The 144,179-nt window shown below is 39.4% G+C and overlaps 2 protein-coding genes, 1 non-coding gene and 2 pseudogenes across 6 annotated transcripts in view; 2 read left to right on the plus strand and 3 right to left on the minus strand.

Moving 5' to 3' along the window:
• Positions 1 to 5,883: 5,883 nt before the first annotated feature.
• Positions 5,884 to 92,834, minus strand: NCKAP1 (NCK associated protein 1). Of its 4 annotated transcripts, none has more exons than XM_056111605.1 (32): positions 92,658 to 92,834; positions 79,728 to 79,745; positions 78,586 to 78,696; positions 57,494 to 57,580; positions 57,268 to 57,324; positions 56,049 to 56,191; positions 55,841 to 55,931; positions 52,858 to 52,995; positions 51,469 to 51,517; positions 48,859 to 49,015; positions 46,143 to 46,199; positions 44,217 to 44,313; positions 43,797 to 43,903; positions 42,947 to 43,079; positions 38,859 to 38,940; positions 37,867 to 37,925; positions 34,033 to 34,178; positions 32,178 to 32,310; positions 29,612 to 29,731; positions 28,073 to 28,212; positions 27,350 to 27,481; positions 24,289 to 24,507; positions 23,927 to 24,057; positions 23,566 to 23,663; positions 20,786 to 20,879; positions 18,995 to 19,077; positions 17,920 to 18,000; positions 13,108 to 13,201; positions 10,901 to 11,017; positions 10,235 to 10,344; positions 8,191 to 8,280; positions 5,884 to 6,801 (listed from the first exon to the last, which is right to left on the minus strand). In XM_056111605.1, exons 1-32 carry the CDS (start codon positions 92,763 to 92,765, stop codon positions 6,685 to 6,687), a joined length of 3,399 nt encoding a protein of 1,132 aa, XP_055967580.1. In that variant the 5' UTR covers positions 92,766 to 92,834; the 3' UTR covers positions 5,884 to 6,684. The 4 variants fall into 4 exon arrangements, with proteins under 4 accessions (XP_055967580.1, XP_055967579.1, XP_055967582.1 ...); XM_056111604.1 differs by having other exon boundaries at positions 57,494 to 57,586; XM_056111607.1 differs by lacking the exon at positions 79,728 to 79,745.
• LOC130020925 (F-box only protein 7-like) lies at positions 13,224 to 15,200 on the minus strand (annotated as a pseudogene).
• LOC130021232 (small nucleolar RNA U3) lies at positions 44,920 to 45,133 on the plus strand. Its single transcript, XR_008792123.1, has one exon. It is a non-coding gene; the product is annotated as a small nucleolar RNA U3 (small nucleolar RNA).
• A 35,898-nt stretch (positions 92,835 to 128,732) lies between the features above and the next one.
• Positions 128,733 to 144,179, plus strand: part of DUSP19 (dual specificity phosphatase 19) — a 15,764-nt gene continuing 317 nt past the window's right edge. The window contains exons 1-4 of the mRNA XM_056111812.1: positions 128,733 to 128,986; positions 133,498 to 133,544; positions 136,521 to 136,673; positions 141,081 to 141,893. Of these exons, the coding sequence (XP_055967787.1) occupies positions 128,761 to 128,986; positions 133,498 to 133,544; positions 136,521 to 136,673; positions 141,081 to 141,335 (681 nt within the window). The 5' untranslated portion in view covers positions 128,733 to 128,760 and the 3' untranslated portion in view covers positions 141,336 to 141,893. The remainder of the gene's footprint in view (positions 128,987 to 133,497; positions 133,545 to 136,520; positions 136,674 to 141,080; positions 141,894 to 144,179) is intronic.
• Positions 139,339 to 139,460, minus strand: LOC130021205 (uncharacterized; annotated as a pseudogene).

Here is a 144,179-nt window from a genome sequence, read left to right on the forward strand (position 1 = left end):
GCTATTTTCACTCGGGGCGCCCCAGAGTGGGGAGGGTGAGAGCCCTCCCAGCCCCAAGGGACCCAGCCCCTGCAGCCGACCTCTACTACCCAACTGCTGCCATGCTCCAGGCCACTTTCTGGACCGCGACACATTATAGGACTCTTTCTACCCATTTTCCATAATTGACACACCATATTTGATGGGTTCAGACAGTATGCAACAAATCATAGAGAGAAATATATAAATATATGCCTCTCAGAGAGCCCGGCAAGCCGAGAGTATCCTGCCTACACGGGCAGAGCCTGGCAAGCTCCCCGTAGCATATTTGATAGCCAAAATCAGTAACAACAGGTCTCATTTCCCTGACCCTGAAAGAGCCTCCAATAATTGGGAAAAGACACGTAAGAAGAGGCTGCTAAAATCTCAGGGCTGGGAGGAATAGAGACGTTACTGGTGCCTGCTCGAGTAAATCGACGAACAAAGGGACGACAGTGACAGTGATACAGTGATCCATCTCAAACATGCTGATATACTTAAGTACTGGAGAGTAATTGCCATCGTAGTATTGGTTAACTCCTTCTTTTATCATTTCTTTTTCTGTTGTTTTATGGGTCAAATCTGGTTTGCTCAGGGCTTTCTCCTGACTCTCCACTCCTGGCAAGCTTAGTGGACCCTGTGGGACTCCCAAAATCAAACCCTAGTCAGCCACTTGACAGGCAAACAACTTACATGCTGTACTTTACCTCTCCTGCTCTATAATTTCATTTCTGTGGTGAGAATATTTAATATTCTCTGTGCATTTACTGCATTTACTTTCCATTGATCATAATCAGTAACACTAAAGGTTTCAACCAAGACTTGGTTCAGTTCCTACACTACCATGTTGAATAGTCTCTCTGTATCACATCTTAGCAACTTTCAAGTATAAAATACAATGTTGTAAACTCTTAAGCACCTTGCTGGATTTTGTTACTGGCCCTAGAGACCCCATGAGCATGAGGCATCCTAGGGCTCAAGCAGCATCACATTCTCAGGTCTCACTTGCATGGAACCACTCGATCAGGTAGCCAAAAATTACCACTGGGAACCCCGGGATCCCTGAGCACAGCATGAGGTCAGATAAATAAAAATAATAAAACCAGTATCATACTAGTTGTCTGTGCATTTACTGCATTTACTTTCCATTGATCATAATCAATAACACTAAAGGTTTCAACCAAGACTTGGTTCAGTTCCTACACTACCATGTTGAATAGTCTTTCTGTATCATATGATAAATGTCAAAAGTTTCCGTAATAGTCAAGATATAATATTGAGGTTGGAAGAATAGTTCAGTGACTGAGAACACCTACTAACTGAAAATTCCCAATTTCCAGCCACATTGCAGTTGGTTGTGTGTACACATGACAGACAGGAACCTCGGCAAAACCTACTAAAACAGGTGTGAATACGACAGCCAGGAAATTCAGCATCCACAACAAACACACGTGTGAGGAAGGAAGCTAACAAGCCCTGGCAAGTCCTACAACTAGGGTGTGACTAAGTGCAAACCCCAATGAGCGTGAGTGCAGGTCCACACCTTGGCATAACTGTGTAAGCACCCAGTAACTAAACAGGTAGTCAGACTTGTGTGGGGAAGGGGGAAGGGGAGGGTAATGAAACAAATCTAGATCTTTCTCCACCATATTGGGACCCTTGTGCTGTCATGAAATACCAGTCATTTAGGGATTCCATTCAACAAATGTTTAATGAAGGCCTTCTTTGCACACCTTTGCCAAAAATAGAAATTTAGTAGAATTAATACAAGCGAAGAGTCTAGATGTTTTCTCATCCTCAGGTTTGATTTTTCCTCTACGTCCAATCCATTACTTCACCTCATCAGCTCTTGTTCATCTTAATGTTTGGAGTACAAGAAACAATGAAAAGACTGCCTTGGGCCTTAATCCTTAGACTTTTAGTTATAAATGTTGTTTTATTTTTATTATTTGGGGGAAGGTGTTGGGTCACACCCAGTGGTGCTCACACTGTTTATAAAAGAGAAAATTTAGATTCTCTTCTTTCCTAATTTCCTTTCAGAACTTGTCATTTAAAAAAACAAAAGGTTCCACTATTACAATCCTAAAAAGGTAAGAAATAAACTTTTTAATGAATATTCCCCTTTGGGCAGTATGTTGTAAGGTTAAAAAAGCTGATGGCTGGACAGAAGCTACAGAAATGCCTGTTGGAGATGCCTGTTTGCTTTAAGGTAAAGGCCCTCCCGTTGATCGTCGATTTGCTCGAGCAAAGTCTCCATTGGAGACTTTGTTGTTACTGTGTCTGGCATATCGAATACTCTTGGTAGCTTGCCGGGCTCTCCGAGAGAGGCAGAGGAATCGAACTCGGGTCGGCCATGTTGGCCGCTTGTAAGGCAAACGCCCAACCCGCTGTGCTATCGCTACCTGTTTGCTTTAAACTGTCGGTATTTCCCCCTTTGTTATGTGGAGGGATCCCCCTAGTGCCCAAAGCACTATTTACCCCACCAACAAACTTCAAATACATCACATTTGTAAATGTATGTTGGGGACCCAATTTGCCACACAGGGAAGGTTGTGAGTGCTACCTGGGCGCCCCTTAAATACACAATCTCTTAAATCTCTTCAAAAAACCCTTCTTCTCACAGAGACAATTAAACTCAATTTTGAGGACTTACCCTCTACAGCAATTATTAGGACTCTCGACTCACTGAAAAGTCCTACAACTAGAGTGCGACTAAATGCGAACCCTAATGAGTGTGAGTGCAGGTCCACACCTTGGCATAATTGTGTAAGCACCCAGTAACTAAATGGGTAGCCAGGAAAGGTATAATGAAGTTAATGTATATGGCTTGGGAGATTGAGAAGCTATCGTTGAAGTCACACCTACGCTTCAACTGCAATTTCTGGTACAGAATGCTAAGTTTAGGCTTCTTTTCTAGAAGGATATATGACTTATGGCTGAAGAGAGTACAATTAAATTATGTTAACTAAGAATTTATCTGTCAGATCAGAGTCAGGGTTTTGGCTCATATGTCAATAATCCTTGGATATGGCTGAGGATGCAATAGGAATAGAAGAACTCACTAAAGAGGTCAGTCATCACCTGTTTTCTCCAATCACATTCTGGCTGCTCTGACCTCCAATGGAGGAGACACGTATTTGTCAGGATGTTCCACTATTTTGCAAGCCTGAGTCTTGTCGGCCCTCACTCTGTGATGAGCTGCCAAATAAATGAATGGACAATCTTGAGAATAAATGAGAAGTCAGAATGACGAAAATTCTTGGCCTACTAATCCTAGTGCCTGATGACATAAGATCATCAGACCAGCTAGAGTGTGGAAGTTATTTCTGCTAAGGAATAAGATTAAGACTAAGTGTCTCAAAGCGCCTGCCTTGAAAACATGGTTTTCTATTTCAGGCTAATGACCTGAGCAACCACTATGTAATTCCTCTAATGGCCCTCTTCTTAGCTTCTTACATTTCAATTATATTTTCATATTTTAAAAAACTGTTTTCCTCTGACATAGGATGCCCCTTAAAGATTATTTTATCATTTATTATTGGCTTTTTGGGTCACACCCAGTGATTCTCAGGCTTACTCTTAGCTCTGTGCTCACTTCTGGCAGGCTCAGGGGACCATGTGGGGTGCCAGGGATCAAACCCAGATCAGCTGCGTACAGGGCAAGAACCTGACTGCTGTACAATCATTCTGGTCCCCAAGGACTACCTTTTAATGTCTTAAAAAGTTCCCACTCATGTCGTTTTATGAAACTGCCACATTCTACATCTTCTCCCACAAATACTCCAGACACGCATCATTTCATTGGGAGGAATCAAATAAATGGTATTCACCATCACCATTTCAACAAGAACTCTTCACCGACATAAGCCTCATCATGCCCTACAATTCCAAACAAAAAGCTGATTTCTTCCAAAATAAAGGACATCTTCACCAATGCACTGTGGTGCTGACAGTCCAGACATAGTCCTTTAACATTTCAGCACATTTTCTGAGTTATAAAGAATTGGGAGCTTGACTAAATGGAGAGCATTATTAATATAGGTCTGATCTCAAAGCATAGCTAAAGGAGATGTATTTAAAAAGTATTCTAGCATGTTCTCCATAAGAACACCAAATGGCAGATGATGCCAGTGCTAAGAAAAGACCTTGGAGTCCCAAAAACCTGGATCAGAGAACTGCAGAGATTTCCACAAAAGTTTAGGCAGTGACATTCAGGGCCAGGATTGAGGGCCCTATAGTTTCTGTAGGTGCCAGGTTCCCATCCTCAAGCTTGGCCACCTGATGAAGGAAATGAGGAGCAAAAAAGTATTCATTGTCCATCAAGGACTCTGAGATCACTTAGTTTCCCCGCCCTGAGGTCAGCCTGCAATGAAGCTGCTTTCCAGAGTAAACTGGTGTAAAAGCAGCCTCATCAGAAGACCAGGCTCCAAGTATTGTCTGCCACTGAGGATTACAAGAAGCATCTATCATTTACTCTGAAAGTGCTAAGTGCTCCAAGGAGGTTCTCACTGCCAATCTAAAGGCCTTTATCCTGGCCAATCGCTCCACTGTTCCTACACAGAGAAGCTTTGGGAAAACTGGATTCACATCTGTTCCCTCATCGTGACCAGCGACTGTGACTCAATGCTGGTGTGTTTCCATCCCTGTCCCTTTGGGCACGGACACAGTCCCAAGATTTGTACCCACGCGGCTGCTGCTGCTGCCAGACCTCAAGCCACTCTGCCCGAGCCAACTTTGATGCCATCTCAAGACCTATAGCTATTTAACCTCCAGTCTCTAAAAAGAGACTGTGTTTATCAAGAATTCACTCAGGAAACCTGTGATGATCCATCAGAATTTCTGTGCTGGAGAAGCCAGACTCCAGCTATGGCTATCACACAGTTTTTATACAAGAAAAATAAAGTTACTACCACATTGGAATAGAAACTGTTTAAAATAACATTTAATCTTAGTTTCACTGTATAATTTGGCTAGTTAAAGTATGAAACAACTCCATTTAATTTTTTTTCCTTAAAAAAAGAATTCTCAGGGCACCTGCCAGAATTTTTCAATAGACAGTGACTATTCTCTACATTAAGTACAGACTGATGAAACCATACACAAAGAAACCACAGACAAAACAGCAGGATAATCTTGTATCTCTGCATCATTCCAGCTTGTAGCCAAAGAAAAACATAACTGAATTCATAGCAGTTCTTTTTCTTTCTTAATACAAATTACCCATGTATTCATAAGTCCCTGAATATAGGTCAGTTTGATATTCAAATATAAAGTTGTTAAATACTTTTATCAGCTCATGATGTGGTTCAGAAGCAGAGCACTTGCATTTGTAAGCCCCTAATTTTGAACTTCAGCACCAAAAAAGAAAGGGCAGGGGGTGGAGGGGAGGTGTGGTGGATGAAGAGAAGTAGACTTCAATACTGAAAGAACAAAGTATCTGGTTAGTTTTTAAATTAAATGAAGTGTTTTGCCCTCCATGTCAACCATCAACAATAAATAGTCCTCGACGCCTTTTTCCTCTTTCAACAGATTAAACAGTAGTTAGCAATAACTTTTCACTTTTCCCATGATGGCTTCAGTTTTTTTATTCTTTCAAGTAACTGCCCATTAGAATTATGGATATCAGTTAGCAAGCTGATGGCATAATAGCTTTCTTTAGTTTCTGAGACTTTTAGTGTTAAAAGATTTTATTTTCTAATTTGTTGTTTTGGTGAAGTGCTTTTCAAAATATTTAAAATAGATCTTGTAATAGCAGATCTAGGATCAAGTGCTCTATTAAGACAGTCTTAAAGTTTATTTCAAACAAAAAAACTTTACAGTATTGAATAAAATTCTGAGGATCTCAGTTAAAGAAACCATTCAAAATGTGATAGTCTAGAGTTTATTTTATGTTATGGCAGGTACACTTGAATTTCAAAAATTTAAAACATATAAAAAGTGGTTAGGGACTAACATTTGTATCAACAATTGGTAAATGCTAAGATTGTTTATTATACAGCAGGGTACAATGATAGTGCTAATGCCAACAGGGCACCATGGAAGTTAGTCTAAAAATTATCACGAGGCTTTATACAAGCAACAAGATATGCTGCTGTTTCAGAATTTCTGGACATAATCTGCTTCTAGCGCTAAGCAGTCCTTTAACATTTTTAATGTTATACAGTGTTACAGTATTTAGTTTGGCAAATGTTCCAAAATAAAGTAGAAATGTATTCATAACAGCACAGAAATGCACATCCAATTTTTTTGTTTTCATTAGAACCATAGGTACAGACCAGAACTCTTCCCTATATGAAATAATTTACACACAGATGAATGCTATATTATCACTATCTAAAATAATCACTAAATACAATCCTTTTTCAGAAATAAACAGGCAGAAGTTTCTTTTCATTATCAAATATCAAAAACATAGAGAATGTATGCTTCTCAAATGATACTCTAAAATTATAATTTTAATGAGTACAGTAAATGTGCAATGTAAATCAACCAAGCATACTGCAGTACAACCATATTAAGAAACAAATGATCGGAAAATACAACCATAAGAAAAAAATTTGTAATCCACAAAACTATTCTTCAGGCCTTAAGATAAAATAGTGCCACTGTTTACAGGTAAAACTGAGGCAACAGAAAATACGTGCTTGTCTTCACTAAGTTGGTATTTTATGCAGAAGATGTGACACTTTGCTTGTAGACAGCATGGTACGCATTTCTCAGCAAGACATAAGGAAAGCAAGATTCCAAAAGATCCATGGTTAGGAATGGCGATTCCTGCACAATCTGTAAAGAACATTCCAAACAATACATCAAAATTAGCTATTTTCAAGGGGAATAATGACTTGTAACTCATCAATTCCAAACTGTTCTCATTAGCAATTATTTTAAAACCGGGAATGTAAATGTGCCATAGCGCATGCTATCAGAATGCCTAAAAAGTAATGCCTATGATAAAATCAGTTAATCAACAGGAAATTTTAAAGCACTGTTATATATTATCACTGTTAAATCGCTCCAGCCCCCATTGTCTGATTTTTAATTTGAAATAATTTTTATTGACTCACCATGAGACACTGGAGCAACAGCAGTAGCTGGAGCGATAGCACAGCGGAGGGGCGTTTGCCCTGCACGAGACCGACCCAGCCCACCCAGGTTTGATTCCTCCGCCCCTCCCTGAGAGCCCAGCTAGCTACCGAGAGTATCTCGCCCTCATAGCAAAGCCTGGCAAGCTACCCGTGACGTACTCGATATGCCAAACACAGTAACATTAAGTCTCACAATGGAGACGTTCCTAGGCCTGCTCAAACAAATCAACGAACAATGGGAGGACAGTGCAGTTATATCCTCATAATATATTAGACATAAAAAAAATCATCTAGAATGTATATGGTCCATACCATCAGATCTAACTGGGGACCAAGAATAAGCTAGAAAACAAAAGCGAACATAAGATCAAGAGTAATTAAGAGGAAAGCTATAAATTCTACACAAGTTCAAATGGGAAAAAGAGTAATGCAGGTCCAACCATTAGGAAAGTTCATGTGGAAAATGATCTGAGATGCTAGGGGTGATGAATCATTAAGAGAGCAAAGATCTCTGCAGGTGAAGGAAGTATTAGAAAGAGCCAGACACCTAAAGGAAGGACCTGACTAGGGACACAGAACTATAAAAAAATTTTATTAGATGGCTGAATGGAGTAAAAAAACAGAAAACTCTGAAAACCAGAAGAGGAGAAATGGATACAGTGATAAAATACAAGGCCCAAGGGTTTTTTAAATAGGTTGAAAAACTGCAATGGAAAGTTCCCCATTCAGCACCAGAGATGTATGTGCAGCACATGCCTGCCTGGCACCGCACAGTCCCCCAGCACCAACTCTGGGCCAGGTCAGCTGTGCACTAGGAAACTAGTAAGGAGCGCTGGGTGTGGCTACAACACACTTGAAAAAAATTTCATTTTTACCATTACAAGTGGTAATCATCTTTTACTCTGCTGTTTTCTGATTTTTATGACCACTATGATAAAATATAAGGGAGAATTACATCTTTATAGTAATCTTCAGAAAAGTGTGGCTGGGGTGAACTTTTGCTGTTATTTAATTAGTAAAATGCCAAAAGTAACTATCAGGAATGACCGGCACTTTCACTGTTAGTAGAAATTAAAATGACACTTACCATATCTAGCAGTAAATAGACAGATTCTCTGTTTCTTGTTGTTGTTTTATCAGTCTCCTGGCCAATTTTCAGTAGACTGGAAGATGCAAGCTTGAAAAAACACAGATATTTTAAATATTTAAATAAAATATTCAAATCATTGGTTTATTTTCAGTATGCTTAACTTGCAACACCTTTCAATCATTGACTGGCAACATACAATACAGCAACTACAAAGTAACAAAATAAGCCTAGATCCTCCATATTCAAGGAATATTTAGAGATGAATTGAAGTGTAAACAGATGTGATGATAAAATAGATTTAAACAAATGATCCTGTTGGTCTTTTAAAACTGAATTTTGTGGACAGCAGTCGATACCTATCTCACATATATAGGGCTTTGGGTCAATCCCAATACTCAAAAATAAAGATACAACATTTTTTTCAGAGAAAGTCTTTTTTTACTTTTTATTGAATCACCATGAGACAGTTTTAAGTTTTCATGTTTGGGTTACAATCACACAATGATCAAACACCCATCCGTCCACCTGCGCACATTCCCCACCACCAATATCCCTGGTATAACCCCCTTTCCCACCCTCCCTCTGTCTCCATGGCAGATATGATTCCCCATAATCGTCAGAGAAAGTCTCTGAAAAATACTTTTGAACTATTTTTTCTCATCCAAATATTTGTATTAATTATATTAAATTCTAAAATAAGAAAGTTTCACAGTTTCAATTAATGGGAATACTATGAGTACAGCAAGCCTTGACTGAAGAAAGAGAATGAAAAGAAAAATCTTCAAATTTTTCTCTGAAAAGAAGCAATGTTCTCCCTCAATTTAGTATTTGCTTTACAAATTAAGAAATATTAACAGGATTTTAATTTTTAATTTTTTTTAATGTGAAAATAAGCAAATGTTCCAGGTATATTACGGTATATCTTTCTTTTCAGTAAAATAAAGAATACATTGATAGAGGGTGGAAAAATGAGCTACCATGGACATAGAAATGAAGCCATGATTTTATGAATTAGAGCAAAGGTTCCTAGACTTATATGATCACTTCTCCTTTTTAGGAAAACGAAAACCAACCTAGTGCCCCACTGGAAATTTACCTTCTTGGAGAGAACAAAAATCAGAAAGTGCCCTCCTACTGTGCCAGAAGCTACTACTGCCCCTTGGCAAGCACAGGGCTAGACTAAGCACTATTATCCTCTTGTAGCTAGCAGTTTTTCAGTTTTTGAGTTGGCCACTATTTACAATCTTTTTTAAATAAATGGAATTAAGAAAAATATAACAATTTAGAAGGAACATTTTTCTGGTTGCTTCAATTTTCCATTGTCTTACTTTTATCTCTTTAAGATTGCTAGGTTTAAAAAAGTAAAGATACATAGAACTGAAGAGGAATGCTCCTGTCTTGCAATCGGCCAAACTAGAATCAAACCCCAACTTCACAAATGGTTCCCCTAGCCCTGCTAGGGTATCCCTGAGCACAGAGCCAGGAATAAGCCATAAACATTGCTGGGCGACCCCCAAAACAAAAATCAAACAAGGAAAAAAATATCCGACTTGATTTTTCAATGCCCTGCCTTCAACTGTTTCTCTCTTCATAAACAACAACAAAAAATTACCATTATACTCAAAATTGTGATTTTTAATATTCTTTTTTGGGGTCTCCCAAGCTGTGCTCGGGAAGTCTGGGGGACCCTCTAGAGGACTGGCAACCAACTAGGCTAGTGGTTCAGTGCCAAGGTCCCAAGGACAGTTTCTGCCCAGAGCCTGTGGGATTCTGTAGCACTGTCCTCCCATTGTTTATTGATTTGCTCGAGCAGGCACCAGTAACGTCTCTATTGTGAGACTTGTTGTTACTGTTTTTGGCATATTGAATACAGCAGTGATACTATGAGCCTCCCAGGGCTGCACCCAACGATGCTGAAGGATTATGTGGTGCCAGGGATCAAGCTGGGGTCAGCCACAGGAGGGGCAAACTACCCTTGTACTATCTCTCTAGGGCCTTCATTTTTCTTTGTAAAATGTCTTAGCCATACTAAGATACTTACCGCCAGAAATTCTTTAAGACGGTCTTCAATGCTTCCTTTGTGTATTGTGAACAAAGCTGCAGCAATCTGGTTAATAGCTTTGGCCAAGCAATGTATGTTGTTGCAGTGACCTGAAAAAAAAAGTAAAAATAGTTGTCTGTGGTTTCTCTGTGATTACAAAATATGAACTAATAGACAGAAGGCAAATGAACTGACAATCTACCTGGCATGATCAAAACTAAAGTCAGGCTACACGTAACCTTACTTCCCTTCAAGAGGCAGGCACACACTTCTAAAGTAAGTGCAGCAAGAGAGCAACAAAGGACTGTCAGTGTTAAATGAACAAAACTCAAATCCCCTCAAACGTTAATTTTACAGTATCTCAAGAAACTTAAAATTGTGCTTAGCTACTTTACATTTTCTCATTTAGTCCGTAAAGTAATTCTGAAAGTTTCAAACTTCCTCACCATTACCTACGATGCATACAATTAGGCACTCAGATTCACATTCACACATTTCAAACATCTGGAAATTAGAATTTAGAAAACTAAGAAGAAGATTATTTAAGGTTACATAGCTTAGAGTGGTTCAGCCACATCCTATTATTAAAAAAAAATACTAAACAGCATCAGTTAATTTAATACTCATGAAATTTCCATCGCCAAAACAATTTTAAACCACTATTACCTTCTATTGCAGGGCTATACTGAGACATCACATTACTGGCCAGTGTTGGCAAAGAAACTGCCACAAAGACCATGAGGAGGCAGGCAATTTTATATTCTTCTTCAGGACTTATGTTTTCTAAAACAGAAAAGTTTAAGATAAAACAAGGTAAACTTTTCAAGATTACTGAAGAGCTGATAGTTCAAATAAGAGGAAAGAAATTTTAATTTTTGTACAATGTATTTTCGGAGATTTTATAAAGCTGATGACAATTTTATCCCAATGCAGAATAAATAAAAACAGTACACACTAGTACTGGTTACTGTTAATTACTCAGACATGTATAAAAGACCTCTAATCAAATTTTTTTTTTATTGTTCAAAAGACGACATAGCGAAAATATTAGGATAACAGGAACCTCAAAATCTCCGAATTAAAATCAACAACTATTCCAGAAGGAAATTTTATTAAACTTATAAAATTTTTAGAAGAAAATTATGTGAAACCTATAAAATTAAGTTTTCTCATAAATTACAATGTAAAAATTGTAAAAAATCATAAAAAAATTTCTAAAATATAAAACTGCTCTAAAATTTAACATTTAGAGAGTGGACAGATTTTTAACACTCTCATTTGAGCGAAAGCACAGCGGGTAGGGTGTTTGCCTTGCACATGGCTGACCCGGGTTCGATTCCTCCGTTCCTCCCGGAGAGCCCGGCAAGCTACCAAGAGTATCTCGCCCGCACAGCAGAGCCTGGCAAGCTATCGTGCTGTATTCAATATGCCAAAAACAGTAACAACAAGTCTCACAATAGAGACGTTACTGGTGCCTGCTCGAGCAAATCAATAAACAATGGGAGGACAGTGCTACAGTGCATTTTGGAAAACAGAAAAAATGTTATAAATAAAAGTGGTGATGACTTAGCTTTTCAGTTATAATCTTTCTAGAATATTTTAATGAGCACTCAAATTGTTGATTCTCTAGGCACTTTTAATTGTACTAGGAACTTCTAATTACTGTTCCTAGCACATAGATAAAAACTGAATAATAAAAAAAGCCAATATATTTTTAAAATTTGGTTCATTATTAAAAATAAACAGTGATCATGTGACCATAATATACTACAAGAAATAAAAATATTAAAATGAAATAAATACCATGTAAGATGAAAGTGGGCAACTAAATATGAGAAACCTAAAATCTTATTTACTTGGTCAACAAATCCAGAAGTACCTAGAGCATTCTAAATGCTGGCCTTAAAATCCCTTAAAAAGTACAGCAGTCGGGCATCTGCCTTGTGTGCAGCCGGCCCAGCCCAGCCAGGTTCGATTCCTCTACCCCTCTCGGAGAGCCCGGCAAGCTACCAAGAGTATCTCGCCCGCATGGCAAAGCCTGGCAAGCTACCCATGACGTATTCCATATGCCAAACACAGTAACAACAAGCCTCACAATGGAGACGTTACTGGGCCCACTCGAGCAAATCAATGAACAACAGAAGGACCGTGACTGTGAATATTATGTAATAATGCTCAAAATATTTATGGAGAGCAATAGTTTGAGATACCAAACATTTTTTAAACATATCAAATTTGCTATCTACTAAAAAATCTCATCAACATACTAATGCTATTATTTTCCCATCTAAAAAAAAATTCTATTGATTTTACTCCAACTTTCAACTTACCATTTTATTTCATTGTCTATTCCCTTTTAGAGTAAAACTTGGAGAAAATTTTATACTTATTATCTCCAATTCCTTTTTTTCCTAGCTAAACACTCTTAAGCCCTGAGTAATCAGTCTGCTGTCTCTAATAGCATCATAACTGAATTACACATAGGTGATTTCCACTTCCCTGAGGTTTCTTCTTCTCTGGTTCTTCTAGTTTTTTTTTTTTTTTTTTTTTTTTTTTTAGTGTTTTCTTCTTCTCAGGAGCTCTTAAAGTTAGGAGTGTCCCATGGTTCAGACCTTGATCCTCTCCATGTCTGCTTCTATAATAAATGGCCTTAGTAATCTCATTAAGTCTTTTGGCTCAGTTCTCTGTATGATCATTATGCTATAATGTAAGTGCCAGAATCAGAGATTTTTGTCTTAACTGCACTAATACATTCCAACAAAAATGCTTAATGTACAGCAGACATTTGAGTAAGTATTCACATCTTGGTACACCTCTGTGCACCCCAAGTTTTTTAATAAAACTCCGGTATATTTATTAATGCACTACTTTACCTGATTTTTGTGAGGAGAGAGCGACCACCAAAGCAGGATCAATCTCGCAAGGTAATCCAGCAGCTGATGATAGCTCATATACATTCATGGCAACCTAATAAAAAACATACATAAGTAAAGCATAGTAGAAATATTCTAACCTGTCGCAAAAATCTTATTTTAATAAGAATCAAGATACCACTGAGACCGCACACATGAACATTAAAATATTTTGAAAATCTGGTTAAAGCAGTAACAGCATACATAGACTAAATAGATAACTTAGTACTTCATGAGTACTGTTTATAACGTCCTACTTTTATTATTTTTTTTCTGCTTCTTTCTTTTATTAAGTCTCCTTCTTCAAATTGTCACCTGAAGAAAGGATTCTATTCACAATAAAAACCATCCCTTGCAACAGTCTGCTGATACTGAAGAGGTTCTCTGCATAGTCTTAAGCATTCAATCTCTGCGTAAACAAGTCGAGATTGCCACGGAACTTCCACTACTTATTTAAAACCCCTGGTGCAGAGTATCTCCACAAAGGCCCTTCACTGCACAGGGGAATTCAGGGGCAAGTCAGCAGCTGACAAGTCCCAAGCGCAGCCTTCTCACGCAGTCAGCGTGGGGCCAGCAGTGCCTATCGCTTTAGCTGCCCCTACTGCTAGGGTTCTGTGAGTGCCATCAGAAAACGCCTGAACTCAGTACCCTACAGAGATGACATCTGCAGTTTTAAGGAAACAAATCCAAGCCTAGCCCAGAAGTGAGAGCACAAATCCATCACATGAATGGAAGCCGGCTGTCAGTTGGCCGACCCCGGCTGGGTCTTAAGGGAAACCTGTCATTGGGGCCACCGCATCCTGGCAAGATGGGGTTCGGTCCTGGAAAGGGGCCAGTTGGATCAAAACGTGACCTGAGTGGGGAGAACTGACCTGGTGTCCCCCCGGGCCCAGGTATAAGTGAACTGATTGGGCCTCCGACATAGGGAAGCGTTAGTCTTTCATTATATTCTCCACCAATGATTCCCGGAGGAAGAAGAGAGCTGGAGGGAAAAGGCCTGGGGTGCAAAGGGTTGGAGTAGAATGGAATGGGGTGAGGGGGGGATGGCAGAAAGATCAGATGCCGTCCTCGCTGAGCTTCTTTTCTCTGTTTGTGTCGCTTCTTGTAGCGCTCTTTCCAATACATATCTCGAGCTCTAACGGAGCTATCGTGGAAATCCCACAAATACAAGCACCGCCAAAGGAGCTGGTCATGGATGCAATGTAGAGATCGTGGCAAACTGCAGACAAAGACAGAACAGAGCGAATATCCAGAAGTCGAAACATCCGTAGTTTCAGCTACAGTGGAAGGACCAGCAGCCCAAATACATCCAGTAGGCTCAGTGCTTGTCAGGTGAAAGCTAAAAGCGGATACACCAGTTGGTCTTTGAAGAGGCGAGAGAGCTTCTGAAGATCTTTGTATATCTTGGCTGCATTTTCCCCTGGTTCCTCTTTGCAAATAAAAGATTCTGGCAGCAGCTGCAATTTTTTCACACTTCTGATCTCAGAACTATTTTCAATGTAGCGTTGATGACCATCAGGGCTCCCAGAGGCACACAGGTAAGCGCAGCAGTGCCACCCTCGCAGAGACGGTGCAAGTACGGCAGCTTATACACACCGCCTGACATCCAAGTCTCGGGCATGGATACAACTTTGGTTTCAGACCCCTGAGGTTTGTAGCCCGACTCAAGCATGAGGAGATGTATCAACACTATCAAGGCATCCTTGGTGTTGGCACAGTCGGCTGACTGATACAGGAGCTCGAGAATGGGGCACCTGCCCTTCCACCGACTCACTGCACAGCATTGGTTCTGAGGGACAGAAACCTGGAGCGCCCTCTCCAATATCCGCAACATCCAGAATCAACTCCACTTCCAAAGTCTGACTAGGTCCCGACATGATGTCATCACTCCTGACATTGGCCTGGGATGCCGTTTCCTGCACTGAACCACTCAGCTCTTTGTTCTGTGTGCTGGACTGATAGGAGCTGGCGGCCAGAGAGGGTTGGTCATTATCCTGGAGTGAAGAATGCTCTGAATCCTGGATGGGAACGGGGTTCCCGGGACGCCGGGCCATGGTTTCCGCGAGCCCAGACCCAGCCCCAGCCCCCGCCAGGGCCCGCGGCGGCCCCTCACCACCCCCTCGCTCACATCACAGTCCCCTAACGTCCTACTTTTAGATCAAACAACAGACACTTTCTGTGGCAAATTTTAAGAGAATTATTCTAAACTTATTACTCTTCATGGGAACACAGACATAAGATAACAAGTCAATAGAAATGAGTAAATGAAACAACTGAATCAAAATAAGCAGACATATGTCCATTATTTAAAAACATCACATTGTCCTAATGTTTTATTATATTCATAAATGTGGTAAGTTATTTGGGGAAATGCCAGGGTTTGAAAGAGTGCCAGGAATCATACATGTATAGCAAGTACTTAAGGAGCATTAATTTAAATTTATAATGATAAATTTTTTTAGTATCATACAAGGATTTCAAATTTTCTTACTCAGTTTCTATTAAAAAAAAAGCACCAAAAAATTTGCTTTCATGGTGTAACAACAAACAATAAATAATATGAAGCAAAATTCTATCATCTCAAATTAAATGAATGTTACCATGGATTAAATTATGTACAAAGCTCTTTGCGATTCATTAATCCAAATACAAAAATTAAAAATGTATCACAGTCCCTAACAGAGCTAAAATTAAAAAGGACTACTTGTAGTCTAGAGCAATAGTACAATGGGTAGGGCATTTTTGCAAAAGTGCAAGGCAAAAATGTACCCAGGTTAGATTCCCAGCACCCCATATGTTCCCCTGAGCATTGCCAGGTTGATCCCTGAGCATAGAGCCGAGAGTATGCCATGAGCATAGCTAGATGTGCCACCTGCCCAAGAAGTGAGCAAAACAAGAAACACTACTTAGAGGCTGGAGAGACAGTACAGGTGTTAAGATGCTTGCGTTGCAAGCAGTCAACTTGGTTTGACCCCAAGCACTACATAGGTAACCCAAGCACTGCTATGTGACCCCTGATCACAGAGCCGGGAGTAAGTCCTGAGCATAGTCAGTTGTGGCCCCCAAACTAAAAGGAAACGTCCTGGCCTCAAAATTACAATTTAAAAGACTATTCAAAAAAAATGTTTTTTCAGGGGAGGGATGTGACTCTGCAGTAGAGTACTTCACTTGTAACGTGTGAGGCCCTGGGTTTAATTCTCGGCACTGTATGGCCCTCTTTCAAGCATTAAGCCAGGAGTAGTTTCTGAGCACTGCCAGATACCGTAACAAAACCAAAGTGAATAAATAAAAAGGTTTCTTGAAACAGCTAAACATTAAGTTACATAGGAAACAAATTTGCTCCAAAATTATAGAGGAGAAATGAAGATTCTGGACATAGAAAAGTGTACATGGACATTCACTTTAGCATTTATAAACAGCCAAAAATTGGGAAAAGTATGTTTTCCCAACTAACAGAAAAATGTAATAAATTCATGCAATGGACATGATCTGGTTAAGGGGTCAATGAATGCTCTCCACGTAGGAGGCCTGAGTTTGATCTTTAGAACTACATTGTCTCCTGCAAACTGCCAGAAGCTATCCCTAACTGCTGGCAATATTCCCTGAGTACTGCCAGGTGAGGTCACCCCCCCAAAAAAAACTCAAATCCAAAACCAAAACCAAACAAAAACCACAAAAGGATATTAAAAAAAAAGTATGTGGTCAGAGGGATTGTACAACAGGTAGAGTTGGTTTACTTACCTCGCACATGGCCGACCTGGGTTTGATTCCTGGCACCAATATAGTCTCCATAGCTCTGCCAGAAATGAGTCAAGTGCAGAGCTAGGAGTAAGCCCTAGGCACCAGTGGGTGTGTCCCCCAAACAAACAAATTCCCCCCCAATTTAAAAGTCAGTCACTGCCCTCCCGTTGTTCATCAATTTGCTCGAGTGGGCCCAGTAACGTCGCCATTAAGACTTGTAACTGTGTTTGGCATATCGAATACGTCACAGGAAGCTTGCCGGGCTCTACGAGATGGGTGGAGTAATCGAACCTGGAAAGGCCAAGATGGCCGCGTGCAAGGCAAACGCCCCACCTCTGTGCTATCGCTCCAGCCCAATTTAAAAGTATAGCCTATAATTGTATTTCAATTTTTATAAGCATTTTCAACATCAAATCTTAAAAAGATTGAATTTAATTTAAAAAAAAACCTGACATTTCACTGGCTTATTTTTCTTGTTTTGCTTTAGGACCATGACCATGCACAAAAACATTAATATTAATATTTTTGTGCATGGTCATAATTGATATTAATATTAATACAGATCACCAGAGAAAATTAGCTTTCATAATAACTGTCAATGGCAGTAGACATCTGGGTACTGAGTTGCACTTTTGTATATTTGGGGATACTTTTTTTGTACATGAGGGGGATCAAGTTTGGGACCTTACGCAGAGATGGTCAGGGGCTACTCCTGACTTTATGCTCAGAATTGACCCTGTCAGTGCTTAAGAGAACCACATGCAGTGCTGAGGATTCACACCAGGATAGACTGTATGCAAAGCTAACTGTCTTATCTCCTGTAATAATTCTGGCCTTGGATGTCAAGCTTTTAAAGACACATTCTGAAAAGGTACTGGTTCTGTACTCTGGAATCACGAGCAAGGGAGACCATATTCAGTATTGAGAATCGAACCAAGATAAGCTTAATGTAAGGAACATGACCTCCCTGCTATAATCCCCAGAACTACTTTATATTTAAAATAGTAAAAATCTACTGAAAATTTATATTACCTTCATATCAGTTTCTCTTGGAATGTGATCCTTGAAATCTTCAATTGAACTTACAAGAAAAGGAATGTGGTAGGATAATACCTAGGCAAGAGAACAAATAAGAACATAGTGATTTTTCAACTGGTCCATAAGTTTATTAACTATCACCAATTATTTTAAAATTTTTTTTAACTGAATCACCCTGAGATACAGTTACAAAGTTGTTTATGACCGGGTTTCAGTCATTCCATTTCTAACACACGTGTACATTTCTCCAGTATACATTTCCCACCAACAATGTCCCCAGTTACCTTTCCTTTTCTTCTTACCAACTATTTCATAAAAAGGGTTTTTCTATTTTCTTTTCTTTTGATTTTTAGGCCATATCCTATGATGCTCAGAGGTCACTGGGCTCGGAGTAACTCCTGGCAGTGCTCAGGGCACCATGTGGGATGCCAGAAATTGAGCTAAAGTTGGCTGTGAACAAGGCAAGCACCTTATCTGTGGCACTAACTCCCCAGGCCTTATTTCATTATTTTTCAAAAGCACTACAATACATTAAAATAAAATGCAGTTGATGGCAAGCTGTATGTATAAGCAAAAAGTGAATACACACTAATGAAGAATAAAGCTTCAAAGAGTTGGGGCTGAACAGACAGCACAGTGGGTAGTTGCCAGAGTACTGCCAACTATGGCCTCTAAACAAACAAAACAAAAACAAACAGAACAGCAGCACGAATTCGAGCAATTTATGCCCCCTGATAAGAACTATATATTTAATTTCAATATCAAAATAAAATTCAAATATAAATTTCAACTTCAATAGTAAAGAAGATAGTTATTCGTTCCTCTATTTGGTGCCAGGGAATAAATCATATAGACAAATTAAGTGCTCTATATAGGTCTATACTATCTATCCCTGCCACCAAATAAATAAATAAATAAATTAAATAAACAATTTCTACAAGCTTTACATTAACTATGAAAACTGGAAATTTAATCATTTCCAACAAAAAATTTAAAGAGTAACTTATTTTCCCGAATATCAAAAGGGAATATTTGGATATAGAATATGTATTTATACTAAGTGTCTTACATCTCTAAGTGCTTCTTGTGCCAATGATCGGAAGGATAAAATTACACCAATTATCGTCATCCTCTTCAAAACACTGTCAACAGCTAAATTTGAAAGAAGGGAGGGAAAAAAGAAGACAAATGTGTGAATTGGATTCTTAACCTCACTTGTCTAGACTTTAAGCAACAATCCAAACAGACTCTTAAGAAAATTAAGAGAATAATCCTATTTATATAAGGAAAGAAACATGGATGTATTCAAATTTTATATTCATATACACATATACACAGGTGTATACATGTACCTGCAAGAATAAATATATACAACATACTTCTAGAAAGTTGTACAGAGAAATGCTGTGTCCCCTTCAAAGAGTAGAAATGAACTGTTTTGACTTTCTACAATACTAAATATGGCTTATTTAAAAAAATGCTTTTGGGGAAACACCAGATGGTGCCCAGGGCTTACTCCTGCCTCTATACTCAGGGATCACTCCTGTCTACTAGCTTGGAGGATCACACGGGTGCTGGAGACCAAACTGTGACTGGCCATGTGCAACGTTAGTGTCCTATCTGCTGTACTATCCTCTGGCCCAAATATATATGGCTTACTTTAATCTTTATCATAAGCATCTATAAGTCAAAATAATTATCAGAATTATGAGAGCAGTATTGATGTATAGCACAAAAATATTACACAATCCATATGAGCAAAAACCAGTATCTTTAAATATTTTTAACTATTTCTAGCACTCCACAGTGCTAGAAAGATACAAGTTGGGGCCTGCGTACATGTTCGGTATGAGGAAGGCCTGGATTCAACCACCAGTACCACATGGCACTCAGTTATCAGAGGGAGCAAATTCCCCACACTGAGCTGGGAGCTTGCCCCTCAACACAGCTGGATGTGCCCCCCAAATAAGACAAAGTTACAGATTCAATCAAAAGTTGGTTTACTTTAGATTTATAGCATTACTGTTTTTTTGTGCTGGAGCGATAGCACAGTGGTAGGGCGTTCGCCTTACAAGTGGCCAACATGGCCGACCCGAGTTCGATTCCTCCGCCCCTCTCGGAGAGCCCGGCAAGCTACCGAGAGTATTCGATATGCCAGACACAGTAACAACAAAGTCTCCAATGGAGACGTTACTGGGCCCGCTCGAGCAAATCGACGATCAACGGGAGGACCTTTACCTTTACCTTTACCTTTACTGTTTTTTTGTGGGGATGGAACTGAATTCCAGGACTTGGGCACAGAAACCATATATGAAGTCCTATTCCCAGTCCTACTTTCCAGGTTATATTTAATGGATTCATAAGCTAATGAATAAGAATAGTCATTTAATATCTTAGTGGAGCAATAGACAGTAGGTAGGGTGTTTGCCCTGCACACAGCCAATCCGGGTTCAATTCCTCCACCCCTCTCGGGGAGTCCGGCAAGCTACCAAGAGTATCTCGCCCTCACAGCAAAGCCTGGCAAGCTCCCTGTGACTATTGGATATGCCAAAAGCAGTAACAGATCTCACAATTTGTTGTGAGACGTTATGGGTGCCCACTCGAGCAAATCAATGAACAACAGGCGGACAGTGCTACATATGTACTAAGACTATGGTTACAAAAAAAAAAGATTGTGAAAATATAGGTCAGATACTTAAACAATACTTTGAGTGCAATACTTTTCTAGTTCTGTTCATAAACTTGAATACTTTTCTTAATCTACTACTTTTATTTATGCTTATGAAATGTGAGCAGAAGCTAAATACCCACTTTCAAGGCTTTCTTAATATTTATTTTAAAAGTATCATCAGTTACCCACATGATAATCTCTTAAAGAGTGCAGCCATCTGGTCTGGTTTGTCAAAGCTGGTCCTCATTTGTGTTAGCACATCAACATTCTCCACCACAAGTTTCTAAAAAGTGAAAAAAAAAAAAGATCATAGATCAGGCAGAAAACATATTCATGAAAATAAGATATACTACATTATGAAGTTCTGTTGTTTTAATGAAAATATCTTAAAATTATTTACATTAGAACAGCTGTTGTTCTTCAGTTTGAAAATTCAAGAAGAAATTTTTTAAAAAGTTATAAAGATGGTAAGATAAAGGATTATCTTATGCTTAAACACAGTATAGCACCAATAATAAAAAACAGACACTGAAATGGATACAGAGCAACAAATTCCAACCAAATCAAAAAGAGCTTGCTTATTGGGTAAAAGATAGTCTATGGTTCTTTACTACTATTTTTTATATATACATATGCATACATTTATTATATACTGTGTGTGTGTGTGTGTGTGTGAGAACCCGCGTGCATGAGTGCCTGTGTGCTTACAGTCAGAAAAAAGATGACTTGTTGGGATATGGTTCCACTACATGGGAATTATAATAAAGAAACATAGTAACATGCTTCCCAATGTAAGTTGTAAAATGGAAGTGTTAACTCTACTTCTTTTTCAGGTATCACTGAGAAAACCAAAGAGGAGAAGAAAGGAGCAAAAATAAGGCAAAGGAGTAAAGAATGAATGGTTATGAAAGAAAAGTATTAATTCATTTTAAAAAGTACTGTAAGGGGCTGGAGCAATGGCACAGCGGGTAGGGCGTTTGCCTTGCATGGCCGACCTGAGTTCGATTCCCAGCATCCCATATGGTCCCCTGAGCACCGCCAGGAGTAATTCCTGAGTGCAGAGCCAGGAATAACCCCTGTGCATTGCCGGGTGTGACCCAAAAAGCAATAAAATAAAATAAATTAAAAAAAAATAAAAAGTACTGTAAAATGCTCCTTTTAAAGATTGCAAGTAAGACCGAGACAGTTAAGTTAGACTTTGTTTCTAATTCTGGCAGAGAAAAGCCCGGAAAGCAGTAAACAGTTTCTAAAACAATGACAAAGAAAAGGAGACTTTCTACTTACTGCCCTGCTGCCCAGTACCTGTGCCATTTGTCTTTATTACTTATGCTCTGCCATTCTTACAGTTTCTAATTGAAGTGCTTTATAACTATATTTGATTACAACAAAGTTCTTTAAAATATGCAAAATTTTCTTAATTTGTGGCTTTCCATTTGTAGCACAACACAATGTGCATACTTAATAATGGTAACTAATTATCTTTATGTTCCTATATTAGGTAATTTACAATTAAATTGATCAGGATGCAAATGAGGTCAAGTGAGATCATATTCCAATTTTACATCTGTGGAAATTAAACCTCAAATAAATCAGATAACTTGCCCAAAGTTACAGAGATAGTAAAGAGAGAATTGGGGATTTGAATTCAGGTATGTCTCATTTTAAAATCCATACTCTGTTTCCCTAAAGTAAAGGTTCCAGGGCTGGAACTATAATACAGCCAGGTAGGGCACTTTGTCTTGCAATGCTGCCAACCTGGGTTTGACCCTGGTACCATATGGTCCCTGAGCACTGCCAGGAATGATTCCTGAGCTCAGAGGAAGGAACAAGCTCTGAGCACTGCTGGGTGTGATCCCCCTCTCCACACACACACACACACACACACACACACACACACACACACACACACACAAACTCCCCTAAATAAATAGATAACATAAAATAAAGGTTCCCAATCTGGAGTAAACTAGGAAGATCTGAATAATGTTAAAAACATATTAATACACACACTGCTGGGCTCAAGCCCCGACTTAAAAGGTCTGAGTAGATGAAAGATTACCTACTATCAACAAGTTCCAAAGCAATGAAGTTACTAATCTGGGGAAATATACTTCAAATAGTATTTTTTCTTTACAATACTGATTTTTCAAAAAAAATTGTTTCCTTCTGGAAGTGTAGTTTGTAAAGAGGGTAGGATGTTTTCTTTGAAAGCATCAACGCAGTTCAATCTGTCGCAACCACATATGGACGTACTGAGCCAACCAGAGTGACCCCTTAACACAGAGAGGATTAAGCCCTGAGCACCACCAAGTGTGGCCAAAAAAACAAAAAAGTCACTTAGGGCTGGGGATATAACTCAGTAGTAGACCAGATACCTCACACGTGTGAGATTCTTTATCTTTTGCTAAAACTCTCAAGAAAATCATTTTTAGCACTTAAAAGGGAATTAGATCATTTTAAAGATTAATATTAAGAAAAATAAGCTTGCCTAGTTCCATGCACTTGTCCTAGGGGATCAATAAAAGTTTAAGGTTAAAAAAAAAAGAAAAGAAAAAGGAGCTCAATAATTTCTGTATCATAATTGTGGAAAGTAAAACCCTCAAGCTACAAATTCAAGCAGATGACTTTGATGGAATTTTTAACGTGGTCTTTCTCACCAGAGTTAAGAAATAATGAGATTTTACAAATTAATTCACATCTTTAGTTTTCTCATCTACAATCAATTACATAAAACTTGCTATTTGAAGGTCAGGCTAGCAAAGCATGCTTTTCCTGAAAAGACTAAAGTTTGACTCTTAGCACCATATGGTTCCCTGAGCATTGTCAGGAAAGATCCCTGAGCACAAAGCCAAGAGAAGTTCCTGAGCACCACTGGATATTAGACTCGAAACCAAAGACTAACATATGTCAAGTAATATAATTTGCTTTAATTTAAAAACATCTGTAATTAATAAAATAAATTATATTACCTTAAGTTCAGCAACTTGTGATGAAATATGCCACATAAGGCTCTCACTGAGGAACTTCATACCATAAGGGCCCAGCAGTTCTGATAAGGATCTCATTTCTGAAAAGAAAAGTAATTATATTTTACTTTCGCAGGCAAATACTTCAAGAAAACAGACATTAACATACTGACACACTGAATTATAGAATCAAATTATTTATATAAAATACTTTTCCTACAGAAAAGATAACCAATGCACTCAAAGAGATATATGGTCTGATAATTCATATAACTGAATTAAAATAATCTTCCAATATCAGAATCATAAGCAAAAAGTATCAAAGTTTCTTAATTCCCTAGAACATATAGCAGTACTCTCTCACCTGATATGTCAGAATATTCCTCTGCATTAAACGTTAACTCATTTTCTGTAGGTAAGTTGACAAATGCTTTCATTGCAGGAAAATAAGCTATGTGGCCATTGCTGACTTGTCTTAACAAAGTTTCCAAATACCTAAGGAGAAAGGTAAATTTATAACCAGAAAAAACTTTCTGTTTCTCACCCTACTCCCCATCCTCAGCCCCAAGAAACTATTTAATTCAAAATTACAAAATGAATTCTCTGTACAATTTTATGTTTACTTGCAACTTGAAAAATACTTATTCACAAAAAAGTAACTTTCCCTAAGCAGCACATTACAAAAAAAACTTCACATCACTGCACATTTCCAAACGCGTTCCTTACCAATTTGTGTAAAGACTTGTAATGGTTGGTTCTCCATGACTGTCTAAATGTTGTGTTTGTTGAAGAAGAACATTATTAAATACTCTTGTAATATCAATTTGCACATAGTTTTCTATTGACTGAAGTACAGTCATGTATGCTCTCACACTTGTTAGAAGCTCTGATGGTTTTGCAATTTCCTGTGTAGCTTGATTATACATAGTCATTCCAACAATTGACCTGGGGGAATAAAGTACAAGATCAGGCTTTCTAAATTTATATGAATAAGCTATTCTAATTACTAAGCAATCAAATTAATTTTAAGTCATTTTTAAAGAACTATGAAATTGTCAACATCTTCTAAAGAAATAAGCTAAGATGAAACAAAAAAAACAATAGAAAGAATGAACACCTAGAAATTACAATGAAATAAAATGCAAGTGATTTTAACATTCTAAAAATAACAGAAATTTTTTAAAAATAAGGAAGCTAAAATGGTAGAGTTCTTGCTTAGCATGGTTATGGCCCTAAGTTCCAACTTCAGCACTGCATGGTACACTGCCTGGTACTTTACTAATAAAGGAATTAGCACTATAATTTCACAGATGAAAAAACTAAGGCTCAGAAAAATGATTAGGTCACTTTGGTAGTGATGGGTCAAAGGCAGCGTTTCCCCAAGTGGGTAGTTCTGCCTACCGGGGGGTACGGGAACCATGAGGGTATGGCCGTAGTAAACACTGGTGCAACTATGGGTGCTGTCTGTTCACACAGAGAACGTGATTTCTGAAGGAAGGGCACAGGGGTAAGGGGTGAAAAATGGAGTAATTTTTTTTTCTGGAAAGAGGCGCAGGCAATAGGCCAAATATGTTGGGAATCTCTGTTCTAGTGTTAGACTCACCATCTGCCACTCAATAAAAAGCATGACAGCAAAAGCAAAGCAACGAACAAAAAACTAAATAGTTCTTAATTAAAGTCCCCCAAACATGGTTTTATTTTATTTACATCCCAAGAGCAACTTTACAAGCCTAAAAAAAATGTAGTTTTGAAAATCATTTCCCAAATCACTGTTTTTTTTTTTTAACATTGTCGTCCCTATTACACTTTTTTGGAACATTAGATTTTTAAACATCTAATTTTTTTAAAAATCTAATTTTCTTAACTATTTTTAAAGACAGCCTTTAGAGGTTAACAACAATGAAAAGTTCGAGCAGATCCACCTCAAGACAAAAATGGTTGTCTTTGTGTAAAGATAAAGCCCCTACGTTCTATTCAAGTGATTAACACAAATCAATCTATAAATATTTACAAGGTATTTGAACGTCAGTTTCTCTGTGGATTAATGGGCCAGATTGTTCAAAAATAGTAAACAAGGGAATTGTATACTTAACTCTGCGTTCAACCCATCACTATACCTTCTAGTTGGGATAATAAATAACACAATTTAATTCTGAGACTATCTGGAGCTTCACTGTCAAGATCCCTGCCATACCAAAGGGAAGCAAAGGCTTAACACCAGACCCTTTTATACTCAACTGATGACTTAACACTTAATTCAGTGCCCACTTCTAAATTTTCCTATTTTGTTCTCTAGAGTCTTCTCACCTATTTTAATCTTAGCTTTTTAAGTAAGATGGTAGTATCAGAAACTACTCACATTACTTAATACAACATTTAGCATATAGTACAGAGGCAAATGTTATTTGTTCACTATGGAAGTTTGAAAACCCTTCAGCATTATTTGGTTTTAAGGACTTCAAGAAAACTTGTCAAGTATGAAACTTTGGAAAAATGATGAAGCAACATTTACTAGAAATTGCAAGATCTCTGAATTATACATACCATCATTTAAGAGGCATATCCAAACATACCTAACTTATAAAACTAATTAGAATTTGCATATCTTAGAATCTAGAATTCTAGTGAACAGAACAGATCTGAATTCAGAAAAGACTTAAGAATTCACCTAGTCTTGAAGTTTTAAACATCTGTGAGTCACTGTAGTATCTTACAAGTATCTAGCATGACAACTCAGTTCGATCCAGTATTGGTTAGGAAAAGCAGGCTGATTCCTTGTTAGGACCACTGTACACGGTTCATACACTTTTCCCATGTATACATGAGGTTTCCTCCAAAATTTGTGCTCTTTAGGTTACTGGGCAAGTTTAAACTGTCCAGGGTATGAGATTCTGAGTATCTGTGAGTAGTAAATCCTACAGGTAGTCCAGCGCTGGTTCTTGCCTTGTATCCCGAGTTAGCTGGTTAGGGGGCAGCCACCCAAGATCTTAAACTGATAAGATTGGAAATGTTTATGCAAATGAATATAAATGATTGTTGTTAGAAGTATTCAGTCTTTACTATTAGTTTGGTGGTATTTTTGTTATCAAAAATATGCAAGAGGAGGCTTGGAGAGATAGTACAGTGGACAGAGTGCTGGCCAACTAAGGACCCTGGCATCCAATATGGTCCTGAGCACCACCAGGAGTGATAACTGAGTGCATCACCAGGAGTAAGCCCTGAGCTCTGCAAGGTATAGCCCAATATACTAAAAAAAAAAAAAGCCCTAAGAACTGAACTTTTGCTTGTATCTTGTTTCTATACAGTAAAACTGTTTTCATCTTTCATACAACTTTTCATTACTCAGTTTCTAAGAATCTACCATTGAGGACTACATTTCTAAGAATCTACTTTGAGGACTTATTATACATATATAGTAGATAAAAAGTTTCATGAAGCAATATTTATATTACTATTTTCCTTTTTCTTCCACCTTTCCTTCGCTTTCTCTATTCTTTCTTTAAATGTTAGCTAAAACTTTCTAAACTGATGTCACAATTACCACCTGCCAGTTGAAATACACTTTAGGAAAAGCAAGCTTTCCTATTTTGAAAGACTTTCATGAAAGATAAGACTCACAGGAATCAATTATTCGTCCACTGTACAACTAGTTCATATAAGAATCTGTGTAAGCGAAATTGTTTATAAAACGCTTTTCTTCATAAAACAAAACTCTAAGTAGATAGTAAAAGCAGAAAACAAACTCATTAACTGAACCAGTAACCAAAAGTTTTATATTCTTTCTTACTTAGTAAAGCGGATTTCCAGATGAGATGTCAAATATTCTCGTGGTGTAAAGGTATGTTCCCAAACCACCATGTTTGGTACATAATTTATAGAGAAACATAACTCAGAAAGTGCAGTGTGCAGTTTATCAAGGCTGAAAAAATAAACAGACCATAAATAAACTATTCAGCATTCTATCAGGAATACAATACAAAACTGACTCTCTAAATTTACTGGACCCTCACTTGTGGACGGTAAATGCAGAATTCAAAATTTTTCTCTAATAAGCAAAGTTCAAAATACTGTAACTAAATTTTAAACTTTATACTGTAGAGTGTGTAGCACTCTAAGCAACTGTAAGGAAAATGACTATATGCATTTTCTTTAAAAATAAAAAATATTGTTTTGGGGAGGAAAATAAACATTAATTACAATCACAAAAGTAAAAAAAATGACAGATAAAAGAATTTATAATTACTAGCATTTCCCTATTATAAATGGGAAGGAAGGGGGAAGGAAAGGAGGAAGGGAAGAAGGGAGAAAAGGAGAGAGGGAGGAAGGGAAGGAGGGAGGGAGGGAGGGGAGGGCAGGCGGGCGGGAGGGAAAGAGGACAATTCTACCAGCACCAAAAACTAAAAACTCACAAAGGCAGGTGGCTTGCCAGGAAAGTCACTCAGCCACTGCACTGAATGCTTATGTACATACTTGCATGATGTGTACATACAAACAAACATGGATGGCTTACTTGGTCACTACCAGCCTGTTCTTCCTCATGCTCTCAACTCCTGGTTTTTCTCTTTCAGGTTCACCTTTCTTACCAGTTTGTTTTTTTGACTTCTTATTCACTGCCTGACTGATGGTTTTGGCACAATGCTTGGGGAGCAACTATATTTAAAAAAAAAAAAAGTCTTACATTTATGCCATTACTCTGAAGACACAGTAACCATTCAAGCAAATCTTAGCTCAATGAGGACTATTTATTCATGCAGCAAATATCAAGTCAGCACTAGGAACAGCACCACAAAAAGACACAAAGTTTGCAGAATCTCCTGCCCCCATGTCAGGCTGTCTTCACCAGGGCCCCTCGGAGAGGGGCAGGTTGAGTTTCCCTCCTCGGCCCAAGCAGAGCCCCAGCAGCCGAAAACTTGCAGAACCCAGCCACAGCCATGCTCAAGGCCACTTTCCACACGCTCAGACGAGGCTCACACCTGAAGGAACCAGCAGAGCAACCCAGGTATGCGGGACCTGTGGCTGAGATCTCCAAGCCTGCTCTGATTGGGACTGGGCCTCCTTCACCCAGATCCCCAGTTTTCCAGTAGCTTGGCAGTCACACCCACAAACTGACCCCCAGCGCCATGTAATCTCACCATCGGGCAAGACCCAGAGACCAAAAACCAAAGCTCCTGGAAGAGTGACACATTTTTTCCTGAGAGTGTGGACACACAACCTTACTTTTAAGTAATAAAACCTTACTTTTGAACTGTGAAAATCCTAAAGATAGTGATATTTTTTTCAATAGCCAATGGAGGTTTTCAAAAAAGAAATAATGAGATATACAAAGTTTTGAATGAAAAAATGAGAATTTTTCAAAAAACTAGCTAACAGCTAATTGTCCTACTTTCATGTAAGAATTTTTTTTACCTTGAAACAAATATTTAAATTTTTTAAAAAAATTTTTATTAGTGAAACACCATGAGGTACAGTTGTAGACTTACAAATTTTTGTGCTTGGGTTTCAGTTGTACAATCCTCCACCAGTGCCCATTCCCCACCTCCAATGCTCCCAGCATCCCTCCCACCCCCCTAGGCCCCCATCCCACCCCACCCCTGTGGCAGGGCATTCCCTTTTGTTCTCTCTGTCCTTTTGGGTGCTGTGGTTTGCAAAAGAGGCAATGAGTGGCAATCATGGTCAGTCTATGGTCTACTTTCAGCATGCACCTCCCATCCTTGGAGGATTCTCCCAACACCCTTTATTTGGTGCTCCCTTCTCTATCTGAGCTCCCTTTTCCCCTAGCATGTGTGGCTGTCCTCCAAGCCATGGAATGAACCTCCTGGTACTTATCTCAGTTATTCTTGGGTGTTAGTGTCCCATTTTGTTACTTTATATTCCCCAGACGAATGCAATCTTTCTATGCCTGTGCCTCTCTTTCTGACTCATTTCACTTCGCATGATACTTTCCATGTAGTACCACTTGTATGTAAATTTCATGACTTCATCTTTTCCAACAGCTGCATAGTACTCCATTGTAGATGTACCAAATTGAAACAAATATTTAAATTTTTACCTGGTCACTAAGAGTACATTGTTCTGTGCAAATATCAGTGATAAGATTTCGAGCTTGCTTGGCCATTTCATCCAGGAACATATTACATAAGGAAAGACTGCGATCTCCAATATGATGTCGCTATTAAAATAACAATGGGAGGAAAATAATGAAACAATTTGAATGAAAGTTTTAAATAAACACAAATAAACACAAAAATCTAGTTAAAGACTACTATACACTGGAGCGATAGCACAGCGGGTAGGGCGTTTGCCTTGCACGCAGCCAACATGGCCGACCCGAGTTCGATTCCTCCGCCCCTCTCGATGAGCCCGGCAAGCTACCGAGAGTATTCGATATGCCAGACACAGTAACAACAAAGTCTCCAATGGAGACGTTACTGGGCCCGCTCGAGCAAATCGATGATCAACGGGAGGGCCTTTACTTTTACTTTACTTTTACTTTATACAATGAGGAATAAGAGTGGGCCATATTGTTGATTTATCTACTATAATAACTAATATACCAAATTATATTTGCATATTGTTGTGAATTACACAAGCATAATCAGAAATTAAAGTACTAGCATTTACTTAACATGAAAAACAATTCAATTTTCAAGCTCTTAATTCCTAAAATATCAAATATACAATGTAAAAAGAACAAAATCAGTGATATTTTCTAACTTCATATGAATACATGACTATGACACAACTTTTAAGTATATTAACTAAAAAGCATAAATATTTTGATATGATTATTAGAAATTAAGTGGGGAAAATTTTTTTAAAAGGCCCTAGTAGAGTCACAAGCATTAAAATATGACAGAGAACAGGAAAAACTGTTTTTTTGAACATATAAATTTTCTGAACATAATAGTAAGAAAAGAATTTAAATTTTAGTAAGTTATGTATTTTTTATGTACACACAAATCCATACATCTCTATATACAGGATTCTATTATCTTTTTAGTTTTGTTGTTATAATATTTCAATAGTTTCTTTCAGTGCTAACTGGAGTGTGGTAAAGTTTTGCACCAAACATTTGTAATATTTCACTGAAAACATTTTATAAAGCTTTTCTTCCCGGTCCCTTCCTTAATTAAACAGAAAACATACTTAAATCATAATTATTTCTAAGCTGATAAGAGATGTATAATTAAAAAATGATAAAAATACTTAAAGCATTCAAACTGTTTCTAAGTCTATCATATCTTTTAATAAAATTTATTTTAAATGTCCTCTGAGATCAATTAGGGGCCAGTGATATGGCTGAAGTGTTCAGCATACAACACTGCATGTAAGAGACCTATAGTCAATTCCTGACACCTCTAAAACCCTCTGAAAACCATAACTATGGTATCCATAACAATCAAACTCATTAGAAAGTAAAATTGAAAAGGATTTACAGGCCAGTAACAATTAAATATTGCCCCCTCCATTTACTTAATTGAAATTATAAACATTTATTAGAGTTTTGATTAACCAAGTTCTTTATTCTGAAAGACCCCTGCCATCTCTTCTTCCTATGGGGTGGTGTGTATGTGTGTGCGTGTGTTGGACTGGGGGGAGGGGGTAGGGGTAGATGACAAATTAAACTAGCACTGTTTCTAATCTACAGTTACTTGACATACTTAACTGATTTCACTAGTTCCCTTCAACTGCTCAGAAATGCTAAGACTAGAACAACAATACCAAAATAAAATCTGACATTTTCTTAACGAGTCACAAGACTAACATCTAGCCTCTATCTGGTGCTGAGAATACAACTTCTGGAGGACAAAGACAAGAAGTGAAAAACCACTTAGGTGAATAAAATAATAGTTTAGTCAAAACATGATATGACGATGTGAGACAATATATATTAACCAAAAGGCAGGCAATTAATACTGTTTGCAATGTGAGTTTCTGTTAGTGGGATCTCAGACAGACAGAAGAATGAGGGTAGGAAGCCCTCATTAATGGAACAGATAAGTAAAATGTGGTAGAAATTAGTACAGTTTGCATATTACCGGTAGTGGAATCTGAAAAAGGAAGAAGAACCAGGGTTGGCTGCCTTCAACAACAGAATATATAAATAAAATGTGGTAGGTAATTACTATGAAAACCTAGAAAGAATAACATGCTATAACATGAATGAGCTTGAAACATTACGCTAAATAAGACAAATACAAAAGGACAAGCATTATATTACATAAACTGTCAGAAAAGGCAAATTCACTTTAATTGTATCTGAATTTCAATTATTACTAACTAAACTTTGCTTATTACAGCTGTAACACTAAGAAGTCAGAAAAATCAAAACTGTCAAAATAACTATTAAGTTTGTAAAATTGTGAAATTTCTCTTCAAACACGTATGTGTTTAATCAGTAATTTTCATATTCAATTATCAATTTCTTTCAATAACAATTTAGAGGAAAACCACAAAAAATTCAGTTATTGCATTCAATGTTACTAATAAAAGAAATATATGCTCTCATAAATATGGAGGTATAGGAAGATAATTATGATTTTGTGAGCACTTTATCAGCTTTGATTGAGTTTATTCTGCATACCATGTAAGTCACAATACCATTTTGACATTACCTCTTCTGGACAGAGTTCATGAGTGCAACTCATAAAATGAGTACAAAGTAGTGGAAATGCAATCGAGTATCTTGACTGAGAGGGTAACTCCAAACACTGCTGAAACATCTTCTCAAAAGCACGACTATAAAAACTATATAAGAAAATGAATGAAAAATTATAATGTTTATAGTTAAAATTAAAATTTTACGATACAGTACCTTAGAGTCAATATGACAAAAGTGAATGAAAGTTAATAATTTATTTCCTTGAAAGTTATTTTTCTAAGGAGTATTTCTTACACTTCAATAGTCACTCTAGAATATTAAAATTATTTGTAGACTATTAATGAGTTTTAAAATATGAATTGGATAAGACATATGAACATATGACATTTAAATCTTACATAATCAACCATTTTACATACCACCAAGGAAAACTTTTGATTGAACCATTAAAGCCAATAATATTTCCAGAATTAAGATGTGTTAAAGAATATGAATCAGTCAGAGATCATCTCAGAATAAGATGAACAGAAATGGCAAACAGTTTTGACCATGGCAGAAACTTAAGGGGGTGGTTATGGAAAAAATAAGAATAAAAAATGCATCCTCCTTCTGCAACAGAACCTTTTCCATACATCGAAAACATCTAAAAGTAAAATATTCTATCTTTCCAAGTTAGCTTTTGGGTCAGACAACAGTACTGGGTTACAAATAACCTCTACAAGTATTCTTCTTTCTTGGTTACTTTGCTTTTGTTTTGGGGTCACACCTAGAAGTGCCCCGTGCTGACTCCTGGCAGGGACAGGACTGTATGTGGCTTTAGAGAATGGAGCCAGGTAAGGCATGTGACAACAAATGCCCTACCTCTCTTTCTGGCCCCAATCTTTTTAAGTCTTACAAATTGATGTTCAGACAAAACATGTATTTACTGATTTGATACATGATTTTTTTAAAAAGCTATCTTTATACTTTCCCTGACTAGTATTTCAATTTCTTCTGCAATACTTCCTAATTAAAGCCATTCTGAAAAACTGACAAAGATCAGGGTAGACTGGGTTGTTAATTCAGAATAAAAGCAAAAAGAAGCTACAATCAAACTCTTCCCACCTACACCATCTCCGCATTTAAGATCTGAAAGAATGTATCATACCATTCTCATTGCTATCAAGGAAAAAGTATCAAGAATCAGGAACAGTTAATACCGTACAGTTGGAAAGTCTTAATACTGAAGTTTGAATTCTGGCCCCTCTGTATTAATTTGATCACGTTCAGCTCTCTTACTTAGACAATCATCTCTTATCTTATTAGATCTAAAAATGCATTTTGTTGAAACAAAATCATAATCTTCTTTCAAGGATATATGAAGTGAAGAGGAAGAGCAGGGAGCAAAGTTGTAAACCAGATGTGTAACAAAAGAGGCTATGACAGAAATGAGGAGTGGACCAATGGAGGAAGTAGCTACGGCCACATCCTAGTAGTAATGTCTAACTTAATTCTGTAGAGAGAAATTTTTAGTATTTAATTTTCAACATATTAGGCTCTATTTGACCCTGATCCAAAGCATTTCTTCTTTGGTCTAATGATGCAAGAACATTATGACATATAAACTTTTTCCACCTCCTCAAAAAAAGTTTAAAAACATAGATTCATATCAATAAGTTATTTTTAAAGAAAATTAAAAAGACAAAAAAAAGTCCCAGTTTGGTAAACATTTCTTGCTGGAAACTTCCCCACTATTCCTTTTGCTATTACTAAACTCTATTAACAAATATACGAACATTTAAAAAGCACACCAAATAAATTCCTCAAGAAAGCACATCTTTAGATACTAATAACTTAAAATTCTGATTTTTAAATAAGTCACAACATACCAAAATATGGAGAGATCTGATGTTTCCACCAACATTTCCACCAAGGAATCTACCATTTTTGTATGAAAAATTATTGTATTCATCATCTTTCCAAGTTCTCTGTGATCTGCAAGGCTAAGCGAAGCCTTGGAGACACTAGTGTAGGCCTGTGAATATATACAGCGAAAAACATGTAGTTAGGAGTAAACCAATAATATTAGCCTTGTTATTTTATTTTACTTTACTTTATTCTGGGTTTTGGGTCATAACTCGTGGTTCTCAGGGACTATCTCTGGCTCTCTCCTTTGGAGTGACACCTGGCAGTGATGAGTGGACCATATGTGGGGTCAGGATTCAAATCACAGTCATTGCTGCATCAGGCGCCTTATTTATTATATTTTGTCTCTGGCCTCTAGGCAATGATTAGATGAAAATAAGTATTATACATGTTAAGTAAAGGTTTTTTGGTGTGTGGTGGAAAGCATTAGGGCCACAGTCAATTGTGTTTGGGACTTATCTTAGGCTCTGTGATCAGGGGTTAGTGCTAGCTCTATACTTAGGAATTACTCCTGGCAGTGCTTGGGTGACCAATGGGATGCTGGGGATTGAAACCAGGTCGGTCATGTGGAAGGAAAATACCCTACTTGCTGTACAAGCACTCTGGCCCCTAGGCATCACTCTTGATCGTGCTCAGGGAACCAAACAGTCCTGGGGGTTGAGCTTGGAGCAGCCAAGAACAAGGCAAGTAGTGCCTTACACCCTGGCTCCTTCAGGGAGAGTTTATAATAAAATTATTAAGAACTGGAGAATATACTGCACTAAGAGGAAAACTTAGCAAAGTACTAAAGACAGTAAAAAGCTATAGGTTGGTTTGAAAAATTATTGGATTTAACCAAAAGAATCAGTAGCTTATGGGAATTTCCAGTACATAGATTTCAAGTTAAAGAGGGCAAAATCTTATCCTTGGATCACAGTATTACAGAAAACAAGAATAGGGGGATTTCCTATTCACTTTGATTAGAGTGCAAATAAAAGAAGGGAGATAGTGAAAGATGAGCTTCAACCAGATCATGTGGACCTTGCACACCATGTTGAAGAACCTGAGTTTTTAATAAATGGCCATTTTATGTTACTTTTTGGTTTTTTTTTTTTAAAAAAAAAAAGACTGCTCCAGAACCCGAAAAAATAGTACAGCACCTGACTGTACATAGCCAAACTGGGGTTCGACCTCCAGCACCCCATATACTCTCCCTGAGTCCCTTCAAAAGTGATCCCTGAGCACAGAGCCAGGGGTAACTCCTGAGTATTTCAACATGCAGTCAAAAACCAAAATTAATATAAAAAAAATTAATGACAAAGAAAAAGTCCACCAGATGCAGCTCAAAACTCAAAATAAACATTTTAAAAAAGATATATGAAATAAAGAAAAAGACTTATATAAGGGAAAATTGGATAAAGGTGAATGAAAAAGGGACAGTATAGAGAAACGTTAGGGGGCAATGATCACAACAAGGTTATCCTGGTCTCATCCAGAGTGGTGAGAGTTAAGGAGCTTAAAATGGGAAGCAGATATATTGGACAAGAATTTGAACAGGGTTTTTGGCTTTTGAAAGACACTCCCTGTATCTCATGTACTCATGTAATATCTTGTTGCTTCTACTAAAAATGCAAGACCCACAACACTGCATTACTCAAGTCATTTCTCAGGGCTCAACTTGCACCTTGAGTGGTAGATACTGATCCTGATTCCTTGCATTGAGTAATTCTTTAACTCGGCTCCAGAGGGCTTACAACCTCTGCCAGTATCCATGAAACAATAGAAGACTAAATAATTATTACCTTGTAAGTAAAATTGAAATGGCAAGAGGTAAGTACTACAAAGAAAGCAGTTTTATATCAAGGAGACCCATAAGAGACCACTGACCTATGATCAGAATGGGACGGATTCCAGTGAAGGAACAAAGCCCATTATAAAATTCTTCCAAAGAATTACTCTTCCACCTGCTCTCAAGAACCCTATCACTTATAAAGATATGTTCCCATTTGTAGAAATACTTTATACTAAGAAGTTTTTAACTTTCTCATAATCGAGTATTTTTTATATTATTATTCTGCACAAATTCTAACCTTAGATGAATGTTTTCTCTCTAAAGCCTTACCACCAATTCCAACTTGAAAAAAGCACTTTCCTCCTTCTGGGAAAATTACAGTTAATTGATAAATATCCTTTGTAGGTAGCATCTTTTAGCTAGAACTTGTAGATTTTTAACCACTACTTATTTTGGAATTTCTTTTATGCCATTTTCCCACATCATATTCGGATCTGTAAAATTTTGAAGAGAGGATCTGACACTTCTACAGATTATACTGTCTAATACTTTACTATTTTCTTTGTCTGGTCTATAGGGAAAACAGTGGCGGCTCCAACCCTAAACACTTGAACTCCCTAGATTCAGAACAATGATCTCCATGTCTTGAACTTTTGCTCTGTATCCCTAGTCAAAATTTCTTTTAAATGCTGTCAAGACATACTCTGTCCTACTGTCACTAAAAAATAAGAATCTATAGACAGTAGAAAGTTGCCAGGTACCTGCATGTCTCGATCATAGTTGAATACATAAGGCTTACTATTCAACATCACAGAATGTGACATTACTTGCTAAAAAGGTCTACACAGAGGCAATCGGGTCAAGCACAGTCATTAGAGTAGGCCCGGATCCAGTATGATTGGTATCTTTATAAAAGGAAGAAATTCGGAGGCCAGAGCGATAGCATAGCAGTTAAGGTCTTGTCTTGCACACAGCTGATCTCGGCTTGATCCCTAGCATTATGCATGGTCAACTGAACACTGCCATGAATGACCCTGAGCTCAGAAGTGATCAGAATGACTACTATTGAAAAGGACAAGAATATGTGTTGATGAGAATGTGAGAAAAAGGAAAATTTTGTGAACGACTGAAGAAGAATGCAAAGGAGTACATTTGTTATGAGGAAAAGTACAGAGGAATTTCCATGTCACCAGCAATTTCTCTTTCTGGCACTCATTACTCAAGGAAAACAAAAATATTAGCTTGAAAAGAGTTGTTTCACTACCATTCTCACTGCAGTATTAAACTGAAACTTAAGTTTTACAAAAGTCAAGATACGGAAACAAATGCTCATCAAAGAAGGAGTGAATAAAGATGCAATGGCATTTACATACAAAGAAATGTTATTTAGACGCCAAAAAACGAAGGGCGGGGTGGGAACAAATCCCACCATTTTCTGACAGTCTGCATGGACCACAAATGTATTACATTAAGTGACATAATCAAAAACAAGTATTTTATTATTTCACTTATATGTGGAATTTAAAAACAAAACAAAAAATAAAACCAAACTCAGAGTAGAGATCAGACTGATAGAAATGGGTGAGGGGAGTAAGGGGTTAAAAATTTCCATTTACAAGATTAATAACTCCTAGGAATATAATGTAATGGATCTCATACTGTAATGTATAGAGTCAGTAATAGTGTATTTTACATTTGGAAGTTTCTGTAAGAGAATATCTCAAAAGCTTTTATCACAAGAAAAAATTTGCATCTGTGAGTGGTGATGGATGTTAATAGATTTACTACGGTGATCATTTCACAAAATATACAGATACTGTATATACATGCATCACTATACTGGATAGAGTAAGCTAATAAAAATTTATGCCAATATTTCTCAATTAAAAAGTATTTTATATGAGGAAAAAAGTGTAGTTGCACAACAAATACATAACAACAGAGATCTTTTCATACTAAATAATGTTTTTATTTTAACTGCAATAGTTCATAACGAGAGATGACAGAAAATTACTATTATTCTTACCTGTAATCTAAACCAATCTAGTCTCATTCCTCTGAAATCAAATACTTCCCCATCTTCAACTATAATAATTAAAAAAGAAATTTAAAAATCAAGTCAATTTGTTGATAAATTGCTAATCACAATTATGAATTTTTAATTCAAGACAATTTCACTTCGACAAATATACAAAAGAACTAAAAAGTCTTGAAGAGATATTTGTGCACACATCCACAGTAGCATTACTCACCATAGCAAAAAGACAGAAGTAACTCAAATGTCCATACACTGATGAACCAAATGTGTTATATACACAACGCAGAACAGTATTCAGAGTCTTTTGAAAGTGAAATCTGGGTTCAAACCCTGAAGTCTCAAAGCCCCATCAGTGGTGAGCAGTCAGGAATAAGCCCTAAGCACTATCAGGTGTGGCCCAAAAACAAACAAGCAAAATCAAACATGACATTTTTTTCCCTTTCTTCTCCTTTTATTCAGGGGGTCAGGTGGGGATAGGTGGGGTGCCAAACCCTGCGTGCTCAGGACTTACTCCAGGCTCTGCACTCAGGGACCACTCCTGGCGGGCTGAGGGGACCATATGTGGTACTGAGGATCGAACCCAGGTCAGCAGCATGCAAGGTAAGTGCCTTACTTTCCTGTAATAGCTCTCTAGCACTTTAAATTCTTTTCTTAAAAATTAAATTTGAATACAATTATTTTTAAGTGTATAAGGCACATACAGTATGCTAAGCCAATAAACCATCTCTAAAATTTCAAACAAAAATGTCAGCAAAATTTCTTTTTTGATTTAAAATTTAATCAGAAGATGGGCTGGAGTGATAGCACAGCGGGTAGGCATCTCATATGGTCCCCCAAGCACCGCCGGGGGTGATTCCTGAGTGCAGAGCCAGGAGTAACCCCTGAGCATTGCCAGGTGTGACCCAAAAAGCAAAAAAAATAAAAATAATAAAAAAAAATAAAATTTAATCAGAAGAAAATAATTACATAGAAGACTTTACCTTGTTTGACACTAAGTGAAGTCATAGTGTTAACAAAAGAGGACATAATGATTGATTCATCTTCAGGGCAAACAGAAAGATTCTGAAAAAGAATAGTAACATTCAAAACATGTAGTTGGAAAACATCTCAGAAGCCCATCACATGGTGAATGCATAAATAAGCTGATACAGCTACACTATGGAATGTTTTTCATCAAAAAATTAGAAACTAATATTATAATATATATACCAACATGGATGAATCTCAAAAACATGATGTTAAATTAAAGAAATAAAAATAGAAGGTTATACAGAAATATTCCATTTCTTGGAATATTTCTATGGTGGCAGTTACCCAAATGTACATTTGCCAAATTCAAAACATACACTAAAAATAGTTTATCTATAGTATTTAAATTATTTAGAACCAAAACACAGAAGACTTAGAATGAAAATAGATTTCCAAACTGTCAAAACAATAATTTGACATACATCTGAAATGGGTGTTAAATAATACATGTAAAGTGGATACTCGGTCCAGAGATGGTAAAGGGGCTAAAGCACATGGCTTGAAAGTAGCTGACCCCAGTTTAATTCTCCTCACCAGATGGTTCCCCGAGCATCATTTTAGGCTCTTAAACCAGTCTGCTTGGCCAAAAATTGATGGCAGGGGCTTTAGAGTCCACTAAGCACTGCTTAGGAGACCTGCTCATCAGAATAACAATTCAAGTGATGAAGACTTACAGAACAATACACATAAACATGATGTCACTAAAAAGTATGCTTAAAAAGTTAAATACCAAATTTTGTGAGACATATTTTACCACACTAAAAAAAAAAAAGTTAACACATATTACAAGGAATACCCACAGGTTAATCTTAGATGAAAGTTAGATTCTATCAAATGGCCACAAACACCATGCATGTACTCTACAACAGAAAAAAGCGGCAAAAAGACTCAGACACCTGAGTTAGGATAAGTTCGGAGAACCTGGAACAGCGCAACAGTAATGGGTCTGCTCTGTACGTGTGAGGGAAAGTTCAATCCCCAGCAACGCCATACCTGGCACAGTGCAGACCCTGGAGCACTACCACTGGGATTATCAGCACCAAAACAAATGTGTCATCGCTAGCAAAAGGCAACTCCATGTGTGTGAGCACCACAACCAAATGCGCAACCCCCGGACATCCAAACAGTAGCAACAAAGGCAGAGAGGGAAACATTTTTAACAGTTCAAACTTTGTGACAATAACTTTCAAAATTTTACACGTGTTTACCCTTTGGCAAAGTAACTCCACTTCTATTTTCACTTGGTAAGTTTACTTCTGTATTGCGTCACTGCTTTTATTAAAATAAGAACATGTCATTTTCCAAACTTAATCTTAAAGGAATAAAATAGCCTGTAATAAATATTCATTTAACATCTGGGATGGAGACTGTTCAAGTATTCATCCTTATGTCCCAGCATAAAATTCTGCAACCTTAACTTAGGAACTTAGGCTACTTTTAATACTTGTGACTGCATTTATAATTATCTCTGAAAATATGCTCCATGGGACAAAACAAAGGCCACTGTTTTGAAATTGGAAGGAAATAACATAAGAAAAAAAAAGCTCTTTATAAAAAAAGAAACTGGAGGCCTGATAGTACAGTGGGTAGGGTGCTTATCTTGCACGCAGTACACACAAGTTTGATCCCCCTTACCCTCCAAGTCTGCCAGGCGTGATACCTGAACACAAATTCAGGAGAACGCCCTTAGCACCACTGGGTGTGGCCACCACAAAACAAACAAAAAATAAAAATAAATCTTTCCCAAACACAAACTACTTGGTGAACCAGGACTGAGACTCAAGTACCAAAGTACATGCATGCCCTGCAATGTGAGGCTGTGAATTCTATCCCTGGCACTGTGTGGTCCCCAAGCACTACCAAGTGTGCCCCTTTCAATAACAACACTGAGAACAACAACGACAAAACACAGGGCTGTTTAATTGTTCAATGAAATATCTAACAAGGTACAGCAAGTCTTAAAATAACATGAAATCGGATGTATGGTTTATTCCGCCCACGCCACCCCCCAGAATGAGGTACTATGGGACCATATATGGTGATGCTCAGAGCTTACTCCTGGCTCTCTGCTCATGGACTACCTCCGAGGGTAGCACATGTAGTGCCAGAGATCAAACAGATCACTTGTAAACCAAGTGCTTTAATCCAGGCACTATCTCCCTGGTCCTCTGATTTATGAACATGAGAACAGTAGGTGGGTTCTCTGTATACATTAACTATTCAAACAAATTGTAGACAAGCTTTTTCTAATTTTTTAAAGGATAAATCGGGAAAAAAGAGAAAAAGAAAAAAAAGGATAACTCAGGGTTTCGTGCCCTATTCAAGAAGCTATTCTAGAAAGAAGCATCTGAGCACCATCTAGTGGATAAACGAAGTAACACATTGACTTTAAGGGAACAATCACATGAACAGTAAGAAACACTGCATTTTTAAGTAGGTCTAAACGAAAATAAGTAAGTAAGTAAAAGTAAAGGCCCTCCCGTTGATCATCGATTTACTCGAGCGGGCCCAGTAACGTCTCCATTGGAGACTTTGTTGTTACTGTGTCTGGCATATCGAATACGTCACGGGGAGCTTGCCAGGCTCTGCCGTGCGGGGCGGAGGAATCGAACTCCGGTCGGCCATGTTGGCTGCGTGCAAGGCAAATGCCCTACCGCTGTGCTATCGCTCCAGCCCGCTAGCACAGCGGGTAGGGCGTCTGCCTTGCATGCAGCCAACATGGCCAACCCAAGTTCGATTCCTCCACCCCTCTCGGAGAGCCCGGCAAGCTACCGAGAGTATTCGATATGCCAGACACAGTTACAACAAAGTCTCCAATGGAGACGTTACTGGGCCCGCTCGAGCAAACGAAAATGAAATTTCAAAGTATGACTATTTCTCTGGAAACGACAATCTTAGAAGTGATCATATAAAGCGAATTTGTATTGTTCCTCCCTTTATACTCTGTGTGAGCTTTTTGGTGTCTATGATGTTGTTTTGGTGGCAGAGCCACTACCTGGACGTGCTTCGAAGTTTGCAGTGTCAGATTAAAGCAGGAACTACACACACAGCAAATGCTCCAGTCAAATGAACAACTCTCTGGCCAAACATTTGTGATTTTATAAAATTAAACAAAATAAAATACATTTTTCCTCAGTTTATTTGAAATACAAATAAATTTTCATTGAAGAGGAAAAAATATATGTTATGGAAGATGAAAATAAAAAGCTAGCTAAAAATCAATAGAAAAAATCTAAAGTGAACGTAAAATTGGGACACTTAAATTAGGGCAGCTAGATGAAATCTTAATGTTCTAGTTGTTCTCAACCCCAGTGTTTTATAAAAGTTGGCAATACCACTGCATAGGGGGCCACGGGAATGACCTGGGGGATGGGAGAAAGTAGCCTTAAATGCAAATGGGAGTTATATTCTGTTCACTTAAAAAAGGTAGATTTCCAGGAGGACACTGAGTCATTTTTTTTTTATCTTCCTAAGCAGGTGGTAAGACCCAGTTTGGGAACCTTTGCTCCAAAACACTGTGCAAAAGAATCTATCTCCTACATTTTCCTTTAACAATTATCAACTGTTATGTCTCCATCTACCTAACAGCTACTGTCCAAATCAGGTCTCCCATCAATTCTTACCTAGCCTATTCAGTTATTTTTTTTTTCCTTTTCTGTATCCCACCTCTTCCCTTGGTCCCTAGCAAGCCAACACAGAAACACAGATATATACTCCCACCCCAAGGTAATTGTTTTAAAAAGTCAACCTATTCTTTGGCAAAGACCTGTGTGATTTCATTACTGTACATTTCGACCCTGAAAACAATGAATCATTGCTTGTCTGTGCTCACTTAAAAATAGCAGCTATCAAAAAACCCCCAAACTACATAATAGCCATCATATTGGGTTTACTTCTTTAAGGCCATGATTTATGTCCACTTGTATCTCCACCACATAGTAAGAGATTTAATTTTATAAATACTTACCGAGCAAACAAATCACTTACTAACTAGAAAGAAGATGTGGGAGGAATAAAAGGGCAAAATAAGAGTTTTTACCTGCACAAGTTCATTGAGGACAACAGCATCGAAGCCAGAAAGGTACTGCACATAATACCGCTGCATTACGGGTCCATATTTCCTTACGTGTGCTCTAAGCTCTTCCATGTAAAATATTAATTCAGCAATGTGCCTTTAATTCAAGAAAAATACTTCAATAAGTTCTTTTTATAAAAATATTCAATGCCCTGATTACTTACCTAGTATTTTTCATAGGAAAGGAACTACTAAGTATTTAACGTCAATTACTTTATAAGTTGATAGAGAAAAACCCAAAATGAAGATATAATTAAAATAGCTCATAAATGAAAGAGGATTTGAGGATTAGAAAGAAATTAAGATTATTCTGTATGCTCATAATTATTTCACTTGTCTATCTCACTCTGAGGAGCTATTAACTAAAATGAGAGGAAGACATTTCAAACAACACGCTCAGTTGCAACACCACTATGTAAGGATTATTTAAATATTTGTGTAGTAAATAATTTTAAAGACTAAATTTCACAGAAAAAAAAATCTACAAGGAAATAAACAAGAACTTTATTACACCTTGGTAACAAGACAGAAGCCCTTATTTTAAGCTACACAGTCAACTTTTGCATACAAACCCATATAAACTAAAAAGGTAAAGGCCCTCCCGTTGATCGTCGATTTGCTCGAGCGGGCCCAGTAACGTCTCCATTGGAGACTTTGTTGTTACTGTGTCTGGCATATAAACTAAAAATATAAATATTTCTCTATTATAAAAATATGTAAAACTCTAAAACAGTTTTCAAGTAATTTTACTTCAAAGCCCTTATATTTAACAGTCCATAAATCAAAACACGTAATTTCAATGCTACTAACTTACTTATCAATAAAGTCATCTGCGCTCTTCTTTGGCATATTATCTGCATGACGAAGTAGCCAAATAATTTCATCACGGGCAAAGGATAATGCCATAAAAACAAAAAGTGCCTAATTTAAAAAACAAACATACATACATACCTTGGTTATTACTATGCAAAAACTGAAAACATAATCACAATCTTTTTCTAAATAAAAAATGATTGGTAAGAACTGAAAAAGTCAAGTTCAAAAGAGATAAGATGGAATGAAAAGAATCTGAAAGCACATACAAAGGAGAAGAGGCATATAAAAAAATGAGGGAGGTATGCTGTATGAGTGTCAAGTTGGCACATTCGTTTTTGTACGAAGATACTTTTACGTATTTTCACAAAAGTTTTAGTGAAATTTTAAGAATAAATAATACTAAGGTTTTCTAACTTACCTTTGGACCTAGTAAACCTGGTTGATCAGAGAGGACAGTGGCCAATTCTTTCAGTGCGGACCTTAAAAATTTGCGTCTTTCTCTGTGCATTGAACCACTACAGGGAAAGACAACAATATAATTCAACTGTTTCTACTAAAATTATTACTACAATTAAAGAACAGCATTTTAGAGCCAATGATTTTTATGAGAGTGCCCTACAAAAGTCCTTTCATATCTCTCTTTAAACAAATTTCTGTCATATACTGACATAGATTGGGTTGGGAGCCACACCTGGCAATGCTCAGGGGTTACTCCTGGCTCTCACACTTAATCCTAATGGCACTCTGGGGACCATATGGGGTACCAGGGATTGAACTTGGGTCAGCCGCATGCAAGGCAATCACTACCCACTGGACTATCTCTCCAGCCCCCATTTTCTACTGCCTTTCTTGAACGGCTTTTATAACAATCTGTTCATTCTGTTCTCTTCATCTACCAAAATCCTATCCAACATTCAAGAGGAGTAGACATTCAGGAAGCACTTCTAAATTCCCAGGTGTCTACTTCTGAACAATTTTTGCAATTTTAATGACATATTTTTGTTCTGTATTTGGACCACAACTGGTAATGTTCAAGGTTATTCTTGACTCTGCCCTCAGGGATCACTCCTAGCCTGGCAGGCTCTGCTTGTTTTCTCTTCGTCTGATAAAAACACTGATAAAAGACTATACTTTTAGGGATCATTTCTTTAGTCCATTATTAGAGAAGTCTCTTTGATAGTGCACAACACCAAAACCATGAGGAAAAGTCAGAGCATCCTTTCCTGAGCATGACGCCAGTTCTAGGTGATGCTTTTCCAACTACCTTTTACCAATTATGATCATTTTTTCTCTTTCTTTGGAAGAAGGTGAGGGAGAGAATGCAGTTTGAGTGTTTTTGGCAAAAAATATATATACATTGATAGGTCAGATGTTATCTTCACATTATCTAGGCTCAATGGAGAAAATATTCTAAGAAAGCATACAAAATAGGTGTAAGTAAGATATACAGGTAATATTTATATATGTCACACATTAGACTATGTCTAAGTATATAACAATTAAGATCAACTACAAAATTATAATTTTACTTTTTGGTTTTGGGGCAAACCTGGCAGTGCTCAGAGATTACCTCTGGCTCTGCACTTAGAAATCAGTCCTGGCAGGCTTGGGGGTCCATATGGAATGCTGGGGAATCAAACCCAGGTTGGCTGTGTACAAGGCAAAAGCTCTACCCCTGTACTATCTCTTTGGCCCCCCAAATTTGAACTATTTTGTGAGAAAATTACAAGGATAACCAAAGACATTAGCTACCCTAGCCTTTACTTTATATGCTGGCTAAATTTTTAAAAGTAGGAATATGGGGCAAACATACGTTAAGAAGTAAACACTATTTTCTTAACATTATGCACAGCATAAAAATGTCAGTTTTTATGAAGTAGTACAAAAACAATCACAATCTGTAAGGTATTAATATATAATATATAAGTAGAGGGGTACTAAGAGATATGAAAAATGCCCAAGATTAAAGTTCATAGGGGCTCACCAGGCTTGCATGAGGAAGCCAAAGTACAACCTCTGGAACCACATGGTCAACAAAGCACCTTCCAAAATGCAGCCCCTGAGAACTGCCAGGTGTGGCCCAAAAGGCTGTCCTCCAAAAAAAGTTCTTCCCAAGATACTTCTTTAAAGTGTTTTTAACAACACGTTAGGAACATTTAAAATATGACTACACTAATTCTAAGATTACCACATATTAAATATGTATACCTATTTCTCATTGATGAGACAGCCTCCATTTTTCTACTACCTCACCTTGAAGATGAATAATCTGTACCCATTTCAACAAATCACACGTTGAGAAATTCTTGACAAAAAAAGTACCACATATAAAAGCACTACTTACGCATGTGACACAGCTGCCTCCTTGCATTCTCTTATGTCATTAATACGCTTATTATAGCTATGTGCAAAGAAATTAAAACCATGTTAATTATAATCTGAAAAACAACAAATGCTGAAAGTCAATTTTAAATGGCTTATTTTAAAAAAAATGGTCCCCAAACCAGAAGTGCATAAAAAAGGCTATCCACATACTCTCATAGCACGTTTAAGTCTTGCTAGGAAAGCAAACTTCATATTATGTTACAGGAATAAAGCCAACAATAAAGCCAACCTTCATAATACAGGGTTTAATTAAACATATACTTCCTTAAGATATTAAAACTGTACTTCCAATGTAATAGTGACTTATAAAAATTGAATGTGCTAACAAAATTACGACTTCTAACTTCTTATGCTATCTTCTAAACACAGAGAAGTTCTGAAAGAATACGTAATAATGATCAATACTAGCAACAACTTAAGGATGGTTATTCTGGGAATGGAAATAAGAAATGATGACAACTTAAAGTTATTTTAAGGACATAATTATGGGTGATTGATTTTTAGGCACCATGATTTTCAAACTGAACAAAGCATTTAACGAAACAGAACACCAATATCTATCAGTTTTAAGCTACCATTTAAAAATAAATGATAATAGTTATTTCATTAATATTAGATATAAAACTAAAAATTGATAAACATTAAAAAAATCAGAAAATTCTTGAAATGGAATACACACATATATGTAAACATCTTCTAGAGCATTCTTTGAGTAATTGTGCAATATCTACTAATTCTGTAATATTTAGGATTTTGTTGTAATTACTGTAATAGTTCTAAACTGAGATTGGGTTCATCACTCACAACTTAAAAATGAAAACTTCTCACTTTAAGTACAAAACTATTGGGACCAGAGAGATAATAAGGTGGGTATGATGTATGCCTTGTAGGCGACTGACCAGGTTCAATCCCCAGCATTCCCTATGGTCTCCCAGCACAGCCAAGAGCAATTCCTGAATGCAGAGCCAAGAGTAAACCCTGAGCACCACTGAGTCTGGTCCAAAAACAAAAAATAAATACAAAATTCTTAAAATCATGACAAAAAATTATTTCAGGGTACAGTTAAGCTTGGGCTGGAGCAATAACACAGCGGGTAGGGCGTTTGCCTTGCATGTGGTTGACCTAGGTTCATTCTTCTGCCCCTCTCGGAGAGCCTGGCAAGCTACCGAGAGTATCTCACCCGCATGGTAAAGCCTGGCGAGCTACCCATGATGTATTTGATAAGCCAAAAACAGTAACAACAAGTCTCACAATTTGTTGTGAGAAATTACTGGTGCCCGCCCGAGCAAATCGATGAACAATGGGAGGACAGTGCTACAGTGCTACAGTGAAGCTTAACTTGCATCATAAGCTCACTTTATATACACACAACTTGGTTTTATATGCTTACGTATTTTAAATGATTCCACAGGAAGGTTGTCATTATGCTTAGGAACTATAAGTTTCATAATTTCATGATTTTCCATAACAACTAACTAGAAAATGACAAAGGTCATATGACATAAATATTCCCATGCACTGCCCCATGTAAAATTAAAGCAGCATAAGAAATAAAAAGTATACAGGGTATTATTACTGAGAGATTACCTGCATGAGAGTATTAGAACTACTGAAAATAGAAGATTTGTCACTTGAGAAATGAGATATGGATAAAAGGACCATGGAATTATTACTGACCAATGTAGAAGAAAATATTCTGGAGATGAAAATGTTCTACAACTTGATCTAGATCAAGTATCAGGTATGTAAATACTGAGCTGCATAGCCAAATTTTATGCATTTTTCTACTTTAAAATTTCTTATCAAATTACTAAGGGAGAAAGAGAAGATTACTTTAACATAGGCACTAAAAAAAACAACGCCCAGGACACTGTACAGTAATTCATATCCCAAAGTAATTTTCATACACACCAAAATTTGAGACATACTGGCTGAAATTACTAGAGCTAAAATTTTACTTTACCTAGATTTCATCATGATAGTACAAAATTAAGTGTGAAAGAAATGTACGTTAAGTTTCAATAATACCTAAAGCTAACAAATCAACATAATTATTTAATAATTATTGAATATATAGGATCCCAAAATAGTTTAGATGGTCCTAATTCAAAAAGTTTTATAATTATTATCAAGTCTGATCTCAATGTGGCTTTTGTATACTGGCTACAGAACCACAAGAAAGAAAGGTGGCATTAGAAAATTTTTTAGTAAGAAAATTTCGAAGAATTTTTGCTTTAGTGCGGAGAGTGACTCAGTATAATTTCTTACTCAACAGAAACATTTCCTATTATAGTAGCTTAACATCTATTTTTTAATTTGATTTTTTGTTTTTTGGGCCACTCACAGCAGTGTTCAGAGCTGCATGCAAGGCAAGCACCCTACCCACTATACAATTTCTCTGGCACCTGTAATTATTATTAATTTAATATAGAATAGTTGCATTAATACTTGGATACTTCTTTATCCTGAAATACTAGAACACTTTTATCTGTAACACTGCATATAAAAAATAGAACTACCTACATGAAAACTATTAATAAAAACAACATGCCAAGACTAGTGTGATGGTATAGGTATAACTTTTTCCTAGATATGACACTTTTCCATTCCCAAAACCTAAAAAAAAGCACTCATTCCCTTTTACATAAAAAGAAAAAGAAACTGAAACATCATACCCTCGTATGTTCACAAATAAGTCTTCTGCAGCTTTGTGAATATGGAAAACTTCATCCCGGAAAAGAGAGAGGCAAGAGCTACTTTGAAGGGCTAGCTTCCAAAGATTCAGTGCTGTTGCATCAGTATTTAGGATTCCATGGCACAAAATAAAGCCAACTTGAAATAAAAAGAAAAGTGCGTATAAATATAAAAAAAATTCCAAATATAAGTTATTTCCGTTAAATAGGAGTGTTACTTCAAGATACAGAAAGCAATCAATTATCAAAATTTTTAAGAAACATGTATACATATACATAAAAGCAGAAAATAATTATTTCATAATAGTTATTTTCTGTATTTTTCAAAATTTGTGTTTGTTCACAGTGACACAGGGAAAGGGAGAAAATTCTGGGCTACTGAAGAAATTACTGTTAAAGACAAATAAACATTCTTGGGAAAACATATAAACAGAAGTTATAAATACTTTATACAGAAGTCATTAGCTTATAAATGAAAAATAAACCTGACCTATTTTTCTAAATCAGCAGAAGAAATGATAGAGTAATAGCATTCCACATGTTCACACCATTAATTTTTACTAACAATTTTTTACATATGTGATGCTCTGTTCTGTAAAGACAAGAGATAGTATCCTTCTTTTACAGTTGAAGAAATGAAAGTTCAGTGGTTTGCTTAACTTTTACTATCAAGGCATCAGAGCTAGACTTAGGCTCAAGTATTTTCCCTGAGCTTAATATTCTTTTCTTTTATTACTGCTCTAGTTTATGAATTCAAATATCTTTTACTTTAATACTAAACACATATCGTGTTTGTTAATATCCTTTTTTTAAAAAAAAATTTTTATTAGTGAAACACCATGAGGTACAGTTGTAGAGTTAGAAATTTTTGTGCTTGGATTTCAATTATACAATGATCAAATACCCATCCCTCCACCAGTACCCATTTTCCACCACCACGGGTCCCAGTATCCCTCCACACCCCTTCCCCCCCATCCCACCCTGCCTCTGTGGCAGGGCACTCTCTCTCCTTTTGGGTGTTGTGGTTTGCAAAAGAGGCATTGAGTGGTAATCGTGTTTGGTCTATAGTTTACTTTCAGCATGTTTCTCCCATCCTGGGAGGATCCTCCCAACACCCTTTATTTGGTGCTCCCTTCTCTATCTGAGCTCCCTTTTCCCCTAGCATGTGTGGCTGGCCTCCAAGCCATGGAGCAAACCTCCTGGTACTAATCTCGGCCACTCTTGGGTGTTAGCCTTCTATTTTGTTGCTTTATGTTCCCCAGATGAACGCAATCTTTCTCTATGTCTGTCCCTCTCTTTCTGACTCATTTAGCTTAACATGATACTTTCCTTGTAGTACACTTGTATGTAAATTTCATGACTTCATCTTTTCTAACAGCTACATAGTATTCCATGTTAATATCCTTGTTAGCTCTCTATTAAGAGGTCATAAAACTTCATCTGAGAAAATCATTAAAGATTTAGTCAATGCCTGCTGTAGACAAAGTACTGGTGAGCCAGTTCCAAACCAATCTATACACTGTGAAATTTTCCTCTAAATTGTCCATAGTCACTTTCATCTATAAAATCCTGGATACACAGAACAGCATGCAAGGTGCTTGCCTTTCATGTGGCCAGACCTAGTTTGATCCTGGTAACATATGCAATTCCCCTGAGTATCACCGGGGTGAACCTTGAGCAGAGAGCCAGTAAAAAACACTTAGCACAGCTGAGTATGGCTCAAACCACAATAAACAGAAGCGAAATCTAAAAGTGACTAAAACTCCTGTGTCTTTTAGCTGAAACTCTGGGGCACACCCAGCGGGTGGCATGGGCTGAGTCCCTGACCCGCGAAAGACCTGGCAGCTGCACCCACACACCACAGTCACTCCCATACTAACCATGCAAACAACCCAACTTCAATGCAATTTCTGCAGACGTGGAACTGACATAAAATTCCAAGTATACCGGTTTTCCGGGTGGGAACTCTGGGGTCTTCTCTGAGTGGAAGTGCATAGACACCTTCCACCCCAGTACTGCTGGAAGCCCCAGTAACTACTCCCACATCCCACATCCCACATTCTCTGTCATGTAAACAACCGCCCAGTTCATGACTATCTTGGAAGAGATGCATGCCAAGCCACTGAAACTCATTTAGCCCCATTCTACAAATTCTGGACTTTCTGGAGCGCTCGACATACACAGCCATATCACACCTCCAAATTCTACAACACTGACATCCCAGTAGGAGCACACCAAATTAGACGGGAAAGTAGCATAAAAGCCAACTAAACTCAATAAACAAAAACAATCACTAGCAACAAACTAGCAACTAGCTACAATCAGCTTAGTAAATCCTCAGACAATAACCTCACTGTGAGATACAACAATTTTCATAAATTTTCTTTTAGGAAGAATTTTTCAATAGTTCCATTAGTCACTTTGTTGTAACAAGGAATATAAAGTTTTTGTGTCTATTATGGGGGCAAGTTTGAAGGGTATTTGGGAAGCTAGGAAGGATTGGTGTTGGAACACTGAATGCCTGAACCAATTGTAATATGAACCACTTTGTAAACCGTGGTGATTAAAGGTTTAAGAAAAGGTCTCACTTACAGATAATCCATTTTTCCATTGCATCCAAAGAGAGATATTCACAAGGCATCTTAAAAACAGAAAATATAAACTGTCGTTAAAAGAAATCCTAAAGATATATTCCATATTGAGCCACTCTCTTCAGAATTCTTACAACTCAATTCTTGGCTCAAATACGGCCAAAACAACAAATCTGAAAAATTAGATAAAATTTTGCAATCTACAGTAAGGGAATAAAAAAGTTAATGGTAATAGATCCTGAGACTCGATCTACAGAATTTTGTTAAGGGAAGCAGAGAGACTACGTGGGGATCTAGAGACGGTGGTGGTGAGACACGGACACCTTCATGGTAAGCACAGTGGTGGAACAGTATGCCTGAAACACTGTCGTTAACAGTTTATAAGACATAATTACAAATAAATATTGGAGTTGAAAAAATGTTTTGAAATCTCTAACCTTGCAGTTCACAGAAACTAATGGAGAACTGTGCAATTTTCCCAGTGACCCAAATCTCTTTTTAAAAATGCAGCTGCATGTGAGGACTTGACCCAAGTGAGACATCACATGGTCTTTCATATTCCAGGCCCTGGTTCAAGCCCCTGCAAATCATGCTCTCACTGCTGTGTACCACTGCATATAAGCTAGGCCCCTTGTCCAGCACCACGGAGTGTGACTCCTTACTCCAAGCAACAGTGATAAAATCAATTCCAAAACAATAAAAATTAAAATTCTCACTAAACTGTCTTTCTGAAAAATGACAGTCCAAATTCCCAAGTCTATTGAAGTTAGCAGCATTCCAAAGGAGTAATTTTCTAGTTAAAATGTATTTATGGGGGCTGGAGAGAGAGCAAAGGGGTTGAGGCCCAGTTCAAATCTCCAGCACCATACAAAGTCCCCAAGCACAGCCGGGGGCCACTCCTACGAGCCACCAGCTATGGACCAAAACTATCATTTCCCTGCTCCAACAATAAATGTACATAGGTGCTCACTGTCACACCAAATTCACTATGTGTGGTTATATTCTCCATATGTGCAAGATCTATAATCATATACCCAAAGAGAAAACTAAAAGTATAACAATATAGGAAAGATTCTCTTGGGTTAGTAAAACTTGGGATAATTTTATCTATTCCCTTATCTATAACAGTTATCTTCTAAACTTATTACTATTTATGATAGCATAGGTATCTTCTAAACTTTTAAACTTTAAAAGAAAATACATTCTTTTAATAAATTTAGCATCAGAAGCCAGCAATCTAAAAAATTTAAATAGAATGGCTTAACTACAGAGCATTTTTACAATGAACTATTAATGAGCAAAATAGATCAGAGATAAGACAGCAGCACAGTTAATTTTTTAAAAAATACCAACTCTATTTTCATTCAAAAAGACAAAGATAAAGCCGTACAGTGTCAGACTGTGCAGGATTCAGCATTGTGCTGGGAGCACTAATGAGACTCAGCAGTTGAGCGTTTCTCCACTGATCAGCTGAAAGATTCCTTCGAGGATATACCATCTGAAGGGAAATGAGCGCATCTGAAAGAGACTGAATAAAAGAGGAAAGAGAAAGTGAAGGAATAAAAACACGTTTTTGCCTTTCCAATGAACTGTTCTGTGGCCATACCAGCAGTGCTCAGGATCCTGGCTCTGTGCTCAGGATCACTAGTGGCAGGGCACGGAGGGGAGCAACACGCAGTGCCGGGGATCAAATCCTCAACAGTCATATGCAAAGTAAGCACTTTACCTGTTATACTATCTCTCTGGTCCCTCTTTTCCACTTGCTAAAGAAAAACCTGCTACAACTGCCATGCATTTCTAATTGTACCACTACAAAACAGTCGACTGATTATAGCTATGCTCCACATTGTATCTGAAATTGGTTCCAATTTCCTTCCCCTAATTTTCTTTTTTGTTAAATTTCACGACAAGCACTTGAGGTGTGGCTCCGTCAGTGGTAGCTGCACATGCCTTCTACACACAATGCCCAGGATTCAATATCAGTACCACAAGAATTATGTAGATTTAAAAAAAAATGGGGCCTGGGGATGAGGAGATGGCTCAAAGGCGTGGAGCACAAGCTCTGCATGGGAGAGGCGAAGGTTTAATTCCCAGAACTGCATGAACCCCAAGCACCACCAGGAATAAGCTCCCAAACACCACTAGGTACAGCCCTAAACAAAGGGAGGGAATGGAGAGTGGGTGGAGAACAGCCGACCAGAAGGGTCCTAATGTCAATGGTAGACAGTCTATGGCATTTTGGTGGTGGCAGAAGTACAACAGTACATCAAAACCATAAATGTTAACACTATTACAACTATGTTACCTTAGTAACAACAAAACACTGAAAATTAAAGTTCATTGTCACAAAAAAAAAAAACTGTTAAAAAGAAAAACTCCTGTTACTGGGTTCTGCATTCTTGGGTGAGAGCTTAGTTATGGAAACCATGTTACTTTCCCAAGTGTTCAGTTGTTTAGGCAAGAGACAGCTCAAAAGGGCATCCTTTGTATGCAGAGGAAGATTTTGATCCCAAGTACTGCACGGTTCCCAAGGCACTGCCAGGAAAATCCTCCAAGCACAGAGCTCAGTGGAGTCACTGGTCACTACTAGTGTGGTACTCAATCCACACCCCCACCCCACCAAAAGAAAAAAAAAACAAAACCTCAAAGTCTGTAATCTTCAATAAGAGTACAAAATCTAGAGTCATTCTCTGGTATATGTTTTCTATTCTCTGATAGCAATCACTGAAAGGTAAGACTTTAGGGTTCATAACTAAATATAAGAGAATTAACATGTCCCATATTTCTACAAAGTACAATTTAAGAAATTAATGCACTAATATTAGTGACAGGCTTTTTCTTTTAAAATTTTTTCCAGTGGTATAACATTTATTTCATCATTTCGGTCAAATTACTTTTTTTTTTAGACTTACAAACTTTGTGCTTGGGTTTCAGTTATACAATGATCAAGTACCCATCCCTCTACCAGCGCCCATCCTCCACCACCACGGGTCCCAAGATCCCTCCCACCCCCCCATCCCCCCCTCCCACCCTGCCTCTGTGGCAGGGCACTGCCTTTGTTCTCGCTCTCTCCTTTTGGGTCCTGTGGTTTGCAAGAGAGGCATTGAGTGGCAATCATGTTTGGTCTATAGTCTACTTTCAGCATGTTTCTCCCATCCTGGGAGGATCCTCCCAACACCCTTTATTTGGTGACAGGCTTTTTAAAAGTTATAGTTCAGTATGTTTTATGTCAAAGCGAGAGTAAAGTGGGTAAGGCACTTCCCTTACAAGTGGTTGACCCAGGTTTGTTCTCCAGCACCACAAACAGTTCCCCAAACCCTGATCCCCGAACACATAGCCAGGTGTAAATCCGAAGCATTGCCAGGTGTGGTCCCCTCAAAACAAAACGAAAATAATACTCAATGTTCTACTGATCTATTTTTTGCTTTTTTTTTTAACTGTTTGTTATTCATTCCTGTGTTCTAAAAATTATACAGAATAATGCTTGACTCTGCTGATGACAACTTACCGGAGTTTGTTCAGAATACAGAATCTGAGTTTGTTCAGAATACAGAATACAGAATACAGAATCTGGGGCTCTTAATGAAAGAACCAGAAGCTCTTTTAGTAGAACCTAGGAATGTGTCTTTCAAGTATATTTCACCCAGTAATTCTGTATTAGAAGGGGTAGGGGTGGTGTGCATGCCAGGGACAGGCATCCCAGATGTTGCTCAAGAAGCCAAATGGCCACTCCAGGCAGCACCCAGTGAAGTGGGCCTGACAGTTCAACATTGGTGCCTGAGGATGAAATGAAGCTCAAACCCTTTAGTTCCAAGGATCACCAGGGCCACTCCAGCAGAGTTTGTGGATGCTAATATCAATGCATTTATACAGATGAAATAACTTAAATATAATGTGGATGTTTAAGTAACTTGCCCAATATTACACAATAAGCAACTGTGAGAAGTAGAAACCAGTAAAAGAATATACATTTTCAAATATTATACTTCACAACATCTATATACCATGCTAGTTAAATCTATAATGAACCAAATATTCCTTAGTTTTTATACACCACCTGAAATCTAATTCACAACTAGATAAAGCCTTGCATAATTATTCATATTGAATTTACTGAAAGTTTATCACACTACTCAATTTTCACTATTCAACTTAAGTGCTATCTTATAGCACATCAAAAAACAAACTCTTGGGACTAGAGAGATAGTTCAGGGACTGGGCACTTGCATTCCACACTGCAAACCCTGATTTGATCCTCTGGTCCACAAGGTCCCCCAAGTACCACAAGGGGTCATTTCTGAGAACGGAGTAACGGCCCTAAGCACTGCTAGGAATGGCCCCCGTACCCCAAAACAAACAAAAACAGTTATTACCTTGCTATGGGGTACAAATTCTTCCATCATCTTCTTTAAAGGATTTTCATAATCCACAATCATCTGACCAAGGCGTGGATATTCTCGGTCGCTTGAAATTAAGTAGAGTTTCAGTTATTGGGATATAGTTAAATAGACAATCAAATTTCTCTAAATTGTAAACCATTAAACTGAGAATTTAACAAAGATTTTTAGAGTGCAGGACTACCTTGCTCCATGGGTCATTTCATGAGCGTAATTGTATAATCCAATGATTGCCTTCCTTTCTTCAATGCGTGATAGCAGGATCATTAGTGTTGTATAGGTAATGATCAAATCTAAGTAGTTCTTTGTTAAATCAAAGTTTACAGTCTAGAAAATAAATCAAGTTTAAATCAAGTTTAAATCTATTTGATTTCACAAACTTTTAAACATTTTTTTTTTGACTTTTGGCTCACACCCAGCAATGCTCAGGGGTTTACTCCTGGCTCTGCACTCAAGAATTACTGCTGGTAGTGCTCAGGGGACCATATGGAATGCCGGAAATCAAACCTAGCAGGGCAAATGTCCAACCTGCTGTGCTATCACTCCAGCTTTAAACTTTTAAAGTCATAAATCATAATGGCAGCTAGTGAAAGCTAGTAATTTTTCATTAACTATATCCCAATGACTGAAACTCTACTTAATTTCCTTCGTCAAAACCATGTCTGCAATTTGGAAGTTATAGGTTACAACTTTGTGCTTGTGACCCAATTTGATGAATAAGAGTTCAGGATTGCCCTATATTCAATCTGCACAATGTTTAAAAGTGTAACCAAAAACCAGTACAATAAAAACACTGAAGTCAATCTCACTAGACAAGAAAATAGAGTATTACCCGAACAAATTAAAGCCCACACAGACATTTTTCATCTTGACTATCTATACCTGTCATTCTAAGAATAATCTTGTCAAGCATATCTTTTTAAAGAAAAGTAGTGTCAGGGCTGGAGCGACAGTGCAGTCACTAGTGTGTCTGCCTTACATGCAGCAAACCTGGGTTTGATCCTCAGCATTCCATATGGTCCCCAGAGCACTGCCAGGAGGAATTCCTAAATGCAGGGCCAGGAATAACCCCTGTGCATTGCCAGGTGTGATCTCCTCTCTCCAAAAAAAAAAAAAATAGTGTCTGGTTAATTGGACATACTAAAATAATAAAAACAATCACTTCCTATTATATACATATTTAATATGCTCAAATAAAAGTTTAGAAATAAGAAAATAAGCAATAAGTCTAGAAAATAAGAAAATAAGTGTAACTCCTTACATTAAAAAATAGCTATAAAACAACCTAAATTTATACTTTTAAAATGTTATAGACTAGTCACATAAACTAGAGGAAAGTATTTGGTGAAACCAGTGTGACACAGAACAGGAGAATTAAATTTTTCTTAGAAAATTATACTTACAATATCAAAGAAGACTTGGCAGACATCAATAGTATTCAGCAATTCACAAACATGATCCTAAAATAAAAAGTTATTTTAATCGTTTACATAAAACTCAGAAAAGATAAAAATCTGAGATTTAGAAGAATTCTAATTTTACTCTCTACAGGTGACAAAGGAATTTATACAATTAACAAACAGCAAATCTATATCTATAATCCTAAAATTTATATATTAGAATACATACCTTGAATTCCATAACATCTACAAAGGTGAAGTAATATAATGCCAAATTTTTCAGAATCTCTGATTTTTCTTTCTGTAGTTGAGCTAGCTGTTGCTGTAAAAACAAAATTAAAATGCATTGCTCATAGAAAACAAAAACATTTCAGTGAAAACTTTTATTTATGTTTGCTATATGGAAGCACAAGCTTTTAAAACAATTTCTAAATGACTAATAGGCTCTTCAAAAAAATAAAATACTTGAGACAGCAAGTGCTAATAGTTATCAGCAACTGACAGTGCGAGGCTACAAAATAAATCAAAGCGGATTAGTACCAAACTATACTACTGAGAAAAACAAGCTGTTAGGAAAAAATAATTATCAAATAAATCTTCAAAAATTAAAAACTCATGAGCATGATCACATTACTACAAGGGGAAAAGAAAGTGAAAACATTACAACTTACACTACAAAAAAACAATATGCTTTGTAAATTTGGAACTTACCAAAAAGAACATCCAGGGAAAGCCACGTTACGCATGCAAAATAAAATGTAGATACAAACATAAAATACAGTCACGGTTCCCTGACTAGATCCACAAAACACAATAATACATTAAACAAAAGTAAAAATTACAACAACAAAGAAAAGAAATGACAAAGGAGCAAAACTAGAGTTAATGACACTGGTAAACATATGAAAAAAGGGAAATGTGACTACAAAAAGACAAATACTATTTTAATCAACTGTTATTAAATATACAAAAATCCTAAGTTCTTTTTCTAATTTTGGAAATAGAAAGGATTATAGGAGAATCGAAGGCGATAGAAGAGAAAGTCCCCAGCAGGGGAGGAACTTTAGTACAGGACTGAGTTGCTAAGTTTTTTTTAAACGTCCAAGAAGCATCTATTCAGAACCTGAGAAAACTCGGTATTATAGGAAAGATAATATAAACTAGCACTCATTATCAAAACCATCCCAATTTAGGCCAAGGATATAACTCAGTGATGAGCACAAGCTATGAACATACGAAGCACCACCAAAAAAAAAGGCTGAAATTATGATATACTTCTTACCGTAATAAAGAAATACTGGATAAAGGTATGTCTATAGATAATATAGAAACATAGTATGAAGTCAGAAAATCTACAGCAATGAGTAACATGGAGAGGTGTGTGCGTGTTGTGTGTGTGTGTGTGTGAGAGAGAGAGAGAGAGAGAGAGAGTGTGAGTGTGAGTGTGTGGTGTGTCTGTTTTAAGCCTATGAGAAGACCTATAGAGTAGAGTAGATTCTACCATTACAAAATAAACTATTCTAAATACAGTCCTGGGGGTCAGCAATAGCTCAAAGAGGTCACACGCAGATAGCACAGCGGTAGGGCGTTCGCCTTACAAGCGGCCAACATGGCCGACCCGAGTTCGATTCCTCTGCCCCTCTCGGAGAACCCGGCAAGCTACCGAGAGTATTCGATATGCCAGACACAGTAACAACAAAGTCTCCAATGGAGACGTTACTGGGCCCGCTCGAGCAAATCGATGATCAACGGGAGGGCCTTTACCTTACCTTTGGGGCTGGAGTGATAGCACAGCGGTAGGGCGTTCGCCTTACAAGCAGCCAACATGGCCGACCCGAGTTCGATTCCTCCGCCCCTCTCGGAGAGCCCGGCAAGCTACCGAGAGTATTCGATATGCCAGACACAGTAACAACAAAGTCTCCAATGGAGACGTTACTGGGCCCGCTCGAGCAAATCGACGATCAACGGGAGGGCCTTTACCTTTACCTTTACCATGCCCTGAACAGTAGCTATGACCATCATTCTGCCAAAGCATGGACCCAAGTATCACCAGGAGTTGCTCCTGGACAACCACCCCCTTTTCTTTCCCCCCCACAACAAAACTAGGGACACCTAAGTAAACAAGTCTTTTAAAATATCAAATTACGGGGCTGGAGAGATAGCACAGTGGGTAAGGCATTTGCCTTGCACGTGGCCGACCCGGCTTCGATTCCCAGCATCCCATATGGTCCCCTGAGCACCGCCATGAGTAACTCCTGAGTGCAGAGCCAGGAGTAACCCCTGTGCATCATCGGGTGTGACCCAAAAAGAAAAAAAATCAAATTAAAAGAATACAATTTTAGGGGTTACGGACATGGTACAGGGGTGAAGGCACTTGAACACAGCTGACCCCAGTTTCAATCCCAAGCACCACATAATTCCATCGAACACTCCCAGGGGTGATTCCTGAGAACAGAATCAGAGGAATAGCTTATGAGCATCCTCAGGAGTGACTACCCCCACTTCACCTAACATAACTGTAGTCCCTAATGACATTTGGAGGAGGCACACGTGGCTGTGCTCAGAGCTTACTCCCAACGCAGGGATCACTTTTGGTAGGGTTTGGAGGACCACAGGGAGTGCTAGCGATCACACTGGGTCAGCATGTGCAAGGCAAGTGCCTTCACTGTACTACCAATCTCTCCAGCCCACAGCTCCCAAAGACACTTAAAGAACAAAACGACTAGAAAACAAGTGGAAATGAATTTCCCCTAAATCCAAGACAAATATTAGCTACTTACAGTGATGTCTAACTTTTTTAGCTCTATCTATGAGATCAGTCTACCACATTTTGAACAAAATATTCATTTGAAAACAGAAAGGCGATTGTCTGTAGGAAAAGGAACTACAGGGTGGGAAAAAATGGAAGAAGGGAATCAAGAGGTAAAACTTCCAGTTACAAAATAACTGGAAGTTTTACCTCTTGAGAGTGTACATACAGCATGATGACTATAGCCAACAATGTTGCACATCATACTTTTTATTATAGTTTTGGTAACATGTTTACAATACTGTCAACATTTGTTGTTGATGTATGATGCACGAAGTCACTGCATCCTCCATCACTCTCTATCATGTTTAGCCCAATCTTTACTCCCCCCCCCCAATTTGTTACCAGTTTTCTAATCCAAGAACATAGGGCAATTGTCTTGCATGTGGATAACCTGGGTTGGATACCTGACACCACAGATGGTAATCCAAAAACCACCAGGAGTTGTCCCTGAGCATAGAATCAGGAGTCAGCCCTGAACACTACTGGGTGTGGCCCAAAGAGGGAAGGACAAGGGGGAGAGGAGAGACAGGAGGGGAGGGAAAAGGAAGGAAGAGAAACAAGGATAAGGGTTTGTCATTGTTTTGATTATGTATATTCATTCCCTTGTTTCATCTCTATAGCCCACAGATATTCGAATAAGACTATCTGCTATTTGTCTTTCCTCCGATTTACTTTCTTTAATATAATACCTTCCGGGCCAGAGCAATAGCATAGCCGGTAGGCCGTTAGCCTTGCAAGCGGCCAACATGGCCAACCCGAGTGTGATTCCTCCACCCCTCTTGGAGAGCCCGGCAAGCTACTGAGAGTATCTCGCCTGCACGGCAAAGCCCGGCAAGCTACCCATGACGTATTCGATATGCCAAACACAGTAACAACAAGTCTCAAGATGGAGATGTTACTGGGCCCACTAGAGCAAATCAATGAATAACAGGAGGACTGTGACCGTGAATATAATACTTTCCAGTTCCATCCAAGTTGCAGTGAGTTGCACGATTATATTTTTTCTCAGAGCTATGATGTATACCACTACAGTATACGCAGTAGGTTATACCACTCATATTTGTTCATCTTTATTTGTTCATGTGTCATTGGCCACTTAAATTACTCTCATATCCTGGCTACTGTACTTCCCGCAATGAACACAGGTGTGAATGCATCTTCTCATACTGATGCTTGGTTTAAAATGAACTCCATGAGATAGCAATTCCACTTTGTGCCATGGAATATTTTAAAACTGCTAAGCGTAGATCTTAAAAAGTCTTTACAAGAAAACTCAGTATTTAAAAAAAAAAATCCCTAAATGCGTAGCTTTCAACTGTGACAGACAGTAATTGTCTTACTGTAGTTATTCCACATGATGTATACTAACTTACTTTTGAATACCAAGAACTGTTATGTCAACTATACTTCAACAAAGTTGTTCATAATGCATACTTTTCACCATTACTGCTCACAACAGATTATTCTAAATTGATTCTACTTCCTCAGATCATACAAACTTCATCTCTTCAACAATAATTTATGATTGATTCTTGGTCCTTTTATTCCTGCTTTTTAGTTTTGAAATGTAATAGGTAAAAGCAGACTAAAACATGAGAATTTAAAAAAAAAGTATAATTCACTTGCTACTGAGCTTATTATTAAAAGGATGCTTCCTTCAATTTCAGTGTCCTATTCTAGAAATGAAATGACAGCCACTATCTATGGATTTTCAATTATCTTTTCTACATAGTATTGCACACTAACAAAACTTAAAAGTTTAAACTTCTAATAGTGAAAAATGGGTCACTGCCTAAGGCAACCACCTTGCAAATGAGGCCATGAGTCTGATCCCCGGTGCTATCAATGCAATTCTTGTAGCCCCTCTGTTCTGTACCTGGTGCTTCTGTCTTCTGTGATCCCTGGCAACCCACATAATTTCAAACTCACCACAATCTGGTTTGTGAACAAATTCAGCTAAAGGGTGCAATCCCCAGTTAGTACTGCCAGAAAAAGGTTTGATCACTGTCATCAACAACCCCCAGTGAGTACAAGTGTGAGCCCCCACAAAAGTCCCCGCTGAGCACACAGAATGTCCATCAGCACCACAACTTAAAGGTGCACAACTTCCTTCGGCAAAGCACAACTGAATGTGTTAGCAATACAAACATGAGTGTATGTGATCTCCCTCCCAGGTTATAAAAACATCAACAGAGGGAAGAAAGACAAACTTAAACTTAAAAATTTCCCCCAAATGATACAACGATGGTGGGCCAGAAATAAAAAATTTAAACTTCTTAGTCAAATAAAGTCAACTATTCTATGCAACCAGTATATCTCACTTTTTAGTAATAAAAAGCTTATAGTTTAAATTTTCCACTCAATTTTATCTCCTTCCAAAATACTGCTAGTCTCTTAAGTTGAATGTAAAATTTTATCAACCAATGGATAACTGAATTCAAAGTAATTAGTCAGCTTTGCCAAGTTCAATACAATTTATTCCTAATTTACCTTTTCAGTCTGAATTTTCCCTATCCCCATTCATGTACTATACACAGAAGTTAAACTATTCACTATTTTCTATATACTTCTCGTGTTTTCTTTACTGAAAACAGTATTCTCTACTGAGACGTTTAAATTCCATCACTCCCACCAACTAAAATGTTAGCCATTTTCAAGAAACCACCGCTAACCTAACAGCTTCCCTTATCCACCCGAGTACTCCTCAGGGGCCCAGTGCTCTGCACTGGCAATTGGTGCTGGAGGCCACAAGAGATAGTGACCAGGTCGTTCGTATGTGGTGGGGGTGGAGAACTGTGCTGTACTGGGAACCAAAGCGAGGGGCCTGCACTTGCCCTGCATTCCCTCTACCTCTTTTGAGTTACTCCTCTGGCTCCAACAGCACTACTTTCTACCTCTTCTAAAAGCTCGCTCCAATATTATAAGCCAGACTACCAAACTTGATGTTTATAAGTTCCACGGATTATATCAGACATCCTTATACATAAAGATATATACAACACAAACAGCTATTAGATGAATGATTAAATTTTCATAAATTTTAAAAAAACTTTACATGTCAGTGTCAGAAGACATGCACTGTAGACGATACCAGAAAGCCCACCTTGGTACAATGGTGACTAAATGACGACCTCTCAAAGTCTAATATCCTCCTCAGCAAATAGGAGTAGACATGAACAGTGAGGCAGTAATGTAACACAAGGGCATTCAACAGTGCCCAACATACAGAAACTACTTATTGAAGTAGGTGAACAACACAGGAATTCACAGATAACTTCCCCCAAATCAGGTGTGGGACGGGAGGGTGGTAGGGATATCCCAAGCAGTGCTCAGGGAGTCCAAGGAGTCACTTCTGGAATACTCAGTCAACCAGGCCAAATGGGTCAATGCTGGGGCTTTAGGATGTTGCTATTTGGGCCCTGCAGCACTGGGGACAACAAGAGAGGCACCTGGCAGTGCTTGAGGGCCTCCTGGATCATACCTGAAGATACTCAGTACTCAGCATTGAACCAGAATGCTATCTCTTATGCTACACATGCTCAATCCCCCAAAGGCCCAATAAAACTTTTTTAAAAATTATCAAGGACTCAGAGAAAAAGCATGTTTCTTATATGCACAAATCCTGTGTCTGATTGCTGGCACCATCACTCTTGGAAGTGCTGAGGGGAGAGGTGGATTATGGGGCTCGAGGTGGCTTCCAAAGGGACCAAGTGATACCTCAGATAAAACTTAAGGCCTCTACATGCAAAGTATGCACTCGAGCCCTTTGAACTATCTTCCAGACCCTCACAGTTTGTGTTCTTATCACGCTTTATAGATATGAAAGCAGATGAGAGGAGAGTAAGATGCCAATCCAAGACTATCAGTTTACAAAGCTAAAACACCTTTTCAGTAGACTTCAACATTCAAGGTACCATATTAATGACACAAAGGTAGTATAGGGATAAGGTGTTTGAGAAAATAATTCAATTGCAGCCCCATGGTCTCACAGACTAAAGTGGCAAAACTTCTTAATTCAATCTCTTTATTTTATATGTTTAGTGGTCATTCTCAAATTTACACTGCTTATCATCTAATTCTGAAAGACAGAATACAGAAAAGCATGTGCCCCAGACCTTTGAGCTAACACTCCAGAGCTCAGAAATTATCCTCTTAATGTAAAGCATTACAGCTTTGATTTTTCTTTTTTAGGAGCACTGCCTGAAAGGCCACCAGTAAAGAAAAAGAAACTCTAATCACATGGCAAAAGAGGCTCAGTACTTATCTAGCCTACCACCTGGAATGCAGCTAGGACCTGAGACTGTCCAGCAGAGGAACTGGCCAGCCAACCCACAGGATAAAAGAAGTTCTTTCGTAAACACATTATGTTTGGAGGTGTTCTGCTAAGCATTACACAGTAACAAATACAGATTAATATAAACTTGGTAATACAAGTTAAAGCAACCTCCATTTTAGTACCTTAGGATGGTAAGATGCATCAGAATAAATGTGGGAACTGTAAGATTACTAGATCACATAAATGGTGAAATTAACATAAGCTGTCATTGTCACTGTCCTCCCGTTGTTCATCGATTTGCTCGAGCGGGCCCAGTAACGTCTCCATTGGAGACTTTGTTGTTACTGTGTGTGGCATATCGAATATGTCACGGGGAGCTTGCCAGGCTCTGCCGTGAACATAAGCTGGTAAAACAAAATTTATCATTAATACTAGAAAAGCAGTAAACTGTATGTAACAGCACATACAGTGTGGTTTGACAGGTATAACATAACATACAATATGAAAGCAAAGACATGGGGATTATGCAAAATGTGTTAGAGTTAAGAAGTACTCCCGCTTTTATCACACTATATGAATATAACTCATTAGAGTTGGTGGCATCATTTTCCATTGTAAGGTAAAAAAGGTAAAGGCCCTCCCGTTGATCGTCGATTTGCTCGAGCGGGCCCAGTAACGTCTCCATTGGAGACTTTGTTGTTACTGTGTCTGGCATATCGAATACTCTCGGTAGCTTGCCGGGCTCTCCGAGAGGGGCGGAGGAATCGAACTCGGGTCGGCCATGTTGGCCGCTTGTAAGGCGAACGCCCTACCCGCTGTGCTAAATGGAAGTAAAAATGAAGCTAATATTAAATTTTTTAATATAAAAATAGTAAAACTTAAAAATGAAGCTTCACATTAAATTTTAATTCTTTTGAGGGCCAGAGCAATAGTAACGTAGGGAAGGTGCTTATCGTGCATGTGGCCAACCCAAGCTCAATCCCTGGCACACCATATGGTCTCCTGAGTACAACAGGAGTGACCCTAAGCACAAAATCAAGAGTAAGCCCTGAGCACCATAGGGTGTGGTCCAAAAACAAAACGAGCAAACAAACAAAACCTTCTGAATTCTAGCATGTGCTAACCCTGCTTTCAAAAAGTCATTTAGGTTTCTAACTTAACCTGGGTACAGCAAAATAAAGCACTTTTCTGGCTAAAATTATAGTAGATGATTATACTGAACTCCTTAAGTCACGATGGCCTCAAGTGCTACTTAGGTGTGCTAAGTAATCTGCCAACATTAAGCAACACTGTTAAATTTGAGTTTTTAATTCTCTTCCTACCAATTATCATTGGATGCTAATGAGAACCCTTTTACAGTGTTAGAAAATATACCTGATACAATGCTATGTAAAATCTGGCTATAGTGAGAAACAAAAAGTACTCTGAAAAAGCACCATTTACTCTAATCCATTTCTGACAACTCAAAGTTGTTTGTGTGTGTGTGTGTGTGTGTGTGTGTGTGTGTGTGTTTCAGCTTTATCGAGGTAAGTTTACATGCCATAAAACTCATCATAAGTCAAATAATTAAATAATCATATAGTCACGTCACCATCTACCCCAACATTTTGGAATATTTTATTATCTTGTGAATAGAAGAACAAAACAAGAAAAAAAAAGTTCTCATAGTTAAGCCCTCTTTCCTTCAAGCTGTTAAATGAACAGGTCTGTTTTCAATCTCAATAAATCTGCTCTTTCTGAACATGAACTATAAATTGAATCAAACAACACGGATCTTTCTGCATCTACTTAATTCACTTGCCCAATGTTTCTGAAATTCATCCACCATGTAACATCAACCAAAAGCTCATTCTTCTACACGAGGCAAAAGCCCTACCTGCTGTCTTCTCTTTCAAACCCCAATATTTTTATTTTTCTTGAAAACACTTTTAGGAGGGGATATGGTGCCACTAACAAGTTAACCTGTACCTGCGGGGCGAATGCATCAGCAGCCTGATGGTGAATTCAAAATTCTTGACACCCTAAAATTCCCACTGTGCCTCTAGCCGAACCCCAACAACTTGGAACTAAGTTTACCAAGAAAGTAAACGGCCAAAAGTTACTGGGAGCCATGACCACAAAGCACCTCCGGCCCAGCTATACAAAATCATGTACTGGTCTTATTTCAGAGACCCACAGATAAATATCTGAAGAGATCAAAAGCCACCGTTAATTTCGGACCCATGTATTGCTGTACAGACGGGGTAAATCAGAGGGGGACAAGTTGGCCTGTGCCCAACCAAGCAGAGCCCCCAGCAGCCGCTTGCTTCCACAATCCAAAATTGCTGCCATACCCCTGGCCTAACTCCACCATCTCAGGACGGACCTCACCAAGATACAATCTGCTGAAAATTCAGGTATGCAGGTTTTGTGACTGAAATTTCCAGGCTCTCTTGGAGTTGGGGTGGGCTACTTCCCCCCCACTTCCCAATACACACGGAAGCACTGGAAGTTCACCCCCACGAACCAACTCCAGCGCCACCCTGTAAACTCTATTACTGGCCTTGCTTCAGAGACCCATAAATAAATCTCAAAAGAGATCAAAAGCCAGAGACACAGCAGCAAGTCCTGGAAGACACCATAGAGCCAGAGATCTCTCTGGGCCCCATAACGAGCCAATTTCATCGGGACACCCCAGATGAAGCAGGTACAGTCTCCCCACTGACTCCAGATGGAATCCCAGTAACCAAGAGCTTCCACAGCAAGGCCCAGGTATGTGGGTTCCAGGACTAGATCTCTATGCTGCATGGCAGCAGAGACACTGGGCTGTCCCTCTCCAGCTCCCTGCCTGGCTGTCATGCCCAGAATGTGCCTCTGGGCACCATCTTAGTGCACCAACAGCCCTGGTCCAGAGACACCCAACTGAATCCTAAAATGGATTAGTGCCCTACAGAAATGTCTCCGGAACCCAACCATTTACAATCTAGAATTCCAGAAGCATGCAGCCGCAGCACCAATGATATTCAAAGAGAGCAATGGACAATAAATGATCTAGCATCTGGCCCTGGCAGGCAGGCTTGAGGTGGTGGGAAAATTCGAGCAAAATATAATGCCCAAAAGTAGAGAGAGAGTATTGGGGAAATTGCCTGCCATGGAGGCAGGGTGAGGACTGGGATGGGGAGAGGGACACGGTGGGGACACTGGTGGTGGTGGAGGTAAGTGTGCACTAGTGGAGGGATGGCTGTTCGATCATTGTATGGCTGAATCTTGAACATGAAAGCTTTGTAACTGTATCTCAAGGTGATTCAATAAGAAGGAAGGAAGGAAGGAAGGAAGGAAGGAAGGAAGGAAGGAAGGAAGGAAGGAAACATTTCTAGAAGCAAAACTGCTTCTCTCTCAGTTTTCAGATGTGATTCAGAGGTAACTGATATGAAAAGGAACCTCTAGATAAGTATAAAGTTACAATTATATTATTCATTTAGTCAACAAGCACCAACATGTAATATTGTTAATCATTGTAGAAGGAGTAATGGGCAACTAAGAATAAAACGTTGACTTTGCCCTCAGTGAGTATATAGCCAAAGAAGTAATGTAATAGAAATACGCAGGAAACTCAATGTGAAAAAGGCCACAGTAAGAAATGTGGCTCCACTCAGCATTTCTAAAAGTGGTGGATAATATGAGCAGAATAGAGGAAACTAAAAGAGGACCTAGAACCGAAAGGGCACCCAGGATTGGAGTAAGTTGTTTCTTTGCACAGGTAACAACTATATCGAAGGCCTCACAAATTAGAAGCTACGACCTTGGCTCCTGCCCAGGATTACTTTTGTTGTGTGATTATATACTGCCAGCGTTGGCAGGCCTGTAAACACAGAGGTCATGCTTATGCTGGCTTGGCTTCATTTAGACTTTTTGAACATCACAGAGAACGATGCAGTGACATCAATAAGAGACTAAATTCCTACACATTACCTCTAACACTATCTTTAACACTCTGTAGCCTCAGAGAAATATCTGTCTGTACCATAACCTTCTATCGAATTCACCATCATCACCTTTTTATTGTAACTCTCATGTCCCATTTTATTTAATGTCAAAATTAAACAGCCAAAAATCACATACTCCTCTGTAACCATCTCATAAAAACTATCAAGAGAAAGCAAATACCTAACGTAAACTTGACTTCGACCTTAACTTATAGTCACCAACTATTAGCAAGGAGTAACATACTCCATTTTCACTGTCAGTGACTTATTCTCCCCCCTTCCGTGACTAGTCTAGTCCTTCAAAAAATAATGGTAATCCTCTTCAACCTGATTCTCTAATTAATGGTAGCCTGAATTCTAGATTTACACAAACAATTGCTTACTCAACAGCTCCACTCAGATTCATAGTAGATCTCTCAAACTTAAAATACTAAGCTATTGAATGGTACCCCATTAACCCCACACAAGCCTAAATCTCCTCACCCCAATAAAATCTTGGCTTTAACACCAAAATTTCTCATTGTCTTATTCAAACCATATCCAATACAGAAGCAAGTACTGTCAGCTACATTTCAATAGATCAAAAATCTGTACATTTGGGATTCAGAGAGATAATACAAGGGGCAAGGGGCTTGCCTTGCACATAGCAGATCCTAGTTCAAATCCCTAGTACCCCATATGATCTCCTGAGCACTGCCAAGGGTCACTCCTAAACAGAGACATGAACAGCTCCTGAGCAAGGCTGGGTACAGCCTACTAATGCCCCCTTCCCAAGTTAAAAAAAAAATAAGAAAGATTTCATGAGTCTTCAAATTAATAAGATTCTAAACAACTGTCATCTCTACCACACTAGGCCAGTACTGAATTATTCTCAATGACTGCAGGTTTCCCAACTAGTTTCACTAGTTCTTAGCTTTGCTCTCCTGTTAGCTATTCTTAAACCAGCAGCCACAGTCACCACAGGTATATCATTTCACTCCCCCACTCTTCTCCTAAAGTGACATCTTAACTCATGCAGAGCAATTAGCTAAAGTTCTTATTATGGTCTTAGAAGCTTTTGGGATCCTACCCCTTACAATCACTCTGATTTCATCTCTATCATTTTCCCCATGCCACAACCAAATGATTTCATTCCACTCAGAAGGTCAGCAACATGCCAACCATGCAGCCAATGCACATCAGCTGACCTGTCAGCTCACGAAGTTCCTCCCCTGGATCATCTTACTTCTGCCTATCTTCACATCTCTACCCTAAGGCTTCGTCCTCAGTAAGACCTCTCCTGATCACCTTTAAGTAAAGGAACGTCTTCCCAAGATGTTCATTTAGCCTGCTTTCTTCTTCTCAAAATTCACCTTTACCTGAGCGATAGCACAGCGGGTAGGGCGTCTGCCTTGCACGCAGCCAACATGGCCGACCCGAGTTCGATTCCTCCGCCCCTCTCGGAGAGCCCGGCAAGCTACCGAGAGTATTCGATATGCCAGACACAGTAACAACAAAGTCTCCAATGGAGACGTTACTGGGCCCGCTTGAGCAAATCGACGATCAACGGGAGGGCCTTTACTTACTTTACTTTTTTACCTGAAGCTATGCTTTTATTTACTAACAGCTAGAAATTGGTTTCTAGATAGATATGCTGTCCTTTAAGAACAAAGAACTAAGAAAGGATCCCCTTCCCTTTCTAGAGAAGAAACTCTTCTCTACATAACCAGCTTCACCAAAGGCGAATTAACTCTACAAAATGTACTTTATAATCAATTCTGATTCTTGTTAATTATCTCATACAACCTCCCCAACCCATTTTTGTCTTAAAAAAAAAAAAGAAAAAAAGAACGACCAGGGAATAGGTTCAAATGGTAGAACAGATGGTCTGCATATGTGAAGCCTTGATCCTGATCCTCAGCACCAAATTCCCTCCCACTAGTACAGCTGAGTGTGGTCCTGAAAGCCCCTGACCCCTAACACCATTGGAGTGGTCCCCAAAAACACTGGTATTTTCAATACAGTACTCAAGTACCTGTATTGCAAACCATAACGCCCAAAAGGAAAGAGAGCAAGTGAGAGAGAAAGAAGAAAAGTACCTACCATTGAGGCAGGCTGGTGTGGGGGTTTGGGCTGCATGGGAGGGAAACTGGTGACATAGAAGGTTGAAATATGCACTGGCAAAGGGACAGGTAATGGAACGTTGTATGAACAACTAACTGTGTATCTCACGGTAATTCAATAGAAAGTATAAATTAACTAAAAATAAATGATCCTGCTAGAATGAATTATACTTGCGCCTGAGCACCCCAATTTGAAAATCAAGACTCCAACTAAATGCTCTCGCTTTATTTTAACTTGATGGGTTTCGACATGGTGAACATGTGCCATGAAAAAAACAGTAATACAGATCATACTAAAGTTACTCAATGGGAACCAATTAAAAAATGACAAAAGGATCCTTCAAAGAAATGGCCAAGAAAACAAGAATGACAGATCAACAGGCAATTAGGTATTGGTAACATCCTTTGCTATTATAAAGGGCATCATAAACATCATAACAACCTAAGAGATTGGCTAACAACTTTTGAAAGATAACTAAAAAATAATGGACTACTATTCAGCTATACAAAGAGGTAAAATCATACAATTGCCACTATTGTATGAAAGAACTATTGTGTAAAGAACAAGTGTATCTTCTAAGAAGTCAGAAAGAAAGACAGAAACGCAGGAAGAGGACAAGCGGCTGAAAGCAACAGAACCTGAAAACTGATCTACAGAACTGGGCTAAGTTACCATGGCATGGAGAGTGGCATGGTAGGGAGGAACCCAGAGATAAGGTGGAAGGAAGAGGACACTCTGATAGAGGGTGCGGAATTGGAATGCTGTATACATGAAATGCTATCAAGAAGAACCAAAGGAAATCTTTAAAACAACAATCACTAGAGGCAATGTGAAGAAAAAGGAAAAAAAAAAAAAAGACTACAGATGCTAGAAGCACATCTCCTTAGGGGTTATAAGCATCTGCGGGCTGAAGAGGTTGTAGTTTTATTTGATAATATATGTTATATAAGATCCAAAAAATACTGTGATATTAAAACAGAAAAGCTTGGGGCAATAAGATGATAATATGGCCCACCCCAGTTCAACTTCCCGCACCGTGTCCCCATAGTACCACCACCAAGAGTGATCAATCAGCACAGGATTAGAGCCAGAGACAAGATAGAAATAAGCCCTGAGCATTGCAGGGTGTGGCCCCAAAACTCAGAAAAATAAATATGAAATAAAGAAAAATATATTCACAAATACTATATATAACTTCAGGTGATTTCCAAACTTCATAAAAACTCATGGGAAAAACCATCACATTGGAGCCCGAAATATAGTACAGAGGACAAAGCCTTGTACATGGTCAACTCTGGTTATAAACTCTGGCACCAAATATGGCCCCTGAGCACTGCCAGGAGTGACTGCTGAGCACAGATGAGGAGTAAGCCCTGAGCACCAAGTGTGTGACCTAAAAATAAAACACCAACCAAAAAAAAAAAAAATCCACACATAATCATAAGGAGATGTGCCAGAATGAAAACTATGCAGTGTCCAGAGGAAAAACTGAAGAGAAGGATTAGAGAAGGGAGAATAATATAGAACTAAAAGTTATAGCTAAAGCTTATAAAATATCTGGGGCCAGAGAGACAGTACAGTGAGCTGGGTTCAATCCCCAGCATCCTATATGGTCCCCAAGCATTGCCAGGAGTGATTTCTGGTGCAGAATCAGGAGTCGGCCTAAGCATTGCTGGGTGTGGCTTCAAAACAAAAAACAAAACAGAAAAAAGGGAGAACGATGAACAGGTCAGAAAATTTTAAAATATAATACAAAAGAGAGAATGAACAGGTCAAAAAAATTTAAGAAGGGGCTGGAGTTATAGCACAGCGGGAAGGGCACTTGCCTTGCACGCGGCCAACCTGGGTTCAATTCCCAGCATCCCTTATGTCCTCCAAGCACCGCCAGGAGTTAATTCCTGAGTGCAGAACCAGGAGTACAGGAGTAATCCCTGAGCATCACTGGGTGTGACTCAAAAAGCAAAAAAAAAAAAAACAAAAAATTAAGAACACTATTGGGTTGGAGCGATAGCACAGCAGGTAGGGCATTTGCCTTGCATGCACCCAACATGGCCAAACTGAGTTCGATTCCTCCGCCCCTCCCCTCTCGGAGAGCCCGGCAAGCTACCGAGAGTATCTCGCCCGCATGGCAAAGCCTGGCAAGCTACAGGTGACATATTGGATATGCCAAACACAGTAATAAAAGTCTCACAATGGAGACGTTACTGGGCCCATCGAGCAAATTGATGAACAATGGGAGGACACTGGACAGTGGACAGAAGAACATCATTATGCAACTGTTGCACGTAACTGTTATTCCATACTTGTTGCATATGACTGTTATTCCTGATACAACAGTCACAGTATACCTATGAACAATTTAATGTAAAATGGATTTTGGGAGAATTTATTTAATGGGACCAGAATATTGAAAATACTCAAAGGATACCCAGTTAAAAGGCTACTAAAGGCTCAGGAGTAGAACACATTCCTGTCCTGTTAAGCACTGGCTTTGATCCTTATACTGTAGGAAAAAAATACATTTCATCTTGATGCTAAATTATTATTTTTTGTTGGGGGAAGGGGCATAGCCAGTGGTGCTTAGGGCTTACTCATGGCTCTGTACTTATGAATCACTCCTGGCAGCACTGAGAGGACCATATGTGGTACCAGGGATCAAAGGCAGCAAGTGACCTACTTGCTGTACTCTCTCTCCAAACATATATGAATACATATACACATATATGCATACGTGTGTATACATACATAAATGTATATATACATAATGTATATATGAATGCATATGTGTAAGCATATGTATGTATATATACACACATATAAATAATTCTTCATCTAAGTTCAAATGTAACAAGGGAAAAAAGCAGTGCAAACTAAGAACTACTCAAGCATATGAACAGGAAAGGATGAATACAGAGAAAAAATTAATGACTAAACTAATTTTTTGGAACAAAAAGAATTAAGTTTATTTCTTATAGTTCTGACTGTAACCTCTAGGAGTACCTAAACAGAAGTTTGTCTGAGGAACATGACTACACTAAGAATCAGGTAAGAGAGGCACTTCTCGCCATAAATTCTTTTGAATTACTTTGAATCATTGTCTGGTATACATGCTATTTTGGTAACTGAATTGAACTACAGTATGACCCATTAATCCCACTTGTGGATCTCTTAATCTCATTAATCCCACCGAGGACACAAAAACACTTATTCAAAAGGAAATATGCACACCATTATTCTTTTCAGCACTTAGTACAACAGCTAAGATATGGAATCAACTTAGATGTCTAATGATAAGCAGATCATGATGATATGGTACATATATGGAATGGAATAATACACATCTGTGAGGAATGATGAAATTATGCAATTCGCTGCAACATTGGAACTGGAAGATACATGTTAAAGAAAGCCAGAATAAGGCCAAACACAGGATGATCTAATAGGTGTATATATAGATCAAGTGGACGAGGGAATGCAATGTTTGAAAGTGTGATGCCTAGATCACCCTGGTCTCAAAGCACAGGGAAGAGAAGGACAAGGAAGGAAAGAAATAGTGGGGGAAAAGAAGAGATACATGGAGCAACAGAAAGCAGGGATCAAGGGAATCCGAGTACAATGTTGGTGTAAAGGAGTGGCATAGCTAACTATCCAAACCAGAGTCAAGCACACTGAAAATGAGATCCAAATTTCAACAACCAAACTTCAAAATGTGTTTGTCAAGGTGGCAAGCTGAAGGGTGGATGAGAGGGAACCTGGCAATTTTGGTGGACAGAAAGACACTCAAAGTGGGATGGTGCTGAAACACAGTATGTCTAACACCCAACTATGAATAACTCTGTAAATCATGGTGCTTTAATAAATTTTTTCGAAAAAGGAAAAAAGAAAATTTAAGTCAGTTACATTTACAAGGGCTGGAGTGACAGCACAGCGTGTCGGGCGTTTGCACTGCACATGGCCAGCCGGGGTTCGATTCCTCTGTCCCTCTCAAAGAGCGTGACAAGCTCCCCATGGCGTATTTGATATGCCAAGAACAGAAACAACAAGTCTCACAATGGAGAGGTTACCGGTGCCCACTTAAGCAAATCAGTAACAACGGGAGAACAGTGCTACAGTGCTACAGTTACAAAGGGATCTGGATAACAAAACAATGACTCCAAGAAGTCTGATATTGTAATAATTGAAGTTCTGTTAGATAACAATCTTGTGGCCAATCTCCTTTGAAATACTGACAGATACTGTGCTCACAACATCTAATGGAACTTAGAAATACGTAAGCAGAAAACGGACAAGTGTCAACAACTAGGTGGAAGGAGAGTGACCAAAAAAATAAATTTGGGGCTGCAAAATAATTAGCCTTCTTGTTAAGAATCTTAAGAAATAAAATTTATTTTTAATTGCTTTTTATAACTGCCTTTTCTGAAACTGGGGCAAGAGGTAATTTAATAGGGCTAACTGGTAATTTGCCCTGCGCACTGAAGCGCATTATTTACAAATGATCCTAATATCGGGGATAAAACAAAGATTATATCAAAACCATGTCTATAGTGCTCTTAGTATCAAGAATCTCCATCCCCTATTAAATTCCTATTGTCATTCTTAGTCCTTAAATCTCCACTTACTACTAAATTGAATTAAAACAATTGAAATTGTAATGAAACAACTTACTTCTCATTTCCCATCGTAAGTTATCTAGGAACGTCTCACAAAGATCTCAGCAGACCCAGACCAAAACTGATTAAAAAATTTTATAAATATCTAGCACAGGGTTTTCAATGGGCAAAACAGAGCCAGAGTCTGGTTCTGTAGCAAAACACATACTGTATGTGGAGTTTCTACATTCAATCTCAAGTACACCCAGGAAACAAAAACGTATTTTTACCTAACTTTCACAATAATGTTTATAGTTATATTCAATAGTTAAAAAAGCAGAAAAAAACAATTCAAGCATCAATCAACAGATCAATGGATAAACAAATGTATTATTTAGCAATAAAGGGGAATGATGTACTGATAAACCTGTATATACCTTGAAAATAAGACGATAAGGGAAAGAAGCCAATTAGAAAGGCCACATGTATATAACCCGATACATATGAAATCTCCAGAACAGACTTACAGATAGAAAGAGGACTGCCTAGGGGTGAGAGATTGGCACCAGTGACAGTTAATGAATTCTTTGCGAGGGGGTGGTGAAACTTTTTAAAAATAATCGTGACACTGGATGCACAGTTCCATGAATATAATAAAAAACCACCAAATTATACATCTTAAGCGAGTGAAATATATGGTAAATGAATTATATCTCAACAAAGCTTTCATTAAAAAACTTTGTAGGTGCCGGGAGAAGTCCAGTGATGACAACACATGACTAACATGCACCCAGCCTGGGTTCCACTCGCGGCACACATGTTCCCCCAAGCATCTTCAGAGTTGACTGGGTATCCTCAACACTGTGGGCCCTGAGATGCACAGCATCCTAAGAACTTTAAATTCTACAGGTAAGTAGCCAAAAATCACTGGTACAGGGCCACCATCCCCCTACCTACTGAGCATCTCCCCCAACTCAAAAAAGAAAAAAAAAAGTTTAAGTTTCAGAAGATGAGAAGGACAGTAAAAGTAATTAAAAATAAAAGACATCAGCATTATTATAGTTTACCCAGGATATCAACAGCAAAGATTATTTTACTTTACTAACAAAATTTACTGCTATTAAATATTGAACATATATTTAATAAGATCACACTTAAGAAAAGGAACGATGACGATACTCAAGTGGAAATGCACATGCATGTACACACAGCTGTACATTAAACTTGAAAGATGTGGTGGGCATGAGAGAAAACACAGCAGGTTGCAGCATTTACCTATAGCCAACCCTTGTTCAATCTCCAGCACCACATGTGACCTGCCACATACTATCACCACACGAGTACTGCCAGGAGTTATCCCTAAGCAGAGTCAGGAGCAGTCTCTAAGAACCACCGGGATGGTCCTCCATCCCACTCCACCCCACCCTCCCACACATATAAAAAAAAAAAACCAAAACCCTTAAGTTCTCTGAAAACTTCAAACCACAAAGATCATATGAGCTATGAGAAAAACAAATGTATACAAAAGAGTATATTATCTTTAAGAATAGTTTACCAATTATAAAACAGAATCACCTAGGAAAAATATAGCTCTATTGTTCTGTGGTCATAAAAAAAAATGTTAAGAAGTGTTCTTTTTAAAAAAAAAAAAATCATGTTAGGCTTTGTTCCACCCTGGAGAAGCCCATATTTTCTTTTAGAAACATATTCCGCTCTTTCGCTCTCCTCACATCTAAGTAAATTTCCTTAAATAAAAACTATCTTGCTTCACAAACAGAAAGAAGCATCACTTTAGAGGCCACAGAGATATTACAGTGGGTAAGATACTTGATTGGCTCGCATGCAACTGACCCAGGTCTATCCTTGGCACCACATATGGTTCCCCAAGCACAGCCAGAAGTTATCTCTGAGCACATGAGCACAAAGCCAGGAGTAAGCTCTGAATACTGCTGAATGTTGACAAAAAATAAAATTTCTTAAATGTAAAAATCACTTTACAGGGGACAGAGCGATAGTACAGCGGGTAGGGCGTTTGCCTTGCACGTGGCTGACCCGAGTTCAATCCCCAGCATCCCATATGGTCCCCCGGAGCATCGCCAGAAGTAATTCCTAAATGCAGAGTCAGGAGTAACCCCTAAGAGCATCGCTGGGTGTGACCCAAAAAGCCAAAAGGAGAAATAAAAACACTTTACAAAACATTTTTATAATTCTGTTTTGTATTTTCTTTTACATTAAAAGGTTTTATATACAAGTAGTATCAACAGAGGCCAGAACATTACTGTAGTGAGTAGGGCACTTGTACACAAGATCAACCCAGGTTCAATTCCCCGACACCCTTTACAGGCCTTCAAGCCCTGCCAAGACTGATTCTTAAGCTCAGAACCAGGCAGAAGCCCTGAGATTGGCCAGGTATGACCCACAACAACCACCAAAAAGTAGTATCAACTAACTAAACACAAATCTTCAAGATTTGAGGAAATCAAATCATGGTAAAATATTTTTAAGATAGTTTGTTAAAATAGATTGCAAGAGGGGCTTAAGTGATAGTGCAGCAAGTAGGGTTTGGCTGACCTGGGTTTGATCCCTGGCATCCCATAATGTCCCCCTCAGCAGCACCAGGAGTGATTCCTGAGCACAGAGCCAGGAGTAATTCCTGAGCATTGACAGGTCCAGCCCCCAAACCAACACACACAGACACACACACACACGTGTGTGCACTTTGCACTAGGTAACACTACAAACTTAGTCTGGATATTTACTCTTTATGTGTGTGTGTGTATATATGCATACACACATTTTGTGTGTGTATATATATGCACACACGTGTGTATGCATATATACACACACATATAAAGAGTAAATATCCAGACTAAGTTTGTAGTGTTACTTAGTGCAAAGAGTTAATAAAAATCATAATATGAGACTATTAAAAAAATACATGCAAGAAGTGTTCCAAGTTAACAAAATTTCTAAAAATGTTATACAGTAAAAAAAAAAAAACACTAATTTTTAAACTAGTTGATTGTATATATTATTATAAAGAACTAGTAAAAGATATTCAAACATGGCTTCGTTTCAATATAACTTACCAGGGAAAATATGGGATCGTAACAATGCTGACCTTGCTATACTACTTTTCAGAAATAATTTTCTGCATTATAAAAACACCCCCAAAAGTAATATATTTAAAACTAATTATTAAAAACAATGTAAGCTCTATGAAGACACTGACTAACTTAAAAATAAAGTCTGTTTAAAAAAAAAACCTGTAAAATTCATCATGCAGTATCTGGAACATATCTATATTACCTTACTTTCTGATACAACTTAAAAAATATTTAAGAAACTAAGATCATACATTTTCTATAAAAAAATGGTTATATACCTGAGTCACTTTTTCAATTTCAGATATTAAAAGCACTGTCTCTAAAAGTGCTAATGTCTCTAAAAGTGCTTATTATGAAATTTATACGTATCAAGTTTAAAAATTAGAAAAATAAAATAATTTCAAGCATTATATGAACCATTACTTTTAGAGGGCTGAAATTAAGCAACACAAAAACTTAGATGACTTACATTATTGTTGCGGGTTTCTACAGCAGGGAACTTTCTGACTATGAACTTCACAGCCGATTCCAAGTTTTTATCAATCAGATAGGACGGTTTTGCCTTCGGGTCTCCACATGCCTATAAAACAACAGTAATAAAAAAAAAAATGAAATGTATCCTTCTTCTAGGACCAAGGAAAAAAAGCAAAATCTGCAATCAGAAATTAGAAAAATATTTATTTTTTTGGTGAGCAGGTGATAAAATGAATAGGCAAAGTGCAGGGATTGTCACAGCTGAAATATGCAATGGGAGACAGTACAGAGATGTTCTTCTACTGAAAAAAAAATGCATGGAAAGTTTCAAAGCAGTTAGCGCAGAACAGCAGTGAAGGAAAAAGCTCAAACCTAAAAATAAAAAAGAAAAAGAAAAAAAAAGGAATTTTGTTTTGAGGTAGGATTGTATTCATCTGAAGCTAATAAAATATAACAAAATTAAGTAAGTATTCGGTAGAGTACTGGAAATGTATTTTTGCTAAGTGTTAATGTCCTTTCCATAGTGTTTTCCTCATTCATTTTAAACATTTTAACACAAGAGCCCTAGTTCAAAAGAACTGGAAGCTGCTAAAACTGTCTTTCTAATACTAAAGTGTGTTGCCTTTTACTATAAATATCTAACCTACAACAGTGTTTTCCATCAAACCAATAATAATATTTTAAACAATAAATCTACATCTGTTCTATATCTCATAAGCACAGAACAAATGGAAATGTTTACATTTTGACCACATCAGCAGTACAGCATTCTTTGTAGTAAATTGTTAAGCATCACATAAATATCAGAATTAGAAAGAACTTTTTCTCTGAAGTCTGAGTGATACAGAAAATAATCCTGAATACACTCCACTGTTCATTTAATTAACTTTTTAATGAGATCCTATTTCTTAGGGAATTACTAAAATTATAACACTAACTTTTGAATGCATTTTTAAAAGGATGTGTCCTTTGGAGAGTTACTATCCACTATGTGTAAGGAACTACAAAACTGAAATTTAATGTTTTTCCAATGTTTCCTATGACTATGTTGTGAATTGCAGAGAGAGAAGTTATGAAACATGAAACTGATCTGAAAGCGGGCAAGCGGGCAGAGGGAAGGTGAAAAGCTTTGCAAACCTTCCAAACTTGTCCTTGCTGGGGAAGCATTGTAATAAAAAGAGAGAAAATTACGTGTAAACAATGATTGTCAAACTATGACATACTTTTAGCAGAGAAATTAGGCACTGCAGACTATGAATAACAAAGCAAGATTAGAACTACATGGTGTTACAATTTTAAAAGTACTCTATGTTGCGAGTTTTAGTATACGATAGATTATACTATTCATATATAGTAAAATACTTTTGTGTAGTGTAGAGCCATGTCAGTTCCTTGGTGCTCTTTCTAAACCCATTTAAAATAATACTAGAAGGAAAAATAGACTACATGCAACTATGAAAACAGGAGCAAAACCATCAGTGAAATTTTACATACCTTAAAAAGAAACGGTAGCCAAGAATAAAAATACATTGTTATTGGATGATTTTTGTACTTCAACTTAAAGCTAGTTTTTACATAACAACTAACTTCTTTCCAAGCCAGAGTATAAAAATGAATGTAAACATTCCCATATTTTCCAAATGGAAATAGGAATATAGTAAGAATTCTCTTTATTCCCAAACATGATCAGATAAAGTATTTTCTCAAACTAAGCACTTTACCAAAATTACTACATAAATTCCATTTCAGCTTTACAAATAATATATGAATTTAGTGGACTATAATTGGTTTACATTTTCTCAAACCATTATTACAGTTCATCTGCTTCCCCCAATGATTTAATGAAAATCAAGTTTTACACAACATGCTTGAGGTAGTGTAGAATTCTAAAGTGATCCCAAACTATATTCATATGTAGTATCTTCCATACTCTTTAAATTTCAACTATCAATTCTAACTGCATTTAATAACCAAAGATATCTATATATGAAAAAAGTCTTCCTTCTTATATTGAAAACAGAATGGGACTTTATTTCAACTTTTTTAAATAGTTACATAATTTCCTTTTCTTGGATCTGTTTTGCCTCTTCTCACACTGCTAGTGAACCAGACCTACCATACAGAGTAGAGCGGTAGCATGGCATAAAGGTGATGAAAACCTTCTGAAATAAGATTGACTGGGTTTTGGTATTTACCATTTGGCCATGGGAACTTGAGTGTTATTACAAAATACTGCCTTGTCTCAGTTTCTTAATGTATTATATGGGGGATTTGTACTTACCTCATAGGGTCATTAAGATAATTAGAAGAAAATTAAACCACCTATAATCTTAAGTAAAAGGTCTAGCACATAACTGCTATGAAAATACTGTCCGTAGTACTAGCTACAACAATTAAAATTACTCAAGCAAAAGGAAAGTCTTGCATGAATAGTAACTACAGGATAGTCTTTGCCTAGTAGAACTAGCAACAGTGACAACATTTTTTACTCCAAATCATTATCTTCCTTCATTCACCCTAAGCTGAAATATACCAAATCTGCTGTACTTACTGAAAAAACCTAGTAACTGAAATATCAGTTGTATGACAAGCTAGCTAATGTTCAGATCCTAGCCAGCACCATCTCCTTGCCATGTAATCATAAACATATATATACAAATGTTTTTTTAACATAAGCATAAATGATTTTAGCTCTCTGTTCCTCGGTTACCTTATCATTAAACAGGTGAAAATTATAATCTGCCCTAAAAAGTTTTATGCACATTACATGAGTATGTGTACATGTGCACAGAGAATTTAAGAGTATTGGGCACTATATGAAGATTCAAAAAATGCCAGTGAGGGGCCAGAGAAACAGTGCAGCAAGGTAGAGTGCTTGCTTTACATGCAGTCAATCCAAGTTGAATTGCTGGCATACTACATGGTTCCCTGCCAGGAGTGATCCCTGAGCACAGAGCCAGGGGTAAGTCCTGAAAACCAGAGTGTGACCCAAACAAAAATAACAAAAATACCGATGGAGAGCCTGTGTTCAGAGACAATGTCCAGGGGCTGTAAAGACAGTACCGAGGGCAAAGTGCTTGCCTTGCACACAGTTGATGAGATTTGATCCCTGGCACACCATAAGGTCCCCCACGCACCTCCAAAAATGACCCCTGAGCAGAGAGCTCAGTAAGCTACAAACTTAAGCTGTGGCTCTTAAACTGTGTAGCCAAAAACCAAACAGAAGCACTTACTATATAGAAGTAACTGGGCTCCATTTTATTTATTCTGAAACCGCCCTACCTTAATCCCAACAGTGACATCTGATGGGAAACACTCACGGAAAAAAAAAATGCAAAGACAAGGGGGAAAAAAAAGGCTTATCACTTGACAAAGCTAACATAATAACCCTGAAAGAGCCATGCTTAATAATTCAGTTACGAAGAATTTCTTGCTACACACAAGTAGGGCCGCAAAATTCCAACCAACTAGGTGCCTGCATTTATTAGGATAAATCTTTTTCCCTATCCAAACTCAAAATTTTCATTCTGGGGTCATTTTAAACAAAGAAATTAAGACTTACATTAAAGAATACAGCCTGAAGTTGGTATGTTTTGTGTTGTATATATAAACGTATATAGTATATGTGTACATATATATGTTTCAAGAAGACCAGAGATTAAGCAAAATTACAAATTACTAACTCAAATAATATTTTTTCAGTATTTCTATATCCCCAAACCAAAAAGATTTTTAAAGTTGTAAGTACAAGGTAAACAATGGTTTATATTCCTGAATCTCGTAGCCCTACAAAATTTTCTCACAAATTGTCAAAAAATACTATGTACTAGAGAAAAAGAAACTATTGACTCTCAGAACTTAAAACATCCTCTACAAATCTAGTTATCTGAAAACTGCATGCTATCATAATTCATATAATTTCAGAAGATCATACTGTGATCTAATAATTGTTGCCCTTTTTTAGCTTCCAATATACAGAAACATCTCAGAATTCAAAATGAAAGTGTTCTGTTACAGTTTTATTTTTAAGTGTTACATATGGCTACAATTTTAAGAAGTTGCCTCTGAAAGGAAAACTGAAGACCACAGCTTGATATACAAATAGTTACTTTGTATAGAATTAAGTATACAGCAAACTGCAACATCAGGTAATAAATAGCTACAAAGTGGTCTTCCCTTGCATTTAACAGAGAAAAGTGAGCTGATGACTATTCATTTTGATAAATCCAGAAATGGAGGCCTGAGACAGAGTCTAGCAGGTAAGACTCTTGCCTTGCATGCACCTGACCTGGGTTTGACCCTGGTATCCCTTATCATACCCAAGCAACACCGTAGTAATTCCTAAGTGCAGAACTAGGAGTAACCCCTGAGCATCAACGGATGTAACCCAAAGGCTAAAAAAAAAAAAAAAATACAAATCCAGAAACAAAATTAACAATGCTCAATATATGTCCACTTCTTACTCCTATGGCAGGTACTGTGTAACATTACTTGATATCAGTTAACTCATTTTATTATCGACTTTATAAAGTTAAAATTCTGAGATAAAACATCTGTCAATTAACAAATGTGAAAGAATAAGAACTTATTTAAGAGAGCGATAATTAAAATCAGTAAGGCTAACACAGCTTATATGCTATCATAATTCATATAATTTCAGAATTATGCTATCATAATTCATATAATTTCAGAAGATCATACTGTGATCTAATAATTGTTGCCCTTTTTTAGCTTCCAATATACAGAAACATCTCAGAATTCAAAATGAAAGTGTTCTGTTACAGTTTTATTTTTAAGTGTTACATATGGCTACAATTTTAAGAAGTTGCCTCTGAAAGGAAAACTGAATTAACACAGGGGGCAATTATATATATGTACATATACCTATACATCAATACACACACACAAGACATACAAAAAACAGCTACATACCCCATCAATGGTTTTGCTAGTAGTGTTCCTATATTTAGCCTGGCCTACTAATATTTTAGGGATAATTTCGTTATGTATCCCTAACTAAGAACCACAAGTCTCCTTAATTTGTAAATTAAAAAAAAAAAAAAAAACTATGACCCAGGGCAGCATAGTACGGTGGGTAGGATGTTTGCCTTGTGCCCGCTAACTGGGCTTCAATCTCTGGCATCCCATTTGGTCCCTGGAGGCTGGCAGAAGTGATTCCTAAGTTCAGAGTCAGGAGTAAGCTCTGAGCACAGCCAAGTGTGACCCTAAACTAAAACAAACAAATAAGCAAAAAACAAAAACCTATAATCCAGAGGTCAAAAAGGTAGAACAGGGGCTAAGGCGAATGCTTGCGTTTGGCAACTCTGATTTTATCTACAGCACTACATAGTCCCCTAGCATTGCTGGGTGCTGCCCTGAAGACTTCCGAGTACTGTCAAGTTTAACCCTGCAGGAGCCCACCACCTCTGGAATAACCTCGGTAACCCCCATCAACACAGGCCTAATAAGTAAAAGCCAGCTGATTAAGCCAAAGTGGTCCATGGGTCCCTGAGCACCGCTAGGGAGGCTAAAAAACACAAGAAAACAAAACCAACCATCAAACAAAACCAATCCAGTAAGTAAAATAAGTTAAAAAATGGGGGAGGGAGAATTGAGGCCACACTGGTTCCCACAGGACTAAGTTTCAGGCACCAGCAAGGAAAGGGCTTAATTTAACCCTGTGTTAACTCTCTGAAGAGATAGCACAGCGGTAGGGTGTTTGCCTTGCACGCAGCCAACATGGCCGACCCGAGTTCGATTCCTCAAGCTCCCGAGAGTATCTTGCCCGCACGAGAGTATCTCACCCGCACAGCAGAGCCTGGCAAGCTCCCCGTGACGTATTCGATATGCCAGACACAGTAACAACAAAGTCTCCAATGGAGACGTTACTGGGCCCGCTCGAGCAAATAGATGATCAACGGGAGGGCCTTTACTTTACTTAATTCTCTGGCCACCTGCTACCCCTTTGTTACTACGGCAAATCAGAGTTTTATCTAGAACCTAGCACATGTAACCCACAGACTGTTAAATACGAAACACGACTGGGAAGTTTAGAGACCATTCATTAACAAAAAGGGCTCTACACATTATCTGGGTATCCATGCTTTTTGGGTAACACCCCAGGGTACTCCTGGTTCTGCACTCAGGAATTACTCCTGATGGTGCTTGGGGGACTATATGGGATGCTGGGAATCAAACCGGGGTTGGCCGCGTGCAAGGCAAACGCCCTAGCCGCTGTGCTATCACTGCAGCCCCTACATAAGGTTTTTACAGAAAAAGAGTTTTGGGAATTTGAAATAATAACTGACTACTCCTTGTTATAACCTGGGTGAAGTGTCTGTCCACACTTCAAAACCAAGAACAATGTGGCTATCTCTTTTTTCCACCTCCTATACTATAATCTTAATTCCCTTTTCACATTAATACTTAATGCAACATTTTCCTTAAAAATATCTTGGCACTGGAAATTAGATTTGGGAAGGGGGGGAAGCATAGCCTGCTGTGCTAGGGATCACTCCTAGTAGTGTTTGGGAGACCACATGCAGTGCCAGGGAAGTAACCCAGAGTCAGCTGCATGCAAGACAAGCTCCTTACCCGAAGTTCTTTTTTTTTTTTTAATTTATTTATTGAATCACTGTGGGAAAGGTTACAAAGCTTTCAGGTTTAGGTCTCAGTCATGCAAATATCAAACACATTTCCCTTTACCAATACTTATTTTTTACCATGAAGAACCCCAATAAAACCCCACCCCCCACCCCTCCCAGTCCCTGTGAGGCAGATGAATTCTAGTTAACACTCTATCTGCTTTGATTAGATTCATTGTTTCAATAAAAGATTCACCACTATTATTTAGAGTTTACCCCCCCCCAAATCAGACATGCTGAAAAAGCATTGTGAAGTGATTTGCTTTCTACAGCTGGGTTCAAGAATTAAATGTTGGTTTTGGATTTCTGCTATTTTACTTATTAACCCTGGAAGTATTTCTACTGAAAGTCAGATAATTAAGAAATTGGTTTCTGTGCTCTGGAGTCGTGGCCATGCTGGAGAGCCGCTAGTGGGGGACAACTGGTGGCCTCGGTAGGGTGTGAAGGGCGGACCGAAACGCTCCCCTTCCCATGAGTCGCCCCCATACCCCCGGCTCATACCTGCTGTCCACAAGGCTCCCATGCGGCCGCCATCTTTCTTTCCAGAGAGGAGAGGGCAAATGGGGCAACACCCTTTCCCCTCCGGACAGACATGATGGCCTTCCTTACCCGAAGTTCTACCTCAGCCCCAAGACCAGATTTTATTCATGTTTTCCTTGTGTTGGGGAAGAAATTCAAAAACTAAGTATAAATGAACGAACAAAAACTCCTTGATATCTGGAACTAAGAAAGTATTGATGACTTACAGCTTTTATTTGTTTTTAATTAGAAAAAAAATTTATGATCCCTACCACCTGAGTTCTTGGGGAGCCATGGATTCAGGTTGAAGCAATTCCTACTCTTTACAGGAAGGAAAATCGATCCTAATCTCAGCACTGTCTTTCCAAATCCATCACCTTTCCCTGCAGTAAGTAATTTCAGGAGAAGGCAAAAAGTAAAGCAAAACATTTATTATTGGAAAATGTAGAAGGGCCAGAATGATAGTACAAGGGGCAGGTGCTCGCCTCATATATGGCTGACTTGGGTTTGATTCTCAGCACCTCCTATGGTTCCCTGAGCTCTGCCAGGAGTGATCCCTGAGGGAGGGAGGGGAGGAGAGAAGGAAGGATGGGAGGGGGGAAGGGAGGAGAGAAGGAAGAATGGGAGGGGGAAGGGAGGAGAGAAGGGAGGATGAGGGAGGGAGAAGGAGAGAAAGAAAAGTCAAAACTCTAAGTTTCCTTTAAAAAGTACATTTGAAAACTTCAGAGGCAGGTAGTACAGGGGTAAGGCGCTGGCACTCCCTGCTGCTAACCCTGATATAATCCCAGCACAGCATATGGCACCCTGAGAACCACCAGGAGTGATTCCTGAGCACAGGGTCAGAAATAAACCCCAAGCACCAACTAGTATGCTCCCGAAACCATAAAAAGAAAAGGAGTCATGGAGTAGGGAGAGGGAGAAAACACTGGGTCATTAGTGGAGTGTGGCTGATACTAGTGATGGGTTTGGAGTTAAAACATTAAACGCCTAAAACTCTATCATCAACAGCTTTTGTAAAATGGGAAATAATTATTTTAGAAGTCTTTATTCCACGAATAAATATAAATCTAATGGAAAAAAGAATTAAGAACCCCAAGTTAGGAATCAATAAAGAATGGTGCCAAACCAAATTCTTATCTTTCTGGAGTAAGAATAAATTGTTTAACCTCTCCAAATTCAACCAAGTATCTACAAAATAGGTAACAGTAACAGAGATCTAAGGAAAACTAAAATGGGGTAGAAGGAGAGACCTAAGAGGTAGTTAAACCTTTTAAATGTTTACATTATTTCCTGGTTGTTTTTGGTTTGTTTGTTTTGGTTTTTTTTTTTTGGGGGGGGAGCAGGAGTGGAGGATGCTGGGAGCACTCCCAGCAATTCAACAGCTAGGAGCTGAGTTAATACTAGGACATAAGGATACCACCCCTGCCTGCAAAGCAACACCCGGAAGGGCTCAGGGTTCCCAGGAGTAACCTGGTTGCCCAGTAATGTTGGGAATGAACAAAGTATGCGGCGCTGGAGATGGGAGTCAGGCCTGTACCTACCCTAACCCTGGTCTTGTTAGACATTAGTCTCACTGCACAGTGTGTCTAAGAAGATGTGACCATTTAGTTCACTAACATTTAAACACACATCTGGGGCCAGAACAAATAATACATGGGTAGGCATTTGCCTTGCATGTGACAAACCAGCTTTGATCCCCAGGATCTCATATAGACCCCTGAATATCTCCAGGCTGCAGAGCAGGAGTAGCCACTGAGCACTGCCATGTGGGTGATCCAAAAACAAACAAAAAAAAATAGGACTCCAAGGGGGAAAAAAGAGTCAGCAACATGGAAGAAACCACTTTCTTTTCTCTTCGCTTCGTATTTTTCTCTGATCGTGTAGGGTTGCACATACTTGCCAGGGTGGCACTTTGCTTATGTCCACGCACCCATAGGTTAATGCACTAGAGGCTGAACACTACTTGTGGCACTGGGATCCCTAAGAGTAGAGCCACTAGGGTCCCACTTAGGCATACCGGAGAGTGTCAGGTTCAAACCTGAAGCCTCACCACCCCACACTTGTAAAGCAGGTGCTGTACAGCTGAGTTATCCCAAGGCTTCCAAATAAATGTTTTTAAACCGAGCAGAAATGCTTTCTTATGTGTTTTCCACATGGTAATAAAATTCTGTAAGAACAAGTTACCCCCAAAAGCTATCGATACTCCTATATTATATTTTCAATTCATAGAAGTTTTAAACTATTCTCACATTGTTGCTGTTTTTTGTTTGGTTTGGGGGCCACGACCTAGCAGTGCTTACTCCTGGCTCTGCATTCTGGCCCCCTAATTGTCTTTTATCATAAACAAAATCTGTGAGATAACCAGAAACAGGCCTTACCATCCTGGTATTACAGAAAACTAAACAGACCAGAGATAGTACAGACAGTAGGGCTTTTTGTCCTGCATGCATCTGAACTGGGATTCAATGCCTGGCATTCCATATGGTCCCTGAACCCCGCCAGGAGTCATCACTAAGTGTAGAGCCAGGAGTAAGGCCTAAGCCTAGTGGGACCCCAAAGAATTAAACCAAAATCAAACAAAAACACCGGAAAACTAAACAGCTTTGGTTACTAATTAAAACGGGACAGAACTTCTACCCTAGTACCTGACAAAGAATTTACAAAGATAACATAATCAAGGGGTGGGCAGAAAGAGATGGAACAGGGATTAAGATGCATGCCTTGGGGCTGGACAGACAGTACAGAGGGTAGGGCACTCGTGGCAGGCTGGGATTTGAACCCCAGTGTCCACCTGGAGTGATCCCTGAGTGCAAAACCAGAGGCAGAGCCCAGAGCACCGCTGGGTGGGGCAAACCTACCCCCCAGAAAAGGCGCAAACCTTCACTGTGGCTGATTCCAGCTAGAGTCTCTGCAGCACCACCAGCTGGCAGCCGCAGTTGCCCACAAGCATTGCCAGGGGCGCCCGGAATGCAGTCAGCACTGCGGGGGCAGTAATTCCCCAGGACCAACTTTTGCTGACAACAGCCAATACAGGCGTCCAGGGCCTACCGGGCCTTAGGAGACCTCCCCCTATCTCCCCAAGTAACAGCATAATCAGAACTAGAATACGCTTCAGGGCTTCTCTTATAGTTTAACTTTACACACAGTGAAAAATGAATTCCCTTAACCATCCCAATGTTACAGACTTAACATTTCACAGGGCTCGTAACTACTGGCTCTGTGCTTCATACTTTCAACCACTGCTGCCTGCCACACCACAGTAGCAATAACTGTAGCCTGAAAAGATGAAAAGTCACCATGAGAGCACAACTAGGTCTGAAAAGGGGAAATATATTTTAATAAAACCCAGGTTCCATCACTGGTACCCCATATGGTCCTCCGATCCCTGCCAGGACTGATCCCTGAGCGCAAAGCCAGAAATAAGTCCTGAGCAAGGCCAGGTGTGGCCCCAAAGAACAAGAAATAAAAAGAAACACCTAAATAATACTATCACTACCACTTCACAACTTTTCCCTAAAACTCCCTTTATGTGCTCTCACAATCCTGATAAGACTGTAAGTTTCTTAAAACATCCATGTCAGGCATATATTAAGAACTCTAAATGTTTTCAATTGAAGACATTTCCAAAAGTGAAACATCCTGGGCTGAGAGACAGCACAGTTGTTAGGCAGCCTGCTTAACTGGGACCTGGCTGGGTCCAACTCTCAGCACCACAAGCCTCCTGGGCATTGCTCGGTTTGGCCCTATGACCCTGAAGATCCCAGCACTTCCACAGCAACCCCAGTGATCCCTGGCACTGCAGGGCCTGAGCAGCACCTGGTCCTTGCATCCAACTGCCAGCCCACAGGCCAAGTAGAGTCAGAGCAGCCCCAACTCTTCTGAGCATTGCTCGAGAGCCCCCTCCCCAGACAAAAATAAAAAAACTTACAGCAACCACCTTCCATTACTCTAAGAAGCAATTATGCATGTTACTCTTGTTTACAGTAACTTGGGAAGTTGCCATATCATTATGTTATTTCATTTAGGTCACTAAAGAATCTTTTTTCATTATATATATACATATATATATATTACATATACACTCACTGAAATATTTCCATTGCAGACCTCCAACTGAAATAGTGATCATGCTGAGTGCATGCATTTCATCTGGAAGGGCCCAGGTTTGATTCTGGGCACCACATGATTCCCTGAGCATTGCGCCAGGAGCAGACCCTGAGCACAGAGCCAGGTGTAGCCCCCCAAGCACTGCCTGATTTGGCACAAAAGCAAAACAAAAAAAGAGAAAGAGAGTGATCAGATCTGTTAGATAATTGAATGCACACACAGTATAAAAATATGATCATGGACTGACAGACATGTATTATGAGGTGGAGGATTTTTTGAGGGCCATAAGAGATTTAGATTGAGGAGAGTAAGCCATTTATGCTGTCATAAAAATACAGATAGCAATGAACCTTATAATAAACACATGGTGAACAGATTTTACCCACTTTTTTGGCAAGATTTTTGAACAAATGTTTCCATCTCTAGTTAGCCAAGAAAATAAGCCAGTCTTAAAAAACAACTCTCTACAGACTGCAAGGTTCAAAATCTCATGCATATATATTTGAAATTACACGGTAAGAACAAACCAAAAGTTATTAATTTTTTCTAGAGTGGTATCTCTCTCACACACACACACTCAGACCCCACACACACACTCACTCCACACTCACCTGTATGTTTTATAAAAACATTTACCACTTCAACCCAGAGAACAGGTATGACCCTGTTCCAGTAGATAATTTTAAAATGAGTAACAGATCCCTACTAGCGGGAATTTACTATTAGGGAAGGTAAGTATTTCTCTGCAAGTTACAAATACGTGTTAAGTGCTAAATGGTATAACATCTAAATACCTCAAAGTAACTGACTCTGAAATATAGTCATAATTCAACTCAAGCTAAATTTTAGCAGTTAAATAATCTAATAGCCTTAAATTCCTCAAAACAGGAAGGAAAAAAAAATAAACCTTTTGAAAAAAGACCACAAAACAGAACTAAGAGTTCCGGGAATTACAATATAGCTTCATCTTAATTTATGAAGGTGACATGTACAATGCTTGATAGTATTTATATCATTAAGAGTGTACAGAGAACACAAAATACCCTTTTAAAAAGGGCATTGTGCTCAAATACCCAAATCACTTTTGATGTTACTCTCACTTCCTCTTCTAGAAACCATCAAAACCATTTCCTTTAACCACAATACCACAGGGCTAGTAACTTACTAAAACTGACTTGCTTGTTCTTTCATTTGTAAGAACTTCATATAGGAACTACTCTCAAAATTTAAGGAGTATAGTATCATACAAATAATTTGGGTAATACTATCTCAAATTAAATCGCTCCTAGCCTATATAAATTTGTTACACAAACTATAATAAACAGAAATAGGCAAGTTACTCTCCAGACTACACTGGCTTTAGAATTTTTGCACACAGAGAAGGACCAGAACACAGCTATCTTTGTACAAAATTCATCTGTTAAATTTTGTTAAATCTACTTGTTTGTTAACAATTTTGTACAAACTTTGTACGATCTTTGTACAGATTAATATGTTAAATTTCATTTAAATCTATTTAACACTTTTCCTTTAGTGTTACAGTGTCTTCATCAAATTACAGACCAAGATCAATTTTACAGCTGAACCTCATGTGCATTTCCAAAAATTTTTTTCCCAGCACTCCTAATTTATTTCTGCAGCCCATGTATTATCATCCTACTGCAATGATTCAACAAAAAAAAAGGGGGGGGAATATTCATGAGATATTAAAAAGCCTACAGAAAACTAGCAATGTTAAATGATCAGTCTAAAGAATCTCCCGACCTTACCCAGAATAATTGCTCCTCAATTTTCTCTATCAGATTGTTGAATCTTTACTAGTCCTGTCTAAGAAAAAAAGAGGGCCGGGGAGGCTTTCTCCTAAGACACACAAAGCCCCGTCCCACCTTTACATCTATTTAACGCCGACTTAATCTTCCATTCTTAATATGAAGGCCTGAAGACTCTGCTCCGTAGGAGCTTTTTCTATCTGCTAAGTGCTGACCCAACGATCGGATCCCACGGCTCAGCGGGGAAAGGGCTGCCAGGTTTCAGTCTCTAACCGGTGCAAGCCCCGAGCTCTTAAAAAATAAAAAATAAAAATAAAAAAACTGTTTGGGGTCGGGTGCCAGCTGAGCAGGTCGGGAAGACTGCGTGGAGGAGGAGAGAGCAAGGGGAGAGGCTGTTTTTCCTGTTCTCATGACTCACAGCCCAGCATTTCAGCACAAAATCGGTCCCACCCTCGCTTCCCCCCACCCCTCCTCCTCCTCCTCCTCCTCCTCCTCCTGCTCCTCCTCCTCCTCCTCCTCCTCGCCACCTCCAAAGTGAAATCATTCCAACCGGCGTCAGCGCGCTCCCCACCGGCTTCTCGGGGGCGCCATCCCCGCTCCCCCTTTCCCACACTTGCACTCACCGCAAAAAAAAAAAAAATCAAAGAAAAAGAAAAAAAGGTGGTGGTGGGGGTGGGAGGGGGGTAGGCAGGAGGGAAAAAAAAAAACCAAACCCAGCGACCGAGCGGCCCTCACCCACGGGACCCCCAAGTCCTCCTTGCCCCCCTAGACTAGCCCGCCCATCAGCGCGGCCGCGTCCCCGGCGCCCCTTTCCCGGGCCGGCCGGGGGCTCCGCCGGGGCGACCCCCCGTGCCCCGGAGCCCGCGCGGGCCGCTGGGAAATGGCTCCTCCCGGCCACTCCAGGCCCTCGTCGCCGCCGCCGGGCCCGCGTCCGCCCCCCGGACCCCCGCACCCCGCACCCCGCCACCCCCAGCCACCCCCAGCGCCAGCCCCGCCGCACCCCGCGCGGCCTCGGCCTCCCTGCGCACCTTCTTGATGTTGTAGAGCCGCGTGAGCATGCCGACGCCGCGGTCGTGGAGGATGGTCAGCTTCTCGGCCAGCTTCTGCTGGCTGGGCTGCAGCGCGGAGCGCGACATGGTGCCCGCGCCGCCCGCCCAGGGGCCCCGCCGCCGCCTGGCACCCGGACCGCGGCCTCCTCGTCCTCGTCCTCCGCCTCAGCCTCCGCCTCGTCCTCCTCCGCGGCCTCGGCCTCGGCCTCCGCCTGCGCCCGCCGCGACCTCCGCCTCCGCCTCAGGGGAGCGCGCCCATGGCCCTGGCGCCCGAACGGGGGTCGCCCGCTCCCGCCCGCCGCCCGCCTTCCGCCCCCGCCCTCCCGGGCTCCTCCGCGAGCTGTGGCGGCCGCGGCGGTGACGGCGGCGGCGGCGGCGGCGGCTGAGAACGAGGCCGCTCCCCGCAGCCCGGGACCGGCACTCGGTCACCTGACCGCGCGCGCGCGCGCGGGCGCCCCCGCGAGGCCGGAGGCGGAACTGCGCCCGGAGCAGGAGGGCGGGGAGAGGGGGGGCGCGGGGGGCGCGGAGGGCGCGGGGGGCGTCCTCCCCGGCCGCCACCGCCCGGCCCCGAAGCTGCTTCCCGCAGCGCCGCTCCCCGAGGCGCCCCCCGCGCCTGCTCCCCGGGCCGCTGGAAAGCAGGGGAGGGATTCGTGAATGGATCCGCTCGGGCCTCCCTGGGCGCGCCGCCCGCCCGCCGCGCCTCGGGAGTTCCCCGAAGTTCCCTCCCCGGAGGACCCGCCGCGGGTTTCTGGCGGCCGCGGGGCGGCTCGTCGCGCTTTCTCGCTCCCCCAGCTCGGCCAGAGCATCCGGGCGGACGCCGCAGCTGCAGTGCTCGGCGAGGAGGGCGGGCAGCGCCTCCTCCAACCCCCATCCCGTTCTCACCCCGCAGCTTGCGCGCGGGGGAGAGGTGGGAAACCCCGGAGACCCGCTGGAGCCTGCAGGATGCCCAGAACCGGCCCCCATCCCTGAAGGGAAGGGACCTGGGATGCTGGAGGCAGAAGCAGAAGCGTTTGGTCCCCAGTTAAGGAACGCGCCGTGCACTGGCCCCTGCAGATCTTGTAACTCACTCTGCCCGTCACTCTCTCTCTCCTGGTCAGTTTCTTCCCCGGACCCGCTGGAGTCGGATGCATTAGTCGTGGGTCCCCAAGTGAAAACCAGGTCAAGGACTGTTGTAACTGTAGGGAAGGTCCAGCCACAAGGGTTCAGCCTGCTTTGATCCCGTGGGGCCCGGGGGTCCTTCCACCTGCCTCTCTTTTCTATTATATATTCATTGATTTTAAGTGAGTGACAAAACGTGCTGCTGCTTTCCACTGAAAGGCATTCCAAGGGAAATGAGCGGTCATTGGCTTTAAAATCAGCAAACTTTATGAAAAGGAAATTGTGATTAATAGTTTATGAAACATTGTTTTAGATTAATATATGGACTATAAGAGTTTTGATTTTTTATTGGAGGGTGGGGCTCAGGGTGGGAGCTTTCCTGGGACAGAATTCGGGTCAACCACACAAGGCAAGCAAGTACCCTACCCGCTGTGCTATGTCACTGGCCTGAGTTCTTAATATTAATGACCACTCCCCTCCTCCAAAAGGGGGGGTACCAAATAAATTTGAGGTAAAGGGTATTAGAGTCTTACATACATCAGAATGTCTACCATACCTCACAGTGTGCTTGATTTTTCTCTATATAGAATTAACATCTTAAATCTTTGTGCCTAAAGAGCCCTTTTCTTTTTTTTCCTTTTCCTTCTATTTTTAAAATAAAGCCCCTTAGAGAGACTACCTATTGAGCCCTTATTAGTCATCAACATATTAGAGAATTTAGTGTACTTGGTTATTGTCTAACCTGATAGTTAAAAGTTGAATTTAGAGGAAGCTAACATCTGGACCCTAAGATAGAAGCATCCTACGACAAACAGGACTGTCAGGAAAAGATGTTGAATGTAAGAGATCACAAACAAATTTCAAATAGAGGCTGAGTTGCAAATTTTGCAAATGAAAGACAGTCATTTCTAGTTCTTAAAAAGTGCTATATAAAATTTGAAAATGGTACATATTAAAATTTGTCACAACGATTAGCCTCAACATGTGCTATTATGCTTGCCTAGAAATTTGATCACTTTTTTGCTGCTTATAATTCAATACCCAAAGGAAAGCTCTGTATATCCTACTCTCACTCAACTTGTATTCTAATTTTTTTTTTTTTTTGTAGAATTAGAATGGCTCTGCACTGGAAGAAATTTGTCTTTTTACATTAAGGAGATTAGCTCTACATGAAACACTGGCAGTTCTTGTATGTCTCTACATTTCGCATCAACTGCAGTTTTGTTATTAAAAGTCAACCCTCTCACTGCAATGAATATAGGTGTGCATGTATGTTTTCAAATTAATGTTTTTGTCTTCTGAGGATAGAAGCCAAGAAATGGATATTACACAGCTGGGAGAATGAAGAGACATACCAAAAGTAACGTAAGAACATTGGTAAAAACTATTAGACGTTTTGTTTGTGGTGAGGTGAGGTAACGTCAAAACCATAAATGTTAACCCCATTAGGGGCCAAAGAGATAGCACAATGGGTAAGGTGTTTGCCATGAACGTAGCTGACCTGTGTTTGATCCTTAGCATCCTGAAGCCCCACCAGGAGTAATTCCTAAGTGTAGAGACAGGAGTAATTCCTGAGCATCACTAGGTATAGCCCCAAAACAACAACAAAAACTAATATTAACCTTGTTGTAAGCATATTGCCTTAATTACAACTGTCACTGTCACTGTCCTCCCGTTGTTCATCGATTTTCTCGAGCTGGCCCAGTAACGTCTCCAATGTGAGACTTTGTTGTTACTGTGTTTGGCATATCATACGTCATATATTTTACTGAGCATTGTATGATTTTATGACACTTATTTAGTATATGTCAACTTAAATCTCAGTTTTTGGCCTTTGAAAATGTCAACCATGTGAATCAGTCTATAAAGTGTTTCAGGGTTTTATTTTGTTTTTTAAATTTTGGGGTCACACTCCAGGGTGCTCAGTGCTTAATCCTGGCTCTGTGTTCAGGGAGACTCCTGAGTAAGTCTGCCAGGAATAAGCTCAGGACTTACTGTGACATATATCTTATGTATTTCTATATTATAAAGCATTCAGTCATTCATAGTAACATTCTTGGTGTATTTGATCTCAGGTAGGGCTTACTCTTAGTGGACTCAGGGGACCATCTGGGTTGCCTAATGCCAAACCTGGGGGACCAGAGCAATAGTACACAGTGGGTAGGCTTTTGCCTTGCAAGCAGACAACCTGGATTTGATCTTTGGTGTCCTAGGTGGTCCCCCTGAGTTCCACCAGGAAGCAATTCCCAAGTGCAGAGCCAGAAGTAAGCCCTGGGCACATGCTAGGTGTTACCCCAAAAAGAAAAAAAGAAAAAAGAAAAAATAAATTTGAACCTGGGTCAACCACGTGCAAGGCTCTGACACTGAAAGCCTATAAAAATTCATTATGAAAAATTGCTCCTAATTTGAATTTTTGCAGCAATAATTCTCAGAAAAGCATAAAAATTGTTAACTGGTAAGCAAACAAAGCTTTAGAACTCATGATTAAACATTTTATTTTCCGTATAATGCATAGCCTTCACAGTTCCTTTGCTTTTAAAGATTATCAAATAGTTTCACTTCAGTTATTTCTGCTATATAAACCCAAAACATATTGAGAGAGCGTTAAAATCATTGTCTTCAAAGAGATTTTAGAAAATTTAGAAAACTAGTAAAGTCAAGTAGTACATACCTATATGCTTGAAAAAGTGAATTTTACTGCATGTAAATTGTTTCAGTGAGGGGGCTGGAGCAATAGTGTAGCGGGTGGCTTGCACAGAGATGGCCCAGATTTTATCCCTGACACCCCATATGGTCCCCTAAGCACTGCCAAGAGTGACTCTTGAGTGCAGAGCCAGGAATAAGCCCTGAGAACTACCAGGTGTGGCCCAAAAATAATTTTTTTCAATGAATCTATCTTTTGTTTCATATCTATGTCTGAAAGTTTGTTTTTTATTGATAGACGTGTTAGTGGACATCTTACTTTCTAAGGAAAATTAGCATTTGAAAATCCTAACTGAAAAATATTTAATACATTGGAAAAAGAGTGAGGTTGACTTTATACAAGAATTTATAATAAAATTAAAGTTGCAGACTCCAATATACTTTACAATGATACAGTGGTTCAATTATAGAATTCTTTTTTTTTTTTTTTTTTGCTTTTTGGGTCACACCCGGTGATGCACAAGGGTTACTCCTGGCTCTGCACTCAGGAATTACTCCTGGCTATTCTCAGGGGACCATATGGGATGCTGGGAATCAAACCTGGGTCAGCTGTGTGCAAGGCAAACGCCCTACCCGCTGTGCTATCACTCCAGCCCCAATTATAGAATTCTATTTATGCAATTTCAGGAACAAATCTGTAGCACACAATTTGACACATTTCAGTACTATAAAGAACTTCATCCTTTATAATAATAACATTCTGGGTTTAAAGAATACTTAAATATTTGAATATTAAATATTAAATTTGATTTAATAATATCTAAATTTTAAATATTTGAAGACTGCTTTTTAATTGGGCTGGAGCACGCGGCCGACCTGGGTTCTATTCCTCCACCCCTCTTGGAGAGCCCAGCAAGCTACCCAGAGTATCCTGCCTGCAGGGCAAAGCCTGGCAAGCTACCCGTGACCTATTCGATATGCCAAAAACAGTAACAACATCTCACAATGGAGACGTTACTGGTGCCCGCTCAAGCAAATCAATGAACAAGGGGATAGCAGTGTTAGTGATTTTTTAATTAATTACATAATACTTTAATAAAAATACTTTAAATGTGCAAAATATTGATGTTCTAGGACATATGAAACTAAGATAATGGTTTGACCTTGAATTCTCATTGTAGTTACAACAGAAAGACGCATTAGAAACTTGAATGTAAAGTAGGATGAGATATAGAGTTATAAAGGAAGAGCTTGGATGAGAGAGAGTACAGCACTTACCCAGTGGCTGGTTTCATTCCCCCATATCTTATATTGATACTGTCCCCTGACCACTGCCAGGGGTGATCCCTGAGTGTCACAGAGCCAGGAGTAAGCCCTGAGCACTGCCTTGTAGACAAAAAATAAACTAAACAGACGACTTGGGGAAAGCAGTTCCAACAGAAATTTATGTGAGACCTTTTGAAATAATTTACATTTGGGCTTTTAAATAAGAATTAAATCTTGGACTCTAAAATTAGAGCAAGCTACATTTTAAGTAGAATGTTTAAGTTAAAAAAATAGGAAATACAAAGAAAGCACTGGAAAATAAGTGGAATGTCCTTTACATAAACGAGAGAAATAATGGATTATATAAGTAGGAAAAGAAGTAGATCAGAAAATGTATAGGCTTTTGTATTATGTTTACTACAGCAGGAGGAAAATGTCAGTGAAGAAAAAGAAATACAGAAAAAATAGGGAGACTCGGGTAACTTTAAGATACTTAAGAATGAAAGGATAATTTTTAATAACTGACAGTGACAAAGATTTTCATTATCCTTTAACATCTATTGTCTACTTTTCCAAAATGGAATAGAGTCTGCATCTGCCAGCCTCCTTTGCAGTCCACTAATGCCATTTAATTAATGTTCTGGTCAGTTGAACAAGCTTTCAAGAACCTTCCTGTTGCAATTCTCCTTTTTCCCTTTCTCCACTTTCTTTTTCTTTGCCTTTTGGAAAGGGCACCTGAACTGCCAGTTCTCCACTAAAACAGGGGTGCAGTGAATGACCACTATCTTGGATCATGATGACGGGTCACTCAACCAGGGTGAGAGAAAATTGAAATGGGGAATGTTGGCCAGAGAGATAGAATAGACACTTGCCTTGCCCATGGCCAACTGCAGTCAGATCCCATGCTGCACAAATTGTTCCCGAGCATCATCAGGAGTGACCCTCATGAGCATAGCTGAGCGAGGCTTCTCCATAGAAAGAAAGAAAGAAAGAAAGAAAGAAAGAAAGAAAGAAAGAAAGAAAGAGGTGTATATAGGCTTCTACAGAAAGCTGGGGGTTTTTTTGTTTGTTCATTTGTTTGTTTTTTGTAAAAAGCAGAAACATTTTACCAAACTTGGCCTAGATCTGGATTTTTACGTGAAAGAAAACTTTCTAAATAATTTTTATTTCTCACAGCCAGACTTAATCCTAGTAACATTTTTTTGTGAGCGACATTAAAATATTGGTAGGAATATTCCTCTTATAGGAATCAAATAAGGAGTTAGCATTAAATTAAAATTGCTCTTGCATTACATATCTGGTGTTGTTATTTGAGTTATATGTTCTCATCTTATGCTCTCAACAATCCTTTGTGAAATTATTGTCTTCATCCTGCAGATAATGAAACTGAAATGCACATAATTTTTAAAATTTTCAATAGTAGCACCCTACTTTCATGAAAAGTATGAAAATTGGTATTGGATTATTGGTGAACCTGAATTCAAAGTTTATATAAAATAGTAAAACTGTGTTATCATTAAAGCTCATGTAGATGGCAGAAATTTGTCACATATGCAGTAAATATGGCCCAGTAGTTTCTTCGAGGGTAACTTAACTCTACCCAAGCCTCATAAATAATTTTTCATTAAATTTTCACCATTAACAGTCAAGTTCTGCCCTATTTTCTTCTAATACACCAGCTCTTTCAGGAGGCATTCTGTAGCTTTGCTTTCTCCAGAAACTAGAATGAGAATTATTCTGTGATGATTTTTTTGCTACACATGAAGAATATTTTATACTGTTTTTTAAGGGTGTTTCCCCATCTCCCTGATGGTTGGCAGTTACTTGTGCTTTGTTGTGCTTGCAAGTTTGACTATGATGTCTCTAATCTTAGTTGCAATGCTTGCACATATGTTTGCCAAGGGTTGCACTTCTATAATTGTGGTGCTCTCCAGAACTTGTGCTCCTGGCCATGGAGCTCACAGATGTTTTTAATTGTGGGTTTTTGCATTCCTGGCAATAGCCCAGAAATTACATACAGTCTTGCTGCTATGGAACCCAAAGAGCAGAGCCAACTGAACCATACTCAGCACATGTATATACCGTAGGGTTTGAACTTGGAGCCTCAGACTTACAACACAGGTTTTCTTTCTGCCAGAGTCATTCACCAGACCAGTGAGCTGCTTTATCTTCTTTCTTGACTGACCCAATCTCTGTTGCTTCCCTATTTAAGGCAAGGAGAAGGAAAAGAACTCAATGAATACCATCTTTTAGGGTTTTTAGGATAAAACATTTGAATTAGTATGACTCCTGTTGAAGACAACGTTCCACTTATACTGTTTTTAACCACTTCATTTAAATACCATGACTTACAGAGTTGTTCATGATACATTTGTTACAGGCATTCAATATTCCAAAACAAATCCACCACTGTGTCCTTCCTCCACCAATGTCTTCATTTCCCAACCACCCTTGAAGTCTGCCCCCATAGTGGCTCCAAATAACTTATTTTATGTTGATCATTACCAATAAGAGACTAATGGAAAGTACTTCAGTAAAAGAAAATTTATCAAAATTGTTGTGTCTCACCATGGGGACATAAGTCCTTGTCTGAGGTTTACTAAGCTGGTGTTGCTAGTCGAGCTTCTGTGTTAATGCTTCTGTTAGTCAAACTTAGTTGGCTTCTTTGTTACATTCCCATCCAATCTGGTGTGCTTCTACTGGGATGTTAGCATTGTAGGATTTGAAGATGTCACATGCTCAGAAAATCTGGAATATTCGACTGGGCAGTGAGCTTCCTTGATGGCCGTGGAATGTGGGTGTGGCTACTAGGACTTCTGGAAGTACTAGAAGAAGGGAGAAAGGTCACCTACCCTGACTCCAAGAGGGTCTACAGTTTTCAGCCAAAAAATACCTCAGTATACCTGAAATTTTAGGCAGTTGTCATCTCTGTGGAGCTCAGTTATGAGACGGTAGAGTCTGAGTGAGAGCATTGCAGCAGCTGTTGGGATGTGAGTATGGCTGCCGAGGCTTTGGCATGACGGGAGCTTGGCCTGCCCCCCTCCTGCGATCACCATTGAGATCTCATTCAGGGACCAGCGTATCCAAGAAATTCTTTGTGGCTAGTTGATCTCTTCCAAGATTTATTCGTGAGTCTCTGGAACAAGGCCAGTAGATAAGCTTATATGGCAGTGGCACAAGGGGATGGTGCTCCACTTATTCTTAAAGACAAACACATTTTTTGTCCTATCAGTCTTCAAGCCACTGTCCTGTCACTGTCCTCCTGTTGTTCATCGATTTGCTCGAGTGGGCCCAGTAACATTGTGAGACTTGTTACTGTGTTTGGCATACAGAGGCAGCTGGAGCAGTAACACAGTGGGTAGGGTGTTTGCCTTGCACATTATAATAGACCCAAGTTCGATTCTTCCGCCCCTCATGGAGAGCCTGGCAAGCTACGAGAGTATCTTGCCCACACAGCAAAGCCTGGCAAGCCACCTGTGACGTATTCGATATGCCAAACACAGTAACAAGTCTCACAATGTTACTGGACCCACTCGAGCAAATCGATGAACAACGATAGGACAGTGACAGTGACAGTGACAATCTTCAAGCCAGCTAGTACTAGCTATGTATGACTGAAAAATACAGGGTGCAGAGAGATAGTATAGTGGGTAGGGTGCTTGCCTTGCACAGAGTGGACCAGGTTCAGTTTCCCGCACCACATATGATCCCTGAGGATTATCAGGAATCATCCCTGGACACAAAGCCAGAAGTAAGCCAGGAGTTCAAAAAATAAAATGAAAAAAGGAAAAGGATAGGCAATAACATGTGTACCAAATTTATACTTCAAGTTCAATTCTTCATCCAAAGACACAAAGAAGGAAAACTTACTTTGCAAAAATTATTAAGAAAGAGAATAGGTGAGAGATAGAGTGATAATGTTCCAGTATATGTAATAAAGTAAGGAGTTAAGACTTAGCCAGAGATTGCAATTTAGTATTGCAACAGAGAAACTACAATAGGTGTAAATGAAACATAAGATATCCTCAGTAGTCAGCAGGAGACAAGCCAGAAATAGAACTGATCTGAAAAATTTAGAAAGAAAATAATAAAAAATTAATTATAGCCTTGATCTTGGCCATTCACATCCAATTAGAGTCATTGTTTGGACTGCAGTGCAGATTGTAGGTGCACTTCACATGCATTTGTTTGCTTCTGCTGTGTATAATAAAAGTTTGATTTAGGTTGTCTTTTAAAGTAACTCAGTTTTCTCAGTGGAAAAGTTCCAAGGTAATGAACAATTTTAGTAATAACTACTTTTTTAACTCTTGGTTCTTTTTACATTATAAATAATGCAAAAAATTGTATTATTGCAGTTGGAAATATTAAATGGTAGCACTGCACCATAGCACTGACCTCCCATTGTTCATTGATTTGCACAAGTGGGCACCCATAATGTCTCCATTGTGAGATTTGTTGTTGGCATATTGAATACACCACGGGAGCTTGCCAGGCTCTGCCGAGCGTGTGGGATACTCTCAGTAGCTTGCTGGGCTCTCTGAGAGAGGCAGAGGAATTGAACCCGGCTCGGACACATGCAAGGCAAACATCCTACCGCTGTGCTATCACTCCAGTCCCATTAAATGGTAGGTATTACATGATATTCTTCAAAGAAATGGAGCAAACACTCCTGAAATTTATATGGAACAAAAAACCCCCATGAATAGCTAAAGCAATTCTTGGGAAAAAGAAAATGGGAGGAATCAACTTCCCTGACTTCAAACTCTACTACAAAGCAGTAATAATTAAAACAACATGGTACTGGAACAAAGGCAGAGCTGTAGAGCAATGGAACAGGGTTGAATATACAGACATCTCCCTCCAAGCATATGATCATCTAACCTTTGATAAGTGGGCAAGAAACGTGAAGTGGAGCAAGGTAAGCCTCTTTAACAAACTGTGCTGACAAAACTAGACAGCTACATGCAAAAAAGTGGGCTCATATCTCTGCCTAACACCATGTACAAAAGTAAGATCAGAGTGGATTAAAGACCTCAACATCAGACCGGAACCCATAAGGTACATTGAAGAAAAAGTTGGCAAAACCCTCCATGATATTGAAGCTAATGGTATCTTCAAAGATGTCACACCACTGGCCAAGCAAGCGAAAACAGAGATAGACAAGTGGGACTATCTTAAACTAAGAAGCATCTGCACCTCCAAAGAAACAGTGACCAAAATACTAAGACAGTCTATCAAATGGGAAATGATATTCGCCGAATACACATCCAACAAGGGGTTGATGTCAAGGATATACAAAATACTGGTTGAACTCCACAAGAAAAAAACATCCAACCCAATAAAAAAAAAATGCGGCAATGAAATGAACAAAAACTTTCTCAAAGAAGAAATCCAAATGGTTAAGAGGCACATGAGAAAATGCTCCACATCATTAATCATCAGGGAGATGTAGATCAAAACCACAATGAGATATCATTTCACACCACAGAGACTGGCGCACATCCACAAGAACAAAAGCAACCGGTGCTGGCGCAGATGTGGCGAGAAAGGGACCCTCCTTCACTGCTGGTGGGAATGCCGACTGGTTCAGCCCTTTTGGAAAACAGTATGGACGATTCTCAAAAAATTATAAATTAAGCTCCCATTTGACCCAGCAAAACCGCTCCTGGGAATATATCCCAGAGAAGCAAAAAAGTATAGTTGAAGTGATATTTGCTCTTGTTTGTTCATTGCAGCACTCTTTACAATAGCCAGAGTCTGGAAAAAAACCTGAGTGCCCGAGAACAGATGACTGGTTAAAAAACTTTGGTACATTTACATAATGGAGTACTATGTAGCAGTTAGAAAAGATGAAGTCATGAAATTTACATACAAGTGGTATTACATGGAAAGTATCATGTTAAGTGAAATGAGTCAGAAAGAGAGGGATAAACATAGAAAGATTGCATTCATCTGGGGAACATAAAGTAACAAAATAGGAGACTAACACCCAAGAATGGCCGAGATTAGTACCAGGAATTTTGCTCCATGGCTTGCAGGTCAGCCACACATGCTAGGAGAAAAGGCAGCTCAGATAGAGAAGGGAGCATCAAACAAAGGGTGTTGGGAGGATACTCCCAGGATGGGAGAAGCATGCTGAAAGCAGACTATAGACCAAACATGATTGCCACTCAATGCCTCTTTTGCAAACCACAACACCCAAAAGGAGAGAGAGAACAAAAGAGAATGCCCTACCAGAGAGCCAGGGTGGTGATGGGTGGGGGGTGGGGGGGGGGGGTGGGAAGGATACTGGGATCCGTGGTGGTGGGAAATGGGCACTGGTGGAGGGATGGGTATTTGATCATTGTATAATGGAAACCCAAGAACAAAATTTATAAGTCTACAACTGTACCTCATGGTGTCTCACTAATAAAAATTAAAAATAAATTAATTAATTAAAAATTTTAAAAATTTATGTTAAAAATAAATAAATAAATGGTAGGTATTATATATCACTGTAGATAAAGTATTGTTGATCTTTGGTTTTATCTTGTTTTTTAAACACTAGAATGTTACATAAAAGTGGTCATAGTAATGTTAAAATAGGAACTTAAAAAAAAGACAGAAAGACTAAGCCCATGACAACAGAAGAGGACAGTGGATCCAGAGAACTGAATTTTTGGAGTTGAATGGGAGAAGCCTTCAGGACCTTGGTGGTTGGTGGGGTCTGGTACTCTGACGGTAGATGTGGAGTTGAAATTTTGTGTGTATGGAACCATCATTAACAGCATTATAAATCACAGAACCTCAGTAAATTTTTCCTTTATTTACTTTTGGTTTGGGGATCACATCCAGTGGTGCTCAGGGCTTATTCCAGGCTCTGAGGTGCAGGATCACTCCTGGTGGGCTTGGGGTACTTTATGTGGTGCTGGGGATCAAGCTCAGCTAAACTGCATGCAAGGCAAACACCTACCCCCTGTACCATTAATTGAGCTCCCCTCAATAAATACTCAAAAAATATAAACCCATGATAACACTTAGCTACTAACTGACCATATCCATGTTTTAACATTTATACTTGTGAGTCAGACAGTACAGCAGGTAGGGTGCTTGCCTTACACATGACCAACCTGGGTTAGATCCCTAGCACTTCATATAGTCCTTTGAGACCACCAGGAGTTACCTCTAAGCACAGAGCCAAAAGTCAGCCCTGAAGACCCTCAGGTCTGACCCAAAATTCAGTAAACAAATACTTATACTTGTTCTAAGATTAGCAATCTTATCAAATATAGTCACTGTCACTGTCCTCCCGTTGTTCATCGATTTGCTCAAGCAGGCCCAGTAACGTCTCCATTGTGACACTTGTTACTGTAACTTATGAATATGTTTAATAAGAAGAACATGAAGTAATAATGAGGATTATTGTATAATTGGGCTGGAGCGATAGCACAGTGGTAGGGCATTTGCCTTGCACGTGGTCGATCTGGCTGGCCCAGGTTCAATGTCTCCGCCCCTCTCAGAGAGCCCAACAAGCTACTGAGATTATCTCGCCTGCACAGCAAAGCCTGGCAAGCTATCTATGATGTATTATGATGTATTCGATCAAATATAGTAAAGCTACTTAATATATGTTCGGGACCCCAAAACAGGGGTATGTTAAAAATACAGTAAGACTGATGGGAACAAGCCAGGAGATCATCAGGGTGTGACCAGAAAGCCAAAAAGAAAAAAGAAAAAGGATAGGCAATAACATGTGTCTCTAAATATTTGGTATAGTTAGAGATTCAGTGTTAGAGTAAGTATATTAGAGATATAGTTTGGGATCATCAGAAAATAACTTATTTGAATCCATGGAATAGATGCAACAATTTTCAGGACCACTACTATTAGGGTCAGAGCCATAGTATGGCGAGCAGAGCACTCGCCTTGCACACAGCTAACCTGGATTCAATACCAGGAATTCTATGTGGTCCCTCTGTTAGGAGTGCACTGCCAGGAGTGATTTCTGAGCAATGAGCCAGGAGGAAACCCTGAGCACCTCCAGGTATGGTCCCCAAACAAAAACAAACCAATTTTTTAAAAAAAATATTATTAACTGGAAATTTGGATCTCATCTGCCTCTCTCAAGAGAGCCCCACAAGCAACCGAGAGTATTTCACCCACACGGCAAAGCCTGGCAAGCTACCAGTGATGTATTCGATATGCCAAATATAGTAACAACAAGTCTCACAATTGTGATGTTACTGGGCCCGCTTGAGCAAATCGATGAACAATGGGAGGACAGTGACAGTGACAGTGGATCTCATCAAGAGTCCTGAGGGAGTCTAACTTTTAGACATCAAATAAGAAAAATGAACCAGGGTCTAAAAAATGGGACTGTAGCTGGAGTTAAGGGCGAAATTTGTTGTCTTTTTTCTTTTTTAAGTGAGATTGGTAAATTTATTCTGTTGAGTCAGAAGATTTACAATCTCGTACAAAAAGGACAACCAAAGGAGTAGAAACCTTGTCGCCCGCTCCTCTCTGGAAAGAAAGATGGCGGCCGCACGGGAGCCTTGTGGACAGCAGGTTTGAGCCGGGGGTGGGAGCGGCAGGGACCTCATGGGAAGGGGGTCATTCTGGGCCGTCCTTCACGCCCAACCGAGGTCACCAGCTGCCCCCCACAAGCGGCTCTCCGGCACGGCCACCGCCCCAGAGCACAGAAACCAATCTCTTAACTATCTAACTTTTAATAGAAATTCTTCCAGGGTTAATAAGTAAAATAGCAGAAATCCAAAACCTTTGCAGGAGACATCATTTTATTCTTAAACCAAGTTGTAGAATGCAAATCATTTGACAACGCTGTTTCAGCATGTCTGATGGGGGGGGGGGGGTCGTAAACTCTAAACAATAATTGTGCATCTTCTATCGAAACAATGTATCTAGCCAAAGTAGATAGAGTATTAACTAGAACTCATCTGCCTCACAGGAATTGGGAGGGGTGGGAGGTGGGGTTCTATTGGGGTTCGCGGTTAAAAATAAGTATTGGTAAAGGGAAATGTGTTTGATATTTACATGACTGAGACCTAAACCCGAAAGCTCTGTAACTTTTCCCACAGTGATTCAATAAAGAAACAAATTATTAAAAAAAAAAAAGGAGTAGAAACCTTGACAGAACTAGAATGATATCAAAAGGAAGTAGACAATATATGGCTACCTTGAGTTTTAGTTGGAGGTTATGAGGAAAGACAAGGTAGCGATATTAGCTAACATTTATTATTTTGCAATGAGTCATGTCCAAGTGCTTTACATGTACTAATGTGTTTCAACTTCATAATAAATTCATGAAGTAGGTATATTTTGTCATTCTTATTAAATAGCGGAGGAAGCTGGACTTACACTCACAATTGTCGAGGGGTTGAGCTCACACAATTAAGCAATTAATGTGTATATTTTCATTCTTTTCACTTATTAATTTTGGTTCTGGGGCCACACTGGGCTCTTCTCAGGGTTTTAACCCTGGCTCTGTAGTCAGCGATCACTCTTGGGGGTGCTATGGGGACCATATTGACCTCCAGGAATTAAGCCTGGGTTGTTCATGTGCAAGGCCAGCACCTTACTCAATGTACTTTTGTTCCAGCCTACTGTGTATATCCTTAAAGATCAGCAGTCTTAATTTGGGGAAGATGATAATGTGTTTTTTATATCTTCTATTTTCTCAGTGAAATAAAAATTAATTTATCAGCCTTAAAAGTAGATCATGTGTCATACATGTTAAATGTTCATTTGAGTTTCAATGATTTATAAAATGACTAGCAGGGGGAAAAGCCTATGCTTTGGTGAAACTGACATAACTTTGTCACTTATAGCAGATTGACTGCAGACATGTTAATAAAATTCACCTGATATTAATGTTTCACCTTAAGTGAAGATAACTGTACCTACCTCAAGATTGTTGTAAGGAGTATATGAGAAAAAATGTAGCACCCTGTCTTTTACAATCCAGTGAATAGAGCAGTACTCTTATGACCATAATTATTCTATATTGTCATTATACCCATTTGCCCATAGCACAGCGGTAGGGCGTTCGCCTTACACGCGGCCAACATGGCCGACCCGAGTTCGATTCCTCCGCCCCTCTCGGAGAGCCCGGCAAGCTACCGAGAGTATTCGATATGCCAGACACAGTAACAACAAAGTCTCCAATGGAGACGTTACTGGGCCCGCTCGAGCAAATCGACGATCAACGGGAGGGCCTTTACTTAGTATACAAGGAATGAAGGAAGGGAGGGAGGGAGGGAGGGAGAGAGAGAGGGAGATGTTTGGAATTTTACTCTCCTTTATTTTGGAGGGAGTTTTGGGTCACATTCAGCAGCGCTCAGGTGTTTTTCCTGGCTCTCTGCTCAGGAGTTAGTCCTGGCATCAGGCAACCACAGGTAGTAAGAAGTTTCAAGACAAGATCGAGTGCAAAGTGGCTTACTCCTTGTACTCTCTCCAGCCCTCTTTATTTTCTTAAGTGACTGCAGTAGAGGTGAAGAGTTGTGGTTAGAGTACAAAAGAGCTAACTCACTTTGTTTCAGTTATCTACAAAATTAAGTAGAAACTTACCTAACTGTATTAATAATGTTTTGCTTGGACAAATTCCTGTTCCAAAGTAATAATTTTTGAAAAATTCACTGTTTTATATTAGACACAGTGCATAGTTATTAAGCTTTTAGGTGATGACAATGTGCAAATATTAAGGACATTAAATTTTTATTTAAAAATATACATTGTGCTAAAATAATAAACTTCTTATGAGATTATTTTCCCCATTAAAATATCACTGAAGTCTAAATGTTTACAATAATTAGTCACTGAAACTTAGATTTTACTTTATATTCCCAGTTAAATTCAAATCAGTGTTACTTAATCAAATTATGTACATTGTCCCACCTAGAATAGTTGCATATCAAAATTTTACAATTTATTTTGTTATTTCTAATGATTTCAACTTAATATTCCTCACAAAAAAATCTTTAAAATCAGAATTAATTCAACTTTTTAACAATTAATTTAGGTTATTTTCCTCCACATATTTATTTGTGTTATATTTTGAATTATAGGACAAGCAAACAACTTTGTGACAAGAGGAAGTGATGTTTTTAAAACTAAATCGAATTGTTAACTTATAGGATAGATTCCACATTACAATATTAAGAGCACATTAAAGCAAACTTGAGTTTAGACATATATACACATTTTTCAGATTTTATTTGTAGTATCACTTGACTGACAGGCTGCTGAAATCCCTGGAGAAGTGGGTTATTTTGAGGTGGCCTTGGTCCATCTGCTGTTGAGTTTGGTTAATCATTGGGGAGGAAGCAGGGGATTCCTGCTGGAAGGAGGAGGGTGAGGAGGCAGGAGACTTGGTGAGGTGGGGCTGCTGCAGGGGGGTTGGGACCCGGGAGGGCCCTCCCTTCAAACTCTTCATCTGAGGAGCTGTGAACTGGCCTGGATTGCTCATCTGAGGAAAGTTTGTATGGACTTGTGAGGCTTGCTGGCTGCCAAAGGGGCATGGAGGGGGAGGGTGGGAAGGTGTCTGTACCGAGTCTTGTCTGGAGTTGCTGTTGCATTGAGCTAGGCAAGGGAGCCTTCTTCCAACATTGGTTTGCAGTCATTGTGCCCAGAGAACTTTGGGCTGGAGGAGGCTGAAGGGCTCCAGAAGGCAGCTAGTTCAAGCCTGAAGGAACAGGCACCTGAGTTGGGGCAGTAAACTGGGGTCGAATTCCCTCTGGCTGTTGCTGCTGATGTTGCTGTGGGGTCTTGCCTGCAACAGGGGGAAATTATGTGAATTCATCTGTCTGTTCAAAGGGAGAGGCTGCATTGGGTGGGAGTGAGGAGGGAGCTAAAGATCCTGAGGGATGACTTTGTTGTTGTAAATGGAGCCCAGAGAGGAGTGGACTCAATACATCTGACTGAGAAGCAGGGCGAGGAGACCTAGGCTGTAGCTCTGAACTGGGGCCTCGTGCCATTATGGAAGATGACACGTTTCCTCCCTGGGGTATCATAACAGTGGCAGGACTCGTCATCTTTATTAATCCTGGACCACCAGCCATGGGAAATCCTGCCTCCATCCTAACTGAATTTCCAGTTCCCAGGGGTCCATTCATTCTCACATCTTGGTTTCGGTTCTGAGCCAAAGCCAGGTTGATAGTACCTTCCCCTTCAATCTGAACGGAGAGAATCCCCTGGTCCCGGAGCTGCTGGTTGTGGGTCTGAGCCAGGATCCGGAGCCACTTTGCTGCTTCCCAGGGGATATTGAAAGTCACACGCACAGTGTTCCAGGGCTCCACCTTTGTATCTTTAGTTTGCTGGATTCCATGTTTAACAAATTGGGTACATTCTCCAATATTGTGTCTAATTTCCATTTGAAGTCATCTCCACTACCTCCACTACCCAGCCGCTGCCATGCTCCAGCCGCTTTCAGGATGCTCGGACCGAGACTCATGCACGAGTGAAGCCCCACAGAACCAGGTAAGCAGAACTTTGTGACCTTGGACTCCAGGCTCAATGGGACCCGGAAACAGATCCTCTGCCTGCTCCCACCAATCTCTGGTGACCCAGGGATCACACCCAGAAGCTCTACCCTACCTGTACCAGATACATACCTCATCAGCAGACCTCCACTCTCTCCAATACCTGCCGCCACGCTCCAGGCCACATTCTGGACAGCACATGACACATCATAAGACACTTAACACCCATCTTCCAAGATTACCGCATTCAAGAGTGTTGAGGAAATAGGACAAAGAACCTCTAGCTCTGGGCACATCTCTTCAACTCCACCATTCGTCTTGCATTAACATATGCCTCAGAGACCTGGGCCCTACGAAAACAGGATGAGAACACTATTTGGGTCTCCCAAAGAGGAATCGAAAGAGCTATGCTTGGAGTATCACACTTCACTCAAGTCAGAGAAGGAATCCGGAGTTCCGACCTCTGTCGACAATCGAGAATCATGTTTGCTAAGACAAACGAAATGGGCTGGACATGGGCTGGGCTGGCGACTTTGGAGACTACCGCTGGACTAGAGCCGTTACCGACTAGATTTTATGGGATGTCAAAATATCGCATGGCCGCCCACTTATGAGATGGTCAGACTTCTTCCTCAAGACTCTGAATTATCAGTTTGAGGCTCCTGTGTTCCTGGAGCAAGCAGACTCTATTGGGCTACACTAGCATGCAATAGGGATGAATGGAGATGTTACTGGCACTGCTCGAGCAAATCGATGAGTTATGGGATGTCAAGTGATCAAGTGATCATTTGACTGAAAAAGTAAACATAAATTTATTTAAGTAGAAAAGAAGCTGTCTATTTAATGTAGTAGCTTTTAAAAACACTGTCAATTTTGCTATCTAATGTATTAGCTTAAAAATGTAACTGCTGACTTCCAGATACCCAAAATTGCTGCTGTGCCTTTGCCAGACCCCAAAAAATTGGGGCAAAGTTTACCAAGAAAGTAAACAGCCAAAAGTTAGGTATGTGGGAGACACACCCACAAACCACCTCCAGATCAGCTATATAATTGGAGGCAAGGCCTCTCTGGTTCCTGATCGAACTGTTTAATGGCCATGATCCCAGAGATTCAGAAACGAATCTCGAACCCAAAGGCTTTTGGCAGAAATGTGTCCGGTCCCTGCAGTAGGTTACTGGTGCTGGGCCAACCCAGGTGGGAATAGGTTTTTGTGCCTTGGCCCGTTCCCCCTAGAGGCCCTGTGGCCGCCATCCTACAGAGGCCACTGGGCAGTCAGGTTGGGCTCGCAGTGATGAGACACATGGGGCCTCACAGGTTGGGGGTGGAGCCGGACCTTTCCTCCCCGTCCCAACAAGACCCCAAGTCGCCATCCCTGAACAGCCTCTCTGCCTCCTGATCAAGCTGCTCAACATCCATGCCCCCAGAGACTCAGGAACAAATCTCAGAACCCAGCAGGTTTTGGCAGAAATCCCTCCAGATTTAATTGTTAAAATTTCAGAATTTCAAAACCAGGCAGCTGCTACTGCAGCCGTGCGACATCATATGTTATTCATAACCAGCAATAGAACACAAATTGTCTACTGCTGCCTTTTTTGCATATACGAGTGTTGAGGTAAAATCCCAAATAATCATGGTGGGTCAGGTGTCAAAATTTTGAATGTAACCAAAGTAGAGAGAGAGTAATGTGGAAATCATCTGCCCACAGGTGGGGGGAGGGTTTGAGATGGGGGTATACTGGGGTTTTTGGTAGTGGAGAATGGGCACTGGTGAAGGTACTGGTGTTTCATTGTATGACCAAGACTTAAACCCAAAAGCTTTGTAACTGCTCTCACAGTGATTCAATAAATAAATTTATAAAATATGAAAATAACATAACTGCTAGCACACAAATGATAGAAATGTCAAACATCAAAAGAAAACCTTGGCTGTGCAACTGATTCTGGAAATAATAGTCTTGCGCATGCACTTATTTTTTTATTTATTTATTTTTATGTAGGAATACTGCTATTTATTCAGCCACTGATTAGCTGATTGAATAGGACATGAACTCCACCTTACTTTTTTTTCATAATTTTATTTATTTATTTATTTTTCTTCTTATATTTATTTATTGAATCACTGTGGGAAAAGTTACAAAGCTTTCAGGTTTAAGTCTCGGTCATACAATGATCAAACACCTTTCCCTTGGAGCGATAGCACAGCGGTAGGGCGTTTGCCTTGCACGCAGCCAACATGGCTGACCCGAGTTCGATTCCTCCACCCCTCTCAAAGAGCCCAGCAAGCTACCGAGTGTATCTCACCCGCACAGCAGAGCCTGGCAAGCTCCCCGTGACGTATTCAATATGCCAAACACAGTAACAACAAAGTCTCTAATGGAGACGTTACTGGACCCGCTCGAGCAAATCGATGAACAACGGGAGGGCCTTTACCTTTACCTTTTCACCACCAAGAACCCCAATATACCCCCCTCCCACCCCTCCCAATGCCTGTGAGGCAGATGATTTCTACTTAACTTTTCTCTACACTGATTACATTAATTATTTTGCCAAAAGATGCACCATTATTGTTTAGAATTTCCCCCCCCCCAACAATCAGAATTGCTGAAAAGGCATTATGATATACTTCGTTTTCTGTTGCTGGTTATGAGAGTCATATAATGATTTTGAATTTCTGCAAAGAACCAGATAATTATGAGATTGGTTTCTGTGCGTCTGGTGTTATGGCTGTGCCATAGAGCCACTCGTGGGGGGTAACTCGTGACCTCGGTAGGGCAGGAAGGACAAGCCAGTACTGCCCCCCTTCCCATGAGACTGCAGTTGCCCCGTCACCGTCGGTTCATATCTGGCTTTCCTATAGCTCTGAGGTGGCAGCCACCCTGCTTCCGGGGCGGGTAAAAGGTGGAAGAGAGCAACACCCTTTCCCTCCCGGGGAGGCATGGCGACCTAGTTTAATGCATGGTCCATTCACTTTTCTGTTGCAAGCTGCTGGGATCTGGATTAAGTCCTTTTGCCTCTGGAGCCATGGCCGTGCCAGAAAGCTGCTCGTGAGGGGAAACTCATGACCTCGGTAGGGTGTGAAGGACAAGCCAGTACCACCGCCCTTCCCATAAGACTGTAGTTGCCCCATCACCTCCGGCTCATACCTGGCTTTCCTATATGCTCTGAGGCAGCGGCCACCTTGTATGCGGTCCAGATGCATTTCTGTCAAAAGCCGCTGGGTTTCGAGATTTGTTTTTGAGTCTCTGGGATTATGGCCATTAATCAGCTTGATCAGGAGCCAGAGAGGCCATTTGTAGGCGGTGACTCAGGGTCCCATTGGGATTGGGAGGAAAGGGCTGGTTCCACCCCCATCTGGTAAGGCCTAGTGTCTCATCACTACAGGCCCAAACCTGACTGTCCAGTGGCCTCTGGAGGATCGTGGTCACTGGACCGCCAGGGGGAACAGGCCAAGGCACAGAACCTATTCCCACCTGGAATGGCCCAGCACCAGTAACCTACTGCAGGAACAGGATGCATTTCTGCCAAAAGCCTTTGGGTTTTGAGATTCGTTTCTGAGTCTCTGGGATCATGGCCATTAAGCAGTTCGATCAGGAACCAGAGAGGCCATGCTTCCAATTATATAGATAGCTGGATGTGGTTTGTGGATGTGTCTCCCACATACCTAACTTTTGGCCATTTACTTTATTGGTATTTGCCCTAATTTTGGGGGGTCTGTCCAAAGGCACAGCAGCAATTTTGGGGTATCTTAAAGTATGACGGTGCCATTAGGCTGCTGATGCACTCGCCTCACTGGTACAGATTGACCTGCTGGCAGCACCATACCCCTTCATGCACTTATTTTAAGGCAAGATTTGATAGATGTAAAGCCCCTGGATTGAATTAGAAAAGAGGAATAAAAAGCACAACACATCTTTGCCATTTTCCCCAAGGATTCAAAACAGAAACAAAAATAAAGTTGCAATCATTTTTTTCTGTACACGTTAGTCACTATAGGATAAAGTAATTCTTAATTCTAACCAATGTTCTTAATTAGCCTTGTCTGAACCCCTGCAAATCTAATGAAGCTCTATATCCTACTACAAAAATATACAAATATTCAATATACTTTTTAAAAACTTTTGGTTTCACTAAAGCCAATCTAAAAGCTTCATAGAGGGACTGGATAGTTAGTACAGTGGGTAATTTGCTTGCCTTGCATGCTGCTGACCCAAGTTTCAATCCCTGCCTCTACATACTTTGCCCCAGCACCACCAGGAGTGATTCCTGGGCTCTGTCTGAACCAGGAGTAAGCCCTGAGCACAAATGGGTATGGAGCCACCCCCTGCCCCCCACCCCCTCATAATTATAAAAGCTTGATAGATTGTGGCTTCAGATTGAGATCTTATTGAGTCTACTCCAAAAGGCACATTATAAGCAATTGTATATACCATGACTGCTTAAACTTATTCTCTTTCTGTGACCCTGTTTTGAGTAAGAAATTGTTAGATGATTCCCAGTGCATGGATGTATAAAATGGATACACAAATCAAACACTTACAGATAATGACAAAAAAAATTTTAAATATGTTGTTGGTTTTTTTTTTTTTTTGCTATTCTTCATGACCCATATGTGGTTGCAGTCCACAATTTAAGAAGCTATGTAATTATAAGCTAAATGTCCAAGTTAAACATGACATCAGTTTTTTAAAGGAGGTTTTTTGTTTGTTTGTTTGTTTGTTTTTAAAGACTATATAAAAGTCTCTTTGCTGAGGTCAAGGTATTGCAGCCAATCCGGTGATAATGTTTTCAGAGAAGTGATAGGGTAGTATTTGTAGTCAACATTTTATCAGGACTAAATATCCTACTGCTGATCCACTGAAGTTCTTTATCTTCCACCTGCTTGGTACCTGACCTTTGACACCATTAGCAGAAGGTGGAAGTGAAAACTGAAAGCAGTGACTCAAGTTTTGCTTTACTTATTGTTATATACCTTGTATAAAATGTGGTGCGATGGCGGGGGTGGGGGTGGGGGTGGCATGGAAACTACTATTTAGCCTATTTAGCAGAAAGTCTTTGAATTGTAAGTTATCATTTGCCTACATAAATCATTCTCTCATTGCTGTACATAATACAGAATTGGTTGACTCCTTAGTGAAATATGAAGTACTTTAGAGAGCTACTGTGACTCCCACACATTACATAAGCCACAATTAGTGTGCCTCAAAGATCGCAGAAAAGGAGAATTTAGTCTCAGAAGTCTGCCGCAAAGCAAATTCAGCCAGTTTTTCAGTGTTCAATGCTGCTTTGTATAAAGAAGCACATTTGGAAATCTGGTGCTGGAACACTCTAGCCTTATGCTAATCATAATAAGTAAAACTTAACATGAGGGGGGAAAGGAACAAAGGCTAGAAGAAAATATTTTTTTAAAAATTTTTGTTTTATTTTGAGGCCATACCCAGCAGTGCTCAGGGCTTACTCCTAGCTCTCTGCTCAGGGATCACTCTTGCCAGGGTTTGGGGGACCATATAGGGTATTGGGGTTTGAATCTGGGTTGGTCACATGCAAGTCAAGTGTCCGACCTAAATGTGCTGTCACTCCAGCCACATCAGAAACATGTTAAAGAGGTGATTACAAGTATAAATATCAAAGTAACAATGGGTAGGATATTTGCCTTGCGTACAGCTGATCTGGTTTCAATCCTTGGCAACCCATATAGTCCCCAGTCCCCTGAGAACTACCAGGAGTGATCCCCGTGCACAGAGTCTGGAGTAAGCCCTGAGCTCAACTGGGTGTGCCCCTCCCACAAAAAAAAATCAAGTGACTACCTAGAAACTGTCAAGAGGTAAAACTTAACCAAGATCAGTTAAATTTATCTCTCAAACTTGTGCTGTGTGCTAAGAGCATGTGATATCATCATTTTGTAGACTAGTGCTTCCTGAATCTTGGTTTCTTGAAGAAGTATACATAGATTGCACCCGGTACCTTCACTGGGCTAAGTCACTGGATTGAAGAAGAGTAATACTAAATAATCATATTCTTTCTTTCTAGGTGACTCATTGATCTTTGGAGGACCAGGAAACAGTCTCACAAAACCAACAAATCTTGTGCTGTTTCTCCGGTCTACAGTAATACTCATGTGGGGCTTATTCTTTATGTTGTGATCTCAGGAAATTTTGATCACCATAAATTTTGAGAAACTATCTGTCAGAGTAAGAGAGAGAATACAGGAGTAAATGCTCTTTCCTTGAATATAGCCAACCTACGTTTGAATCCCCAGCACTGAACATTGGCCAGGGCCACTTCTAAGCACAGAGCCACAAAATGCCCCTGAGTACAGCCAGGTGTGGTCCCTATCCCCCCAAATAAAGACAAAATCCCCCAAATAAAAAACCAAACCAAACCAAAGGCCCTCCCGTTGATCGTCGATTTGCTCGAGCGGGCCCAGTAACGTCTCCATTGGAGACTTTGTTGTTACTGTGTCTGGCATATCGAATACATCACAGGGAGCTTGCCAGGCTCTGCCCTGCGGGCGAGATACTCTTGGTAGCTTGCCGGGCTCTCCGAGAGGGGCGGAGGAATCGAACTCGGGTCGGCCATGTTGGCCGCGTGTAAGGCAAACGCCCTACCCGCTGTGCTATCGCTCCAGCCCCCCAAATAAAAAGAATTTAAAAATCTTTTAAAGAAATACAAACAAACCCTCCCGAAATGCTTTCCCATTTTTTTAAAAAGTCTGTTATTTCACAAAAAAATGTAGTGGCACCGAATGCAAAGGCAGAATTTAAATATCTGTGATTTGTTTATTTATTTGCAGTTTGTGTTTTGTTTTTTTTTTTTTTGGAAGCCACAGCTGGAGATGCTCAGGCGTAACTCCTGACTCTGTGCTCAGTAATCACTTTTAGTGGTCCTTGGGGGACTGTATGAGATGTCAGGGTTTGAACCCTGGTTGACTCCATACAAGCTAAGCTCCCTACCCACCGTACTGTCTCTGCAGCCTCTGTTTACTATTTGCTTTTCAGCCTCTTTGTTTTGGGGATGACAAGTGGGTGGGTCACACAGACTTGATTATGGCACTCTCTGTGGCGGTACCGGGCGGTATAAGGAATTGAAATCCTGGCTCCACCACTGAGCCATCCCTGGACTCTTGTAAAAGACTGCTTTTAAGATTGATTTTATCCAAAAAGTAGAGGCAAACTTTCATTTCCTTTGTTAGCATGGATTAGACCTACAGGCAGTCTTGTACTGAGGGGAAGACGAAAAGGGACAGTGCTACAGTGATTGTTTCAGGTATTTAGATATACCTAAACCTCCAATATGTCCAAGTCACCCACAGCCCATGTTACCTCCATCCTGCTCTTTTACTCTCCTCCCCCACCCTCAGTTTCTATCCTTCTCAGTTCTATAATCTTGGGACCAGTGTAAAATAAGTAGACAGGTATCCCTGCTTCTATTCATTCTATTACCTTTTCTTGTTATTCCATATACCACAATGAATGAGATCATTGAGGATAAAAAAAATTATTTGAGAGTAAGTCTGGCATTGGTTTACGTGATAGCCAGTCCAGTTTGTGTGAGCTGTAAGGATCTTGCAGAGCAGATAAAAAGAAGTTTCCCTTCACTAAAGAGAGCTGGAAGAGGAAGGCTTGTCAGCCTTCTGTTATGCTGTGAACAGAAAAAATTGTCATTTCTTATTGCTGGAGAGCGTGCATAGGTTAAGGCATATACAGTGCATGTGGGTCGTTCTTGTTCAACCTCCAAAACTACATATGGTCCTCTGAACACACCAAAGGTCACTTCTAAGCACAGTACCAGGAAAAGCCTCTGAGCACACTGAATGTTGCTCATCACTACCCCTTCTCCACCTCCCATCCCCCACCTGTGCAAAAAGTGACATTCTTGAAGTAGGATTTAATTTAAGAGAAACCCTGAAGAAGTTAGTCCAAATGATTGCTATCACAGGAAATGTATGGTGAGACAGTTCTGCTTAAGACTTCTCTAAAAGAAAGTTGGAAGAAACTGCCCCTTTCCTATCTTTCTAAATCTTAACCGATAGAGAATTTAATATATACTGGAGATTTTGTGAAAATGAAGTAGTAGAGATATCAAAACATAGCGAAACTGCATTCAATTTCCCAGGGCCTAAGAAGGCATGATTCCTTAGAATCATCTCTGGTTGCGTATTTTTTTTTATTTTCCATTTTCTTTATTGATCTGTATTTTTTCCAGGTCCATCTGAGGACCACAAAAATGTTCCCAGTCCCACAGAGATACCTTGAATTTTTAATGCCAGCCAAAGAAATGTGAAGAAGTATGTGCAAAATAAGTGTCTTGAAAACTGTAGAAAGGACTTATCCCAGTGTAAGAACCCCTTTAATCTGTCCTTGTTTTTTTAAAAAAATAATATATCCTATGCTAATAGAATGTAACCAGATTTAATAGACATATGATTAAAATATTTGAAACTTACAGGAATATCAATCTTGCCATTATGGTTTTTAAATTTTTTTCTGTTTGTTTTTGTTTGGGGGCCCTACCTGGCTGTACTCCTGACTTTGTGCTCAAGGATCACTCCTGAGACTCAAGAGACTCAAGGCAAGTGCCCTGCCCACTGTAGTATCTCTCTGGCCCAAAATGCTTCTTTATTGTATCTAAGAAGGAGAAAAGCTTGCCTGGTTTGTTGTTATTTCCAAACTCATTTTTTGAACATAATGGTTCAACTTGAAGTCCTAAAAGCATAGAATCAAGTGCTAAAAGAGACCTGGGAGATCATTTTGACTTTTTTATTTGTTTGCTTGTTTGTTTGTTTGTTTGTTTGTTTTTGGGCCACACCTGGTGATGGTCAGGGGTTACTCCTGGCTCTGCAGTGCTTGGGGGACCATATGGGATGCTGGAGATTGAACCTGAGTCAGCCGCATGCAAGGCAAATGCTCTATCTGCTATACTATCACTCTGGATCCCTCATTTTTTATTCTTATTGTTCTAGCAAAGACATCTTAAAATGAATAAATGTCAACAATGTATGAAACCAAAAAATTTCAAGAGAAGCATTAAGTATAGATAATCCATAAACTGAATTTTAAAAATGAAGTTGGTATAAAAATTGTTAGTGCACTTAACCATGGTTTCTCTGAAGGTTTTAAAATAAATAATTTTATTTATTATTGCTAAGTAATGAATTAAGTTTTTTTCAAAATTATTTTTTTGCTGCCAAGTGGAAATACACCAAAAATATGGGTAATAAACTATTTTGGGACCATTGTTCCATAGTACATTTATCTTAGAAATGGTTACCATGGAGACAGCACGAGTGGTGTGACTCTACAGCCTGCTAATGAGAGTCATTTTTTCTTATGAAGACATAAATAACTGTTAAACACATAGATGCACACAAGCACATGCAAGCATACATTTTTGAAGTTACACTGTTTTTCCTATTCTATAATGTAATAGTTATTAAAGACTAGATACTCCATGTAGTACTGACATCTGGTGATAGACAGACTTGTGAACTCAACATTTTAGAATGCAATGTTGTACGAAATTATAAACCCACTTAAAATATTTTTTGCTTTTATGGGCCACACCCAGTGGTGCTAAGGAACTACTCCTGGTGTGGTGCTCAGAGGTCACTCCTGGTGATATCAGGGGATCATACGAGGCACCAGGGATCGAACCTAGTGGGCAGCATGTGAGGCAAATGCTCTGCCTGCTCTACTCTCTTATTTTGTGCATTATGGTTTGCAATACAGATACTGAGAGGCCATCATATTTGTTCAGAGCATTCAGTATTTTTATTGAGAAGGTAAGGCTGGAGAAGCATTTTTAATTGGCAGCTTTGGGGTGTGGACATGACTGCCAAAGCTTCCAGAAGTATGGGGAGGTGGCTGAGGTAGACTATACCAACCCCAAGAAAGCTTGGAGATTTCAGTCACAAAACCCGCATGCCCAAATTTTTAGCAGATTATGTCTCAATGAGGTCTGTTCCAAAACCATGGAGTCTGGCTGGGGGCATGGGAGTGATTTTGGATTGTGGGAGCAAATGACTGCTGGGGACACTGCTTAAGCCACCACCAGGTTGACACGCTGCCTCTGATTTACCTTGGTCTATTCACCCTTGCATGTGTCTAAGATTAAGTATGGCTTTTGATCTCTTTTGAGGTTTATTTATGGATCTCTGAAGAAAGACCAATGAATGAGCTTGTATAGCTGACTCAGAGGTGGTTTGTGGGCATGGCTCCCACATACCTAACTTTTGGCCATTAAGTTTATCAGGAAACTTGGTCTCAAGTTGTTGGGATCTGGCCAGAGACACAGCAGCAATTCGGGGTTATCAGGAAGACCAAAGGCACCATCAGGCTGCTGATGCATTCTCCCTGCAGGTAGAGGTTGACCTGCTGGTGGCACTGTACCTCCCATCCAATTCATTTTATAACCTTTATCCACATTACTTTGAACCAAATCCAAAATACACTGATAAATATTTTTAAATTAATCATACTAGTCCATTATGATTCTTTTCCACTCCATTAACTGTTTTCTAAATTTTTTAGAAATCTTAATTTTTAATGCCTTTTCTTGAGTGGAGGTGGGAGGGCACCAGTGGTACTCAGATCCTGTCTGATTGCTTTGGAATTACCAAACTCAGGAGACTTGGAAGTGCTCAAGAAACCATTTAGCACCAGGGATCTGACTTAAGTCTCCTGCATGAAAAGCATGTGCTCCATCCCATTGAACTACTTTTCCAGCCCCAACCTGGATGTGCTCAGAACTCATTCTTGCACTGATGTCATTTGTGGCACTGCTTGGGGGATGATATGTGGTGCCAGGGATTCTATCGTAGGTTATTGTATTCAAGACAAGCACCTCACACTCTGTACTATCTCACTGGCTCATGAATCATTGGCTCTTAGGGGCATTAAGTTGCCATGATACTTACACTTGATTTGTTTAACTTCTTCATTTTCATAAACACAACAGGCCCAGATATCTCCAACTAATGTGCAAAATTTAGACATACCATACTATAGTCTTAACAGACTTTGTAAAATCTATTCCTAGCATGCATTCTTTTGATAGCTAGAAAATTTCCTCACAACATGAGTGAGTTTTTATTTCCATAGTTTTGTTAATATTTTCTACCTCATGCAGTTATCTTTTTTCCTGGCTCAGGTTTTTCCTCTCCCAAATGAATTTGTAAATGCTTGGGAATCATATCTCGTTGAATTTAATCAATTTTGAAGTGCAGCTTGCTTCATGTAACTAACTTCCCTGAAATCAAGATTCAGATATTGTGTAATCAGTAATGTTTTAGACATTGTGACACACTTTAATTGGATATTAAATCTGTCATGGTCACAGCCTTCCCATTGTTCATTGATTTGCTTGAGCAGGCCCAGTAACGTCTCCATTTTGAGACTTGTTGTTACTGTGTTTGGCATATTGAATACCTCATGGGTCGCTTGCCAGATAAAGGATATTAAATATTACATAAAATAATGGTGTGTCTTATTCAATATTAAATTTATTAAAAAGCCATTTAAGGACATCTTCACAAGCTTTGATGGAATAAGTTTTTTGTACCTACTGCATAAAATCTTAATGACATTTATTTCCTGGACATCTGGTCTCTGGACCACAGAAGTTGTTGCAATAATGGAAACTCACATTTCTAGCATGCTGCTAATTAATATCAGGTTTTAATCATTGGTTTTTTTGAGGAATATAGAAAAGATAAAAATTAGATAAGCATATTGAGTCTACTTTAAAAATATATATCATAAAATATTTAATTATTAGTTTCTGTAATATGTATAATAAACTCTGTTTCTCCAGGCTTTGAAAATATCTCACTGGCCAGAAAAATAATACAGGGTTAAAGCATTTGCCTTGCACATGACTAATTCTAGTTCCCTCAAACTACATGTGGTCTCCTGAGTAACACCAGAATTGACCCATGAGCTCAGAGCCAGGAGTATGTCTTCAGCATCACCCGAAGTAGCCTCCAAATGGAAAACAAACATAAAAGAAAAGATCTCATTTATTTGGAGCAGTGTGAGATTTTAAAAATCACCACAGACATAAAAATTACTATTTTGAAGAAATGTTAAAAGCTTCTATTTCTGTCTGTATTGCTTATTTTTGTATTATCACTAAATAATGCATACATAAGCAAAAATGTTACATAATAAATTATTCAGTAACAGTTTCATATTAAAAAAATTAGCACACAGATCTGCACTATCGTCATGAGAGATCTGCCCTTCTGTTTTTCTGGGTTCATTTCAGACTGTGTCAATGTGTTCTCAATGTTCTTGTGAAGTGCAGAATTAAGACTCTTAAATCAGGCCAAAAATTCTAATGCAAGATGAAATTTTTTATCATTTTAGATATATTTTTATTCAAGCAGATAATTTCTGAATTAAGGTCATATATTCTCACGATAGATTTTCTTTTTTCTTTTTTTAAAAATTATTTATTTATTTATTTATTGTAATTTTAGGGTCAAACCCAGTGGTGCTCAGGAGTTTCTCCTGGCTCTGCACTCAGGAATTACTCCTGGAAGTGCTTGAGGAACCATATGCGATGCCAGGGATCAAACCCAGGTTGGCCACATGCAAGGCAAGCACCCTACCTGCTGTGCTATCACTCTGGCCCCTTATTCTATTTTTTTTTCTGAGGACACTTTACCCCCATGACTCATGATACATTTTATTCTTTGATATATAGGATGTGTAATATAATGGGATAAAAGTGGGTCTTGGGGTCCAATAGAACTGAGGCTGAACATAAGTTCCACTATTTTCCCGAGCTTTATATTTCAATTACTTTATCTAAAAGAGGCATTTTTAATAATTAATTTAGAAATCGTTTAGTGTAGCACAGAGAATAGACCCTTGATATGTCAGGACAGAGAAATTATGGGATTTCCAGACTCCACAGACCCTTTTGTAAAGATATGCCTCCTCATACAGACTGATCGGTCACTAATCGTGTTCTATACAGGCAATACCTCCCTCACCATGGAGTGATTTTCCCTCCCTTCAGCATTCTAGCTCTGAGGAAGTCTGTTTACCCACCCAACTCCTCTGCACTCAGGCTTACTATAGGAAAGGAGTTTGAAAGAAGTTTTGGGCAAACTATGTTGTGAAGTAAAGCAAGCAGTAAATTTGGAGTCAGTAGATGTGGAATCAATAGAATTGTAATATCAAGTGAAGCAATTTACTTCTCTGACCCTGATTTATAACAAATATATCTTCTGTATATTAAAGAATTCAGCTGGAGAGAGTCTAGGGCTCAATATATTAAATCTAACAATACTGCAGGTATGTTAGTATTCTAGTATAATCTGCAGGAATTACAGCTACCATGGAAACCAATACTGCTACTCATTCTTTATTCAGGTCCCAAATTATCCGGCCTACTGTCTGTTTCAGAAAACAACAAACAAAAAAATAAGACAAAAAAAAAAACCCTAGTCAATGGCCTTCTGGAAATCTACCTTCTTCGAGTTAATGAAAAGAAAACCCCCGAACCCCAGTCACATCTAAGACTACCACCACCTCCCTAAACTCTTCCAGCACCCCCATGGGATGGTACTGCCCTTACAGAGAAACACTGCACAGTGGTATTGTATGCTAAACTTAGGGTTTTAAGTAAGATTGGACTCTGTTACACAATTATTGTTACCAGAACCTAACAAAAAATCCAAACATTGTAATCAAAACTTGGTTCTTGAGCCCCACACTGAATGTCCCGCTCTATAAAGACTTAGTTTCTATGATTATCTACTCACTGATTTGTCATGAGGAGTGAAACAGATGATGTTTTCATACTGTCGGGACATAGCATCTGTTCTGCTAAAGGAGATTTAAATCTAGTATTAGTTTTCAGTCATCATCAACACTGTCCTTAGTGTAGTATATGTCACAGCTGATCACGTTGTTCTCCTTGAAACAATTTCTTTTTTCCCCCTCCACTTTATTTAAACACTGTGCTTTGCAAAGTTTTCATGATGATTTGTTACAGGCATTCAATTTTCCAGCACCAATCCCACCACCACTGTCACCTTCCCTCCACCATTATCTTACTCTCTCCCAACCATCCCTAATGCCTGCCCCCACAAGCAGGCCCACAATAATTTATTTTATATTGTTTGTTACTATTCAATGTCAAAGGAATGATTAAAAACATTCCAGTAAAAGAAAGTTTGTGAAAATTGCTATATCTCACCATGGGGACATTAAGTCCTTGCTTGTCTGAGAATTTACTAAGTTGATGTTGCAACTTAAGCCTTCTCTTTTTGTTAGTTGAGATTGATTGACTTCTGGCTTGAAACAATTTATTAGCTTGTATTCTCAGTACACTCTTTCTTCCCCTCCGAGTTCAGCAATCTCTCCATCTTAGATTCTTTTTCCTGTATCTTTTTTACTTACCCCTAAATCAGGGCATAATGCATCAGGTTTCTCGACCAGTTTTTACTGCAAGACCTCATCGAGTCTTAGCTGTAAAAATGAAAATTTAGGGCCGAAGGGAGTAAAGACAAGTGCTGTGCACATAGCCACCATGTTTTGATTCCCAGGACTGCAATATGGTCCTCTGAGCATGGAGCTCAGGAGTAAGGCCTGAGTACTGCTGGCTGTAGTCCCAAAATACATGATCATAATCACGATCATCCTGTTGTTTGTTGATTGCCTCGAGCAGGCACCAGTAATGTCTCCTTCGTCCTAGCCCTGAGATTTTAAAAAGTGTCATATTCAAGGCTCTTTCAGGGTTAGGAGAATGACACCCATCATTGTTACTGGTATTTGGCATATTGGGTACGCCACGGGGAGTTTGCCAGACTCTGCCGTGTGGGCAGGTTACATTCGGTAGCCTGCCAGGCTGTCCAAAGCAAGAATGAGATAATAATATGTCACGTGGCCACAGTTGCAGCCGCACACTTCCGGGAGCTGGGTTTTATAGTCTCTGGGTCTTGGCCGTTGATGGAATTACACAGTGCCTGGGCGGGGTGGGGGGGCTGTTGGTGGGTGTGACCCCTGCCTACTGGAAAATGAAGGATCTGAGTAGAGGATGTTCAGCCCTGATCGGAGCAGGCTTGGAGATCTCAGCCCCGGGACTCGCATGCCTTTGTTCCCCAAAATACAAACAAAATAAATAAACCCAAGTTTTACTTCACCAGCAGAGATCTCTTTTGTGACATACACAGTCATATGTACGTCTGCCCATGTCTTTATTTGATTGAATAACAAGTACATTTGTGGGGGAGAGGGGGCAAGGAGCAGAGCTCAAGACTTATTCCTGATATTGGTTCATGGAACACACATGGCAGGGCTGGGAGGGCCATATGGGGTGCTAGTGACAAAACCTGGATTGGCTGGATGCAGGGCAAACTCCCTACCCACTGTATTTATTACTTAGTCCCCAATAAGCATATTAAATTTAACATGCTCCCAAACTGAAAATTCACATCCCTTTCTTGGTGAATGGCAATTTTACTTTCGAGTTTGTTTCTCCCTCCTTTCCTTTCTTCCTTTCTACTTTTATCCCCACATCCAGCTCTGCTCAGAGCTTACTATTGGCTCTGCATACAGGGATCATTCCTGGTGGGGCTTGAAGAACCATATGGAGGTCAGCAATCGAACCCAGGTTGAGCACATGCAAGACAAATGCGATGCCGTGCCTGCTATACAATCTCTCTGGCCAACTTTTTAGTTCCTTATACCAAAATTTTGGAATTATTTTAACCTCTTCTACAATAATCATGAATAAATTCTCTATACTTTGGCTCTTATTTATCAATACATCTACTGACCATTATCTCCCTCTGTGCTGCTGAGTTCATGCAACTGTCATCTTCCACTGACCATAGTAGTAGTAGCTTTTTAACAAGTTTCTTTCACTTTTCTTCATAGGAGGCTTTTTGCAGTATAAGGATAATGACAGGTTAGTTACTGCATTTGGTTTTTCTTGGAAGCTTAGTGAAGTAGAGTTTCCCATTCAGGAGTTTTGTTGTTGTCTGTTTTATTTATTTTGGGCCACACCTGACAGTTCTTAGGGGTTACTCCTGGCTCTGTGCTCAGGAATTACTCCTGGCATTCAGGGGACCATGCAGGACACCAGGGATCAAACCAGGTTGGCCATGTGCATGGCAAATGCCCTACCCACTATTGCTCCAGCCTCTATAATGGGTTTTGGTGAGATGAAATCCAATGTGTGTAAAGTAATTGATAGCTAACACTCAGAATTTAAAGAAGGCTTGTAAGTGTAGTGCTGAGCAAGTCCTCAATAATTGATAGTTTTATTTTTTTACTGTTTTATGATAAAATGGGGAATAATACACAGTTAGAGTTGGCTTTGGTGACCTGTGATGGTTTAAAGATGCAAAATCAACTTTTTCGTTTTTAAATTTAAAAAATTTTTATTAAGTCACTGTAAAATACAGTTACAAAGCTGATCACAGTTAGGTTTCAGTCACACAGTGTGTTCTGACGCCCATCTCTCCACCAGTCTACATTCCCACAACCAAAGTCCCCAGTGCAAAATAATTTCTTTAGTCCTTTGTTTTTAAGTTCTCTTTTTGTCCTGGAATGATATCTCTTTTCAACGGGAAGAAGTGTTTTTTTCTATTTTATTTTAGGCACTGTGACTTACAATACTGTTACTGATAGGGCTTCATGCATAACACTATCCCTCACCACACCCTCCCCCAGAGTGTCCACTTCCCTTTATCATTGTCCTATTGTCCACCCTGAACTTAATACACTCCCTTCCCTCTCTGGTGGTAGTTTTGTACAAGACCAGTTCTCAGTTTGTGTTGTCTTTGAGTTTTTGTTACACCCCTACTATGTTTCTTTTTATCCTGCATGTGAAAGATATCATTCTGTATCTGTCCCTCACCTTTGAACTAACTTAAATCAGCATGATACCTTCCAGATCCATCTACATAACAGCAAATTTCATCTTTTCATATAGCTAAATAGTATTGTATTGTGTATATGAACCAGGTTTTTGTTTTGTTTTGTTTTCTTATCTAGTTATCTGTTCTCAGACATCTAGAGTAATTCCAGATTTTGGATACGGTGAACTGTGCTGCAGTAAACATAGGAAAGCCAATCTGTTTTCCAAATTGATATTTTTTCCCTTGCTCTTGGGGTAGGATGACAAATAATGAAGTTGCTGGTTCCTGGGGGTATGACCGTGATCCTTGTTTTGAGGAGTGTCTGCATGAGGACCTGTTTTTCGAAATGGGGAAATATTTCTATTTTAATTTATGTCAGAACATTAAAACAAAAATTTTAATATGTGATGCTGGAGACACGTTTTTATTAAGGGAAAGTATGTGTTTATACTTTGCGTCCAAGCTCACTTAACATCTGCATGTTAAGAGTAAAAATAAAACTTTCTAAAGGAATCTGAATTCTGAATTCTGAATTCTCTTTAAGAAAACAATCTCTTTAAGAAAACAATCACCCTATAAAGTAACAAAGTATGAGATTAATACCCAAGAATAGCTGAGATCAGCACCAGGAGGATTACTCCATAACTTAGAGGCCAGCCGGGTATCCTAGAGGAAAGGGCAGTTCAGATAGAGAAGGGAGCACCAAATAAAGGATGTTTGGAGGATCCTCCCAGGAGGGGAGATGCATATCGAAAGTAGACTATGGACTGAACCTGTTTGCCACTCAATGCCTCTTTTGCAGACCACAACACCCAAAAGGAGAGAGAGAACACAGGGGATTGCCCTGCCACAGAGACAGGGGGGATGGGGGGATGGGGGGATGGGGGTGGGAGGGATATTATCCATGGTGGTGGAAAATGGGCACTGGTGGAGGGATGGGTATCTGATCATTGTATAATTGAAACCAAAGCACAAAAAATTGTAAATCTACAACTTTAAAAAAAATAAAATAAAATAAAATTTAAAAAAAGAAAACAATCACCCTTTGTAAAATCAGAGCACTCAACAGTCAATACGTTTTGTAAGTTTGCTTACACACTGAATTTTTGTGAAACACTCATGCATTCTGCTAAAGGCTCAGACAGTTCATTGATGGAGAAAATATAGGCGGGACAAAAGGAAATCTTTTAAACTCTCGGCAGTCAAGCAGAAAGTGAAAGGCAGAGAAGCGAGCAACTGCCAAGCGAGCGAGCAACTATCCCGGCTCGCCTGAACCGGCAGAGCAGAAAACTCAGGTGTCACTGCCTGGCAAGAGCCCTGGCCTTGGCAATGAATCTGGAGCGAGGTCGAGGCCCACCCGCTCCTTCACGGCCCCAACCACGGCCAGGAAATATCAGCATTTCCTCCAACTAAATGTTCGACTCCACCATCGCGAATGAATGATTGCTAAAGACTGAAGCAGAACCTAGGAAGAGTCACTCTTGAGGCCTAAGTGACGCGCATCGCAGTCAGCTGACCGGAAGCCGGAACGGCCCTCCAATCGAAACTTGCGTCTCATCGGCCAATCAAACGCGCCCTTACATTGCGGCTGTCTGGGCGAGCCGGTGTCACTGGCGCCCGGCGAGAGGGCGCGGTCACAGCGCTTGGACGCTGTGCTGCCGTGGACGGGCGGTTCTGCCCCGACCTACGCTTTGGCGGAGCTCGTTTTCTCTCTCGACGTCGCTCATGTCATGCACTCCCTTAGCCAGGAAATCCGAGCCTTCTCCCGGAATCAGCTCCGGAAGCAGTGCACCCGGGTGACCACGGTGACTGGAAGGACAGTGATAGAGACCTGGGAAGATGCCACCGTACAGGTGCTGGAAGAAGTAGAGCCCGGCGGTGGGGGCGGTTGTGGGTTCGTCCAGGACCTTAGTTTGGACTTGCAAGTTGGCGTGGTTAAGCCCTGGTTGCTCTTAGGTGAGTATAGCGACTTGCCACCAAAACGTTGAGTCCATTTAACGTTTCTGCTTTCTCCCAGACCCCCGAGTGTCCTGGCTGTAGGGCAGTTGGTCTGCTGAAAGTTGCAACGATTCTTCCCCCCCCCCCCCTTTTTTTTGGATGTGAAACTTCCACTTTGGACAAACTTGCAGGCTATCGAATGTAGCCTGCCCACAGGGCAGAGTCTGGCAAACTCCCCGTGGCGTACCAAATATGCCAAATACCAGTAACAATGATGGGTCTCATTCTCCTAAAGAGCCTTGAATATAATCTCAGGACTAGGATGAAAGAGACGTTACTGGGGCCTGCTCGAGGCAATCCACGAATAACAGGATGATGAATGAATGAAATGGAGCTTCCACTAGCTAGTGAGAGATGTGTTTTCTCTACAATAGATCCATAAGAAGTTGCGTTTCATGGACTGTGTCCTCACAGCACGTAGCTCCTGGTACTTGAACTTTAGAAAAGGCTTCTTATTTTCCTAAGTTTTCTGGAAATTGGTACATTGATGTGACTCTTTAGAATCTGCGGAATAAGCAGGGCTAGGGAATATCATCATTGCCTATTTTTAAGGGCTCGTTAAAAAGAATGCTTTCGTTAGGGAAATACACAAACGACAGGATTAAAAGTTTTAAAAGTTGCTACCTGGAACAGGAGAAAAAACTTGATGACTGTGTTGCGTGCAGGAGGCCCAGGTTCTGTGGCATTGTGTGGACACCGGAATGACAACCTCCCACCCTTCACCATAAAGTCTGGAGTAGCACCCTGAGCTCACATCTTGAGCATCACTGGGTGGGCCTCCCCTCAAAAATGTCAGTATTTGGAGGGGGTGAGGGGAGATAGCTCAAATGGGCTGGAGCACCTGCTTCACTTGAGGGAGTCCCAGCACCTGGACCTCACCCTCTGACTTCCCCCGCAAAATTAGTCTGTGGCTGCAAAAAAGAAAAAACCAAAATCCCCTAAAACCTTGAGTGACATGCTTGTTTGCAGGTTCTGCCCTTACAAAACATACGTAATTCATGCTTCCTCTGACCATTTCTATCTATTATGGAGTATTTAGAAAATGGCTTTTCGGTCATAGTTATGAGCCTGAGGTTTTATCATTTCGTACACTATGGAAAATACTGATTCTCCATACGAATTGAATCCACAAATACCCTAAGCAAAATTATAAAAGTGCAAACCTCTTATGTTGTTAAAAATATGGTTAGTTTTCTGAAATAGCCAACAGTGTTTTCAAGTATGTTAATTTTTATTTATACATAGATTTGGAAAGATGAATGATTTGTCAGTATGCAGCCAAGCCATTCTTGTCTGTACACTGAATTGGAAGTAGAAAAAGCCAGGTAACAGGCATCCAGGTTATAGCATGTCCTTGAAGTACCTAGTGGGACTAAGCTCTGAACAACTCTGGATGTGGCCCAAACAAAAACCAAACGGAAAAGCCAGGTATTGTGTGCATCACAGACCGTGTAGTCTACTTTTAAGAACTCTAAAAGGTAGAGATTATCGGCACCTTTTTCACATGTGGGGATGGCATTTCAGGTTGATTGCATGATTTACACAAGGCAGCACACTCAGGAAATAGCAGAAGTGAGCCTCAAGGGGAAGTTTGATGGACAACTTGCTCTCTGTCTATTTAGACTCTCCACAGAGTCCAAGTTTCCGTGCTATGCCTCTAAAATCCCCATGAACTATTGAAAATCAGTTATTGTTCCCACAAGTGCCATCTATAGGACTGAAGTAATAGTATCTGCTTCTCTCAAAGGGTTGTCTTCAGGGAAAAGTTTTTTTTTTTTTTAATTTTTATTAGTGAAACACCATGACGTACAGTTGTAGACTTACAAATTTTTGTGTTGGGTTTCAGTTATACAATGATGAAGTACCCATCCCTCCATCAGTGCCCATCCTCCACCACCACTGATCCCAGTATGAGGGAAAAGTTTTTGAAACAAATCAATTGGAAATATTATGAGTTGTCACTGCATTGTGTATGCAATCAATTGTTACATGAGCTTTCTTTAAATTAGTATCCCCAACTAGTGTCACCTAGTGAAAAATTGGGTGGATCCTTAGCTTGAAGTCATCCAGGAGTGGTGCTCCATATCTAGCAAAGGAAATAAGTCCAGGCCTGTTTTTTTTGTTTGTTTTTCCAATTGGGTGACTTCAATTATGGTAATCATGGTTTAAAATAATTATGGTAGAAATCTTAAAATATTATTTACCTTTTTAGAGTTTCTATGAAATTTGCTTGCTCTTTTGTTATCTTGATTTATCGAAAGAGATCATGAGATGCTTTCTCAGATTTCGTTTGGCATTCTTATTAGGAATGAAGGAGAGTTCTGGGAGGGATTCTGGGAGGAATTCATTTGTGTTCTGTCTGGACCAGGGAATGGGGTATTTTCTTCAGCTATCACCTCCTGAGAGGTGGCCTAGTTTTATGTTGGTTTTTGTTTGAGGATCACAACTGACAGTCTTAGGACATATTCCTGGCTCTGCACCCAGTGATCACTCCTGGTAGGCGCAGGGGACTGTACATATATGGTGTCAGGGATGGAAACTGGATCACGCTCATGTAAAACAAGCCCCCTACCCACTGTACTATCTCTCCAGCCCATAGATGGAACTTTTCTGCTTAGTTACAAGTACTTTATTTCTGAGGAACCGTGAATGGCTACCTCTTAGTTCTTCACATGAATGATGCAGAGCTAGTTTCTTGACAGACTAGGCTTCTTTCTGGAGCTGGGGGTTGCTGTTCTGTTGCTCGGAAGTGTTGCCTTTACACCTTTAAAGAGCACAACTTCAACCTAGTACGTGACACTTAGGTTGTGTGTCGTGTAGTGAATAAAAGATGGGGAACTTTAAAGTTCAGACTGTGTTTTTTAATTAGTTTACAAAATCAAACAAGCCTACTTGCATTTCAAAAATCTTACATCTCAAAAAAGAAAATCGACTGCATTTCAAAAGACCTTGAATTATCTAACAGATGAAACATCTGATTCAGGGAATTTTTTTGTGTGGGCTGCACTTTGAAAATTATATTTTAAGATAAAAAAATTACTAAAATTTTCTGAAATACATCTTGGTTTATAAAAGCAGAAAGTTCTAAGGGACAGGGGATCTAACTCTATGGTGGAGTGTATGCTTTATTTTAATGAGTTCTTTGGTATTCTGGCTTTCAAGGATCACTAATGGTAGGATTCAGGACACACTATATTGTGTTAGAGATTGCACCTAGGTCGACTGTATGCAAGACAAGTGTTTTACCCTCAATACTATCTCTCTGGTGTAAGAAAAAAAAATTTTAAATGGTGAAGTATTTTAAGTATGGAGAAATTACAGACAGAAACATAGCAAATAGTTATAATACCCATAACCCAAATTTAACAAATACAAATATTATAATAGGCTAGTGTTTAAAACCACGTTGAAGGTAAACTTGAGAATCCAGTGTGTTTCTTATGAAGAGAATGTTGGCTAACCAGCTAGCTGGTCTTTTAGCTACCTAAAATCACATATCAGAAGCTGGCTGATTAACCAGATACATAAAGTAAAAAAACTACCATTTGTTAAAATGGGACTTAATTCCGGACAGTAAACTGCCTGGAAAATATCAGTAATGAATGTCATATTTTTTCTATGTATAACTCACTTTATTTGAATAGTTCTGCACGGTGAACTGGCTTGTTGACTTGTAATTTTCAAGATGTGTGATATCTGGAAAGTGATTTTGATAGGTAGAATTAGTATAAGGTTCAGATTTAGTGGTACATGGGATGTGGGTGGAATTCTAATGACTAACATCATTGACTCTTAAGCTACTAGGTGTTCTCCAGCCAGCCGGCACTGAATTGTTTTGTGGGTGTCTCCTTTTCATATCCTTCTAAAAGTTACAAAAGAAAAGAGATTTTTATTCTTTAAAAAAATACAAATGCCAGTGAGGTGACAGTACCTGCATGCACGAGTCATTTGGTTCTGTCTTGGCTGTGCAGAAACAAATCAGCTTGCAGAGATAAGATCCCTTGTAAGCCCATTGCTGTAATTGTGTCATAATTATCCTGTTTACTTTTAAGCATATGCATATTCTTTGCTTTTAGGAAAATGGTTGATGTTTTGTAATCTACTCTTATCATCTGATATACTGAGAATATATTTTGTGACATAAAGTGTCTTCTAGATTTCTTATTTCTATTGGTTGTATATATCATCACTTAATTATATCATCTTTTCTTCCATTAAGATTGTTTGTTTTGTTTTGTTTTTTTAAAGTATCCTGTGACCTCATCTCTGCAACCTTCAGGATGTTTAGAATTCCTAGAAGTGGAATTTTAAGGTCCAAGTGTATAAATAAAATTAACATTTTAAATGTATATTTCCAAATTGTTTTCCAGGCAGTATTTTTCAAAAGTTACCACCAGAATTGTTGAAAAAAATTAAATTAAAAGATTGACTATTTTTACGTTCAAAGTGATGTGATTTATTTTTTCTAGGGTCACAAGATGCTGCTCATGACCTGGATACACTGAGAAAGCACAAGGTAAAACAAGGGCTTCAGATTGGCACCATATATGGGAAGTGTTATCATTCAACACATAGGACTTAAGTTACATTGCTTAGAAAACCTGTGTTGCTTCCAGTCAGTGTTTTAATTTGTAGCATATTAAACTATTTCTTTAATAAAGTTGCAAAACTTGCACTCCATTCAAATATGTTGATTTTTAATTCATATATTCCATAGTATATTTTCTCAGTCCCTCTTCATGTACTTCTGGTGCAAGGTAACATCAGGTGCAAAAGCCAAAGACAGAATATTGAATGGAGGCAAGATCAAAGAGGGAACTTACATACAATGGAACTCCTATAACATTCTCAGAAGATCTATCAAATGAGACTCTACAGGCCATAAGAGAATGGTAAGATTGAGTAAAAAATAACAACAGCAGCAACAACAACAACAAATCAAAGAGCAAAACCTCAGTAAAATACAAACTTCACCAAAAAAGAAACAAAAAAAGATAAAAGAGAAAGAAAAGTCAACTAAAACTGACTTTCTGCTGCTGCCTACAAGAGACAATTATGCACAGTCAGGGAAAACATAGGCTGAAAGATAAGAGTTTAGCTTTATCCACCCATATATGTATAGTTTTCACCAGCTCCACAATCTACAAGAGATCCCTGTTATATAAAGAAGTCTTTATATGTGTGATATAAAAAAGCATAGTAAGAGAACAAGAACAATGGCATCGGGGCTGGAGTGATATCACAGCAGGTAGGGCATTTGCCTTGCACGTGGCCAACCCGGATTCGGTTCCCAGCATCCCATATGGTCCCCTGAGCACCGCCAGGAGTAATTCCTGAGTGCAGAGCCAGGAGTGAACCCTGTGCATCGCCAGGTGTGACTCAAAAACCAAAAAACACACAAAAACAAAAAACAAAAGCACGATGGCATCAGAACTGCAGCGTTTATAGAACTGTACTATCTGGGTAGTGGGGTGGCTTGGAGGGGTCTCTGGGACACTGGTGAAGGAAAATAATTTGGCGTTGGAATGAGGTATGCGTGAAACTGCCATTAACAGTACTGTAAATCCGAGAACCTCAATAAAAATGGGGGAAAGGAGAGAAAAATGCTGCAAACTTGTCATTCGCCAGGACAGCTAGGCCCTCTAAAATGTAGCAGATAGAGAAATGACCCAGTAGGAATGTGGTCCTTCTTCACACACAATACTTTCAGATGAGAATGAATTCTCTGAAAGAAAAAAAATGGAAACAAAACAGTGAGAAGATATGTTGGAGCAAAGTGAGCCAAATCAAGCCTTTCTGAGGGCATTTCCAGTTCAGCTGAGACTGTAGGATACAGTTGGCTACACATGGGTCTGGGAAGGCATGATAGGCTGAGAGACTAGCTTGTAAGAAGCTTTGGAGTGAGGGTGGTGGTTCCACATTCAGTAATCTTGTTCTCCCTCCTGGACCCACAGCACGTCTCTCCCATAGTGCTCAGTCTCTACTTTGTAGGAAATGAATCTTTCCTTTGTTTATTAGTTAGCAAACATCTCCAGGATTAGAGATCCCTTCCTGCTTACCATTGTTGCCCACAAGTCTGAAAAACAATGGGGTCTGAACTGAGGGGGCTTGGGGCTGGAGTGATAGCACAGCGAACAGTGTTTGTCTTGCACACGGTCGACCCAGGTTCGATTCCCAGCATCCCATATGGTTCCCCGAGTACTGCCAGGAGTAATTCCTGAGTGCATGAGCCAGGAGTAACCCCTGTGCATCACCGAGTGTGACTCAAAAAGCAAAATAAATAAATAAACTGAGGGGGCTGGAGTGATAGCACAGAGGGTAGGTAGGGTGTTTGCAAGTGACCTACCCAGGTTCGATCCTCAGCATCCCATGGTCCATCCATGCACCACCAGGAGTAATTCATGAGTGCAGAGCCAGGAGTAACCCCTGAGCATCACCAGGTGTGACCCAAAAGTTCAAAAACCAAAAAAATAGATTGAGGCTAAAACTTTTATGTGACTACACTGGCAAATGATTTGTCTAGGAATATAACTACTAACTTGTTGATTTGCAAATTTGCTTTGCTTACTTGTGTGAAGCTTGACTCCCCTCCTCCCCCCCCCTTTTTAAAAAAGTAGATTCCTACTTATGAGGGAAATGCTGGCCTGGAATTGTATAAGGGTATATTAATTCTTCAGGAGGAAGAAACCACAATAGGAAATGACTTCAATAAAAAAAAAAATCTCTTAACTATTTAATGCCTCTGTCATTACAAATAGTAAAAAAAGCCTTTATGCTTTTAAAAAATAGCATAATTTTGTATTTCCTAACAGAAATTCTCCTAGATCAATTTTAAACACAAGTGGAACAGGTTTAAAATTCATATTGAGGTGTAAATGAAAATTAATAATAAAATTTTTTAATTGGCAAAAATGCATTGGTGTGGCCCAAAAGGAAAAAAAAAAGTGGCTGTGAGTAGATAACTTGAGACTTTTTTTCCAGTTGTCTTTGTTCCACAAGGTAGTTAGGTTAATAAATGGCTCATAACTCTTCCATGAGTCTCCCTAAGTGTTCTAATCTGTTGAACCATAGATAGCATATGAACATGAAAAGAAAGTTGTATAATGATGTAGGAGTATAGAGCAAAGAGAGTGTATAATGGGTGTATTACAGTGATGCAGAACTATGAACATGCAGAGTTTATGTAGACAATGGAGCACGGAGTGTGTATAATGGAAGTATGTATAGTGATGTAGGACTATGGCACATATCTGAGCATAGAAATAGTATGTATGATGATGTAGGTCCACTGGGACCCAGACTGACTGAGCCAGAGAATTGAAGAATTCAACATAGCTCCTCTTTTCCACTGGCAGTATGACTTGTTTCCACATATATACTCTCATTCTTTTCACTTGGTAGTGGGGCTATAGATCTCAATATTCCACTCTCTTTTTTAATTAGCTTAATATATGGGAATTTTAAAAAATCATCCTTTTTTTTTCTCTTTTAGGTGACTCATATTCTTAATGTTGCATGTGGAGTTGAAAATATATTCCTCAGTGACTTTACATATAAAAACATCTCTATACTGGACTTGCCTGAAACCAATATACTTTCTTATTTTCCAGAATGTTTTAAATTTATCAAACAAGCAAAAATGAAGGTAAATTTTATTTTGAATCATATTTCTTTAAAAAAAGACGAGTAAGAAGAGACTGCTAAAATCTCAGGGCTGGGAGAAATAGAGACGTTACTGGTGCCTGCTTGAGTAATTCGACAACTAATGGGATGACTGTGATACAGTGATTCCTTAAAAAGGTAGGGCTGATGACACCAGAAGAATCTGAGGTGTTTGTTTTCATTATAAATGGTATTATAATTCTAAATATCTTCTAATTTTTGAAGTCTGGGATCTTTTTTTTAAAAAATATTTTGGCTGTTTTTGCTTTGGGGCCACAGCTGGGTTAGTCCTGCTCTATACTCAGGAATTATTCCTGGTGGGCTCGATGGATCATATGGAATGCCAGGGATCGAAGCTGGGTCAGCCACATGCAAGATAAGCACCCTGCCTGCTGTACTATTGCTCCAGCCCCAAGACTGGTTTCGTTAACTCAACCAATATTTCCTTGCCTTGCAATGCTCTTTGGCATAGATTAATAAATGTTTAGTCTGGGGTATAGAATTCTTGAATTTTTTAATTTTTTTCTAGTGCAGCTGTCAAATGGACCATTTCTTCATATATTTCTCCATTTTTCTCTATACTTATAAAATGTTGTGGTTTCTCTATTTCTCTCCCACTGTCTCTGTCGTCTTGTCATAATTTGTTTGGCCTATGTTGGAAGGCACAGAAATATACTTGAGAGGAAAGTATCTTAGTCAGAGGTTCTCATACTTATCTGGCCTATCGCTCTCTTTTCAGGGGGGAAAAAAATCACTCAGTGCCGACCCTGGATATCGACCTTCTTTAAGTGAATTAGTAGTACCTTTTCTTCAACCCCATCCCCAGTAGCACCTAAGGCTGTTGCCCCATTGGCTACTCCCCCATTGCTTTAATGTCCCTCTAGGGGACAGTATCACTCAGTTTTTGTTTTGTTTTGTTCGGGGGGCCATACCCAGTGATGCTTGGGGGTTACTTCTGGTTCTGCATTCCGGGATCTCTCCTGCAGCGGTTGGGGGACCATGTGGGACGCTGGAGATCAAACCTGGGTCTGCTGCATGCGGGCAAACACCTGCCCTGCTGTACTTTCACTCTGGCCCCAGTAGCATTCACATTTTGAGAAACTTCTCTATAAGCATTAGTTTTTTAGAAACCGAATTTCTGAATTTACATGTTTCTTTTGGGGGTGGATGGGAGTGGAGGCAGCAACCACAGTGCACCCCATACAGTTCCCCAAACACTGCTAGGAGTAATCTCTGAGCACAGAGCCAGGAATAAGCCAAGAGTCAGAATAAGCCCTGAGGGGCCCAGGGCGAGCAGTACTGCATGTCGGGCATTTGCCTTGACTGTGGCCGACCTGGGTTCAGTCCCTGGCACTCTAGATGTTGCCTGAGCCTGCCAGGATTGATCTCTGAATGCAGAGTTAGGGAAAAGCTCTGAGCGCTACCAGGTGTGGCCTAAATACTACTTCCCCCCAAAGAAAAAACTGTTCATAATAGCAAGAAAACAAAATGAACTCTATAAAAGTACAGTGATATGACTAGTCTGCCCAACTGAAATCATGGCTTGACTTTTTTTTTGAAAAAAAGAAATGCAGAACAAGTTTAGTTTATTCATTTAGCAAAATTCTGTGGAATAGTTTGTGCCAAGAATTGCACTCATAGCAGACACGCAAAGATAATTACCACAGCCTTGTTCTCATCTGCTTCCCAGAGAGGCAGGCTGCTCACACCAGAAACCACCGAGGACCAAGAAGAGGAGCAAAGGCTTCTAGGCAGCACACAGACGTACACAAGAACAAATTGCTTTATGAATTATTTAATTATTTCATTTTAAGTTCTGGCAAGGGAATATATAACCAATAACCATTCTTCAAATACTTTCCAGGATAGTATGATACATAATGAATAATAAAAACATGAATAGGTAAATTCCAGGCAGTCTTTACATTAAAAAATGCAAGAGGGAGTACTAACATGAAAAAATTAACTATAACTGCATCTACAGCACATATGAATATGAAAATAAAGCTAGCCTCATTTCCAAAGTCTTTTTCTGGGTCATAAAACAGAGATAACTAGTTTGTAACCAGGAAATACTGAAAATGTCATCAAGGACTGGAGATACAATACAGGGGTAAGGCACTTGCCTTGTATACAGCTGACACCAAGGTCCATCCCCCATACCACATGTGGCCTCAAGAGGACCACCAGGAGTGATCCCGGAATACATAGTCAGAAGTGCTGAGCAGTACTAGTGTGGCTGAAAAGAGTTTATTAGGGGTTAGAGCAATAGCACAGCAGGTAGGGCATTTGCCTTGCATGCGGCTGATCTGGGTTCAGTCCTTGGCATCCCGTATGTTCCTCTGTTCACTGCCAGGAGTAACTCCTGAATATAAACCTGGGAGTAACCCTTGAGCATTGTGAGGTGTGGCCGTAAACCAGAAAGAGAAAAGGGGGGGGGGGGGGGCAGTTGGGTAGTTCTTTAACAGTTTTATTGCAGAATCCTGCTTAGGAGACCCCTGCCCCCTTATATACCATGGACTCCTGTCCTTTTCCCTTTCCCCCCTCCTATCCTCTTAATATCTCTTCTGAATCTGGAAAAAGCCTTTTTGTTTTCCACCAGTTACCATGATGTTTGAAAATGCCTTCCTCTCTGTGCCGCCCCCACCCCATGTCCTTCCATTCACAGTACAGACCAGGCAAAAGACCCAGGTATATGTAGGGTGGGTTTTCCTCCTCTTTCTCTACAGTCAGTGTAAAGAGTACTACCTGTGATAAGCACCAGTAGGCTAAAATATTTTATTTCTCACAAAAGTGAGCCATTGAAGAATGTGAAAAGCATATGTAGAGTGTGAAAAGCATATATAGAGTAACTATTTCTGATTTGCATTCCCTGTATGGGAAAATTTGGAAATGAGTCCTAACTATGTATAATAAAATAAAAAGACTTTTTTTTCATGAGAATTTTCAAAATATAAACAACTTTGGCTATCAATCATCTGGTTTTCTTGAAATCGAATACACCTGCAAATTTCTTATAACAGGTATAGGAAAGGAATTACTGGGCCAGACAGGCAGTACAGGAGTTAAGGGACTTGCCTTCCATGTGGCAGGCCCAGGTTCAATCCTTCACACGATATGTGGTCCCCTGAGCACTGCCAACAGTGATCCCTGAGCACAGAGCTAGGAGAATGCCCTGTGTACCACTGAGTGTGGCCAAAAAAACTCCAAAAAAAAAAAAGTTATGTGATAAAACTGTCACACAAGGGATGGAGATAGTACAATCTTAGGTACTTGTCTTGCACAGGGCTGACCCAGGTTTAAACTGTCACTACTTATGATCCCCTGAGTACATCAGGAATGACCTCAGGGCACAGTCAGGAGTTAAGCTTGAGCACAACCTGGTGTGCCCTTCCTGCCTCCTCCCCCCAAAGAACTAAAAACTTGCCATGTGAAAGTAAAACTTAATGAATTTTAATGTTTGCTTTAGGCAGGGATTTCCTCCTTATCCTGTTCCCCTCTTTCTCTATTTTGGTGTTTCAAAAGAAGAATCAGAAAAAGAATGTCTAATTATGTGGGTTGTGTTCACAGTTCACTACATTTCATTTAGATCATTAATTTTTAAAACTTCTGAGATAAACCAACCTGTTCCATTGGCTCTATCACGCTGATTATTAATGCAGTATTGCCTTTATCAGCACTGACCATGTGCTGTGTTCCTTTTCACTTGAGAAGGATCCTTTACAAGTTAACCTGAAACCTCTTTCACTTACTGGCCTCACACTGGTGTCTGATTACCTTTTCTGCTTCACATTATCTTGAACTATTTGTGTCATCACTTTACAGCTTCCTAAACTCAACCAATTTTTTAATTTGTTTTATTTTAGTTTCTGGGTTTTGTTTTGTTCTTGGGTTTTTGTTTTTTGGTGTTTTTTTTTTTTGGCCACCCCCACTAGGGAACCACTTGTAGCTCAATGCTCAGGGATCATGTGGGGTCAGGGATCAAACAGGTCTCGCATAGGTACTCTGGTCTAATACCAATGATGATCTCTTATGGGAATACTATATAGATGTTGCATGTCTCAGACTCTCTAGTTAATTATTAAGGCTTTGTGTTTTTATATATATTTATGTGATTTGTCTTTTATTAATATACACGTAGCCACTAAGTTATTAGGTTATTATGTGTACTTTTATAGATTACCCATTTAGTAAAATATGTTCTTTCTATTTCAAAATTTCAAATAAACAATGGAAGGAAGAGAAGGTGTTCATTAATAGATTAGCTGATATTTTCCATTAATTGCTTATAATTTGATTATATATTTTTATTTGTTGCTTTTAAGTAGTATAAGACAATGAAATTGCCATTTTCTAACATACTGAAGATTTTTGTTTGCTCTTGTTACAGGATGGAGTGGTTTTTGTTCATTGTAATGCAGGAGTTTCCAGGGCTGCAGCCATTGTCATAGGTTTCCTAATGGATTCAGAAGAAATCTCATTCACCAGCGCCTTTTCTTTGGTAAAAAATGCAAGACCTTCCATTTGTCCAAATGCTGGTTTCATGGAGCAGCTTCGTGCATATCAAGAGGGCAAAGAGAACAATGAGTGTGAGAGTATAATGGAGTTAGAAGGATGCAGTGGTTCACAAGAAACATTCTCGTGAATGTTTCTCGAAGATTGTTTCTCGAAGATGATGAGTGACCATAATTTCAGAATTAGCATCGTTAGCCACCTTCCCCTTTTTAGAGAGGAGCACTGTAGCACTGTCCTCCCGTTGTTTACTGATTAGTTCGAGCGGTCCCAGTAACGTCTCCATTGTGACACTTCTTGTTACTGTGTTTTGGCATATCGAATATGTCACAGATAGCTTGCAGGCTTTGCCATGCAGGCGGGATACTCTTCAGTAGCTTACTGGGCTCTCCAAGAGGGCCAGAGGAAGAATTCCCTTTATTCTTACCTTTTTTTCAAGTAGAAAAGAAGAACATTTGATCTGAGCAAGTATATAAAATTCTTTTAAAATTATATTTTCTTTGTTTTTTATAATGTGACTAAATGTTTCTTTGATTTGCTAAGGAAAAAATGACAACATATTACCAATAAGTTTTCTAAGTGAGCAAAAGTTTACACTTTAGGGCCTAAAAATATTTAGTTGGTGAAGAGTTACGATTTTTCCTTTACAGCAACTATTAAAACTTGAAGTACACCTTGACCTCAGAGGAAAGTGAATTTCTTTGTAAATAATTTAAGATAATTTTTTTTTTAATTAATGGGCCAGGGGCTGGAGCAATCATACAGTGGGTATGGTGGTTGCCTTGCATGCTGCCAACCCAGATTTGATCCCCAGCATCTCATATGGTCCCTGGTGCTCCACCAGGAGTAATTCCTGGGTGCAGAGCCAGAAGTATCGGTGAGTGTTACTCAACTTTCAAAAAAAAAAAAGATTAATGGGAAAGAGGTTGTTTAGCCATTAAAGCATTTGCCTTGCATGCTGCCACAGCTTGAAAGTAGTTCAGTTCCTGGTACCATTCTAGAAGATGATGAATGGTTGTAATTTCAGAATTGGCATCTCTAGCCACCTTTTCCTAGTTCCATCAGGTGTGGCCCCTGGGCACAGAGATATTTTTTCAGTGATAAGATTAATAATCTATTGTTTAGTCTTCTACTAGAGAACATAATTTCATGGAATAGAATAAATATAATTATTCTTTAAATTTTAATTATTTAAATATTATTTTAATTTTATTATTATAAAAAACATAATTTTATAGTTTTGTAAAAAATTTTGGATATGTTGTTAGAAAGCTTAAAGCTATTTGAAATTATATCTCTGGCCAGAGACTTTGACTAGGTTTCATTTCTTGCTGAGACTCCCTATTGGTGGCCAGGAAGATAGCTCAGATGCATGCTGGTTCAATCCCTAACACAACAGTTTCTTCAAATACTTCTGAAGTAGTGCTTAAGCACTGCCTCGTGTAGCTCCCAAAACAAACAAACAAAAGGACTCCATTCTGGCAAGGCTGGTCTATGCATTGAGTTGTGTATACATCTATAAGATTTGCTGAAGACATTCTTTGTGTTTATAACAAAATGTACTTAAATTTTTAATCTAGAATTAATGTGCTACTCTGATAGATTTAAGTTTAGCAGCTTTTCAGTAGTCTTTCTTGAAAATATCATTGTCACTTCAATTTAAGGAAGTTTGTATCTCTTAAATATACATGTTGAAAAGAAAAAGGATATCTAGTTGATATGTACATAATGAACAAATCTGTATATTTGAGGAATGAGACTTTTCTTGCAATTAGTTGTGAAGCAGATGATGCAGACAATCCTCTTATACACAGAAACAATGTCTCCAGGTCAGATGAGGGGATCATTTGAAACCTTACTTGTCACATGAAAGCATTTATTTAAATACATTTTCTTTGTCTAGTTACTGATTAGTATTTAGCCATTAAATGAAACAGTGTGATGTGAAGTCATAAATAGAACCTGTCTGTAAAGGATAATATAATATTTATGACTGTGGTTTGTTTGCCTCCTCATTGCCTGTAGTGATCTGGTTGCAGTGCAAACATGTATCATCTGTGTCTGCAGAGGAGCTTTGAGTACAAATTTTATTTTATCTTACATAATACTAATTTGCTATAGCTAAAATGGATCACTGTGAACTGGAGAAATAGTACAGTGGGTAGGGTGCTTGCCTTGAATGTCCAACCATCTTGAGTTCATGAACCTAGCATCCCATACGGTCCCCCGAACATTACCAGGAGTAATTTCTGAGTGAAGAGCCAGGGGTTATCCCTCAGTATCACCGGGTGTGGCCCCCAAACAAAAACCAAATAAATAAAATAGATCACTGATACAATCTAATCCAGTATTTTCATGGAAGGGGCAGAGAGATACACCTGGGGGGACTCAAGGACTATTCCTGGCTCTGTGGTCAGAATGTGTGGTGCTGGATATTTGAACTAGGCCTACAGCTGCTCTCCAAGTAACTTACCTGCTATAGTTTCTCTCTGGCCCCTAATTCAGTATTTTAAATTAAGGGCACTATGAAAGGCAGTAATAGATCATGTACATAATGTTTATGGTGCCTACTGTGAAACTTTGCCATTCTTAGGGGTTTTTTAAAAAAGTTTTATTTAATTTTGAGGTTTGGTGTCACACCTGGTGGTGTTCAGGGCTTACTTCTGACTCTGTATTAAGGGGACTATATGGGGTGCTATTAATTGAACCCAGGTCAGCGGCATGCAAGGCAAGCACCCTGCCCACTGTACTGTCTCTCCAAACCCACAGTTTTTTATTAAAAAGATCTAAACATTATAATGCTTTACGTTACATAAATTTTACATAGATATGTATTATATATACATACCAAATATATTGATATATATTATATATACATATATAGATACCAAATAAAGATCTGATTTGAGGGGGGGAAACTAAAGAGAGTTTGTTTTTTAATTTTAATTAGATTTTCTATGACTTTTTTAAAGAGAAG

This window comes from Sorex fumeus, unplaced genomic scaffold (genome assembly GCF_029834395.1).
Source record: "Sorex fumeus unplaced genomic scaffold, SorFum_2.1 ptg000014l, whole genome shotgun sequence".
In the NCBI taxonomy this organism is placed as follows: Eukaryota; Metazoa; Chordata; class Mammalia; order Eulipotyphla; family Soricidae; genus Sorex; species Sorex fumeus.

Coding starts and splice junctions, on each gene's coding strand:
- NCKAP1 (XM_056111604.1), bottom strand. CDS start 92,765: ATGTCGCGCTCCGCGCTGCAGCCCAGCCAGCAGAAGCTGGCCGAGAAG. Junction 56,192..57,267: donor GCCAAGTCTTCTTTGATATT/GTAAGTATAATT, acceptor TTTATTTTCTAG/ACTGTAAACTTTGATTTAAC. Junction 43,080..43,796: donor GCAGATGACTTTATTGATAA/GTAAGTTAGTAG, acceptor CTTGAATTAAAG/GCACATTGCTGAATTAATAT.